At 40.2% G+C, this 119,492-nt stretch overlaps 1 protein-coding gene and 1 pseudogene across 2 annotated transcripts; both read right to left on the bottom strand.

Moving 5' to 3' along the window:
- Positions 1-10,068: 10,068 nt before the first annotated feature.
- RFXAP (regulatory factor X associated protein) lies at positions 10,069-68,363 on the bottom strand. The gene is made up of 4 exons (XM_053563338.1): positions 68,079-68,363; positions 20,042-21,070; positions 14,415-14,522; positions 10,069-11,509 (listed from the first exon to the last, which is right to left on the bottom strand). Exons 1-4 carry the CDS (start codon positions 68,361-68,363, stop codon positions 11,399-11,401), a joined length of 1,533 nt encoding a protein of 510 aa, XP_053419313.1. The 3' UTR covers positions 10,069-11,398.
- A 3,816-nt stretch (positions 68,364-72,179) lies between these two features.
- On the bottom strand, positions 72,180-73,453 carry LOC128566626 (60S ribosomal protein L3-like; annotated as a pseudogene). Its single transcript, XR_008374602.1, has one exon. The product of XR_008374602.1 is annotated as a 60S ribosomal protein L3-like (transcript).
- Positions 73,454-119,492: the final 46,039 nt, after the last annotated feature.

Here is a 119,492-nt window from a genome sequence, read left to right as displayed (position 1 = left end):
GTACATGTATGCCATGGAATACTATTTAGTCTTTAAAAAGATGGAGACTTTACATCTTTTGTGTTAACTTGGATGGAGTTGAAACACATTCTTCTTAGTAAAGTATCACAGGAATGGAAAAGCAAGAATCCAACATACTCAATACTAATATGAAGCCAGTAGATGATCTAACACATGCCCACACAAGAGAAAAACTCAATTTAATTTGAGTTGGAGGGAGGAGGGAAAGAAGAGGGGACACGGGAGGGGGTTTGGGGTGCTCCCATCTAACGGGCATAATGCAAAAGTATACGGCAGGCCTCCCGGGTCGGGGGCACAACTACAATGGGGACCTTAACCTAACTAATGCACACATTGTTACCTAGAGGTTTATATCCTCATAGTAATTTGAAATTAAATAATGGTAAATTTCCTTCTTGTCTTAAAATGGAGAAGGGAAAATCTGTAAAAGCTTTTAGAAAACTTGATCAAGATCTAAAAAAAATTGTTAAAGCAATGGAGCCCTTTATTCAAAAGAAATACTTTACAGACCTCTATAATATAAACAACTGAAAGATGAGCTATTCTGGTCCAGATGCGTGCGGATGGGGATCATGAAACCTCCATTAAACTGCACGGTTTTGGAGAGCAGGGATCTTGCTGTCTTCATACCTCCCCTGGCTCCTGAGCCTGTTCTTGCATCTGCTGTTTGGTATTTTACCAGGTCATCGTATAGACATAAAATATTGTCTTTAACATTAGCACATTTTAGAGAAGATCTGTTTTCATCATCCTAGAACGCTCGTCCTTTTATATTGTCCTCAGAACATACTCGCTGTATCAGATGGTTTTTATGCGTCAGCAGGCACTGCAGACACAGTGACAAATAACAAAGTTGCTGCCTTAAGGAGCTGACTGGTTTTTGAAGGAAGATGAACAAGTAAACCAAAAATAAGTGTACTACCAGCTATGACAAGCTGCCGGGAAACAGGGACATTCGCATCAGGCCCTAGGTGGGTACCAGGAAGGCTTCTGGGCTGATCCAATTTGCCTTCCTTCTTGGGGGTTCCCTCAGCAAGTCATCCCAGACATTCCTAAGTCAGGTAAGTGCCTGCTCTCCGTACTCCTGGAACCATCATGACCAGCAATGAATGGTCCCATCAGTTACCAATTCCTGCAACATATTGTTTACAGCTGGAAGGTCTTTAAGGGAGGGATTGTATCTGTTTATTTTCAGCATTTCTCAGCTACCGTTTGTTTAGAAAGGCATTTGGAGTTCACATTGTAAAGGCAGAAATAGTATGTTTCCAGTTCTCTTTTTTTATTATTATTTATTTATTTATTTATTTATTTATTTATTTATTTATTTATAGAGAGAGTCTCACTTTATGGCCATCGGTAGAGTGCCGTGGCATCACACAGCTCACAGCAACCTCCAACTCCTGGGCTTAAGCAATTCTCTTGCCTCAGCCTCCCGAAAAGTCAGTATATCTTCCTCTTCAAAATAATTAAAAAAAAAAAAAGTAATTGCAAACCTCCATTTACAGTTGTTGAAGATCTAAAAAGCACACTTAATGAGTCAGCTTGGAAATTGTTATTCAGCTGCATAGCAGTAGCAAGGGGAGGTAGTTTTGACAGTCAGACAATTAAAATTGGGTTTTTTTTGCAGTTTTTGGCCAGGGCTGGGTTTGAACACACCACCTCCAGCATATGGGGCAGGCGCCCTACTCCTTTGAGCCACAGGCGCCACCCCAGTTAAAATTGTTTTTATTCTGAACTATTGTCAAAATGTGACTTAAGAAAAGAAGCATAAAGAATTTTGACGTTTTATTCCCCAAATTCACAAAAAGTTACTAATTCTGGAAGTTTATCTTCGCGTGACCACAGATGTTTCCATTATATGCACGCATCTGATAAAAATGGTTAGGTTAGGAATAGCTTCAGAATGACTTTAGTAATCTACTGAATACTGATATTGAATTGAGTATATGCAATGGAAATTATATTCAGTTTGGCTTTTAAGCCAAAAACTATTTATATCTGCAATATATTATTTGGAGATAATGGCTACAAGTAGCAAGCTAACTTTTTTCTAATATCATCATTTAGAAAGGAAAAAATCCTAAACATTATCAAAATAATCTATTGATGTTCAAGCACCATTTCAAGGATCATGGTGTAAAGGATTTGTCTCTTTTGAGTTGATGGAAGTTTAATCTTATTATCTTACATGTTCAGTCAAACTAAACATAATAAAAGTTTACAACTCATTTGCTAACAAATTTAGTTTTCACTTTAGAACAATATATAAGCCAGGTATGCTGGTGAGTGCCTCTAGTCCAGCTACTCCAGAAGCTCAAGTATGAGGATCAATGGAACTAAAGAATTCAAGACCAGCCCAGGCAACTCCTACCTCTCTTAAAAAAAAAAAAAAAAAAAAAATTACTAAGTGAATGTGGAAAGTGAAATTTGTCCTAATATAAATATTTGTAATAATACAATGTATAGAACATTGATGTATAATAAAATTTTTTTTTTTTTTTTTTGGTTTTTGGCCAGGGCTAGGTTTGAACCCGCCACCTCTGGCATATGGGACCGGCACCCTACTCCTTGAGCCACAGGCGCCGCCCTATAATAAAATATTTTTAACTTAAAATCATTTATTCTTGAGGACATACCATAAAAAAAATAGATTATATGTGTATTTTTTTCTAAGGAAGTATGTGAAACTATAGATTACTACGAAAGAGGTTTGCAAACAAAATTGCCAAAGCTGCTCTTTGTTTCTCCTGGTCTGACGTTGGAAAGGGAATAAAGAGGTTAGGCAGGGGTCCTCAAACTTTTTAAACAGGGGGCCAGTTCACTGTCCCTCAGACCGTTGGAGGGCCGGACTATAGTTTAAAAAAAAAACTATGAACAAATTCCTATGCACACTGCACATATCTTATTTTGAAGTAAAAAAACAAAACCGGAACAAATACAATCACACCACCTCATGTGGCCCCCGTGGTCCGCAGTTTGATGACCCCTGGTGCTTTAGGCCTGGAAAAGAACTAAAAGAAGTGGAAAAAACTTTGGTGAAACAGAGTGATCCATTAGTATTATATAAAATAGTCCATGATAGGCTTGAAGTAAAGGAAAGTAGTGAGGTAGAAATAGGTCCAAGCTTGGAAGTAAAAGGTTTTGCAAGCTAAACTAAGACATTTGGACAACAGGTTCTTAAATCTACGAGGACAAAGCATTGCCACTAGTTAGTAGTTAAAAAGCCATTATGTTAACCAACCATGATGGCCCTTGAGGCCTCTGGAGTCATTCCTAGTCCTAGCTCCAGGCATGTTACAGATTGCTTTGGAAAATCTTCTTGGAAAACATCTTTCTGAATTTGGGAGTTTAAGGCTCCCAATTATCCCATTGCTTATGAGATTTACAGCTAAGAGTTTAGTCGGGGTTTAGAAAGCTTTGGGTAAGGAGCAGAGTGCACTCCGTGTACAATTAATATTACCTTTCCTAACTTGGGGGAAACGACTTTTTGGTTCACAGAGTATGCAATCCTTTCTGTTACATTTAATTACAGTTAATACAGCATACAATGTAGTTGACCACTATTGTTCATACTACCTAAAATTCTCTTTTAAATAAGCAAAGTGAAATAGCAGTGCCTGCTTAGAAACCTGAGGAGATCCAGCCCACCTGTTTCCTCTTACAGCTGTAAGGAAGAGCCACAAACTTAGTAGCTTAAGTTTTTCTTCACAATTCTGGATGTCAAAAGTCAACTCTGTCTCACTGGGCTGATGTGAAGGTGTTGGCAAGGCTGGTCCTTCTGAAAACTCTAAGCAAGGATTTGTTTTCTAGCCTTTTCTAGCTTCTGGAGGCTGCCTGCGTTCTGTTGGCTGGTTCCCCTTCTCGCTTCCTCACCTCCTCCCTGCCTCCTTCTGTGGGCAAGTCTTCCTCTGCCTCCCTGGGAAGTGGGCCTACGGTTACATTCACAGCCCAGCCCATCTCGAGTTCCTCAACTAAATTACATCTGCAAAGTCCCTTTTGCATAGAAGACAACGTCCACAACTTCCTGGAATTAGTACATTTTGGGGGTCATTTTTCATTGTACTATTAGTTCATCTTGCTCCCTGATAAAAACCATTATCTGTTGAAATGAATGGCTAAAAAACCATATTTATTATTATAAAATGTTTTTAGATTATATCCATTCCTCTTAACAAGAGGTCCTTGTTACAGATGTCAGCTGTCCAATAAATGGAGAATTTTGATATATTTGCTGAGTAACCATGGTGGATTTTACTTTAGTTACCACGTTATTGCAGGGGATATGTGTGTGTGCCACACACATCCCCGTATTCACGGCGTCCCAGGTGACTCTGGGTTAGCTACATGACTTAACTTGAGGGATGGCACATCAGGAGACATTATGCAAGCAGAGGTTTGGTAAGTGTGTGCACAGTGGGGCATGTCTTCCTGGACTGTCTTGGGAGCAAGCCGCTGTGAGCAAAACTGGCTACACGTGGAGAGATGTCTGTGGATGGAGGCTCTGGAGCGGGGGCCAGCAGACACCAGAAAGAGTCAGATAGTAAATATTTTCGTCTTCGTGGGTTGCATGTGATTGTCTGTGGGTCCCTCTGTGATTGAACCACTCAGCTCTGCCACAGTAGTGCAAAAGCATTCATAAATAATTCATAGATGAATGGGTGTGGTTGTGTTTCAATACAGCTTTTTGGCTGCTGAAATTTGAATTTTATATAATTTTCACATATCACAACATATTTTTCTTTTAAATTCTTTTCAACTATATAAAAATGTGAAAACTAAAAAGCAAACAATAACTGCTAAAAGTAGTACAAAAACTGTGGGCTAGGCTTGCCCAGGAACCTTTGGTTTGACACATCTTGCTCTGGAGGACAGAAGACCTTCTTGGCTGTTCTAGTCCCAGCCCCAGTCCCATCTGAGTGCAGCTCCATATGTATGTAATTATATGAACTTAGATAAAATAGAGACTACACATTGTGTTGCTGACAAGGTTTACCTTGAAGTTGGGCAATGCATCAAAGACATTTATGAAACCAAGAAAAGGAACAAAAGGGGAGAAAATGTAAATGAACCTCTCCAGTGTAGACAATAAACAATCATACAAATGTGTTTATATAAAATTGTGTGCATACATTTTTGGTTTAAAATATTTAATTGGTTAGCATTTATTGTAACCCCTACTGTTAGAAATGAGGCTCTTGTGTTAGTTCATCCTTCAGCAACAACGTATGACTTTGGTTATAGAGCATCCTTTCTGCAGACAGAAATCTTGGCTCTGCTGCTAACACTAAGACCCCTTTTATCAGTCACTTTAACGTCTGAGTTATTTTCCTCATCCCCAAAGAGGGACAAATACAACAGCCTTGTTGTGTTTTGAGATTCAAATAAATTAGCACATATGAAAATACTTCCTAAAGCAATGTAATTAAGGTTCATTAAAATAAAATTTATCTTTTTTTATTTTAAAAAAATTTTTGAGGCACTTTCTTGCCCCTGGTAGAGTGCTGTGGCGTCATAGCTCACAGCAGCGTCAAACTTGGGCTCAAGAGATCCTCTTGCTTCAGCCTCCTGAATAGCTGGGACTACAGGTGCCAGCCACACGCCCGGCTATTTTTTTAGAGATGGGGTCTTGCTCTTGCGCAGGCTGCCTCAGCCTCCCAGAGTGCTGGGATTACAGGTGTGAGCCCCTGCCCTTGGCTAAAATTTATCTTTCAACACTTTCTGAAAATCAAGGCTTAATTTCCTCAGACGCTTTATTCTTACGGCCCAATGATAGTGTATCCATTACTGTGTGTTCAGGTTGCACTGGCCTCCCTGTGACAGATTCTTACACGATGCGCAGTAACCTGGAATCAGAGGGCCTGGATTCAGTTGCAGTGGCTGTGCAATCTGCAAGTGATTTAACCTTTGCAAACCTTCTTGTGTATTTATGCAGTAAGAATTGTTGTGCATACATTCTGAGATGATTGTGCAGAGCAAGCGGGCAGAATTGTTTTAAAAATAATGAAGTGCTAGGGACTTGATAGGACTTTGTTATATTGTCTTTAGATTGTACTCTCTTCACACACCTCCAGGAGGGAAGGACACATTTTGGACCTCGGAATGGATTGTAAGAAAGTGGGGGAAATCTCGCCACAAATAAGGATCACATATATATAAAGATGTACTACTAGAAATTGTTTTCTTTTCCTATAAACCAAAATAGAAAACAAAGTAGTAATTGTAAGCATGAATTGTCTACTCTTCTCAATTTAGGACAAGACTTTTCTTTTTTTAGTTCGCAGTAAGGAAAGCATTGTTGAAAAGTTCATGCATGCATGGTAAAAATTCAAGCAGTATAAAAGATTTTGTCAATAAAAGATCGTTTCCTGAACCTCCCCGACCCCACCCCATGCCACCAATGCTCCAGTTTTCCTTTATGGGGGAAACTTCCAATTTTCTACCCAGACATGTATCTATATACAATTAAATCTTTATATATAATTTTCAGTAACATTAGTTATGACCCTTTGCATTTGGCCTATTTATAGGAGTGTTTTATTACAACCTACTAATTTTGGGCAAAGCCTGCCTTTTGCGAGACCTTTCTCTTGAGGGCCATCTGGTTTGTTGTCTCCTTTCTCTCCGTGGTAGTTTAGATTAACCAACCCTAAAGCAACACATCTATTCTTCCGTCCCTATTTTCTTACCATTTCAAAATCAAGTTTTCGCAGTATTCCAGAGCTGCTGCTTGATGAGCCGAAGCAAACTGCTTTGAGCTTCTCCCTGAAATGAGCCCCTCCTTGAGTGTATTAAATTCCTTATTAAAGGCTTGTTTATTCAATTGCTGTACATCAAACTCTTCAAGCTGAAGCCTGGGAACGCTCCTGTTGCCAAATTTACTGCTATACATTTTGTTATAGAATATAATAAAAATTGGGGCAGTCACTAATTCATTGCAGCAGGCACTGCTTCCCTGCTGAGCCCACGGTCTCCCAGCTAGACTAACTGGTGCTCACTCTTCTAACGCTCTGCAGCAGAAACCTCTCATCCCTATGTGCATTTCTTCTCTGCTCGCCTGAACTCCATCTTCGATTCCTGAAAGTACTCTCCAAAACAGCCTAACCTCTGCGTCTCCTACTTCCACCTAATGAACCCTCTATTGCACCTAGAATCTGCTTTTCCTACTACTACGGCTGGGTGTGCCCTATGAAATAGTGTCACATAATTGCAGGTTGCCAAATTCTTCATTTCCAGGAGGCCAGTCTGTTACGCCACTTGTCAGTCCTTTTACCTATAGTATCGTTTAGGATATAGATGTGACTGGTCGTGATGATAACCATGGTCAGTGCTATTGCCACAACTGTGTTTAATAACCATCATTATAATCATCCTAGCAATGTAGTCGGTTTCACTTTCATTCGTCAGTCCATGGACAGACCATTCCATGCTCGTGTGGTGGCTCTTCTCCAGGAGGCCGTCCAGGGACACTGGCTCCTTCCATTTCGTTCTACCTTTCCCCGGTGAATGACCCCGATCTGGCCCGTGGATGATCCACTGCTTTGTCCACATTCCACAGGAGGATGAGGAAGAGGGGAAGTTGGCTGCTTGCTCCCTTTTTAGGGGTGTCATCTGGAAGTTCCCCCAGTCATTGCCAGAATTTACTCTCTCAGCCATCTGCTTTTAAAGTACAATCTTTAAAAACAAAACTATTTAAAAAATCAAAGTATAAAATATATACTTGAGAAGTCCAAAAACATAAATGCAAAGCCTGTTGAACTTTAGTAGAACATGCATGCATAACCAGCATCTGGAAAAGAGAGCGTCGCTGGAGATGCAAAAACCTCCTGCCTCTCTCTAGGTTGGACTCTGCTTCCAAGAGCGACCGCTGTTGTGTTCTAAGAGCATAGGTGATTTTCAACCATGTTTCAAAACATTATCCAGCAGGTTAGGCTGTGCTGTGAAAATTTTTAAAGATCATTAAATTCTTTTCAAAAGAAGTTTAAAGCACAGTTAAGTATATTTTTTGATCAACATAATTCAAGTGGGCTGCAGAAGTTTAACATGTTCAAGTGTGCTGTGACATAAAAAAGGATGGGAAGGCTTGGCTTCTGTAGCTCAGTGGCCAGGGCGCCAGGCACATACATGGGAACTGGCAGGTTCAAATCCAGCCCGGGCCTGCCAAACAATGACAACTACAACCAAAAAATAGCCGGGCGTAGTGGCGGGTGCCTATAGTCCCAGCTACTTGGAAGGCTGAGGCAAGAGAATTGCTTAAGTCCAAGAGTTTGAGGTTGCTGTGAGCTGTGATGTCCAGGCATTCTACCCAGGGCAATGGCTTAAGACTCTGTCTCAAAAAAAAAAAAAAAGAAAGAAAGAAAAAAAAGAAAAACACTGGCATAGATTGACCTGTTTTTCTACTCTACAAAACAGAATCATACGTAATTTGTGTCTCATTTATTTGGCATGGTATGTGAAAATCAGCTACGTTGTGTGGCTAAGTTCCCAACCCAAAACTGTACTACTGTGACTAAAGAATGCTATCAAGGACTATTAGCAGGCTGCTAGCCTCTAAGCTGTCTCTCTCACTGCCTTGAATGTATCTTCCTGATTTTTCCTTTTCTAAAATCCCTACTACCTTCTACACCCTGTATTAACAAGATATCTTTTTCAACTTTGCTGGAAAATGGATGCTGCAAATTCTTTTGTTTCTGTTACTACAAATATACCACACCTACACTGTCTCTTTTCCTCTAGCCTCAAGTGAACTGGCACAGCATCGCTTATGCAGTATTTATTAAGACAAGTGTAAGACCTGCCCAGATTCAAAGAGATGGGAAAATAAAAATCTAGATCTTACTGGGCCACGTTGTGTAAGAGCATGTGGGGAGACCCTGCTTCGACATCTCTGAAAAGCCTGGACTACTTCACCTACCTTGAAAGCATTTGGACAGCTAATATTTAAAATCAGAGTAATTATATACAGATCTGTAAGAAATAAAATTTCAATTGTTTTAAGCCACCAAATTTTCAGGTGATGTTTATACAGCAATAAATAACCGTACCAGCTAGGTGTATTAGTTATTTACAAGAAAACTGCGTAACAAAGCACCCCCCAAAGTCTGCAGTTTACTATCATAAAACATTTACTCTTGCCCACAAGTGTACAGGACAATTGGGTGGTTTTCCAAGTCTGGGCCAGCTTGGCTGATCTTGGCTGGTTTGATCTTGGCTGATCAAATGTATCTGCAGTTAGTTTGCAGGCTGGCTGTGGGGTCTGCTTGTCTAGATAGCCCCACTCATATGTTTTGCTAGCTGGTACAACAGAGGTGACTAGGCCATGTGTCTCTCATTATCCAGGAGGTTAGGCTGGGCTTGTCACCAGGTTAGCTAGGCAGGATTCTAAAAAAAATAGTGGCAATGTTCAAAACCTTCATAATTCTACCAAGGCTGGCATCTTGTTATTTTCTCTGCATTCTAAAGGAAAGGTAAATATGCTCAGAAGATAAGAGGAGCTGCAAAATCACATGGCAATGTTCTAAGTACGTGGAGAGGTGAAAAAGTGGGGACACACTGCAAGAAATCTACCCGAAATATACCTTATTGTTTTATTGATACTTTTATAAAGTAAAAAAGAATTTCATTGTGGCAGATAATAAATTGTGTTGATTCTTATCCTATTTCTATCCACATTCTTGAATGGGAAGCTACCTTATTTTAAATAATATCCTGGGTAAAAAGATTCTGAATCTTAATTATCTGCTCTAGGGTTTGACAATTACTGATCATATAAAACTCTCATAAAATATATAAATTCAATCTCTTTTTTTTTCATTCAGCTCTCACTGGCCTATTTCTTACTTTTACTATTTCTCTTACTCCATCTGAAACAGCATAAGCTGATTTCTTTTTTTTTTTGCCATGAAAGTTAACTTAAGCAGTAGGGATTCAGTGAAGCTCTTACCACCAGAAATATGAGAATAAACTAACAGTGACAAACAGTAGATATATTCCTCTGCATTCAGTGGGAAGAAACTGAAGACAGAATAAGGAAATCAGACAACACAAAGGTCAACAACTGGACTTTAATAAATAATTATGGTAAAAACATTTTTGAACAGATATTTGGATGTAAAACATATAAAAAATGAATGAAAACACTTTTTCCATAAGTACTTTACAGAACAACCAAGACTAAGTTCAATTTGATGTATATCTCAGAGCTTAAAAACCAAGTAACACATTTTTGCAGTTAAACTTGAGACATGTACATTTATTATCCTAAAATTGGATAGATTCTCTTGACATCTGGTTTATTATTAATAGGTTTGCCTTTTTAAAGTTTTTCCAGGAGAAAACACAAGAAAAAGTATCCAGGTTACCTACTGTATTTTAATATTACTTACAAATAACAGTCTTAAAATAGCTCAATTTTAAAAACAATGACAAAATGCTAAATGTTATACTTATTTTTAGGATTTTCTTTTTGAAAAGAATCTATTTTTCATATCTTTGATGAAAAATGAGTATAATAAAAGCAATTTTGTCAGGTAGGTTGATATCTATACTATATTTCATAAATTCAACACACACGTGTCTGCTTTAAAAGAGAGCAATACTATTGGGTACCATGCAACAGAGAAGCCAATTGTAAGAGACTCAGTCATTCTAGTGCACGGAGTTAACTCCTCTTATGTTTTACAGCACATCTCTGAAAAGAGACCCATGTCCCAATTCCACAGGTATTAAACAATGATCTATAAGGAAAGTGATCTTTCCTTACAGATATAAATAAGATGTGCTTACCTCTTTGATAAAGTTTATTATGAGAACCCAATTCTAAGTGCCGTGACTACATGTTACCACCACAAACTGCCACAGGTATTTATTAAGAGGGATGTTATTGGCATTGTGCGTGAGATAATTTGTAGTGTGTGGAACTACTCTGGACACTGCAGAACATTTAGCATTTCTGGCTTACTCACTAAAAACCAGGAGTTTTCAAAGTCACTATGACAAATAAAAAACACACTTCCAACTGCCCTTTGATAAGAACCACTGAGCTAGCTGATTCAAGATTAATATTTACTAACTTCATGACTTCCATAGAAAGTAACTGCTTCATTATCTTCAGTAATGATGACTGAAGAGGAACATATTTTAAACAACATTGTAATTAAATGTTATTTTGGGAAGATAAGCTGATTTCTTCAAACTCATGGTGATCTAAAAGGATCAGATGCACAAAGCGCAATACTTATTTATCCCCAAATGCACACACACATTTACAGGAAAACGTTTACACTCTATTAACATATATTACCCCATTTATCTTAAGTATAAAAATACGTTCATCTGTTACAATAACATAAGAAAGATAAAGATGTTCTTGATACTTTTCTCACACTGATGCTCCTGGAAACTGCTGTTGTCTTTGCTCCAAAACTTGCTGATTTAATAGTTGTTGTTGCTTCTGTAAAAACTGCACCACTTCTGGACTTCTCAGTAATGACTAAAAAGAAAAAAAAAATCAATAGCATTATTCTGATTAAATTATATTCATGCTGGAATTATTTGGAGGTGTTCCTAAAGAAGATACAACATGCTTACAAAACAAAGCATGCCTGAAGTAAATTCACTTTTGCATCTGATGCACTACAATTAAGATGCAAACTAATAATAAAGTCTGATGTCATATGTCAAAATACTAAAATCTAAAAATAATGGGTGAAGCAGAACGTTCTTGGTGACTGTGCATGTGAGAAATACTTTCCATGATATGCCAGCAAATATATTCTCTTGAAACGTATAAAAGCAAAAAGCTAAGAGCACTGATCTAGTATTACAGCAAGAAGGAAATGGAAACGAAAGGTGTCTACACGTGAGAACGGCAGTTAATGCCAGTTGGTATTAATTCAAACACACAATCTAGTACTGGAACTCAAGTTTCTCCAACTAGCTAAATCTTCATGAAGAAATTAAAAATTACATGTCCGTGTACAGGTTTGCATGTGTATGTATGTGTATATATGTGCGCACACACAAATATTAGCACACTACCAAAATTTCAGAAAATACAACTGTTTTGAAACAATCCTTTTTATACACTATTTTAAAATACAACATAAGAAATATTATACACTATGGTTAATGTTTCATTATAATAAAATATAAATTGATAAAAAAGCCTTTCCTCTCAGTAAGTTGAAAAAAGATAAACTGAATACACTAGATATGCTATCATCAAATACTGACTTTACGATTCTACCTATCATACCACAGTGTATTTTCTCCTTATTAAACAGTTTGGGTTAAAAATCACTTGTAAAGATTGCCCAACATTCTACTAAGTAGATGTACAATAATCTACTTAGCTGAGACTGCTGAACATTTAGGTTGTTTTACTGTTTATGATAAATACATTTTACTGTTTTACTGTTTATGATAAATACATTTCTGATAATATCCCTATGCTTAACTCTATTCATATTTAGGACTTACTTTCTGTGAAGGTCTTCATGGTAAATATGATGTCTGAGTCAAAAGGGATGACCATTTTAAAGATTCCTGATACATACTGCCCAGCTGCTTTGTAAAAAGGCTATACTAATACTTAATACCATCAAGGCAATCATGGGCTGCACACGGTGGCTCATGCCTGTAATACTAGCACTCTGGGAGGCTGAGACAGGTGGACTGCTTGAGGTCAGAAGTTTGAGACCAGCCTGAGCAAGAGCAAGACCCCATCTTTAAAAACTAGCTGGGTGTTGTGGCAGGCGCCTATAGCCCTAGCTACTCAGGAGGCTATGACAAGAGGATCATTTAAGCCCAGGAGTTTGAGGTTGCTATGAGTTATGACACCACGGCCTTCTAAATAGGGGGACAGACTCTGTTTCAAAAAAAAAAGAGAGAGAGAGAATGAGTGTACCTCTTTCATGGAACCCTCAACATTATGGTACATAATCATTTAAATAATTTTCATTTACTGTTATTAATGATTGTGTCATTTTTACTACAAAATACCTTTCCATATCATTTCACAGTAGTATTTCTGATTTTTCTGTTTGTATCTTTTGCACTATATTGAGATCAAAGTTTTCTCCTCATTGAATTATAGGAATGTTTGCTATAAAAAAAAATCAACCATATTAATTAACCAGTCTTTCGTATGTTACAAATATTTTTCTTATTGCTTTCTGCATATTGCCTTTGCCACCATTTCTGACTACAGCATTCATTTTAAAACATTAGAAATTTTTATTTTTTAGATTTATTTTTAACAGAGATAGTGTCTTGCTTTGTTGCTCAGGCTGACCTTGAACTCCTGGGCTCAAGTGATCCCTCTGGCCTCAGCCCCCCCAAGTAGCTGGAGCTAAGAAGTATATCACACTGTACCTGGCTAGCATTTGTTGCTTTGTAGTCAAATTTATAATCTTTTCTTTGTGATTTTTTTCTATTTAAGTTAAAAATAAATCTCATAGATTTTAAAAATAAAGTTCCAGTTTAAAAAAAGTTGAACAAACTCTCCTAATTGAGTTCTGATGCCTTCTATCAAATTTGCGACAGAGATTCTTTTTTTTTTTTTGAGACAGAAAAAAAAAATTTTTAATTTCTTCATGAAGATTTAGCTAGTTGGAGAAACTTGAGTTCCAGTACTAGATTGTGTGTTGAATTAATACCAACTGGCATTAACTGCCGTCCATTAACAGCTGTCGCTGTGGGTAGAGTGCTATGGTATCATAGCTCACAGCAACCTCCCACTCCTGGGCTCGAGCAATTCTGCTGCCTCCGCCTCCAAATTAGCTGGGACTACAGGCGCCTGCCACAACGGCCGGCTTTTTTTGGTTGCAGCCAACATTGTTGTTTGGCTGGCCTGGACTGAATTCGAACCCGCCAGTGTGCGGCGCTCTCCGACTCCCCTCCTTCTCTCTGTCTCTAGACTCCTCCTCTCAGTCTCGGGACTAACTGATGCACGCTTGCATCACTTGTTACGATTAGCAGTGACAAATATGGAACCAGACACTGACCATCTCATTAGCCAAAAGCAGGCCCATAGTTCCCATTGAAATACTGGTAACTTTGTTGATTTAACTTTAGTTGTTCTTCATTTTAAATATTGTATTTGTTCCCGTTTTTTTTTTTTTTAATTCAAAATAAGATATGTGCAATGTGCATAGGAATTTGTTCACAGTTTTTTTTTTTTTTTTTTTTTAACTAGTCTGGCCCTCCAATGGTCTAAGGGAAAGTGAACTGGCCCCCTGTTTAAAAAGTTTGAGGACCCCTGCTCTAGGGAGAGCACTTATGAGATTCCAGTGTTTATTGGCAAAAAGGTACAACTGTTATGATAACCAGTTTAACAAGTTTTAAAATCTCAAGAATCTAATAGTTCCATTTATAACAAACAAAAAGATATTTACCAGTCTTTTTTGATTTAACACTTGTTCTAAAAGAGTAGGTCTTGCAGGACGATCCCCCAAAGATCCTGTTTTTTGTTTAACAATAGAGAGTATGTTATCTGCACTTTCCTGGGATAAATGATAAAAACAAAAATAGGATTAACAGTTAATATAATAGTCCATAATTACAGGAATTTCAGTGATATAATAAACAGATGAAACTCATCCCTGTGAAACTCTGGGAAAGCTCCTTGTTTTCACAGGGAAGATATCCACAGTTAATATTATGTAACACTCCTCTCTCCCTCTAGAATTTCCAACCTAGGTTCTTCACCCTCTCCATGGGTCTCAAAATTAACAGTGGGGGAGATATGGGAGGAGGGAGACAAAGAGATATTTGTGAGTTATTTTCAGTATTACAACAAATGCCAAGTAGAATTGAACACTCTCTTTATATAAAGCTATTCAGGCCAAAACAGAGTCTGCCTGCCTTTGGATGGAATATATAAACTCAAAGGCAATTTACATATTACTTAATGAGACATTCTAATTGATAGCTTTCTGCCCAACAACCAAAACAAATGGAGAGGAGGCAGTAAAGCACTGCTTAAATAAGTAATTGATAACCAAAGTTTTCAAAATTTTTAAGTCACTAGGAGAAAAATGATAAACTGGCTTGAAAGAGCTAGAAAGCAGTGAGATAGTCTCTAGCTACTAATATAGACAAGACATGTTAAATCCTGAAATGATGCCATTACCCTGAGACATCGCTGCTCAAACAAAATCAGCAACACTTACCACCAAATATGCACCATCCATTAACTGAGAGAATCCTAAACACTTACTATTTTCCTGGCATTGTAAAATATTGTTTAGTTAAATGAAATATTCTGACTCTTTATAAAGTCACAATACTAAGCACATCCAAAATTTCTTACTAACCAAATATAAAACGGTATTTTATTTTATTTGTTTATTTATTTTAAGACAGAGTCTCACTCTGTCGCCCTGGGTAGAGTACCAAGGCATCATATGTCTCAGCAACCTCAAACTCTTGGGCTTAAGCCATTCTCTTGCCTCGGGCTCCCAAGTATCTGGGACTAACAGGCACCCACCACAATGCCTGGCTATTTTTTCAGTAAAGATGGTGGCTCATTTTTGCTCAGGCTAGTCTCGAACTCCTGAGCTCAAGCGATCCACTCACCTAGGCCTCCCAGAAGGCTAGGATTACAAGTGTGAGCCACTGAGTCCAACCAACAATATAAAACTATAAATGTTTAGCCTTAAGCCACACCTTATATGAATTTAATCTCTTTGCTCTTTATTTATAATATCATTTAAGCTGCTTTTTCTCTTAGCCTTCTATTAGCCTTAACTATCTATAAGAATATCCCCCTTACTGCTCACATCATAAGAAGTTTACAAACCTGATGTTACAAATTTTAGGCCTCAAAATGTAAAAGCTATAAAAGGAGGATTCTAATACCCAGAAGAAACAAAAATAATTTCTTCCCCTTCCCTCCCCGAAGAGTTAACTTTATTTATGGGACTCTCATTTTTATGTGCACAATAGTGAAATTCTGAAATTGACTTGAAGGCCAGTATCCTTTAAAACCTCAGACAAATCATGTGCCCCATGATTGCACCAATGTACACATCTATGATAAAAAAAAAAAAAAAAAAGCCTGTGAGTGGTACATAATAAAAGATAGTTTCTATCAAAAAAAAAAAAAAAAAGAAATAAAACCTCAAAGAACTATATAGATTTAGACAGTTAAAATCACAAAATCAAAGTTAGTATCATAAAATAATAGCCATTTGTAGTAGAAATAACCTTGAGTTATCTGGTCCAAAGTTTTACAGATGTTGGAATTCTCTTTTAAAAATTTCTCAAAGCTGGGTGGCATCTGTGGCTCAAAGAAGTAAGGCACGGGCCCCTTATACAGGAGGTGGTGGGTTCAAACCCAGCCCTGGCCAAAAATTGCAGAAAAAAAATTCTCAAAGCTTTTTATCCTAAGGGGTTTATTTAAAAACTTTTGAGGTACTTCATTTGGTTTTGAATAGCTCTAACATTTAGGTAGCTTTTATTTAAGTTGACCTGAAATATATATACCTTGTGATTTTGACTAAAAGTCCTAGCTACTTCAGCATTATGCAATATAAATTCACTGCTTCTTCCAAATGGATAGCCTTTTACATATTCAATAATAATAAACTCGATCTGCACATGCCAATTCTTTTATCCCTAGTCCCTTTATCATATAACACAGTTCTTAGACACATGGACTAGATATTATACACATCTGTCCCTTATTTAACCTTGATTTATATAAGAAATGCTGATTTTAAATACCTTAGTTTCTCATCTTGCTGTTCACATCGTGGCAGAAGACACCCATTATCACCTATCAGCACTACTATACTAATCTAGGGTCTCAAAATCTATATGCCAGGGTTTTTCAACCTTTTTTTTTTATCTCACGGCACACTTGAACCTATAGTTAAACTTCCATGGCACACTTAAATTATGTTGATGAATAAAAAAAATATACTTACTGTGCTTTGAACGTCTTTTGGAAATAATTTAATTAATGATCTTTAAAATTTTTCACAGCACACCTTAAATCCTCTCACGGTACACTGGCTAAAAATCACCACCATAGGCCCTCAATTTTAATCTATCATGTTAGAATAGGATCCTGATATTCTCTAATTAGAAAATTAGAGAAAATTCCATTTAAAGACTCCAAACTCAAAACCTATAACCTGGAATTCAATACTATACAAAATCTGGCTTCACTCTATCTTTCCAAATTTCTCATAAATTTTCGACACAACTATTTCATCTTAGCTAGAATGGTCCACTTGCTATTGTCACAAAAGTTTCCTGTATTTCTTTTTTTTTGCAAAAATGTGCTTTTCTTTTACCTCCCAGAATTCTAGGGAGGCATTGTAGTCTGGGGGTAAAAGTGAAGGCTCTAGAACCAGATTGCTTGCGTCTCAGTACAGTACTTGCTGGCTGTATAAGCTAGGCCAAGTTACTCCATCTCTTTGTGCCTCAGTTTCCACATATATAAAACACAGTCCCTACCCCACTGCTGAAGGGTTGTGAGACTCCACAACCACTGAGCTTGGCACAGTGTCTGGCACATGAGAAATTTACCTAATTAAGCATCAAAACTACTGGCCGGTTTTTTTGACTTATACTGACTCACATTTCCTCTTCAAAACCTTTCCAGAGTATTTCGGCCTACAATGATGTTGATGTTATTCCCCCTCTGAACTAAAATAAGACTATACTGTTAGCCCTTATTACATCCCATTGTTGGCTATTTTTTTATACTCAGTTCAACAAAGATAAAGATTTACAGTTTTCATAACCTCCTCAGAACTGGTAAAAGCTCCCATATAGCAATTAATTCTCTTCCCTAAAAAGTCATGTGAATTATTTCAAAATCGTAAAGCTGGGCATGGTAGTGAGCATCTGCAGTCCTAGATACTCGGGAGGCTGAGGTGGGAGGACTGCTTGAGTCTTCTAACTTGGACAATACAGTCAGACCCCATCTCTAAAAGAATAAAACAGTACAATTATTAAGGTTCTTTTTATGGGAGGTACCAAGGGAGCCTCTAATTCATTATCTATTTGCCTTTTATACATTTTCCTCAAACTGTAGATGTAAATGCTGAGTTAAAAAGGAGTGTAAAGAAAGTAGCCATACTGGCTCAGTGCCCGAAGCTCAGTGAGGAGTAAGCGGGCCACATACACCAAAGCTGGCAGGTTCGAACCTGGCCCAGGCCTGCTAAACAATGACAACTGCAACCAAAAATAAAGCTGGGCGCTGTGGTGGGGTAGCTCCAGTCCCAGCTACTTGGGAGGCTGAGGCAAGAGAATCACTTAAGCCTAAGAGTTTGAGGTTGTTGTGAGCTGTGATGCCACAGCACGCTACCTAGTGCGACATAGCCAGACTCTGTCTCTAAAAAGAAAAAAGAAAGTAGCCAAAGGAAGTACTTCCTCCTTGAAAATAAGTATTATCTTCTCAACTCTGAAGTGAATGGGCACCTCTGGAACAAAGTGAGGAACACATTCAATCACCTTTGTTAACTTCTAGTCTACATTAAGTGAGATTCTTATTTCCATAAATCCCTATCATCTGAGATTTGGTAAAATATATTTTTTTTATTAACTTTGTAAATAATTACAAAGTTTAAAATTTTAGCAATGGGGCAGTTCAAGTTTAGCCTGGAACTAAAGATTTAGAATACATTCTAAATGTATACATTCTAGTACATTTAAAGACTTAGAATACATTCTTGGACAGCTATCATTTTTTTTTTTTTTTTTGGACAGCTATCATTTAAAAAATTATCTATATCTGTTTCAACAAAATTCAATTTTTGTCTGTACTGAGAGATTATATATAGCTCACACAAGAAAAAACATCTGCTTATCTGTAACAACCCCAAAGTATACTGCTAACTAACAATAACAATCATAAAGGCTAAAGTTTGTCAACTTTTACACCTGCTGGACACTGCATGCGCACTCAGTCTGAAACAGCTTACATATTCACAGCATCACTATGAACAGGATACTATTTAATCACCATTAAACAGATGAAGAAACCAAAGCTTAGAGAGTTCAATAACCTACCTATTCAAGGCCACAAAGCCAGCAAACAACAATGTATGGATTTTCAGCCAGAAATCCAACTCCAGAGCACTGGCTTTAACTGTCAATGCAGTTCAAATCAAACAACCAAAAAGTTTTGGGGGGAGACTTTACACTGCATTATTCATTTTTTCCCCTTGAGAGTACTAAGAAAAGGTGTAGTGAAAAAGCCCAGACTTCAGCACTATGCAGTATATACATATCATGGAATTCAACTCATAACCCCTAAATCTATTGAAATTTAAAAAAATGGATATTAAAAAAAGTTATTTAGTTAAATAAAAAATCACAGAACTATATTGCCTATGATAGTGTAACTCAGAATTACCTTCCAACAAATGAATTGATAGGCTCTTTGTGTATACCAGAAATAAAGTTGACTTTTAATGAAGAAAAAAACGAGGTACAGGGTATACTGAAATAAAAGGCATACTGAAAACATGGTATTAAGCGTGGGAGTATTAAGAATGGGGACTATGCATGGGGGTACTGGGAACAGGATACTAAGTACAGGGGTACTGCAAGCAGGCTACTGAGAATAGGAGTACTAAGCACAGAGTACTAAGAATAGCGTCAGCGGAGAACAGGACACTAAAAACAGTATTAAGCACAGGGATATTTTTCTAGAGATTTTGAGAACTGGATACTGAAAACAGTAAGAGATTACCTTGTCCAAAGTACCAATTTTATCTAGGTTCCTAATTCTCCACCTGCTCCTTTAGCAATGAATCAGACTTAACTATTTACACAATATGTCCTTCCAGCCCATGTTCAAGATCTCTCAAATGATAATCACATCCTTTTTATTGCAATGCATCCACCTATCACATGGGTGCAACAGAATTGTTAACATGTTCGCATCAACTGTTAGGGCCAGCCCTCATTAACTCTCAGCAGCACAGCCGCCGCAAACCAAACCATCTGGGAACGGGTCTTCCACCTTTTTCCACCCCCCACGGTCCCAGCTCAGGTCGGATACCTCCAGTTTGACGTTGCCCGCGCTGCCAGCGGAGGAAGTCCCGCCACAGCTCAGGGCCTGGTCGCTCTTCTTCTTTTTGTACTTGTCCTTGTACATCTTGTTGCGGTGTTTCTTGCACATCCAGGGCTTGCGCTGCTTGGCCACCTGGCTCGTGGTCTCGCTGCAGCCCTCGTAGGTACAGGTCTTGCTCATGCTGTTCCCGCTGCTGCCCCGCCTCCGGGCTCCCCCGCTGCTGCCCTCGCCCCCCGAGTGGGCCTCCTCGTCCTCCAGATCCTCCAAACTAGCCGTGCTCTCGCCTCCCCCTGGGGGGTCCGACGTGTCCAGCAGATCGGCTTCGTCCTCCCCTGCCTCCTCCTCGCCATCTCCGGGCACTTCACACAGATACCGGACCGGCTGGCACGCCCCGACGCTGCTCCCGGGGCCCGGGGCCTGCCTCAGGACGCCCTCGGCCGCGGCCTCGTCCTGCCCCCCACAGGGGTGCATCACCAGCAGGGTGAACTGCGAGGCCGGCGCCGCCGCGACAGGGGCAGGGGTCAGGGCCGAGGCCGTGGCAGGAGCGAGGGCCCCGGGGCGGGGCACGCCGCCGACGACGTCCGGCCCCGCACTTTCGGCGACACCCTGCACCTCCGTGCTGCCGAGGCTTGGCCGGGGTCCAAGACCCCAGACTTTCGGCACCTGCCTGGCCCAACGGCTCTTCGCAAAACAAGCACTCGGGACACTAGAGAGAGAAAAAGGCGCCGGATCCACAGACGCACGCCTACCGCGTCTGCGCAGCCGCAGTCCGCGCGTCCGCGTCCGTACGCCCGCTGGCCCGCTGGCCCGCAAGCGCTCAGGGAAGCGGAGGTCTTCGAGGGGCGGGGCTGAGCGCCGACGGGCGGGACGGACTGCGCATGTGCGGCCCTCCCAGCGCTCTACCGTAGCAGCCCCGGAGCTGCGGATAGTCCTTGCAGCGCTTGGCAAGGTCCGCCTGTTGTTTTTTTTTTCCCCCTTCTCGAACCTGCTGTATCGAAAACTTTTCAAAGCACTTTTCTGCTGGAATTTCACTGTGTAAATTAAGATTGTTCCTGAGCAGTCTTATGAATTGTGGCGTCAGGACGCTAATTTCGATGATTTCTCTCCCCAGCCTGCCTGAAAGGGGAGATTTGAAGATGACATGTAAAAGTGTCACCATCTGAGCCACTAGTTCGCATCCTACGAGGGCAGAGGAAAACAGCGGAGTGGAGAAAGACTGAGCCACAACTTTGGTCAAGTTGTTTATGTTGAAGGATGAATGATTTACTTTTTATAAATTTGTAATTCTCTTTTGGAGACTCAATTGAGTTTTAATTTTGGCCTCTAAGTCTTAAGATTGACATTAAACACAGTGAAAGTGTGTGAAAAGGAACATTGAATGACTAGCGTTTAAAAAAAAAAAAAAAGAACCATCTATCATTTCTACTACTTGCCAGACAACTGCCAGTTGTTAAATTTTGACCAAAGCCCCATAGGGAACAGATCCTGCTATATCCTGTTAAGTAGACTACTTTCATTTATTCCTTTTTTTCTCCTAGTCATGTTTAGCATTCCGCCTGTAGGAAAGCAGTGACTATTCATCAAATGATAAATCTAGTCACACTAAGATGTTTGCGTGTTGAAGTCTGAGTAAATCAGTTATATTTCAAATAGAGGCACAGGGGAAGGGAGAAGGTTTGGAATTAGATCTGGGGGTACTGTTTTGTGTGCCCAGAGCAAGTTAGTGACAGCTCCTCTGAGCCTCAATTTCCTCATTGATGAAAGCCAGCCGTCAGTGGTATGCTAGAGTCAACTGATGAGACCCGGTTGCTGAAATTTAAGGAATTTAAAGAGGTGAATAATTAAGCACTGCTATTCCTGAAAATCATACTACATAAACTTATAAGTAAATTATATTAAATACAAAGTTTAGAAAATTCAAAACTAATCACTTTCTATCATTTTGTGACATTGTACCATTTTCTGTGCTCTTAAGGCTATGACCACCTTATCCATGTATGGAAATACTATTTAGCGGTGTGATACTACATATTTTTGCCCATATCTGTTTTCAGTGTGTCATGCTAATTGCTTGAAATCAGCCCTGATTGGACTATTTACACCATGGAAATTGTCCAGTGTTCCAAATTAGGATTTGACTTACCATTGATCGTCGCTAGACTTAAGAAAGTGATAGTGAAAATGTTAAAGATCAAACTTCAAATATGTTATATCTGTAATTGTCACATGTGAATAGCTCCCCACCCACCAAATCGAGGAATTATTCTTTCATTGTTTGAAAACTAGTGTGCAATTTGGCAAAATTAGCTGCTTACGTCACTGAAGAGCAAGTGAAATTCTGACATACCTCTTCATTGCTTCCCTTTTGTCTTACTCTTAAGTTCAACAAAATTATCAACCAACATTTACGTCAAAAGTACACTTTCTGTCAATGATGCAAGGAACTACTTTGATTTTTGACGCTATTGTTAGTGAAATAACTATAAAAACTGATAGAGGTTTTTTCAAGAAACCTCAAGTCACATTGAAGTATTAGTGTATGGAATTTGTTGCAGTTTTTTTTTCCCCCCCTTTGGCTGGGGCAGGTTTCAACCTGCCACCTCCAGTATATGGGGCTGGCACCCTACTCCTTGAGCCACAGGTGGCACCCGTAGTGTATGGAATTTGCAATGCAGAGTACTGTATATTTTATCATTGTTTGTGATTTTTTTGTGTGCTAAGCATCCTTTATATCATGTGGAGACACATTCAGACCCCCAGAGTTGGCATAAAGAGCATTTTAAGCTGAAGACATTTGAAATTCAATAAATGCAGAAAGAAGTATAAAGGAAAATAAAATCTCATGACCGCCTCCCCCCCCAAATCCCTTATACAAAAGGGAAGGTCAAGTTTGGAGGCTGAGTGATGAAACACCCCTTACTAACACCACGCATTAGCCAGATGCCCACAGAAGGGGAGAAGGCCTCAGGCATACACAAGGCAGATCATTTACAAGTAAATTCTTTCCTGGCCTTCCGTAAACAATGACATGCCATTTATAGCTTTAGGTCTGCAGTCTAAGTCTAGGCTCCTAAAATGAGAGTCTGTTTGATTCTACATTGATAATGTTGATTCCAAGGTTATCATCCCAGGTGCAGATCTTCCTGCCACCTGCCCAGAGATGTCTGCATAGTTGATTCTTCCTTTACTCCCTCATGCTCTTTACACATTCGCCTTATCTTAGGTAAAATGTCAATTCCTGGCCACTAACTAAAGTCTCGTGAGAATGTAACCTTTTGTCTTACCGCCTACTTGCCCCTTTTCCTACAAGCCCTTTCCTCTGCTTTAAGGAAATACATAAATACTAAACCTCCTGAAGACCTCTGCAACTTCTACACCCAGGAGAGAGACCAACAGTAAGCCCACCACAAATCCCCCTTTCAGCTGAGTTTCACGACCATGATTTCAGCAATCACAAAGGCTTCTCGCTGGCACCTACAGAAATGCCCATCACCACAAACTTCCTTATCTCCCATTTGTTACCCTAAAAACCCATTCGTCTTTTCCAAAGAAAGCTACTTGTTCATCCTATAGGAAGCTTTTCTCCCACTTCCATTTCCCTACGAATTTAGGTATATAAACCTCAAATTTTAGGACTTTTTCGATGCATCTTCTGTGCAGTAGCTCTCTGTGCACCCCTCTGTGCAGGTAGCTCTCATAAATAAACCGTCTTTCTGATCTTTTGTAAGTTTACTTTGCAGTCCCCCAGGCAATAAACATAGGAGGGTAGACGAAAATAATTTTTCTTTCCCAATCATCGGTTAACGAGTTGTTAAAAAATTGACCAGGTATATTACTGAGGACAGTATCATTTAAGAACACTTCTGTAAAGTGTTCATAAATGACAGTGGGTTATTAAAAAAAAGACACACTGCTTTTTTGAGGATTAATTTTGCTATGGTTTGAATGTGTCCTCCCAAAGTTTGCGTGTTACAAACCTACTTTTCCTTCTAACAGTACTAAGAGGTGGAGCCTTGAAGAGGAGATTAGCTTTGCATTTATGCATTAATTAATGCACTTATTGAGGAAGTGAGTTACCATAGGAGTGGGCATGTGATAAAAATCCCATTACTCTTTTTGTGTTTGCTTCTTCCTTCTGCCCTTCCATCCTGGGATGACCATTGCCAGGTGCTGGCACTGGGCTCTTGGACTTTTCAGCCTCCAGAGCTGTGAACCAAATAAACTCTTGTTCTTTATGAGAATCTGTGATATTTTGTTACAGCAGCAGAAAATGGACTAAGGTAAATTTATACAGCATAAAGTCTACCTATTATAAGTATACGATTGAAAGATTTTCAGCAAAGCCAACTATTATTGCAAAAAAGCTTTAGAATCTTTCCAACACTCCACCAAAGAACCTTTTATATCCACACTCAGTCAATCCCTGCTTCTACTCCTGGGTCAGAAAACTACTCATCTACTTTTCTCTTTTTTTTTTTGCCTGGGGCTGGGTTTGAACCTGCCACCTCCAGCATATGGGGATGGGTCCCTATGCCTCTGAGCCACAGGTGCCACCCCTACTTTTCTCTTTGTAGATTTGCTTTTTGTATCCTATTGATACATTTCGTATCAATATAATCATATACTATATGGTCTTTTGCACCTAGCTTCTTTCGCTTAGTATAATGTTTTTGAGATTCATTTATTTTGTTGCTCATAACAGCAGTTTGTTACTTTTGTTGCTGAATATTACCCATTATATTGTTTACACATCCACTGGACAAAGTACATTTGGATTATTTCATGATTTTGGCTATTATAAATAATGGCGATAGAATTTATTATCAAGTGTGCTTAGCATATAATAGGCCCTCAAAAATATTTCCTGAATGAATCTATTAACAAATGAATGAGTTGGGTTAAGGGAAGGAGGCTGAGTAAATGCAGGGCTTTGGGGTTCTAAGCCTGGCTCTGTTGCTAAGTGTTAGTGCAAATGACCAGGTGGAGAGGAGGATTTTGTGTCTTGACTATAGAATTATGTAGAGGAGAGAAGACTTTCCCTCTGCCCTCTGAGGGTTTGATAACTAGTCTATGAAGTACTCTGACAATATGTAAATGAATGGGAGAAATGCTCTGCATATGTGTTATGTGCACAGGGGCATCACAGAAAAGTGAATACCCCCAAACCCAGTGAGATCTAAATTGCTTATGTGCCCTTTTCATAGGGTTGAGAGAAGGGGGCATAGAGGCAATTTAGGAGAAAGTACATGATTTGGGGGAAAGATGAATGGGCCTTCAGAAGAATAAATGATAGTTTGAGACAAATTTTGTCTGGATGTGGTACTAATTCTAATCTTTCTCTCCTATGCTGACCGTTAATCTTCCCTGGTTGATGAAACCCCTGGGTGTGGAAGTGGTGACAATTGAATCCTTTTGGAGGATCTGACTTTGGGCAGATAAGGAGAGCTCAGTGGAGGACTCTGCCTCTCTCCAAGTTTCCTCAAGTCCTTAGTTCAAAGTCATCAGCCTACCAAAGGAGCGGTGTTTCCTGAACCTCTTCAATCGAAGTTGATCTAAATGATCTGTAAGCCCTTTCTAAGTTTAGAAAGTAATTTATTATAATGATCTTTTACTATATAGGCTTAGCCCTGTCACTTGGGATTTTGATTTAATCAGTCTGGCATGGAGCCAGGAGTACATATTTTTAAAAAGCTCTCCAGGTAATTCTAATATGAAATCAGGGTTGAGAATCATTGAATTGTCTGCAGTGCACTAAGATGTAATCTGGTAGACTTATATATACAAATGGACGTGTAAATCAGAGCTTCATAACCATGGTGTATTTGTTACCAACTGGTATGATTTTGCATATATGGTATTTTTTAAGTGGTAGAAACTCAGATTATAGTCAAAGCAAATTTTTAGCGTTATTAATATGGCCATTATTTCATTTAGATTCCATCCGTTTAAATACTTTTTGAAGATTTACTACTAAAGACAGGCATTGTGCAAATTCTGGGTGGGTTCTTCGTCGCCTTTATTTATATCCTCACTGGCGCCCCTCTTTTCCTATAACTGCACGTTACTTCTTTTGTATTTTTGAAAATGATGCAGATTCATTACCAAAGGAGTTTCTTTAAGTGGGAAACATGGAGATGAAAAAGTGCTTATTTTCTTTTGATGGTCTTTGGCCTATTTGTTTTATTTTTTCATTGCAGAGAAGCAAGGCCTATTAAAGGGGCCTCAAGCTCTGGAGGGTGGGCTGGGAAATCGCAGGGGGTGGACAGAACTGGAGTCGCAAAGGCCTCAGAATCAGGGCAGGGCTGGGGAAGGGCTCTTCTCCTCGCCTTTTCTTTCTCTCCTCTCTGGACAATTTTTCTCTTTCTTCTGTCTTTCCTCAGATCCTTCGTAACTTTGGGGTGTATGTGGCTTTCTGGCTGCTCTTTGTCTGACCCCCCAGATGTTCTTACCCTCTTTCCTCTGCTGTTTTCTGTGCTGTGGGGGCTGAGTCATATCAGAACTCCCATGGTCTGGCTCAGCGCCCATAGCTCAGTGGTTAGGGCTCTGGCCACATACGCTGAGGCTGGAGGGTTCGATCCCAGCCCAGGCCAGCTAAACAACAATGACAACTGCAACAAAAAATAGCTGGGCGTTGTGGCGAGCACCTGTAGTCCCAGCTACTTGGGAGACTGAGGCAAGAGAATCACTTAAGCCCAAGAGTTTGAGGTTGCTGTGAGCTGTGACAGTACAGCACTCTAGGGCGACATAGTGAGACTCTGTCTCAAAAAAAAAAGAACCCCCATGGTCACTAGCTTCCATTGGGTTTGACTAATAAATGGACCATCAGAGGGTAAGAAGAAAGTGAGAGGTTAGGTATTTCTTCCCCTCACCTTGCCTGCTCACTTGGCCTGCTGGCAGTATTTCTGTCCTCCCTAGACTACAGCTACCGCCCTCTTTCATATCTCACTGAGCTCCGGCAGCATTATTTCTGCCTCCTGTCTCTTCACACCCAGGGTGCTACTGGCTTCCTGCTGGGTGCCTTTATCATCTTGGGTTACTTCTTCCTGGGTACCTTTATCATCCTTTGTTCTCTTAACCCTCCCTACACATCTGCAAATTGTCCTTGGTTACAGTAAGTCTCTGCCTTTGAACAATTTGTATCTTCTGTTTGCTGCTGAGACTTTGAAGACCGTAGTAGCCGTCACTGGGATTCCTGTCTGCAGTTCTGCAGGACCCTTTGATCTCAGTTACCAGGCAGCAGAAATGGCACTGCTCACCGGTGCCATTTTTCTAGGGTTTCCATTTCCTATTCCAGGTATTGAGACTTTGTTTCATCTGGTTTGTTATTCTTATTGCTGGGCTGGTTGCTGCTCCCTGTTTGAAAGCCAAGGGCCATGTACAATGGGGTAGGGTGCCCTTTAGATACAGAACATGGTTGCTATGGGGGCTGTGGCCAGTGCATTTTCCTTTGAAGGGGCACGTAGACTGGGGGGGACCAATCAACTCCTGTAGTACAGCTTTAATTCTGCTTTTTCAACATTAATATAATTCGACTTAGACTTCTGCCTTTGCTGAAGAAAATGATGTACGGTTAATTTTTATGTAACTTTAATAAAATTTAAAAATTGTTTCCCAGAACCAGAGGTCCACACACCTTTTTCCTTCTCTTTCAACTTGATAGCCCATTTCTCTTTCTCTATCTTCTTTTTTTCTTCTCTTACCTTGAGAAAACAGTTAATGCTTCCCTAGGAAGGTACAGAGGGTACCAAAAAATGTATACACATTTTAAGAAAGGAAAAAAAACTGTATTAAATTTGTAATACTCAAGTTACATTTGACTTCTGCAATTGCAGGAGATGCTCAGTGTGACTGGTATTCATCTTTTGCTATTGGTATCTATTGAGTATTACAATTTTAATGCAGTTTTTTCTTTCTTAAAATGTGTATACACTTTCTGGTACCCTCTGTTTGCTATGAGTAGGGGCTAAGGAAGGGAACATTCCAATTTCCTTTTTTCAGTCACCCACTTTCAGACCTTTTACAATCACCCATGAAACTTGGTTCTCACCCAGACAGACTTTTATTGTGATTACAGCACAGTAGTCACACAAAAAGAGTTCTGATGTGAGAAATTTATGACAATCTATGTTATATATTATATCTCATGTTAATATTTCATTTCATCTAAAACCTTTTTAAAGATAATTCATCTTTTGCTTCCTGAAAAGTGAAAGGCATACCAGGAAAACAAAAGTGAACATAGAATTCATTTTTGATCCTCTATTTATATTTCTTGCATTCATCTGTCCACAGATAATGCATGACCTTAGCAAAGAACAGTGCTAAGATGCTGTTTTTTGTTTAGAACAGCCGGGAGGTGACCTTTTTGAAAGAGGATTCCAAAGAATTGTTGGATACATAATATTCTTATATTGATGTCAGCAGTGTGAGAGTAAGGACTTGTAGGAGCTGAAATATTCCTAGATATTCATGTCTCATGTTTGACTTTGCCTATGTTTTTGATCTTTCTTTTTTCTTTCTTTCTTTCTTTCTTTTTTTTGTAGAGACAGAGTCTCACTTTACTGCCCTCAGTAGAGTGCCATGGCATCACAGGACTCACAGCAACCTCCAGCTCTTGGGCTTCCGTGATTCTCTTGCCTCAGCCTCCCGAGCAGCTGGGACTACAGGCGCCCGCCACAACGCCTGGCTATTTTTTGGTTGCAGTTTGGCCGGGGCTGGGTTTGAACCCTCTACCCTCAGTATATGGGGCCGGCGCCCTACTCACTGAGCCACAGGTGCCACCCTTGAATCTTCCCTAACACACTGTCACAAAATGTGTTACCCAGGAATAGTGCACAGAATAGCAGAGAAACGACAGGAGAGTGACTTCTTTGGGTTCTTTTATGAAAGCCAAGTTCTTCTAGCAACACTTGTGTTAGTTCGTTCAGGAACAGAATACCCAAGGCTAGGTAATTTATAAAGATAACGAGGTCTAGTTAGCGCACAGCTCTGCAGGCTGAGGGGTAGGAGAAGCACTGCACAGGCTTCTGCTTGGCTTCTGGTGAGGGCCACGTTCTAGGTCTAAACACGGTAGAGCAGGTCAAAAAGGAAGCAGAAGAGTGAAGAGAGAACAAAACAGAAGAAGGAAACTTGCATTATAACAACCCACCCTCATGAGAACGAATCCAGTCTCACCGGAGCAAGAACTCACTCAGGACCTTGAGAATGGCACCATGATGTTGTGAACACATGTTTGGTCTTCTGCCCGATCTCTTTTCCTGGCATACCACTCCTACAATGCTGAGAAACTCCAGTGATGTTAATGAGTTGCCTGGTGCTGGCAGTCCCTGGGTAGCTTTGGAATGGGGCTGGTCAGTGGAAAGACCCAGGCAGAATTAGAGGGTTGGAATTTCTCTCCAAGAGGGGAGAGAGACTGATTGTTAAGTTGTTAAGGAATCAGGAGAATCCCAACTTGAAACCAGTTGCTCGGAAGTTCCAGAGGCCTGGAGTTGCAACTGGTGTCTGAAGGAGGGGCCAGTCCTGGGGATCCAGTGGTCAAGCTGTGGGATCTTAGGCTACCTGCAGGTAGATAGTGGCAGAGTTGAGTTAGAGGACACCAGCTGGTGTTCACTGCAGAATTGATTGCTTGCTTACTGGGGAGGAAAACCTCCCACACATTTGGTCACAGAAATCTTTCGTGTTGATTGTTGTGGGGTGAGAAAACAGGACAAAGCACGTTTTGACGTTGTCTTTCCACACATTTTCTCATCTATCCAGACTGGGGAGGAGGGAGAGTGACATAAAAAAACTCTTTTAACTTTTTTTACTGTTTAACCAAATTGTTTGTTATTAGGATTTTCTTGTTTTGGTTAACTATAATGAGGCATTAAACCCCATCAGTGTATAGCAACATTATTTTTTTTTCAAAGATGGGAGATCTGCAGAGGTGTGAGTAGGTTACTTTAGCAAAGGTCTACTCTGGTTAGGCAAAAAATAAAAGTGTCTAATCAGAGTCAAGAAAATAACTCTGGTACAGCCATATATGGAGTAATATTTGTTCTGGGCCACATCCATCCAGGCAATGGATATATACACTACATTTTGGAAATATACACTATATTTTGGGCCAGTCTTGGCCTAAAAGCTTCATCAAGGGAATCCGGGAATATTTCAAAGGGCAAATGATATAGAACAGAGAACCAGGAAAAGATGTAGGGTCATATCATATATAAAACATGCAACTGGCTGGACGTGGTGCTTCACACCTATAATCCTAACATTCTGGGAGGCTAAGGCCAGTGGATTGCTTGAGCTTAGGAGTTCAAGACCAGCTTGAGCAAGAGCAAGACACTGTCCTACTAAAAATAAAAAAACTGAGGCAAGATGATTGCTTGAGCACAAGTGCTTGAGGTTGCTGTGAGTTATGACACCATAGTGCTCTACTTAGGGTGCTGGAGTGAGACTTGGTCTCAAAAACAAACAAACAAACAAAACGAAACATGCAACTCACCCACAGAAGTACTTAATATTTGTAGCACTGCTAGATTTCTGTTTAAAAGCACATTTTGGTAAAGTCTATTTTTCATGATTTGCATTAAGAAAGGAAAGACATACACGTACATTTATATATTTTTATTTTACATGCCATATTACTAACAGGTGAGCACTCGTTTTTGACTAGGCATTGATGAGAACCCAATCTTACACTTAATACATTCAGTGATTAGAATAATTTTCCATAGGTTGGTTTCTGGCTGCACACACTTCACACTCCTCGCCTCCTTGATCTCTTGCTGAGAGCCTCAGGTCACATTTATATTGTGATTCCACCTCTGACCCTACGCCTTCTTGTGCCCCACAAGGCAGCATAGTAGGTAAGCAAGAATGTTCTGGAAATACATTGGGAGGGCCATTGAGCAATCTCTGAACCATAAACAGAAGAGTCTGTGAACCACATACATTTATCCCGTTAAGCCCAAACTAACTGTGTGACACCACCACTCCCCAGCCAGATCCCAGAAGCTCAGGGCCTTTTCAGTACCACCCAATACAAGAAGGAATGCGATGGAAGGAGATAAGTGAGTGGGCTCAACTGATTAAGGTTAATTACTTTCTATTACAAATTTTACAAAACATAACCATACGAACACATTATGGCCCCTCTCAGCCTTGGACAAGGCTGTGAAAGGTTAAGTGTCATCTTTACATAAGTCCACCTCTGGTCATCATCAGAACCTTCTCCAGAAAAGGAGTGAACTGAAGGTTTGTGCTTCACTGCCTCTCAGACAGGAAATATTTCATTTGAATTTAAAGGTCCATTTAGGGGGATTCTGGTTTGGAATTGTTTTAGGTGAAGGATTATCCTTTTTCTTAGTGTTTGATAAGAGTTGTATAGAGCCCTGATCTTTGGAACTCAACTTTACCATTTCCTTTTCTTGATTAAATCCTTTCAAAATTTCTTCTTAATAAGCTTCAAAGGAATCATATTCTAAATTAGCAGGATACTGTGAGAACTGGCCCACCATGTAGATTTGCTGTTAGTTTTGATGGGGTCCAAGATAAGCTACCTCAAAATAGGGAACCTGGCCAGTCACTCTGTGGCCTTCTTCCACCTTTCTGTGTGAGAACTGGTTGTAAACAATTTCTTTGACTGAAAGCAGGTCAGAAGACCCTTATGTGACAGGTGTCCTGCCCTAACCCAGAGGAAAGGCATGAAAACACAGAAAGCCCAAAAGGAATCTGCGCAAACAGCCTTGCTAAGTTCCCCCGGTTTATTACCATTACGTATTGCCCAGTCACACTTCCACGTGACTGTCTCTTCCTCATCACACATAAGCCTAAAAATAAACATCTTTCCCGTTTCTTCAGGTCTTTACTTCTGGACTCCTGTGTCAAGTAAAACTTTGGTTATACTTTTCTCTTGTCAATCTGCCTTTTGTTGTAGAGCAGTGGTTCTCAACCTTCCTAATGCTGTGACCCTTTAATACAGTTCATAGCAACGACAATAATTTTATGGTTGGGGGTCAGAACAACGTGAGGAAGTGTATTAAAGGGTCGCGGCATTAGGAAGGTTGAGAACCACTGTTGTAGAGGAACAGCCAGGAATCTTGGGATGAGTGAGAAAAAGATGTTACTTCCTCCCTTACGGTGTGAAATGAGATAGCATGCCAGACTTCTACCAAGGGCTCAGTTAAGGGTAATGGCAAGGTAAGCAGTTTACTGAAGGAGCTGGATTGTAAAATAAATTCTCTCTTGCAACTTTCTTCAAACTGATGTATTTACCTTCTTCCCTCTCAAGTCTGAACAATATTTTGAAAATATTCCACAGATTTTCTATACCTTTTCAAGGATCAAGAAGCAGTCTCGGTTTCAGACTTAAAGAGCTGAGGGAAATATATAATATCAAAATGTCATACTTTTTTCATATACTCTGGAGCTTCTCTGCTTTGTAAGGCAAGTCTGACTTGAATGGGGGCCGCATGGCTGGGGCATGTGCAGGGCCTTCATTCTGCCCTCCACTCTCCAGCCTACTTACTGTTGCTATTTCTGGCTGCTCCAATTTTGGCACAGCGATGAGGGGAGCTGAGAAGGAAGAGCAATTCTTACGTGACAGGTGCTACTGTCGTCTGTACTCAGGGCCGTTTGTGTGACAGATGTCCTGGTGATGGCTTCCTTTCTGTGTGCGTTTGTGAGTTCTGTTCCCCTGATTTAGGTGACACCCTTTCCTTAGCATCTCTCTGCTGGCAGGTCACCATATCTCAGTGCACGGACAATGGACTTTCAGGATAACTCAAGCCCAGCTCCCTTTTACCACCATAGATGGAAGAGTAGCTGGTTTCTGTCACCCCTATTGTTCCCTTTTCTTCTTTTTATCAAGACAGCTTTAGCCAGTCCCTAGCTTTTAGACTTTTTAAAAGAATGATTTGGTTAATAGGGTGTATGTCTGCAATTTCTCTGAAAGATGTAAGGATGGCGTTAAATAAAATATAGGGGAGGCCATTAATTTGGACTGAGCTTCTTCTGTGCTAGGTGCCAAAAAGACCAAAACCAGAATGCTGTCAACCAAGCTAAAGTTCCACATCACCAAACGAAAAATAAGTGGTTTCATCTAACCTTCTGAGAAATCACGAAGGAGATGATAGCCAGATTCCCCATCAGGCCAATTTTAACCGGCATGATGAGGAAGTCCTCTCTGCTCTGACCCTTACAAGGAAAGTATCCTGGTGTTAACCAATTCTTTTTGTATTGTGCTATTCCCTTGTTTCTGCTCAAGTTACCTTATAAAAACTGACTGTTCTTCCATGCCCAACAGAACACCTCCAAAGCTTCAGATGGAATGCTGCCTGATTCAACAATTGCTAATAAAAGCCAATTATATTTTAAACTAAATTTGTTTACATTTTATTTTTTTACAAGGGAAACACACAGTTCACCTACCTACTACTCCCTTAGAAGAAATCTTTCTCCATTTTATTTGTTTATTTTTTTTCTCTCTCAACTTCTCTTTTATGAAGATGTGGGCTGAAGAGTAGGGAATGGGTTTCAGGTTACAGAACAAGTTGGAGACCACACTGAAGTCTGGTGCCTGGCACCTCAGGGGGGGCACCTAACACCGCTTGGGGGCCCACTTGGAACTGTGAGACAACAAAATGAAAAGTGCTTATTGTTATAATTTGGGTAGTCACAGTTTGTGCCACTTAGATTGTCAATATTATTTTTTGTAATCCATTACCATTCTCATACATCCGTACCATTTTTCATGCAGGAGAGCTCTAATGCTAAGGTACCTGAGTGCTAAGCCACCCCGACATCGATCTAGTTTGTGTACCATTTGTCACAACCACATTCCCAACCTCTTCAGTTTATGTTACTGTCACTGTCGTCATTGGATCTGAGCAGTCAATCTCTCATAATATGCACTAAAATAGGGAGGTGACAGTTTGGGATAATACTGAATTTGGATGTAAAATAGTGTACTGAAAATATTTTAGGCTCCTCATTGCCACCAATGAGGGTCTTCACCTGTTAGGCCTCGACATCACCCCACAAGGAGATTAATTTCCTCACTAGTTTACATATTGAAGGGCTTCAAGAAGAGAAAGAATCTTGGAAGAAGAAAAGACCCTAGCTTTCAGAGAGATCTGCTATAACAAATAAGCAGAGGACAATTGAATATTAGGATTTCAAGAGAAAAGAAGACAGTTTATGAAGCTGGATTGGACACCCAGAACAAAATAACCTGGGAACAGAGACCTCCTGGGAACAGAGATCTCCTGACTAAACACAATGGGCTCTACATTGAGGTAGACACAACCAAGAAAACTTTTAGAATGCACCTTAAAGGCTCCCAGGAAATCTGAGCCTCAGAGAAGGATCTTGCATAGGCTAAGGTGATATCAGTAAGAGATCAATTACAGAAATACTTGTATTTCAGGGATCTGGAAACAAACAAAGGATACTTTGGGAAGAGAATAAACACCATAATCATTATTTTGGAAGACAGAGAAGTGCTGAATCAAAACATTGAAAGAAATGCTTCCTGGAGAGTGAACTTTTAAGAGAAGAGGTCTTCTGGAATCTGTCCAGCAATGGAAAGGAATTGGTCCTGCAATCTCCAAGCCAAGAGGATGGACACTGACTCCATGCTATCCATGGACCCAGTCTCAGTCCAGATACAACTTGTATGGGAAACCCTTTCATCATGTAGACCAAAAAGTCTGCCTTCAAAGTTAATGAGGTTTGCCTTGAAAAGTAGGATACTGGAAACGAAACTGGCATCCTTTTGAAAATTTGTATATGGTAATCTCCCAGGCTGAGAAATTGTTGCAGATTCCTGGAGGGAGACCAAGGACAGAGATGGCAGAGATAAAGAGTAAGCAGCACGAATGTATTTTTGGATGATGAAAGGCTGGTAATGCCTAATACTTGGGAAACTACATTTAAATATCTGTTCATCATTGTTGTGGTCGTCTGACCGGACAGTCAAGATGCTGTTTGGTTTACACCATTACCTTTTTCCTATTTTTACACTCACTTTTGAATGACTTTGAGCAAAATAACAATAAGAAGTCACCTTCACTAATTAGGTGGCCTTTCCACATGGCCTTTGATGTTCCTATTCGGGAAGAGTATTCAGTACCCCGAACCTCTTGCTATTGTGTGTACAACAAGACAACAAGATGCCTATTTGTTGGCATGGGGAGGGCTCTAAGGCAGTGTTTTTCAACTTTTTTTATCTCACGGCACACTTAAACCTATAGTTAAACTCCTGCAGCACATAAATTATGTTGATCAAAAAAAGAGTAAAAAAAAAGTATACTTACTGTTCTTTGAACTTCTTTGGAAAATCATTTAATTAATGGTCATTATAAATTTTCTCAGCACACCTAAGATCCTCTCTCATCACACCAATGTGCGGCATATCGGTTGAAATCACTGCTCTGCTCATGAGTTTGAGACCAGCCTGAGCAACAGCGAGACTCTGTCTCTAAAAATTAGCTGAGTATAGTGGTGGGCGCCTGTAGTCCCAGCTACTCAGGAGGCTGAGGCAGGAGAATCGTTTGAGCTCAGGAGTTTGAGGTTGTGGCACTCTACCCAGGACAACAGAGTGAGACTCTGTCTCAAAAAAAAAAAAAAAGAAAGAAAAAAGAAAATCACTGCTCTAAGGTTTGGATGTGATCAATCAAGGCTCTTAGATGTTCAGTGATTTCTTAAATGTGTGTCAGCCCATCCTACTGGCTTACTTTGTACTTTAAAGTGTTCACGGGGTGGCACCTGTGGCCCAAAGGAGTAGGGTGCTGGCCCCATATGCTGGAGGTGGCAGGTTCAAACCCAGCCCCAGCCAAAAACTGCAAAAAAAAAAAAAAAAAAAAAAGTGTTCAGAATAGGCTGGGCCTGATGGCTCATACCTATAATCCCAGCACTCTGGTAAGCTGAGGTGGGTGGATCGCCTGAGCTCAGGAGTTCAAGATCAGCCGGAGCAAGAGTGAGATCCTGTTTCTACCAAAAATAGAAAATCACCTAAGGGGCATGATGTGAGGGTATATAGAACACTCCCTGGGTGAAGGGCTCAACTACAACTTGAACTTTACCTAACAAATGCAAATAATGTAACTTAATCATTTGTATCCTCATATTAACAGGAAAAAAGAAAAGAAAAAGAGAAGTAATACTATGGGGAAAGGAAAAAAGAAAAATTAGCTGGTGCTATGGCAGGTGCCTTTCTCCCAGCTACTAGGGAGACTGAGGCAGAAGAATTGCTTGAACCTGGGAGTTTGAGGTTGCTGTGAGCTAAAAAAAGTACTCAGAATTGCAACGAATGGATGAGAGTAGGCCATTTCTTCTAGGAAACGAAAAAACCTCCAGAACTTTATGTACACCTTACATATCAGTATGCTTACTTCATTTTTAGGACTATAATTACAACTTCTGAATTTTATATATATATATATATTTTTTTTTATATATATATATATCATTGAATAGTACCTCTATGCCTAGCCAGAAAGGTTTCTACTCACTTCAGCATGAAACTATTTTAGATTTGCTGGCCTGGTTGACTTTTATGGACAGTTTCCTTTTGACTAAAGTTAGTAAAAATCTACTTATTCTATGGGATGATTTGACTTTGTTGATGTGAGGTTAATTTCTATCTCATGAGAACTATCTAGACAAATTGTAATGCAGCCCCAACAAGATTTAACTTTCTTAAAACTATGTTGAATCAATCAAGGATTCATGCAAATAAAGGTAAAAAATAAAGAGGTTTATTGTTGGAAATGATTTTTTTAACAAGGTAAAGAGCATATGTTTTCACATCCTCTGTTTCATGTATCATATCATTGCTTTATATGAACTACAATTCACCCTTGAACAACACAAATTGGAACAGCATGCTCCAGTTACACGTAAATTTTCTCCCAACTCTGTCACTCCTGAAATACCAAGACCAACCCCTCCTTCTCCTCCCCATCAGCCTACTGTATGTGAAGATGACGAAGATGAAGACCTTTGTGATGACCCTCTTCCACTTAATAAAAATAGAAAATATCCCTGTAGTCCCAGCTGCTCGGGAGGCTGAGGCAAGAGAATCACGTAAGCCCAAGAGTTAGAGGTTGCTGTGAGCCGAGTGACGCCACGGCACTCTACCCGAGGGCGGTACAGTGAGACTCTGTCTCTACAAAAAAAAAAAAAAAAAAATAGAAAATATATTTTTCTTCATTATGATTTATTTAACAATACTTTGTTTTCTCCAGCTTACTTTATTGTAAGACTATAGTACATAATAGACACAGCATACAAAATATTTGTTAAGTGATTATACTCTAGGCAGGGCTTCCAGTCAACAGCAGGCATGTGGATATAGAGAGAAATTTGGGGGAAGTCAGAAGTTACATGAGGACTTTCAACTGGGCATGGGTTGAACCCCTATGTTGTTAAAGATCGATTGCATTGTCTCATGTCAGACAAGAGTAAAAGAGAATATTCTAAGTTCAGGGCTTACATTCTCTGGAAAAACAACAAAAATGCTTTTTGAATTGAGAATATAACTTCAGGGCCAGGTGCGGTGGTTCACTCCCGTAATCCTAGCTCTCTGGGATGTGGAGGTGGGAGGATTGCTTGAGATCAAGACTTAGATCCCAGCATGAGCAAGAGCGAGACCCTGTCTCTACTAAAAAATAGAAAAAATTAGCCGGTGTCATGGCAGGTGTCTCTAGTCCCAGCTACTCAGGAGGCTGAGGCAAGAGAATAGCTTGAGCCCAAGAGTTTGAGTTGCCATGAGCTAGGATGACACCATGGCACTCTAGCCGGGGTGACAGAGTGACACTCTGTCTCAAAAAGTAAAAATAGAAGAGAATATAACTTCCCATGTTACTGAAATTTAGCAGAAGAATTTAGCCAAAGTGCCAGGTTTATCAACCAAGTATCAACAACAGAATTACTGGATTTTTCTCAAAGGAAAATAAAGAAAATTAATTGTCAAGTAGGTGGACTATAATGCCCTGGTGGTGTTTAATACTGTCTATGGGAGAGGGAACTAATAAGCATCAGTCCCTTCCGGGCGTAGTTAGGATCAAAGCCCCAGAGGTTGACTGGCCCAACAGAACCTTGACTCCAGCCCCTTGTGCCAGTTCAACACCCCCTGGGGGAATGGCCTGGCCCTCCCCAGGTAAGATCGAGAGTCCAGTCCACCTGACTGGGTTTATTCTGCATGCAGTTGGCTGTAACAGATTTCCACCGAGCTCTGCTCACAGGAATCACCTGGATGTGTCATCCCTTACTTCTATTTTTTTTTGCAGTTTTTGGCCAGGGCTGGGTTTGAACACGGCTTCTCTGGCATATGGGACCGGCGCTCTACTCCTTTGAGCCACAGGCCCTGCCTTACTTGTTAAGTGTCATTTGCTTGTTTAACCAAGTTTAATGTAAACTTACATTAAATGTGAGTATTAGAAAGGTCTCCTGTGTCAGGAGACATTTTTTTCTTTCTCTAGAGTTTATGCTGCTGAGTTGGTGTATTGAATAATGTTTGTTCTTAACAATTTAATAAAATAAAATTATAATTTTTATTTTACTTTGGATATAAAATATATTCAGATATCTGATAGTCCGAGGATACCTAGCAATTTCAAATAAAAATATGAAATCATAATTGGCTGCATTTTAGATGAAGTCCTGGATGACTAGTCAAAGATGGAGATGCAGGTTTTCAGGATTTATTCAATCAATTATTTTTAAAAATTGTATTGACATATAATCTACCTACTATAAAGTTTGCCCCTTTTAAGCATGCAATTCAATTTTATTTTTTTGAGACCGAGTCTCACTATGTTGCCCTCAGTAGAGTGCTATAGCGTCACAGCTCACAGCAACCTCAAACTCTTGGGCTTAAGTAATTCTCTTGCCTCAGCCTCCCAAGTAGCTGGGACTACAGGCACCCGCCATAACGCCTGGCTACTTTTTTGTTGTAGTTGGCGTTGTTGTTTTAGCTGACCCAGGCCGGGTTCAAACCAGCCAGCCTCAGTGTATGTGGCTGGCGTCGTAACCACTGTGCTACGGGCACCAAGCCCAATTTAATTTTTGTGTGTGTATGTTTTAGAACTTTCTCATCCACTGAGAAAGCAACCCTGTACCTATCAGTAGTCACTCCCCATTTTTCCTCTCCCTGCTTTGTTCCCCCAGCCCCTGGTAAACACTCATCTACTTTCTGTCCTCTTGAGTTGCCTATTCTAGACATTTCATTAACTGACACCATACAACATGTGATCTTTTGTGAATGGTTTCTTTTCTCTAGCATATCACTCATTCTCTCAAAAAATATTTATTGAAATCCTGTTATTTACATAGATATTTCTGGAAATACCAAGAAAGATATGACACTCTTCCCTCAAGGAGTATTACCCTGTTTCCCCGAAAATAAGACAGTGTCTTATTTTAAGGTGTGCTCCCAAAGATGCGCTAGGTCTTATTTTCAGGGGACATCTTATCTTTCCTGTAAGTAGGTCTTATTTTTGGAGGATGTCTTATTTTCGGGGAAACAGGGTAGTAGTGGTTCTTGGCACAATTAGACCTGAAGTGTCCTTCTTTTTTTTTTTTTCCTTCCCCGACAGAGTCTCACTCTGTCACAGGGGCTAGAGTGCAATGGCATCATCATAACTCATGGCAGCCTCCAACTTCTGAGCTCAAGCGATCCTCCTGCCTCAGCCACCCGAGTAGCTGGAACCATAGGCATCCACCACCGTGCCCAGCTAATTTTTTCTATTTGGAGTAGAGATATGGTGTTGCTCTTGCTTAGGCTGGTCTCTAATTCCTGCCCTCAAGTGACTGTCCTATCTTGGCCTCCCAGAGTGCTGATATGACAGGCATGAGCCACCACCCCCGGCCCTTCTTTTTTCTTTCTTTCTTTTTAACAAATATTTTGTAAAATTCCTTTCACAATTCCAAAATGAAATTCATGTTTGGTGTACTTACACACATAATGTAAAAATCAGTGCTGTCCTCAGGGGCCTTGGGGCAAAGGGAATATGGAGACCTATTTCATAAATATAGAGTTTCAGTTTAATGAGATGAAAAGTTCTGGTGGCACAACAATGTGAATATTCTTAACACTACTGAACTGCATATTTAAAAATGGTTAAGATGGCACATTTTGTGATGTTGATTTTACCATGTTAAAAAAACCAACATGGTCCTCAATTCAATATGAAAGACACATAAAGAAGAAAGTAGCTTATAATCAAATAATGTGTTTATTCAACATGTTAATTTCAAGCACAATTAGTCTGGAAATAAAAAGATATATCCAGATGCCTACATCTGCCAAAATGGATAAGATTCAAAGTCTTTCTTTACAAGAGGTACAGGACCAGGACAGAGCAGAGGTGAGCAACAGGGTAGAAATAGTTTCGGATACGCTAAAGCAAACTAGACTAATTTGTATAAGATAAGAGAATGGGGAAGAGATCTTTAATTGAAGTAGGGAAAACACATCAAGGCAAATAATGAGCTGTCAAAAGAAGAAAACAAAAACCAATGTGTTAGGCATTATTTAAAAATGAATGATAATAATTCTATTAAGACACAAGGTACTGATAAAAGTATCTCACATAACATTTGCTCTATCTTAAAATCCTGAAATTTATTGAGTTATACAACCAGCCTCTAGAAATGAAACACACATGGAAGACCAGTCTCTGATAAGAGATGGCAAAAAAAGATTGGGCAAATAAACAGTCAGACAAGAGGTTATCTCCGTAATCTGGGGATTCTGAGTAGCAGAGCTAAGCAGAAAAAAGTGAGGTCAAAATATAAATTCACAGTTTAAAAACATAATTTTCATAACATATGTATCTTACCATAGTACTTTAAATTTAATCAGATATATGCTAATAATATGAACTCTTTGAAAAAAATTGCTTTCATTGAAATACAGTGAAATTCTGTTTCCCGTGTCTATGGCTTTAATATTTTACAAGAAGTTTATTAGTTTAAAATCTCCTGTCGTATGTTTGCAATCGGTTTTCATGACTTTTAGAGTAAGTAGCACTCTGACATAAACCTCAACTAGGGAAATACTGCCATAATTTAGCTTCTTTTCAAGCAAGTGGATGAGAAAGTCTCAGCTGGAGTCCAAATAATTTTCATTAAGTTAATTATAAAAATAAAAAATTAAGCTGATTAATTCATGTTTTGTCCTTAAAGTCCAATTTCCTTCCTTCCTTCTTTCTTTCTTCTTCTTCTTTTTTTTTTTTTTTTAAATGGGAGACACCACACAAATCACTTAACTTTTTTTTGAAAATGCCTGCCAACATATTTGACTTCTGTTAAAAATCACTCAATCTGGTAATGTAAAATGTTAGCAGATCTTTAAATCTAATCATCATGGCATCAAAATGAGAGCTATACATTTCTGAGTCAGTATCTTTTAATCTACCCTTATGTAAAATAGATTTATGCTGCAAAGCTAAAAACTATAAAAATCATCATTGAGCAAGTGCAATGGATTCAATGTTTGTGTGTCTCCCAAATTTGTATGTTTAAACCCTAACACTCCTGGGTAGTGAAATTAAGAGATGGGTCCTTTAGGAGTTGATTAGGTCATAAAAGAAGAGTCCTCATGAATGTGATTAGTGCCCTTATAAAAGGGACTCCAGAGATAGTCTTTAACTCCTTTGCCACAGGAAGACACAGAGAAAAGGCAACTGTCTCTGAATCAGGAACTGGGGCTTCACCAGACATAAAATCTACTGACACCTTGATCTTGGACTTCCCAGCCTCTAGAACTGTGAGAAATAAATATTCATTGTTCATAAGCCATCCAGTCTATGATACTCTGTTATAGTAGCTCTAAGAGACTAATATGGCAGGTTATTTTTAAAATATTATGTTTGTTGATAAAGCTGTGAGAAGTCTTTTTACTATAATGAGATTGATTCCCTTTCCATTAGTGTAAGAAGGACCACTGCCTTTATAGTAGAGAGATAGTTGGCTCCCCCTCTGCCACTGGGGCAGGATAAGGCAATTAGCTCTCCAGCGCTAACTGGAAAAGTTGGCTTCTGATTAACCTCAGTTCTGGGAATGCTTCTAAGATTTCTACTTTTATGTACCCACCATAAATCCTACCTTATGCAAATTCTTGTCTTTTGTAATAACCTACCCAGCAAAAAGACCCCTAAAGGCCTCTAACTGTCTCAGCCTGAGTCCCCGCACCTCTCAAACCCCCCCACCCTGCCAAAATTCAGCAACAGGTTTCAGAATAGAATAAGGAAGTTCCCTGAGTTCTCAAAAACTCCTAGCCATGGGTAAAATAATAGTGAAAACTTACTCAAGCAGAGTTTCCCAAGCTATTGAGTCTCCCAAGTTTATCCCCATGCCAGCTGCCATGATGTAACCCCCTGCGCCAACCAGCCAACACTGTGACCCTGCCCTGAGCTAACCACCACGTTCTACTTCTGTACTTGCTTGCTTTTGCCTTGCAGCAAAAAAAGAATATAAAAGACGGTCTGCTCCTCATTTTGAGGCCGCCTGCCCTTTAGGCAGTGGCCCCTTGTACAGGTGTAATAAATCACCATCTGATTTATACCTGAAGTGGGGTCTGAGTTTTTCTTACAGTTTCCATAAGTACAACATTTCTGGAACCCCCAGTGTGATTGCCACCCCTGGACCCCCACCTAGGCCCGTCACCACCTGAGGGCTCCAGGGTAATGCCTCAGAGAGACGTTCCTCTGCCCCTCAGATGTGTGGAGTCAGGGCATAGGTTCCCAAAACTTCTGAATTGGTGATTAATCAGTAAAACCTGGGTGAGTTTTATAAGTTTGTTTAGATCTCTAGAGAATTTGAGGGGAAATCAGACAAGTTGGACACAACTATACAGTCTATTTCCAGGTGTGTGGGGGGAGACATCTCTCCCTGTCCTTGGTCTCATGTTAGGCTCACTGGGGTGAGTCTTTGGGTCTTGTGTTAGGCTCACAGGGGTGAGTCTTTGGGTCTTGTGTTAGGCTCACAGGGGTGAGTCTTTGGGTCTTGTGTTAGGCTCACAGGGGTGAGTCTTTTGGTCTCGTGTTAGGCTCACAGGGGTGAGTCTTTGGGTCTCATGTTAGACTCACAGGAGTGAGTCCTTACTGTGTCTTTGTTTTTGTCTTTCTGTCTCTTAGTAGCTCTCTCTCACAGGGGTGAGTTTGGTCTGTCTTTCATTTATCTGGGTTTTGGACTCACAGGGGTGAGTCTAGTCTGTTTCAGGTTTTTCCTTTTAAGACTCACAGAAGGTGAGTCTTCGTTTTGTCTGGTCTCTCTTCTCTAGACTCACAGAGTGTAGGTCTGTTGGTTTCTCTTCTGTAGACTCACAAAGTTAGTGATTAGTGGTTCTGTTAGTCTCTTCTTTTCTTAGGACTCACAGTCTTCGGTTTGTTTGGCTGGTGTGTGTGAATTGTTTGTCAAATTTATGTTTACTGTTTCCAATGGTTTGTCAGAATTCCTTTCAAAGATTGGTCAATTCCAAGTTTGAGTATCAACATCTCTGTTTTCTTATTGTCTGCCAACATGTCAATGTATAATTTATTTTATCCTCTATGTCTCCCACTGCCCTATAACCCACTTGTGGTTGAAATCCTCTCTTTCTGGCAATTAAAGAGTTACTACAAAGTTAGTTAAAACTATTCCTCTTTTTGGCTGCCAAAAAACTGTGGTTGCTATGTTACAAAGAGTCTTGAAATAAAGTGCTGGCATTCGGCAAAAGACCCAAGGTCAATTACCCATTTGAAACTTAAAAAAAGGTGGGGGGGGGAGATTCCTCTTAATTTTTTTAAAAAACAGCAGCCACTTGGCATTAGTCTAGTTGGCACACATTCAGTTGATCCTCAGGTGGCCTTCAGGAAGGGGACAGTCTGTGCTCCCTCTGAAGGGAGGTGCCCCCCAGGAAAACATCCCCGGGTCTCCAGAGAACCTAGAACCCTCAGGAGACTGGCTAATGATCACTCCTAAATTCCCCTGTAAGTCCACCTCCATAGATAAGCCACTTTAACACCTAATTTTGACTAGTGTCTGCAGACATTAATATAATCATTCATGATATTTTTGTTATGCTTAATTGTTGTGAATTGTTAGAAAAAAAATGTAAGTGTTTGTTAAATTCAATTGTTGTAATTTGTGTAAAGCCTCTGAGGGAAGGCCAAAGAGACAGAGACCTCAGGTTGCCGGGCTATTATCCTGTCAGAAACTTTTGGAAACGTGGGAAACTGGCCAGTTGTGGGCTCCCAGAAATGTGTGTTCACACCTGTCACCAAAAACATCATTAAAATAAAAGCGGGCATCCAATCAACCCCCGGGGTGTTAAATCACCCACAGGCCTATTAAAAATTATATGAGAAGGTGTTCTGGTTCTGGTTTTGAGAATATGAGAGTCTGAGAGTAAATGTGAACTTTTAGACATTGTTTATGTCAGGCCCATGTCTGCCGTGTCATTTTATGTCATTTGTTCAGTGTTTATTAAAGAATTGGTCTCAGCCTGAAACAATCTTGTATTGAATTGAAAAGAAAAAGAAAACAAGGTTAAAAGAGTTTAAAAAGGTTTCCCTAGAACTCAGCATTTTATGACCTGAGACACCTAAGTTCTAGTTCTTGTCAGCAATTGGAGATTTCTTCCTCTATATTGTTAGTATCAATGTCTGTTTTAATTCACTGTTTTCCTGCAACATTCTGGTTCCCCGATGAAAGTGCTCCCCAGCACCCTGACTGATGCCATTCCCTAAAAGCCCTCCCATACTAATTACACGAAGAGGAGGGCCCCAGCAGGGTGGCAGGAAGGTCCCACAGTGGTCCTCTGTGACAGCAGCCCACCAATAGAGGAATGAACATGCAGGGGAAGAGCAAGCTATGACAATGAACCTACTTTTGTTAACTCCATCTCTGAAGTGAAAGGTAAAATACAGCCCTCTGTGTATTCCACAACTTCCTCGCCTCTGAAAAATAAAGTTTAATTACCCTCCCCCACTGTTCATATAGAAGGTTTAGTTAAACATCTGGCTCCTTTAACATTACAAACTCTTAAAGAAACTTTACTAAAACTTTATATAAACAAAATAGTTGTATAGAAAAGTGAAAGGGAAGACAAAGGTTAAAAACGGTCTAAAATATTTGTAAAATGTCTGTGCAAGTTAAATAAAACTTATGAAGAAGTTTACATGTAATCCAGTTATTTCTTTCAGCTTTCACTGGAAAAGGTAACATGTCTATGAGTATTGCTAACCTAACTCCAAACAGAACAGAAATCAGTTACGTAGAGAAATCAGTTTCTCTAAAATTTAAAAGCCATTTGTAAGTATTCTTAATTCCTGACAATACAGTTATTTGCATGAATTCAATAAGAATCTGTTTTGTTCTATAGAATAATAAAGACACTGGTTAATGTACCAAGGCTTTGTCTGGAATAGCATTTCCAGAAGTGTCCAGACTGCACTAAGGAATTAAAGTTGACTTTATAAAGCCAAAAAAAAAAAAAAACCCTTTGAAAAAAAAGGAACTGGCCAGATACCTGTCAGTAACATTTCCTGATCTGTGGTAAGTAACAAAGGTCACTTGCTGATAGGCCCAGGAATCAAAATATGCTTGGGGACCCCAAGAGAAGAGGGATTTACCCAATGCATACAGGTATCTAATGGCACAGATGAAACCTGGGCTCATGAAAGGCTTTCAAGAAAGTCCAGCCTGAGATTCCTTATAAAAAGTTCCAGCAAAGTCAATTTTAAAAGGAAAAAAGTGCCTAGATGGCCAATAATTATTCTTACTGCGCTTTATGCAAATAATAAGACCCAGTGTACTGAAAATACAGTTTATTTTAACAACTAAGTTAGTTTTACTATATTTTGTTTTTAGTAAAGAGAAAAATTAGAGAGAGAAAAATGGTTCAAAGAGAAAAAAGACTGTGACCCACCTGTAAATCCCAGCTTTGTCTGTAATATCAACTCATAAAATGAGACATAACTGTTTTACCAAATGAATCTGTTCAATAGAGCTAAAAGACTGGTCAAAAAGTATAGAATTACATACAGCAGTTATATTTAACTGTAACGTTGCATCCTACTGTGCCTAATCTGTATACTCTGCTGAGTCTGATGCTGATAGAAACCAAGTAGCTCACTTGCCAAGACTTAAAAGATGACATCTAAAGGCAGTCAACATGCCCTGCTCCAGCCACATAGCTGGCTGGTCAACTCACGGCTGAAGCCTGAGAAAACTCCTCAAGAGACTTGTCTTAATTGGACTTTTGGACTTTGAGAAAAAGGGGGAAATGTCACAGGGAAAAGTAAAAACTTATATGTATATAATCAACTCCTTAGACATTAGATTGCTGACAAGTCTGTTAAAAAGTGTATAAAAGTGTGTAAGTGTGATGTGACTGACAAAAATCTGAAGGTGGAGTTAGACCTCCCTTCACAGGATCTAGAAAAGTGTTGGTTTGCCTCCTATAGCTAAGTAACAGCTCAAGTGAGAAATCGAAGCTGCCCTAGTTAAAAAAAATGAGTTAAAATTGTATACATGTGAGTGCTTAAAGAATGACTGAGTCAGAGAACAATAGATAGGGCTTTGCTCCCCCACCTATTCATGGAATAAAATGAATGTGTGAGTGCCCTTCTCCTCTACTCCAACTTTGTCCCTTGGCTATTCTAAATGTTTAAAACTCAGAGGGTTTGTGCCTGAAGGTAGGAATCTAATGTCTAAGCTCACCTGAGACTAAAAAATGAGGGTGCCCTGTCCAGCCCTGAATAAAAAGATTAATGGTATTACATACCCATTATCATCCCCTTCCCAGCGACACAGATGAATCAAGGATTTGATTCCTAAAAAGACCAGTGGGGAATGTAATAACTGACCCAGCAAAAAGACCCCTAAAGGCACCTAACTGTCTCAGCCTGAGGCCCTGCACATCTCAAACCCCTCCCCCCCAGCAAAATTTGGGAAGGTTTCAGAATAGAATAAGGAAGTTCCCTGAATTCTCAAAAACTCTTAACCACAGGTAAAACAATAATGAAAACTTACTCAAGCAGATTTTCCCAAGCTACTTAGTCTCCCAAGTTTGTCCCCATGCCAGCTGCCATGATGTAACCCCCTGAGCCAACCAGCCAACACTGTGACCCTGCCCTGAGCTAACCACCACGTTCTACTTCTGTACTTGCTTGCTTTTGCCATGCAGAAAATAAAAAAAAAAAAAAGAATATAAAAGACAGTTGCTCCTCATTTTGGGGCCACCTGCCCTTTGGGCAGCGTCCTCCTGTGCAGGTATAATAAATCACCATCTGATTTATACCTGAAGTGGGATCTGAGTTTCTCCTACAGTATAACATTTCCTCCAAGGGGTTAACTTCAGTTGTCCTCCACATTCCTCTCCTATGTTATGTAAGCCCTGGTTCTGGGGGTAACAGTGGGAGGATCCCTCATCTCATCTGGCATGTGGCTTCTGTTCTTAAATCCCTATTAAATGTTTTTTTTCCTGAGAAACTGGGCTTGTCAGCCGCTTTCTTTGGGCTCTCAGCTTCCTTGGCCTTTGATATTAGGTTTGTGCAGGTCTGCCTACCTTAGAGCACCACAGTAACAGCATTAGCAATAGGAGGGGACCTGATGTCTCCAGTCTCCAGCTATGAAGTGATGTGAAGCAAGAGCATCACACACAACACACTCTTGCCAGAATATTATAATGTGAATCTAAGTCTGTAGAACTCATGTCTTGCTTATAGGGAAGAGAAAAACGAGTAGGTTAAACAGCACTATGAAGAATGAATCAGAAAAATACAGAATGTGGAACTTCTAAAAAATAACTGGCCCTGTAGATGGTAGAAAAAATCAATGTGATAAAAAAGAAAAAATAAAAATGTAGGGTTAAGGGTCAAGACATTTTTTAGATTAAAAGAGACAGAAGTGCATGGTACTGGCACAACAACAGAGAGGTAGATGTATGGAGCAGAATTGAGAACCAAGTGATGAATCCAGACACTTATTGTCATTTGATATTTGATAAGCCTATGAAAAATTAAATTGGGGGAAAGACTCCCTATTTAACAAATGGTGCTGGGTGAATTGCCTGGAGCCTTGCAGAAGACTGAAACTGGACCCACACCTTTCTCCTCTAACAAAAATTGACTGTCACTGGATAACACATTTTAACCTAAGACATGAAACCATAAAGATTATTGCAAAGAGTGCAGGGGAAACACTTGAAGTAATTGGCCTGGGAGAAAACTTTATGAGGAGGACCCCCAGGGCAATTGAAGCAATACCAAAAGTACATTACTGGGATCTGATCAAACTAAAAATTTTCTGCACTGCCAAGAACACAGTAAGTAAAACAAGTAGACTGTCTTCAGAATGGGAGAGGATATTTGCAGTTTACATTTCCAACAAAGGTCTGATAACCAGAATCCACAGAGAACTCAAACTTATTAATAAGAAAAGAACAAGTGATCCCAATTCACTATAAGCAAGAGACCTGAACAGAAGCTTCTCTGAATAAGACAGGCATATAGTCTACGGACCCGTAAAAAAATGCTCATCATCTTTAATCATCAGAGAAATGCAAATCAAAACCACTTTCAGATACCACCTAACTCCAGTAAGAGTAGCCCACATGACAAAATCCCAAAACTACACATGTTGGCGTAGATGTGGAGAAAAGGGAACACTTCTCCACTGCTGGTGGGAATGCAAACTAATACATTCCTTTTGGAAAGAAGTTTGGAGAACACTCAGGGATCTAAAAATTGACCTGCCATTGGATCCTGCAATTCTGCTACTAGGAGTATATCCAAAAGATCAAAAATCACTTTGCAGAAAAGATATTTACACCAGATTATTTATTGTAGCTCAATTCGTAATAGCCAAGTCATGGAAGAAACCCAAGTGCCCATTGACCCATGAATGGATTAATAAATTGTGGTATATGTACACCATGGAATACGATGCAGTCTTAAAAAAGATGGAGATTTTACTTCTTTTATGTTTACATGGAGGGACCTAGAACATATTCTCCTGAGTAAAGTATCTCAAGAATGGAGGAAAAAGTATCCAATGTAGTCAGTACTTCTATGAAACCTACTTATATTTACTCACACTTTCTTATGAAAGATAGAACACAGCTATAGCCCAGGATGAAGGAGAGAAAAGGAGTGGGAACCAGGGGGTGGGGGAGAGTTTTGATAGAGGGAGGGTAAACGGTGGGACCACACCTATGGAGCATATTGCAAGGGTACAAGTCAAATCTGTCAAGTGTAGAACATAAATGTCTTAACATAATCAAGTAAATGAGGCAAAAATTATGTTGATTGGTGTAGGATAATATTTAGAAATAAACTTATCCTACATCAAGCACACAAAGTAAATTCAGTGTGAGTTTAAAATGACATGCTTTTCTTCCAGAGGCTTAAGAGACTTGGACCCCCCTGGGTTACTCACAGGGTTAGGCTTTTTTTTGAATTGTAAAATTCCTTAGGCCTTTTCTCTGAAGCTGTACACCCCGTGAAGCCTGAGATCCAAGGGCATGCTGCCCTTCCTCAGAGATATGGGCCAGAGGGTTGACATATGTTAACAACATATTGTCAGAGGTCTATAGGTGCTCTGCCCTGAAGGAAGGTCACAGTCATTACTTCATACTGAGTAAACTGAGTGAATGCTTGACGATATTCTTCTTTAACTCTGTTCCCCTATAGCTGTTTTCGTCTTTGTGCCCTGCTCGGAAAACTAGTCACTGTTTAGAGGAAGGGATTTACGACACAAGTGGTTACATTGATATGATAAATATTCCCTTTCAAGTTAAAATTCAGCTAATAGATAATGGATTAGGTGTGTATGTGACTGGAAGAGTATAAAACTTAAACTTGGAATAAAGAACTTTGCTATATACCATTCCATGGTGTATAGTCTGTTTCTTGACTTAATAATTACAGGAGCAAGTTTACACCTACAGCAAAGCTGCTGCTCGTTCGCGTCTTGGGTCATGCAACAATTGGTTTGATGTAAGCAAGTCAGATTGTATAAAAAAATCAACACATTGTACCCCACATATGCATAAATGTATTCATGATCTATGTGTATATGACTTAATAAAAAAAAGAGACAGAAGTCTCATAACACACATACACATGAACTTGATTATATCCTAGTTAAAAACAATATGAAAACGCACAATTATAAAAGGTATATTTTGGGGACAGAGACACTTGAAGATGAATAGAGTAACAGATGGCATTAGATAATGATTCTGAATTTTTAAGTACAATAATGACACTGTGGTTATGTAAGAAAATGCCCTTATATTTAGGAGACTCATGATTAACAACTTAGGGGTGAAGTAGCATGATAGCTACATTTTACTTTGAAATGTTTTAACCATGATATATATATATATGTATAGGAAGCAGTTATGGCAAAATAGTTACAATAGCTGAACCTAGGTCTTTCAACTTTTCTGTGTATTTGAAAATAAACTTATGAATATGTAAAATTTAAATAATTATAACTTGAGGGTGTGGTGGCTTTCATACCTGTAATCCTGGAAGACCAAGGTAGGTTAATCACTTGAGGCCAGGAGTTTAAGACCAGCTTGGGCAACATGAGACCCTATCTGTGCAAAAAAATAAGAGATATAGCTGGGCATGAGGGCATGTTTCTGTGGTCTTAGCTATTTGGAAGAGGGATGCAGGAGGATCATTTGAGTCTAGAAATTTGAGGTTGTAGTAAGCTATAATTATGCTACTGCACCCTTGCCACACCCTCGGCACCATGCCGCAGCGAGGTGGCGCTGTCCGCGTTGTAAAACGACGGAAAGGAGGTCTGTGCTCCCCGGAGCGAAGCCCCCAGCACCCCCAGTGTGCACAGCAACAGAAATGTTGCCTAGCATGCTGTTTTTGTCGCAAAAACTCAAAGGGTATGGCTTCTTGTGAAAGAATACTTACTTGTTATGCTGAATGTCTGTTTGTCCTGATAAGTAAGCAATAAGTCTTGTCAGAATGAACACAATAATAGCTGATTCAGAAACAGCACAAGAAGTATGACTGTGCCAGACTCAGTGGCTCCAAGTAAGCCTGCACAACAGCACGTTCCCACCATGAATGTCAGTGGACTAAGACAATGCAGGCACAGCAAACAAAATGTTTAAACAAGATGTTCCAACACGACATGCACTATCACCACCTGCAGTAAAACTTTACTTAGAAAAACATCTTGCTTCACTAATTTTCATATGTAATACAAATCAATAGAGTAATTTAATGTTTAACAAACAATCAATTATGAATCAAAGTATAGTTACTAATAAGAGTAAAAATATATAGAAAATATATATAGAAGTAGTCAAGCATTATACATAAAAGAATATGTCCAACTGTTTTAAAAAAGATTATAAGAAACTAAGAAGAGTTACAGGACTGAGAGGAGTTGCAAGCCTTGACATTCCTAAGATAAGAGGGAGTAACCAAGTGTTACTGATAAACCACCCTCCGGAGAGCGAAAACCTTGAAAACATGTAATGCATGATAAACCGCATATACAGACACAAAGATAATTTGCAAACATAAACAAAGTAAAGATTGCATTGTTTGAACCTTGGAAACAAAATGTATAAATACCAACCTCTAAACTCAGTAAAGTACAGCTGCATACTTCACCAAGTGCTGTGTGTCAGACTGTCATTCCTGCGTCGACCTTTCAACCAACCTGACTCCGTTTCCCTGCTTTCCCTCGGACTGAAGCCCACCGACAGGGTGGTCCGCGGCACACCCTGGCCGGGGCAACAGAATGTGTTTCTGATGAATAATAAAATGACTTGTTCAAACACCCGGTGCCTCTTTTTCAAGTGACTTTAAATTTACTGATGTTAGAAAACATATTTTTTTCTCTTTAATTAATTTTTACTTTTTCAAATATTGCCAATTCTTTTGCATTAATTGCCAGTAATTTTGAAAATAATGTTTTCTTCCCAAATTTTTATTTTTGCAAGCATTAAGCTTTATGATTATGCAATACACTTTCATCCACTTGTAATAATGATTATTTGTGTTATGTAATTGATTTCAATTTTTTATCTTCTTCTTATAGCAATATTGCAGTGGAATAGAGGAAATTATTTATTTTGGATTTCTTTTTATCATCTTTATAGTCATTTCTTATATAACGGATAAAACTGATTTTTTGAATATTGTACGGTTTGCCATATTGCACAATCATTTATGCTGTTCTGTAAGAACCAGTGATCTAGTTCCTTCTGCAGGGACATTGTTGACTGTTCCCATGATAAGATTATAGTTTTTAGTTTTCCTTAAATATTAGAAATATATGTGTGTACATATATCTTTGCCAATTTGATCAACGTGATCCTTTGTAAAACGTTCACTTAATCTTGATGGGTTTGTTGGCTTAATTAGAAAAACTGCATTGGCAGAGTAGATGCATTGGTGACTTGATTTGTGCAAAAAAGCTGTAAAACCCAATTAAAAATATTTAACTGAATATTTGCCCATATTTAAAATTCATATTTAACATTTTGAAGTAAGAGCTAAATGAGGAAATTCGTACATTTACTTAGAATCACCATGAATACTTCAGTGACAAATGCAGACTCATACAGGTGTGTTGTGCTGGTGACTCAAATGCCACATACAATGCTGCCCTGGGTGATGTAATTTCTGAAATGGTAATAACTCTTGATAAAGTTCTGAACAAAATCCAAGTACATTTTTCCTCCTCAATTTGTATGGCAGTTGTATTCCTGTGAAATTCAATACATATTAACACCATGCAAAATATACTTTTGTTTTTATACAAAATGGAGTTGGTATCTTAACTCTAGTAATTACAAACAAGTTTTTCACCTATAGGGAGTCCACTAGAACATTACAAAGTTGGACATGGTGCACACTGTTCTTTTTAACAGCACTGTCTGCATATTGCAAGGTCCAGTATCCCTGGCCTCATCCACTGCGCTATCCTAAGCCCCAATCTTGTGGCAATTAAAAGTGCCCTTTGCATTTCCAAAATGACTCCAGGGAGATATATCACCCTTTTTGAGAGCCATTGGCTTAGAGTTTAATAAGAGTTAACAAATATTTAAGAAAAATAAAACATTCCAGGTGCTATGAATGCACCCGTAATTCTACCTGGACGACTTCAGAAAGGCGTAATAGAAGAGGTAATATGTAAGATGAGCCTTAATTAATACAACCATGTAGACTAGGGTAAAAGGGCATGCTAGGCAGAACGAGCAGTAAGAATTTTTTTTTTTTTTTTTAGTTTTTGGCCAGGGCTGGATTTGAACCCACCACCTCCGGCATATGAGGCCGGCGCCTTACTCCGTTGAGCCACAGGCACCGCCCAACAAGCAGTAAGAATGTTTATAATACTTGAGACCTGCAAATTGTTAGGGACAACCATAAACTAGGGTGCAGAAGTGGAATTTACCATGAATCAATTCATGGATAGTCAATGAATTCAGGTCATGGAAAGAGTTGGGCTTCTTTTGTGTTTGTGTTTTCAGTACGGACCCGACATGATCAGATTTGCTTCTTAGAAATAAATGGATTAGAGGGATGCAGGATGGGAAGCAAGAAAATCACTTGCTCTTACTATGAATTCTCTAATAGCAATGATAAGAATTTAACAGTTTCTTGCATCTTACCCGTCTCTAGAGTTTTATTTTATTTTATTTATTATTTTTCTGAGACAGAGTTTTCACTATGTCACCCTTGGTAGCGTGCCATGGCATCATCACAGCTCACAGCAACCTCAAACTCTTGGGCTTAAGTGATTCTTTTGCCTCAGCCTCCCAAGTAGCTGGGACTACAGGTGCCCAGCTATTTTGTTGTTGTTATTGTTGTTGTCATTGTTTAGCTGGCCCGGGCTGGGTCCAAACCTGCCAGCCTCTGTGCATGTGGTCGGCACCATAACCACTGTACTACAGGCATGAGCCCAGAGTATCATTTTAGTGTACACTCTTTTTCTTTCATTTTTTGGGAATAATTTTGAATTTTTTTAATCACTAATTTTGATCTAATGACCAAACATCCCGTCTATATTTAGCACTCTCCCCAATGCCAGTTAGACTTTCTTCAGTTTTCCTTCCCCCTTTATGTTTGTATGACTGTGAGATTTCATTTTAGTTTAATTTCTCTGTTATATGTTCTCTAAGATTTCAACCTTACTCCTATGGAAACTTCCTCTAGCTTAATCTGTCCCTTTATTTTCACTTTTCCTCTGTTTATATTCTGATATTAAGACTGACATGATTTTCAAACCACTTTAGTTTTTTTGTGATATTTTAAGCAATCATGTTCCTTAGAGGCAGTATTTTTAAATTATCAGGCTTTTTATTTGCCTGTGGAACAGCAATATTTTTTTCAGTTACTTCTCTAGTATTACTTAAGAAGATAGCTTACTTTTGATAAGGATATCTATTTTTTTTTACTAAGTCATATACACATAGATCATGAATACATTTATGCATATGTGGGGTACAATGTGTTGATTTTTTTATACAATCTGACTTGCTTTCATCAAACCAATCAACATAGCTTTTGCCTCATTTACTTGATTATTGTGTTAAGATCTCTTTGTTCTACACTTGACAGATTTGACTTGTACCCTTGCCATATGCTCCGTAGGTGTGGTCCCACCACATTTACCCTCCCTCTATCAAACGTCCTCCCTCCCCTCCTTCCCACTTCATTTCTCTCCTTCATCCTGGGCTATAGTTGTGTTCTATCTTTTATAAGAAAGTGTGAGTAAATATAAGTTGGTTTCATAGAAGTACTGAGTACATTGGATACTTTTTCCTCCATTCTTGGGATGCTTTACTCAGGAGAATATGTTCCAGGTCCCTCCATGTAAACATAAAAGAGGTAAAGTCTTCATCTTCTTATTGTTTTATTAATAAAGTCTACTACCCTCTTGTGCTTGAGTGCAGTGTGAAATCTAAAGTATGGGTTTGGGTTCATGCCGCACCCCCGGCATCAAGCCGTGGCGGGATGGCTCTGTCCGCGTTGTAAAAACTGTGGTAAGGCGGTGAGTGCTCCCCGGAGCGTTGCCCCCGGTCCCCCTGGCCTGCAACAGCAGCGCATAAGTTGCCTAGCATGCCTTTTAGTGAACGTAAGAATTCATGAGGTGCGGCATAAAGGCCTGAATAACCTTTACCCTGAAACCTGTTTGAAACTTGTTTGTTGAGTTGAATGGTTAATTGTTGCTTGAATGTCCTCAGAAACTAAGAATAAACATAATGACTTACTAATCCATGACTTCATCTATACAATGGAGACTAAATGTCTCCAAGGGAACACGTTCCCACCATAAAGGTCAGTTAATTGAAACAATGTATCAAGAGAATGCAGGGATGATAAGTTAAGATGTTCCTACCAGATACCCGCTCCCTCTGGTCTCTTATCTCTACCTTATGTCCCTTTGAAACTGTTTCTTTGAAATAAGTTTTCTATGAAATTGCTTTCTCTATAATTTTGTCACTATACACTTAAAACATATACATAATTCACTATCAATTCACTAACAACATAAAAATCATAATCAAATATAAAAATATAAAAATACAAAATGTGAACAAAGCAGTTTTACAAAGAAAGAAGGTTTAAACATAGATAAAGAGAAGTAAAAGAGTAACTGCTGATAAGCAGCAGTCCTTTGTTCCCCCTTACGGGCAGAAACATTGTCTAAGAAAAGACAGTTGACTACTCCCATCTACAAAACTCGATAAGAACTTTGTAAGCATCAGCAAGTCATAAAAATATCTTTTGTAGTTTGTAAGACATTGTCAAAAATGTATAAATACCATGCCTAAAAATCAGTAAAGTACAGCTGCTTTCATCATCACTTGTGGTGTCTAGTAGTCTGTCAATTCACCCTGCGTCGACCTTCCAATCAACCTGAGCCGTTTCGCCCTGAAAGCCCTCGGACTGAGACTCATTCGACTGGCGGTCCGCGGCAGCTGGCGCCTCGAACAGGGACCTGAAGGACAGGTGATCTTTCTTTTTCTTTCTTTCCTCTCTTTTTCAGATTGAAGGCGACTCTCACCAGGGAGCTGCAGTCCCGCCGGTAAAGGCTGACCGGTTAAGTGTGAGTAATCCGCAGGACAACATGGGGCATACATTGGGTAAGGAAGAACACATGCTCAGTGTCATGATACAGCGTTTGTTAGAAAAAAATGGTTTTCATGTGTCTCTCAAACGGTTGGAGGAGCTTATGCATTTCATAAAGTTGGTTAGTCCTTGGTTTCTGGAGGAAGGCTCTCTCTCTCTCTCCGACTGGAAGAGAGTGGGACGCGAAATGCGGAAATACATGCAAGAACATGGAGAGAAGGTCTTGCCCCCTCAGGCTTTTCCTTTATGGTTACAAGTTAGAGAACTTTTAGCTGACAATACCTTTTTAGAAGCATTTATAAGAGAAACTGATTCGGAGGTTGGTGATCCTGAATCTAAAGGGGCACCGATTCCTGATGAGGTTCCCCCCGAGGTTCTTAAAGATCCTGAACCGGTACCAAACACTGAGAGCGTTGTCCCTTCGGCTCCAACGCTCAAAGACATTCTACCACCACTCCCACCGGTCGATAATTCCTCAGACAGTGACGAGTGGGATGTGGTCGATGAATTTACTAAACCAGATGAGAGGGACAGAATGAATGATTTTATTCACCCCCGCCGAGCTTACCCGGCTGTTCGTGTCCCAAAAGTCACATCTAAGACAACCTCACAAGCTCCGCTTCCCCGCGTACCTCCTTGTCTCCCTCCGCCGCCCGCGGGCTTTCAAGCGGCGGTGCGAGAAGCCCGTCAGCAGGGAGATTTTACATTTGCTTTCCCGGTACGCTTTCCCACTGAGGATAGGGCACCACCCACCTGGGAACCTCTGTCGTTAAAGACGCTTAAAGAACTGCAACAGGCTGTCCGTACATCGGGAGCTTCTGCCCCTTATACCTTACAAATTGTGGAATCAATTAGCAGTCAATGGCTTACCCCGTATGATTGGCAGCAAACGGCCAAAGCCACGCTTTCCCCAGGTGATTATATTTTATGGAGAACAGAGTATGAAGATAGATGTAGAGAAAGTATTAATCAACATGTAGGAAGAAAAGCACAGCCCACGCTGTCCATGCTTCTAGGGACAGATGAATTTGCTTCTTTTGAAAATCAAATTAAACTACCCCGACAATTTTTAGAGATAGTCAGCCATAATGCAGTCTCCGCTTGGCGAAAAATACCTCCTCCGGGAACCAAGGGCACAACTTTAGCAGGCATAAAACAGGGTATGGAAGAGTCCTATCCTGACTTTATTTCTCGCCTGGAAGAAGCTATTAATAGAATGCTTCCACCATCAGAAGGCACAGAATTATTACTCAAGCAATTAGCTTGGGAAAATGCAAATACGCTGTGTCAGGACTTAATACGTCCACTCAGGAAAACAGGTACCTTACAAGATTATATTAAAGCATGCATGGATGCCTCACCAGCAATTGTCCAGGGAATGGCGTTTGCTGCAGCTATGCGGGGTCAAAAATTTAGTTCATATGTTAAAGGTGCTTTTGATAGAGACCCCAGTAATACATGTTTTGGGTGTAATCCCCCACATGACTTGCCCACTTGTTATAACTGTGGGAAGCCAGGTCATATACAGAAGGATTGTAAGAAATCCACCGGTGCTAATAATAATAATAATAAGTCCCGTGGATTACCCCCGGGACCATGCCCTCGTTGTAAGAAGGGCAGGCACTGGAAAAATGAATGTAAATCTAAATTTCATAAAGATGGAACCCCCTTGTCAGACAAGGGTGCTAACTTTATTGATACCAACCAGACAAAAAACTAGATAAGGGGCGTTCTCCTAGCCCCGACTCCAAGGGAGAGTCTCCTGCTCCTACCGCAGTACGACCTAAGTTAGAGCCCACATCTACTATTAATTGTATACCACCTGAATGGACAATTCATGATCTCCCACGTGGGACTCCTGGCAGTGCAGGTTTAGACCTTGCCAGTTCTAAAGATATAATCATATCCAAACATGATGGTGTTGTGTTAGTTCCCACAGGAATAAAAGGAAAGTTATTACCAGGTACTGTTGGTGTTATATTGGGACGAAGTTCCAATTACACCAAACATTTTGAAGTTGTTCCAGGAGTAATTGATTCTGACACTGAAAATACAATTAAAGTCATGGTAAAGTCTCTAGTAGAAACTACACAAATTCATAAGGGACAAAGAATTGCTCAGTTACTATTGTTGCCATATATACCACTCCCCACTTATCACTTACATGATGCCAGGGGAGAGGGACAGTTTGGATTTACTGATAAAGATTGTGTGGCTCTTATACATGATTTATATGATAGACCGATGTTAAAAATGAAAATAGAAGGCAGGCCCATTAAGGGCCTGATGGACACAGGCGCTGATGTAACCTGCATTGCTGCCTCCGACTGGCCGAGATCCTGGCCGGTTCATCGAACTGGGTCTTCTTTAGTTGGTCTCGGTTCTGTTTCTGGTGTCATGCGTAGTACATCTCATTTGTTATGTGAATATAAGGACAAGAAAATTTACTTTCAACCTTATGTGTTACCCTCTCTACCCTATACTTTATGGGGACGAGATCTTTTACATGTCCTAGACATGAAACTAGTCACAGGGGATCAACTGAACGATCAGTGTTTTTCATAGGGGCCACTGCAGAAAACTATGCCTGTAAGATAAAATGGTTAACAGATGTTCCTGTGTGGGTTAGTCAGTGGCCCCTAACAACAGAAAAGTTACAGGCATTACAAATTTTAGTACAAGAACAATTAGATAAAGGTCATTTAGAGGAATCCACTAGTCCATGGAACACTCCTGTGTTTGTCATTAAGAAAAAATCTGGCAAATGGAGACTTTTACAAGATTTAAGAGCAGTAAATGCCATTATGGAAGACATGGGCTCCCTTCAACCTGGGCTCCCATCTCCTGTAGCAGTACCTGAACAATGGCCACTTATAATTATTGATTTACAAGACTGCTTTTTTACTATTAATTTACATCCTGATGACTGTCCTCGTTTTGCTTTCAGTGTTCCTTCTCTAAACTTACAGGAACCATTTAAAAGATATCAATGGAAAACTTTACCACAGGGCATGAAAAACAGCCCTACCTTATGCCAAAAATTTGTGGCGGCTGCATTAGCAGCACTGAGAAAACAATTTCCTAGTGCTTACATAATTCATTATATGGATGATATCTTGCTAGCTCATCCTGAGCTGCCAAAAGTACAGCTAATGCTAGAAAAGGCTATAGAACAATTAACTAAATTTGGCTTAGTCATTGCCCCAGAGAAAATTCAGAGAGATAAACCATTAAGTTATCTGGGACAATGGATTCACTCTGACTATATTGCACCTCAAAAGGTGCAAATAAGGAGAGATAAATTACAAACTCTTAATGATTATCAAAAATTACTGGGAGAAATAAATTGGATTCGACCTTTTCTGAAGATTACTACGGGAACCCTTAGTCCTTTGTTTACTATCTTACAGGGAGACTCTAATCCCCGTTCCCCTAGACATTTAACTCCAGAAGCCTTGCAGGCTTTACAAGTTGTTGAACAGGCTTTAACTCAAGCTAGGGTTAAACAAATTAATTATCAAAACCCATGGTCTTTACTCATTTTTTCTACTGAGTATACTCCTACAGCTTGCCTATGGCAGGAAGGTATTTTAGAATGGATTCATTTACCACATGTTCAGACAAAGATTGTTGCTGATTATCCATACCTGGTGTCTTTATTAATTGATAAAGGAAGAAAAAGATCACGGGAATTATTTGGTAAAGATCCTCATGTAATTGTAACTGCTTATAATAAAACTCAAGTGGAACAACTATTTCAAAATAATGATGATTGGGTATTGGCCTTACAAGGCTATGCAGGTCAAATCTTATACCATTATCCTAAACATCCTTTAATTGAATTTACAAAAACAGTTTCACTTATATTTCCTCTTATGTGTTCCAAACAGCCTCTGTCTGACGCAATAACCTTGTTCACAGATGGCTCCTCTACAGGTCGAGCTGTAGTTTTTAGCCCAGGCCTGTCTCCTCTTATTAAAGAGGTCACACAAGCCTCTGCCCAACAAACAGAATTATGGGCTCTAATCTCGGCCTTTAATAATTTCAAACAAAGGTTTAACTTGTACACAGATTCAAAATATATTGCTTCTCTTTTTCCAGCTCTTGAAACTGCTCTTTTAACAGGAACCTCAACTATTCTACCTTTATTAAAGAAACTACAAACTTTAATTCAGCAAAGGAATAATCAATTTTATATTGGTCACATAAGAGGACATACTAATTTACCTGGCCCTTTGGCCCAAGGAAATGCCACTGCAGATTTGTTAACACGTACTATGGTGGCATCAGTGGCTGAAGCTGAAGAAAGCCACGCCTTACATCACCAAAATGCTAACGCATTAAGAAAAATGTTTCAAATTACTAGAGAACAGGCAAGACAAATAGTCTTAAAGTGTAAAGCCTGTCCTATTACTCATCATCCTTTAAAATTTGGTGTTAATCCTCGGGGTTTACGCCCCAATGTATTATGGCAAATGGATGTAACACATGTGTCTAGTTTTGGAAAATTACAATATGTACATGTTACTGTTGATACTTTTTCTCATTTTATCTGTGCCTCTGCAAGACCTGGCGAGGCCTACAAAGATGTTGTACAACACCTATTTTACTGCTTTCAGCAGCTAGGTGTTCCTCATCAATTAAAAACAGACAATGCTCCAGCTTATACCTCTCGAGCATTTGAACAATTTTGTATACAGTGGAAGATTTCTCATTCTACGGGGATCCCGTATAATCCTCAGGGTCAAGCAATTGTTGAAAGAACTAATCAAATATTAAAATTACAAATTGAACGCCTACAAAAAGCTCATAAATATTTCTCTCCTCATCATATTTTAACCCATGCTTTATTCGTCCTAAATCACCTTAATGTAAACTCCAACAATTTAACCCCTGCTCTCTCCCATTGGCAGCCACAATCGGCTGCCACCCTTCCTAAAGTTCTTTGGAAAGATTTATTATCGGGCCAATGGAAAGGCCCTGATGTATTGTTAACCTCCGGACGAGGCTATGCTTGCATATTTCCACAGGATGCCGACTCTCCCGTCTGGATTCCAGACCGGCTCATCAAACCGGCTCCTCCGGAGACCCCGGCGCAGAAGACAACGCCTGCGGCGGATGAAGATCCTATCTGCACAAATGAGGACGACTGTGGAAATTTCACCGAAACCCTCCAAGACCACGTGGACACAGATCCGTGCCCTGGTGAAACAAGCTAAACAACTTCTCATATCTCAAGGAAACCCTCTAACTCCTACAATGTACTTTCTTGCGTTTCTATCACTAATCTCTACTCCTAAGGTAGAAACTGCAGCTTATTGGTCTTATGTTCCTAATCCTCCACTGCTACACCCTGTGGGCTGGCTAGATCCAGACCCCATAAAAATTCTTTCTAATGATTCTATCCGCTTAGGAGGTTTAACTGACTCAGAATCCAGACATCATGCTGCGGCTTTAATTAATTTCACTGGCAAAGCCGACTCCTTGCCTATTTGCTTTACTTTAAGAGGCAACACACCTCCTTTTTGTTTACCTACTAGCTACAGGGTATTTTTAACTGATGCTCCAGATCCTCATGATGCAAATAGACGTTATGTTTGGGAATATGAGTTACAAACTATTGGAAGTCCTAATTATAATGAAACCTGTTTATCTGTTAACTCATTACCTCTCCCTAACTGTAAAGAAAAATATAGAAATAAAAATCAATTCTGGGAATCATCATTAACTAAAACACCTACTTGGCTTTCCTGTGGATTCCCAAATGCTGCCAACAAGCATTCTCCTATAAATTCAAACACAGTCATCTGGGATTATTCTCCTACTTCTTGTTTTGATCATAATAAATATTTCTCGAACCAATTAGATAAATTTCATCAGTATCAGTGGTCTGGTACTCCCCAACCAATACGACGATGGTTCACACCTGGTCTAGTTGAGCCCATATGGGTAGCTCAAGACAAAAATAAAACTCAAATACACTATGATTTATTTAGACTTGTTGCTGCATCCAACTTAATTTTAGAAAAGAAACCTAATATGCCAAAACCAAATGCAATGTCAGTAAGAACTTGTGTTGGATATCCATATGCTCTACTTTTAGCTCCAAATAAGTATTTAACTATTACACAATCTAAAAACTCTTATCATATTTCTTGTACCGCTTGTAAAGTTACAAATTGTCTTACTTCTACTGATTTATTCAATGAACGCTTGTTTAATTCTGTTTTAATTGTTAAAAGACCCTCTTATGTACTATTACCTGTTGATTTACAAGATGATCCTTGGTATGATAATTCTGCTTTACAAGTTTTACATACTGTTAATCAGTTAATTCGACCTAAGAGGTTTGTAGCTGCTTTAATTCTCGGTATTTTAGCTTTAATTTCTATAGTCACAACATTTGCGGTAGCCACTACTGCTTTGGTTCAAGAAGTTCACACAGCTCACTTTGTTAATTCTCTCAGCAGCAACATAACTCTAGCTTTAATGACTCAAGCCAGCATAGATAATAAACTTGAAGCAAAACTTAACATCCTAGAAGAAGTAGTTTTAGCCTTAGGACAAGATATAAAGTTTATACAACATAAACTTCAAACCAGATGTCATTCTGCCTTTCCTGCTATTTGTGTAACTCCTTTACCTTATAATATGTCCACTTCCTGGGACAAAACTAAAGCTCATCTACAGGGTGTCTGGAAGGACAATGATATTACACATGATTTACATACTCTTCAAAAAGATATCACTGCCATCAGTGAAGCTCATTTACCTAGCACTTCTCTTGATTCACTGGCTCAATCCCTCTCTGACAATCTTAAATCTTTAAATCCTGTGTCCTGGATTCAGTACATTGTGTTTATTGTCATTATTGGATGCTTGATATTCTGTGTTGTTTTACTGTTACCTTGTCTCCTTCGTTGTGTCTTTTCCTCCTTAAAGGCTGTTCGCCAAGACCTCTTTGAGCTACGTTTCATTAACAAAAAAGGGGGAAATGCCGCACCCCCGGCATCAAGCCGTGGCGGGATGGCTCTGTCCGCGTTGTAAAAACTGTGGTAAGGCGGTGAGTGCTCCCCGGAGCGTTGCCCCCGGTCCCCCTGGCCTGCAACAGCAGCGCATAAGTTGCCTAGCATGCCTTTTAGTGAACGTAAGAATTCATGAGGTGCGGCATAAAGGCCTGAATAACCTTTACCCTGAAACCTGTTTGAAACTTGTTTGTTGAGTTGAATGGTTAATTGTTGCTTGAATGTCCTCAGAAACTAAGAATAAACATAATGACTTACTAATCCATGACTTCATCTATACAATGGAGACTAAATGTCTCCAAGGGAACACGTTCCCACCATAAAGGTCAGTTAATTGAAACAATGTATCAAGAGAATGCAGGGATGATAAGTTAAGATGTTCCTACCAGATACCCGCTCCCTCCGGTCTCTTATCTCTACCTTATGTCCCTTTGAAACTGTTTCTTTGAAATAAGTTTTCTATGAAATTGCTTTCTCTATAATTTTGTCACTATACACTTAAAACATATACATAATTCACTATCAATTCACTAACAACATAAAAATCATAATCAAATATAAAAATATAAAAATACAAAATGTGAACAAAGCAGTTTTACAAAGAAAGAAGGTTTAAACATAGATAAAGAGAAGTAAAAGAGTAACTGCTGATAAGCAGCAGTCCTTTGTTCCCCCTTACGGGCAGAAACATTGTCTAAGAAAAGACAGTTGACTACTCCCATCTACAAAACTCGATAAGAACTTTGTAAGCATCAGCAAGTCATAAAAATATCTTTTGTAGTTTGTAAGACATTGTCAAAAATGTATAAATACCATGCCTAAAAATCAGTAAAGTACAGCTGCTTTCATCATCATCCTTGGTGTGTGGCAGTTTGTCATTTTCCTGCGTCGCCCTTTCAATCAACCTGAGCCGTTCTCGCCCTGAAAGCCCTCGGACTGAGACTCATTCGACTGGCGGTCCGCGGCAGGTTCATGGAATTAATGAATTCGGAACTAACTTGAGTTTGTGTGGTTGGGGCTTTTAACTCACTTGAACTTCCCTGGAGAGGACAGGTGAATGGCCAACAAACACACAAAAAAAATGCTCATCATCTTTAATCATCAGAGAAATGCAAATCAAACCCACTTTGAGATATCACCTAATTCCAGCAAGATTGGCCCATATCACAAAGTCCCAAAACTGCAGATACTGGTGTGGATGTGGAGAGAAGGGGACACTTCTACACTGCTGGTGGGATTGCAGACTGATACAACCTTTATGGAAAGAAGTATGGTGACTCCTCAAAGAACCCAAAGTTGACTTTCCATTTGATCTTGCAATCCCATTATTAGGTATCTACCTAGAAGGACAAAAGTCATTTTACCATAAAGACATTTGCACCAGAATGTTTTTTGAAGCTCAATTCTTAACTGCCAAGTTGTGGAAGCAGCCTAAATGCCCATCATCCCGTGAATGGATTAACAATTTGTGCTATATGTATACTATGGAATATTATTCAGCCATAAAAAGATGGAGACTTTACATCTTTAATGTTTATCTGGATGGAGCTAGAACACATTCTTCTTGGTAAAATATCTCAAGAATGGGGAAAAAGAGTATCTAATGTACTCAATACTAATATGAAACCAATATATGAATACTTTCACACTCATACTAATGATAAAACACAAATACAGTTTAGCAAGGGGGAGGGGTGAGGAGGGAGAGGAAGTGGAGTGAGAGTGATCGGTGGGAGGGGGGAGAACATCTGGTGAGATCTCACTTTATGTGCATAATATGAGGATATTTAGCACCCCCACCCCCACAGGGGTAAAGCTCTTCTACAATTTGAGCTTCACCTTGGAAGTGAGAAAAATGTAACCTAAAAATTTGTTTCCTCATATTAATTTGAAATTTAAAAAAAGACTGTTGACCAGCCATGTGAATTGGAGATTAATTCTCTAAAGTTTCCTCTTTGGCTCCTAATAAATTTGGGTCAGTGAAATCTGGTACAATGAGCCTCACACGCGCAATTTGAAGCTAGAATCTTACATGTTAAGGGTCTGTGATCCATGCAGAACTTTACTTCTTTGCAGACGTGGGAGAAAATTCTAGTAAAAGCCAAATGCCATGCTGAAACTTCACCTCATCCAAGGTAACACCAGTGAGACTAAGCTCTTCTAATGATTTATTCCCTCTACCATCCCTGCAATCATAGGCCTATCTATGCATTGTTCAGAGTCATCTATAGTTGCCCACAGAGTTAGTTATTATTATTATTTTTTAATTTGTATTTATTTATTTACTTTGAGTCAGAGTCTCACTCTTTCACCCTGTGTAGAGCACTGTGGCATCACAGCTCACAGCAACCTCAAACTCTTGGGCTTGAGCAATACTCTTATCTTAGCCTCCTGAGTAGCTGGGATTATAGGTGCACACCACTATGGCTGCTAGTTTTTCTACTTTAGTAGAGACGGGTCTTGCTCTTACTTAGGCTCTTCTCAAACTCCTAAGCTCAAGCAATCCACCCGCTTCTGCCTCCCAGAGTGCTAGGATTACAGGTGTGAGCCACTGAGCCCGGCCTATTATTTTCATTTTTATCTCAAATGTGCTTGCTAAAGCATGTGTGGCTTAAGTTTGGCTACAGCCGCTGAGATTACTTGAAGTGGTCAGTGTTTCAGATAAATGGCTTTGACCAGGCCACTAGATCAAAATCTTTAGGAAGCCTGAGACTTATACTCATTTATTCAGGCAGAAGCAGCTAAAGCCAACTTCATAAAAATCAAACATAAGGTACAATATTGACTGCAGAAAACTGTCAGGTTTAAAATCCCTTCATGGCCTGAGCATAGTATAGTCCCTCCAAAGCTAAATTATACCAAATTCTTTAGCCTCCAGAAACCTTATTCTTCAAATGTTTTAGTTTGGGTCTCCAAATTCACTCAGGTGTGTGGCAATAATGGAATTCCTACCACGGAATCTCATATCTAGGTGGGTTTGCTCATCCTGGAGAATCTCAGCATTTTCCCTGCCCCTTCCACTCCTAGGGACAGAGCTGCTGCACTAGGCTTATGCCAAGGCTGGAAAAGGCCAATAGTACCTGGTTTAAGCAGACAGGCAGACCCCCAGAAGGAAGAGGGCAGGATGACAATGAGCCACAGCTCCCAAATCTGCTGCTTGGATTATTCACTCTTCCTCCATGATGAGAGGTCAGGTGTTACAGTTTCAACGTGTCCCTCAAATTTCTTGTATTGGAAACTTCCAATGTAATGGTGTTGAGTGGGTGGGGCCTTTCAGAAGTGTTAGGTCTTGGGGGCTCCATGCTCATGAATGGATTAGCACCATTATTACAGGAGTGGATTTATCATAAACGGACGTGTGCTCTCTCGCCTTTGCTCCTATCCGCCATGCTATGATGCGGCAAGAAGGCCCCTTACCAGATGTGGTTCCTGGATCTTGGGCTTTTCAACCTCCAGAATCATGAATCAAATAAATTTCTATTGTTAATAAATTACCCAGTCTGTGGTATTCTGTTATGGCAGCAGGAAATGGACTAAGATACCAGGGATCTGGAAAAAAGTATGAAGCAAAAAAAGAAGTGGATTTGTCACTTAATTGAGGGGATCCTAAAAGTGTCCCTAGCTTTTCCATATTATAACATACTGAGAGGGAACCTTTGACGCCAGAACGAAGAGTGTGTACCTAATTTACCAGCACTGATGAGTCATCTGGATCTTAAAGCAGAAAAGTAAAATAGTCAGGCTGTAAGACAGGAGTGGTACACAGAGGTGAGGAGAGAGTGTTAGGAGGCTAATGCATGTTTATGTTTCAGCAAGAGAGAGAGTTAACTCAGAACAAGTGGGAGTGAAAAGCAGGGGCACTGATTCAAAACTTTCCTCAAACACAGAAGCTCTGCCTGTGTACAGCCACTGGTGGGCAGGGAGAGGCCCGACTGAGGATGAGGCTTTAAGGCTCAGATCCTGGGGAAGGGATGGAGCCCTCAGTAAGCTGGAAAGACAGGAAAATGTTTTTGACTGAGGATATGAGAAAAATGAGGTTTTGTTTGTTTATTTCGTAATGTTAAGGTACTAACAGTAACCATGCCAAAGAAAGATGGGTGCACACTGTTAACAAATGTAACACAGTGTAAAACACATGTAGATAGTGAAAGTCAGAATCATGGAAAGGAAGGTCACAAATAGGAGTCCACTTAGTTGATGTGAATGAGATTCAAATTTGGCTCTGAGCCAAGTGACCAGTTATGTAGTTCTCAGGAATGACTAGCTTAGACAATGTTAATTACTTGGAGGGGCGGGGGAATACAAATTTTACAGTACTAAATTTTTTATTTTTGGGGGGGACAGAGTCTTACTTTGTCACCCTGGGTAGAGTGCTATGGTGTCACAGCTCAGAGCAACCTCAAACTCTTGGGCTCAAGCGATCCTCTTGCCTCAGCCTCCCAAGTAGCTGGGACTATAGGAACTGACCACAATGCGCAGCTATTTTTTTAGAGACAAGGTCTTGCTCTTGTTTGGGCTGGTATTGAAACTATGAGCTCAAGAAATCCACCCACCTCGGCCTCCCAGAGTGCTAGGATTATAGGCAAAAGCCACCGCTTTCTTGCTCCATCCCCTCAAAGGCAGTTATCCAAATCTATTGGTTTCCATCCAAATCTATTGGTTTGCCCTTCAGAGACTTCACACATTTCTCTACAACCCATAGCTATTCGTTGAACTCACCACATTCTGAACCAGAGATCCAAGGATTTCTGCAGCAGTCTCTGGCTAATCCCGTCCATTTCCTCTCCACATTACAACTAGAGCCACCTTTCTAACGTGGAAATTGAATCTGTTACTCCCTTGCTCCAAATTTTTATTCCCAGTATTTTATCTGGAAAAACATCCAGACTTCTTGATACAACTTACAAGGCTCTTCATGAGAGGCTTCTGCTGCCCTCCCCAGACCCAGCTCCCCTGGAGTTGCCTGGCACCCACTGTCTCAATTTCCTGTACCTCCTCTGGGCTTTGAGTTGTCTCTATGAGGCCAACAAAGACAGTCTTGCTTTCCTTGGGCCGCAGCAGACCTGACTTGGATCTCTTCACAGACTTCAAATCTGGGGAGGAATGAGGCAGAGGCAGAGGCACGGTTGGGCTCTTTCTCTTGGTGGCGGTGCTCTGACGAGGTTGCAGGGCTGACCTTGGTGACGACATCTCTAGCGTTGCTGTGTCTGGCTCATCATGAACCTAACCCTGCAGTTCCCTAACTGCAGCTGTGAACTCCTCACATCCTTCCCATAAACTGATTTCTGTTGACCCCAACCAGTGTGAGCTTCTGTTGTTGCCACCAGAATTTCTACAATTCTCCTGGCCAACTCCTGCTGCTCTTTCAGGCCTTAGCTTAGGTGTCATCATTTTTACCTGGCCTTGTACAGGAGGCAGGATTTATCTGCCTTTTCGTATCTGCCTTTCTTCCCTGACTTCCAGGCTTCCTGTGATTAATCAGAGAAGCAGACTCAGGTTGCTTACATATGATTATTCCTTCTCTGTACCCTACATTCACTTATTTTCAATAATTTTGTTCTTATTTTTGTTTTTGTTACATTTTGTGATTATATTTGTATGTAAGTTTCTACACTTAACTGATTTTGGTTACCATCTTCTTTAGGTCTTGATTTTATTTGTTTGAGATAGTATCTCACACCATTCCTTGGGCTAGAGTGCAGTAGTAGCATCATCAAAGCTCACTACAACCTCAAACTCCTGGGCTCAAGTGATCTTCCTGCCTCAGCCTCCTGAGTATTTGGGACTACAGGTGTGCAGCACCACAATTGGCTAATTTTTAAATTTTTTTATAGAGATGGGATCTCGCTATGTTGCTCAGGCTGATCTTGAACTCCCGGCCTCAAGCAATCCTCCTGCCCTGGCCTCCCAAAGTGCTAGGATTATAGACTAGGTGAGCCACAGTGCCTGGCCTGGTTCTTAATTTTAAACCCACATAGTCAGCTAAGTATCCGTGAATACTTTCCTTTCTAAGTCTTTGTCTTCACATGAACACCACTTTGGGAGTAAAATTCTTGGTTATATTTCCCCTCTCAAAGTCTTTTTTTATTTGTTTGTTTGTTTTTTTGAGACAGAGTCTCACTATGTCACTCTGGGTAGAGTGCTGTGGTGTCACAGCTCACAGCAACCTCAAACTCTTGGGCTTAAGTGATTCTCTTGCCTCAGCCTCCCAAGTAGCTGGGACTACAGGCACCCACTACAATGCCTGGCTATTTTTGTTGTAGTTATCATTGTTGTTTGGCAGGCCCTGGCTGGATTTGAACCCACTAGGTCTGATGTATGTGGCTGCTGCTGAGCTACAGGCACCGAGCCCCCTCTCAAAGTCTTTACACATTTTCCATTGTCTTTGGGAGGTCAGTGTAGCAGAGAGGCCCAAGGAAGCAACTTAATTTTGGTTCCTTTAAAGGAAAGCTGGTTTTCCTTCTCCTTACTTGGATATTTGCAGAAATTTATAAATATTCTTGGAATTTAATATTTCGGGGACAGAGTATGTCTAGTGTGAATAGAATTAATTTAGAATTTTCATGGACTATAATGAAACATGTTATGAAGACTTTTTCAAATTGACTGCCTTTGTTTATTTACATATTAAAGTTTATATTAGTATATCTTCTGTACCAGTCAGGGTATGATCAGAGACGCAAAACCGGAAGTGGCTATGGAAGCCAGCCTTCAAGACAGCCCATGACCCCTACATTTATTTAGGGATCATTATTTCAGTGGCAGTGCTCTGACCAGGTGGGTAGATCCCTCCCACAATGCATTAGTGATTTGGGGGGCTAGGTCATAAAGGATATTAATACTTCTGTTCCCTTGGGTTGCTGACTCTGGAGGGAGTCAGCTTTCATGTTATGGAGACACTGAGGCAGGAGAGGTAAGGAACCGCAGTGTCCTGCCAATTGCCACTACTAAACTTTAGAAACAGGTACTTAACCCACAGATAAACTTTTAGATCAGGGCTCAGCTATGACCCTCCTGGCCAGCCAGTCTGCTGTCTGTTTTTGTAAAGAAGCTTACTGGAACACAGCCAAGGACATTTCTTTAGGGATTGTATGTGGCGGAGTCAAGTAATTTCCGCAGAGACTAAATGGCCCACAAAGGCTGAAATATTTGCTATCTGGCTTTTATAGAAAAAATTTGCAGACCCCTGGTAGCATCTTGATTCATGAAAGGCCTTAAGTCAGAACCATCTAGCTAAGCCACTGCCAAATGGCTGACCCACAGACATCGTGAAATGATAAATGTTTATGTTGTTTTGAAGTAATCTGTTGTCCAGCAGTAGATAACAAACGCATTGACTTTCTATGATTGTGGGAGCTGCTTAGACAGTCCGTGAGAGTCAATGCTGCTTCTGCACCTGCAGATGGAGACCGAAATTCACAGGAGGTAGTCCGGAGGAAGATGCGTGTGAATTGGAACCTGTGTAGCTGAAGGCCCTGAGGAAAGGCTGGAACATGCCTTGGTTTCTCACCTCGTCTATCCTTAGTGTGAGGGTGTCCCATGGGAGGTATCAGTGCCCTTTGACAGGAGGTTAGACATGCATCTGGCTTAGAAGTCGGAGAAGCTGAAGAAGGATCCAATAGGATCTTCTGTCGCTACCAACCAGGTGAGACAATGTGTGTGAGCGGCCACACCCCCGTGTGCACTGCCCAAACATTTTTAGCACAAAAGATGACCACTAATTCACTTCTGCCTTACAAGTCTCTCACAGAATGTCTCCTATTACCCATGCTAACATTTAATTAGGCAGGGAAAGGAATCTAGAAAATACAGTTCCAGCTTAGCTACCCACCACACTTTATTACCCTTGAAGAACCAAGCATCATTTTATTTAATGAGCATCATTATTAAGGTGATGTATCTATTTTTCTACCATCCCCACCAACAATTATAAATTACTGCTAATAGGGCTGACCCCGTCTGAAGTTCTTTGGAGGCTTCAGAAAGCTTAACACGCAGTCCATCCCCTCAGCGGTTCTGACACAAGCATGAGAAGGTCTCAATGGTAGGAGACTGAAATATTTTCACTATTGCTAGGTTCCCTCCACACTTACAGAATGGAGGAGAAAAACAATAGATGCAGCTGTCTACCAAGATGTTTTGTCCAAATCCTACAGAAGCCCAGGTATCCGAGAAAAGAGCATAAGATCTGAATTGCACACGGTGGGGGATGTTAATGACAGTGACTTTTAAATTTTGCACGCCTTCCTTTATCCATGCCCTATGTAGCCTCCTCCTATGTGTACTCTTGACCTTGGATATGCAACTTTTCTATATCCAATGGGACAATAGAAAATTTGACACAATCATAGACTTGAAAGTGCTTGTGAATTAGATTTTTATATTGCTATGAAAATATTGCCAGGTGGTCAGGTGTGGTGGCTCATGCCTATAATCCTAGCACTCTGGTAGGCTGAGGCAAGTGGATTGATTGAGCTCAGGAGTTTGATACCAGCCTGAGCAAAGACAAGATTCCATCTCTACTAAAAACAGAAGAATTATCCTGGCATGGTGGTGGGTGCCTGTAGTCCCATCTACTTAGGAGGCTAAGGCAAGAGAATCTCTTGAATTTTGGTTGTTGTGAGCTATGATGCCGCGACAGTCTACCCAGGGCAACAGAGTGAGACTTTGTCTTAAAAAAAAAAAAAAAGAAAGAAAGAAAGACAGAAAATACTGCCAGGCTTTAATGTTAAGTAAACAACAGTAAATAAACAAAATGAAGATGAGTGTATAGCATGCTACCAACTGTGAAACAAGGATGGCTGATACTGTATTAATTCACATAAGCACAAATGTGTTGGAAAAGATGTATAAGGTTATTAAAAAACTCTAATATTTCTCAAACCATCCTTTCTTGCATCTCATATTCTCTCCTTTTTTAAAGCATAAATTTTAGAGTTTTAGTGAGAGTAAGCTAAAAACTTGCATGGTTGTTTGTCTGAAAATGTCTTTGTTTCATTCTCATTCTTTTTTTTTTTCATTAGAAAACAACTTTTATTGAGATCCCACCAGCTGTACAGTCTGTTCCTGACATTAAGCTCCTTCTTCTTTAGCAATTCAGTCTTTCTTAAGTGGTCCCATGAATGCTTTCTTCTCCTCCATAGTCTGGAAGGGGCCATGGCCAAACTTGGAGGTGGTGTCGATGAACTTAAGGTCAATCTTCTCCAGAGCCCGCTGTTTTGTCTGTACCAACAAGGACTTGCGGAGGGTGAGCACTCGCTTCTTGGTTCCCACCACACAGCCTTTCAGCATGACAAAATCATTGGTCACTTCACCATAGTGGACAAAACCACCCAGAGGATTAATGCTCTTGTCGGACAGGTCATAATCAGTAGAGGCATTGTTCTTGATCAGTTTACCATCCTTGATAAGGTAGCCTTGGCTGATCTTATAAATTTTTTTATTGATTTCCGTGCAGTGATGGTAGCCTTTCTGCCCAGCCCGTGCCACGGAGAAAGCCACATGGGCAGGATGCCATGCTCTGATACAGGCAACCTTACGCAGTCCTCGGTGGGTCTTGCGTGGCAGCTTCTTGGTATGCCAACAACTGGTCACCCCTTTGTACCCTTTGCCCTTCGTCACGCCGATGACGTTGATCATCTCATCCTGCCCAAACACTTGGTTCACAGGGACCTGCTGCTCCAGCCTCTCCCGGGCCCAGTCTAGCTTCTCAGCCACGGTGCCTCCATTCACCTGGATCTCCATCAGATGGGCTTTCTTTTGGCGTAGGGGAAGCAGGCGCATCTGGGTGTGGGCAATGATGCGGATGACTTGGCAGTACTTCATGCTGCTGAAATCCTTCTCCAGCTGTTTCTTGCCATCCTCATCCTGCCATTTCTTGCAGTATTTGGTGAAGGCCTTCTTCTTAGATTTATGCCAGTTCTTATAGAAGCGCCTTTTGCACTCATCGCTGATATGCTCAGCAAAGATGGTCTTGAAAGTCCGGAGGCCTCGAGGAGTTTCCATGTAGCCCACAATGCCTACAACCACCATGGGTGGTGTCTCCACAATGGTCACAGCCTCTACAACTTCCTTCTTGTTCACCTTAGATCCTGGCCTATCGACTTCCCGCACAATGTGGGTCATGCCAACCTTGTATCCCAGGAAGGCTGTGAGGTGGACAGGCTTAGATGGATCATCCTTGAGGAACTCTTGACCTTCCCCTGATGCCTGCTGCTGTGCTTTGGAGGCAAGAAGCCCAGAGATCCATGTCTGGGAGCTGAGAACTTCCTGTGAGACATTGCATCCTCAAATCCCGCCCGTAGAGCCATTCTCATTCTTAAAAGATAATTTAGCTGGTTATGTTTTTAAATTAGTATTATTTTCTCTCAGAATTTTAAGGTTCCTATTCCACTATTTTCTGAATACTATTATTGTTATTGAGAAGTCAGTTGTCAAATGAAGACCGAAACGAAAGTCCTAAGCCCCTCTGACAGACTAACAGATACTCCTTTGTCTAAAAGATGCCCCAATTTTAAGTTCCCTGCCAGGGTGAGATGGGAGTCTGACCAAGTCTCTTTGCTCCCATCCCTCTTCCCCTTACTAATCATTACTAGATTTTTTTCAAAAGCCAGCTTGGGTGGACAAAAGGCTGGAAGACTTCTTCACTTACTTAACCTGATTACCCAGTGATCTCCTATTTTTACTGTTTTGACATGAGAGTTATTCTGGATCCACAGAGAATTTCTTCTTGATAAATGACTGCTGGCTACAGACAGGTTTGGACCACTCTCCTGAAGATGCAAAGAAAGTGGATTTATGCCCTACATTCCACCTTTTTACATATTATAATTATAATGCATTTAAATGTCAAATCTCCACCCCAAAGTTTCAGTAAGACATAGTTCACATACATGTAAATCTAATATGCATGCACATGGGTCTCCTTCGTGAACAGTCATAGCTCCTCCTCCTATAACCTGTTGAATATATGTTCTTGCCCAACCTGCTTAGCATGAATTTCTGTCTTGTCCCTTCCTCCCTCTAAGTGCCTCTCTTTTGCCTTCTGCTGAAGCTATGCTCCCAGCCTGTCAAGATGACTGGTCTGCAGTTTATAACCTTTTATAAGTAAGAAAGTCTCCTTTCCAAATTTACAGACATTGTGACTTTTTCAGTTAATACAACCTACCTGTTGTTTCTTTGTAAGTTATTTGTCTTTTCTCTCTGAATGCTTTTAACGCTCTCTCTTTGACTTTTATGTTCTGCAGTTTTCCTATTAAATGTTTCAGCTTGTCTTGTCTGAGAATCATGTGCTTCATGAATTAAGAATTTCTTTGTTCCACTTTGAAAAAGTCTCAGTCATTATCTCTTCAAATACATACTTAACTTGTATGAAGTCTGTTCGTTAATAACTTTTTGCTTTTATAGCTCTTAAAAAGTTATACATAATACCTCTCTTCAATTACTTTCTTTTTTTCCCAAGCATAATGTCTCTTTTAACAAATAACACATTAAATAAATACATTATAAGAAGTTATACTTTAAATTTTTGTTTTAGGCAAAAACACACTCATTAATCGACTCAATACAACAATGTCTAGTCAGACAATATCATAAGAACAAGTTTGAATCTCACATTTCAGATAAATCCAGACCAGCTCTCTCTCAGTTTAAGAGAACTGAAGTGGTGGATCTTTCTAGGAATCTTCAGTTTACAATATTTACACAATTTGATGTAAATATTTACAAAATTTATGATGTTTATCCTTCATCTTGTCCTAATGGTGTTTTTCTGTGCTATTTTGAGTACAACATAATCATGAACGCTCTCAAAAATAAAGTAATGCAGAATAATGCACCATTCAAAGTATAACTTTCTTGCATCTCTCTACCCCTCAAAAGTGTTCTCTCATTAGCAAATACAATAAACTTTTCTTACAGTAAATTTTATGAACAAATAGTTTTTATGTACTGTAAAATTATGGTTTATTACTTAATAAACCTTTCAATCAATTCTTTATTGATTGAAAATTGCTTTGGATATCTTGGATTGGGGTGGAATGCTACATAATTTTCCCTGTTAACATTAAAAAATAGTTTTCATTTAATAACTTTGCATTTAACATCAGCATTTTCTGCTTCATTTTTGGGATTTTAGAGGCATACTCTTACTTTCTTGAAAGGTCAGTTGTACATTTAAAATAAGTAGTTATTAGTCTTTTATCTATCATTTCTTAGTGTCTTGTATTGAAAAAATTTTTAAAGGAAATCGAGTTCACCACCCTACTGAAGACAGGCATCTCTGGTGTACCTTTATATATTATTGTCTCTGTTTGATCATTTTTGACTTCACTGACTGTACCTACCAGTCATGAGTACATTGCTACTCTCTTGCTTTGCATATATCTAGAATCTTCTCTTTATCTTTTCCTTTCCCTCCATATTCTGAGAGACCTTCTTGAGTTTGTTTCTATATGACTTATTTAATTTTCTGCACTGTAAATGCTAAACTATTATCTCAAAGTAGATCTAATTTTTTCCTGCCTTTTTTCCCTTCCTCCCTCCCTCCCTTCCTTCCTTCCTTCCTTCTTCCCCCTCCCCACTTTCTTTTTTTTGAGACAGAGTCTCAAGCTGTCACCCTCAGTAGACTGCCTTGGCGTCACAGCTCACAGCAACCTCAAACTCTTGGGCTTAAGCGATTTCTCTTGCCTCAGCCTCCCAAGTAGCTGAGACTACAGGTGCCCACCACAGCACCCGGCTATTTTACTGTTGCAGTTGTCATTGTTGCTTTTAGCTGTCCTGGACCAGATTAGAATCCAGAAGCCTCGGCGTACGTGGCTGGCACCCTATCCACTGAGCTACGGGTGCTGCCTATTCTTGTTTTTCTTTTATTTTTCTCTTATTTTAGCCATTTCATGTCTATTAACACTTTGCTACAGCCTTTTGATCTTTCCCAGGGCTTCCTGCTCCATTTTCAGAGAGAGTGTGCTCTCTATGCATTAAGAACACCACACATTTTTTGAACTAAATTTGTATCTTCTCCAATAGAGAATCATTTCTGGAGGTGTGCAATCTTTGGAATAGTAGTCCCCTTCCCTTCAGTCCTAGAATATTTTCACAGGCCTATTTGTTTGTGCTTTTATTTATTTCAGCTAAATCTAAATCTTCCTAAATAATTATGTAACCAGGATAGTGTTTGTCAATAAATGTAGAGTGTTTCCATTTCTTTTCTCATGCACTTAGGTATTGACAGATTTCTTCTCTCAAATATATACCTGATGTTCAGGATAACAAGTACAGCTCCTGGGGCTTGGCAGGCATTTATCTATGTTGATACAAGGAACTGAAATGGGTTCTTTTCCTGAGCTACTTGCTGTATACCAGAACCATGCTAGAACATCAAATGGAGGATCTTGCTAGAGTTTTTATTTGATAAACCTTTGCCTACAGTAGTAGTTCCAGAAGTAGGTCCTTTGGGACTAGTAGCGGCTGCATCACCTATGAATGTGTTAGAATTGTAATTTTCTGGAGCATTAGTCAATCAGCTCTGGGGGGTGGGGGTGGGTGAGATCCAGCAATCTGTGTTTTAATAAACTCTCAAGGGAATGGTTACGCATACAAGTTTGAGAACCACTGGCCTACATCACTTTTCCTGAAGCAACTAAACCCAGGATGGAACCTTGAGGCAATCTGTCATTAATTGGATCAGTCCCTTTACCCCCTGGCTGGGCCAAAAGCATATGGAAAGAGAGTCAATTAGGGGGCTGGAGATTGTGCAGAGGGCTGACTTAGATGCTCAGTAGAGATTATGACATACTTTCTGGTCAATGAAATCCTTTCATTCCAAGATTAAGGACAGATGATGAAAACATACGAAGCCTTCTCTTGCTATTCCTGTGTCTGTCTTTGATGTTCCATTGCAGCATACTGGGTGCATTGAGGAATTCATTCATTAATTCATCTATTAACAAGTATTTATTTAGCATCTACTGTATGCCAAACATGGTGATAGGCATTAAGAGTACAACCACAAACAACAAATACGTCATTACAGAATTTGAATTTTATCAAGGGAGAGGCAAATATCTGACAAAGAACTTGGGTGAAGAATATGTAAAGAACTCTCCCAACTGAATAATAAGAACAACAATCCAATTGAAATTGGCAAAATATTTGAACAGACACTTCATAAAAGAATATACATGAGTCACTGCTATGTACATTCAATGATACTCAGTGTTACCAGTCATTCAGGTGAATGCAAATTAATAGCACACCCACGAGTTTGGCTAAAGTTTAAAAGACAGACAATAACAAGTATTGGCAAGGGTGTGAAGTAACTTGAGGGTCCACTCATTGATGGTAGGAATGCAAAATGGTGCAGGAACTTTGCAAAACAATTTGTAATTTTTTATAAAAGCTGAATTAGGGTTAAATAGAAAATATTTAAAGTTTGGTGTTCTAATTTCTTCTAGTAAATTTCCATTAAAATTATTCAGAAATTCTAAATATATTCTAAATGTAAAGTCTAACATTCTCACTTGTAAATCATAGAAGATTATCAGTCTAGGATTTTAAAGAGATTTTCCAATGTTTTTACAGGTATTTTTATAGCCTTATGGAATAATAATAAAAATGAAAGTTTTTAATGAAAAAATAATGAAATAAACACTGTATAGGCATGGTTAAGTTCACAGGACTCTCAGTTCTTTACAGATGGACCACATGGCTGGTATTATTACTTACAAAAGTGTCTTGAACTTGATGGAGCTTGTGTAGAGAGGCAAAATATTATTTTTTATTTTCATCTTTTTGTTCCATTTTTTCCATCAACTTTTTGAAGTCCCCTAGTATAGAGGTAACAGCAGTGGCCTTTTGGGAGAAAACAAGTCCAGAAATACTCTGTCTTGATCCACTATCCTTAGGCTGAGATAGGTCTCATATCAGATCCCCAAATGGGACAGAGTTAAGCACTGACATTTGATACAAGTCCTTTGATTGTATCAAAAGGGAGATATTAAAATGTCATGTGTATGTTTGATTTGATGATTTTTTTTGTTAAATGGGAATCATCCAATAATTCCTTGTTGAGTAGTGTCTATTTTGTTATGTAGAGGATAAAAGTAAAATTAATACTGTTCTGATTTTGGTAATTCTGAAAAATAAGGCTCCAGAATAATAATTTAAAATTACCCCCCAAAAGCCAGCAAGTCTTGTCCCAAGGCACCCAAATATTAAGGACAGGCTTGCAAAAAGCCAAGCTGGTGTCTACCTCCATTCACCTGGAGAGGATGTTATTTCATGGACCCAGGCAGACCAGCAGCAGCGAAGGCTCCTTGGTGTGTGTGTTACCAGATCAGAGGGAAAGGTTTTGCGCTGAGGCTGGTCAGCCTCTCCTATCCTCCACAGCAGAAAAGAACGTGGTTTGTAAAGTGCTGTCATGTTTACTTATTTTTCTTCTGCACAGCAACCTAACATCATGTGCAGACTGGGTGGCTCTTATGTATCTTTCACACAGGCTTACCTCAGCTTCTGATGAAGTGGCTGCAAAATGTTACACGGCAGTAAGTGATAGGAGAAGGACTTGTAGCCTGATTGTCTGACTCCCAAATTAGGGAGTCACAGGCAATTGCTGTCCAGCTACTCCTCTCAAACAACACAATCGTGTGCTTGAAGTAAAAGAAAGAAATGACTGTGTCCCTTCAGGGGACGGCTCTGAGATGTTCGAGGAGAAGCAGGGGTTTTCAGGAGAAGCGGTCAGTGGACACAGAGGAATTTATCACAGTGGGCAATTAGTTACTGATGGTGGCTGGCTTGGTTTTGACAAGGGTGGATTGGAATGGTATTGACAGAGTTCTGAAACCAGTACTCCACATTCTTCTTTTGTGGTTTTGATAGCAACTTCGATCCAATCAGAGGTAAAGCACTCCTTTGGGGAAAAGGAGTTCAGCCTAGATATCAGCGTATTCAAAAGAAGTGACAAGAAACCAAAGGCTTGGAACTGAGCAAATAAACCATATGAGCATTTGTATGAAGATTAAAGCAATAGAAATGTCCTCCTCCTCGGACTGCTTCATTTCAGAGTATAAGAGGCTTGTCAATGTTTCTAAGCTTTGTGGTGGGAGGTGTAAAATCAATGTACAGACAGCTAGAAATTCTGAATAGGACAGAATAAAAGAACACATCATTATGAACATGCTGACGGGAAGATGTATCAGACAATATAGTACATCTTTTTTGTGTGCTTATTTTTTCTGTTCCTTTAGCTCAAAGAGTTGGCAGAATCTATTTGTCTTAAAATACATAACATGCAATCACATCTTTCTACTTAGTGTGCCAAATATCCCGGGTGACTGACTCACAATCTATTCAAATTAATACCAAATTTGTCCACTGAGTAAAACCCCTAAGTTTGTGGATCGTTCTCTTCTCACATTTCTCATACGAAGAGGTCACTTCTGACAGGTGGTCAAAGGTCTTAACATTTTCAGGTTAAGTTTGACCCGGAGGAATTAAGATTCATAATATTAGAAATTACTCACATTTTCCCCCTTGAAACATAAATTCAAATGTTTCCCTCAATAGCTGACCTTGACTCAGGAAGGAACACTCCAGGGTGACTTTTTACTAGGAATTATTTGTTTTTCAAGACTATAATGTACTTCAGGCTATTCCCACCTTTTTCTGGATCTTTATATTTCATACTGTGACCAGCCCTGTGCCTGAACACAGTAGATAAAAAAAGTAAGTGTCGGACATGACCTTCATCATCATTTCATCCAACTCCTTCATTTTGGAGGAATAAGTGCCCCCAGTGGAGCCTTCATTAAGAAGAGCTCATTTGATGAAGACCTAAATCTAAACTCCAGGTTTCCTGTCTCAGAAGCTCCTGTCCAATGCTCCTTTTGCCAGGATGATAAATACCTGTTATCTGAACAAAGCACTAAAACTGCCTTTGCAAAGATCACAAGTGACCTTCAAATTGCCAAATCCAGTGGCCTCGTTTCTGGGAAACAAATAAAAAAGATATCCCTGACTAAGCCATGTCAACTTCCTGATTTGTGATCAGTAAAACCACCTATCACATCCTTGGCTGCTTTCTCTTTGACCAGTGGACATCTGTCTCCAAGGCCAATGCTTTTACCTGGGTACAACCCCCCTTCCAGCTTATTTAAAAATCTTTTTAAGGGTGGTGCCTGTGGAGAAGGGCGCCGGCCCCATATGCTGGAGGTGGTGGGTTCAAACCCAGCCGTGGCCAGAAACTGCAAACAAACAAAAACAAACAAAAAACCCCCAACTTTTTAAAGTGCACACTCTCATCTGCTGCTCCCAATATCTGTATCTTTAAACGCTCATTCTGGGCTGGCTATTTACCTGTAAGGTAGAAACATGCTCAAGTCTGACACCTTCCCCAAGGCCCCCTTCCACCTTCCATTATTTCCCCTCACAGTTGTCAACAACAACCTTCTTTTTTTTTTTAATATTTTTATTTTTTATTGGTACATTATACTTACACATATTTATGGAGTGTATGTGATACACAATACTCAGAATGTGTAATGATCAAGTCAAGGTATTTAGAATATACATCACCTTGAACTTTTTTTTTGTATTGTTGGGGATTCATTGAGGGTACAATAAGCCAGTTACACTGATTGCAATTGTTAGGTAAAGTCCCTCTTGCAATCATGTCTTGCCCCCATAAAGTGTGACACACACCAAGGCCCCACCCCCCTCCCTCCATCCCTCTTTCTGCTCCCCCCCCATAACCTTAATTGTCATTAATTGTCCTCATATCAAGATTGAGTACATAGGATTCATGCTTCTCCATTCTTGTGATGCTTTACTAAGAATAATGTCTTCCACTTCCATCCAGGTTAATACGAAGGATGTAAAGTCTCCATTTTTTTTAATGGCTGAATAGTATTCCATGGTATACATATACCACAGCTTGTGAATCCATTCCTGGGTTGGTGGGCATTTAGGCTGTTTCCACATTTTGGCGATTGTAAATTGAGCTGCAATAAACAGTCTAGTACAAGTGTCCTTATGATAAAAGGATTTTTTTCCTTCTGGGTAAATGCCCAGTAATGGGATTGCAGGATCAAATGGGAGGTCTAGGTTGAGTGCTTTGAGGTTTCTCCATACTTCCTTCCAGAAAGGTAGTACTAGTTTGCAATCCCACCAGCAGTGTAAAAGTGTTCCCTTCTCTCCACATCCACGCCAGCATCTGCAGTTTTGAGATTTTGTGATGTGGGCCATTCTCACTGGGGTTAGATGATATCTCAGGGATGTTTTGATTTGCATTTCTCTAATATATAGAGATGATGAACATTTTTTCATGTGTTTGTTAGCCATTTGTCTGTCGTCTTTAGAGAAAGTTCTATTCATGTCTCTTGCCCATTGGTATAAGGGATTGTTGGCTTTTTTCATGTGGATTAATTTGAGTTCTCTATAGATCCTAGTTATCAAGCTTTTGTCTGATTGAAAATATGCAAATATCCTTTCCCATTGTGTAGGTTGTCTCTTTGTTTTGGTTATTGTGTCCTTAGCTGTACAGAAGCTTTTCAGTTTAATGAAGTCCCATTTGTTTATTTTTGTTGTTGTTGCAATTGCCATGGCAGTCTTCTTCATGAAGTCTTTCCCCAGGCAAATATCTTCCAGTGTTTTTCCTATGCTTTCTTGGAGGATTTTTATTGTTTCATGCCTTAAATTTAAGTCCTTTATCCATCTTGAATCAATTTTTGTGAGTGGGGAAAGGTGTGGGTCCAGTTTCAGTCTTTCACATGTAGACATCCAGTTCTCCCAACACCATTTATTGAATAAGGAGTCTTTCCCCCAAGGTAAGTTCTTGTTTGGTTTATTGAAGATTAGGTGGTTGTAAGATGTTAGTTTCATTTCTTGGTTTTCAATTCGATTCCAAGTGTCTATGTCTCTGTTTTTGTGCCAGTACCATGCTGTCTTGACCACTATGGCTTTGTAGTACAGACTAACATCTGGTATGCTGATGCCCCCAGCTTTATTTTTATTACTAAGAACTGCCTTAGCTATACGGGGTTTTTTCCGGTTCCATACAAAACGCAGAATCATTTTTTCCAAATCTTGAAAGTATGATATTGGTATTTTGATAGGAATGGCATTGAATAGGTAGATTGCTTTGGGAAGTATAGACATTTTAACAATGTTGATTCTTCCCATCCATGAGCATGGTATGTTCTTCCATTTGTTAATATCCTCTGCTATTTCCTTTCTGAGGATTTCATAGTTTTCTTTATAGAGGTCCTTCACCTCCTTTGTTAGGTATATTCCTAGGTATTTCATTTTCTTTGAGACTATGGTGAAGGGAGTTGTGTCCTTAATTAGCTTCTTATCTTGACTGTTATTGGTGTATGCAAAGGCTACTGACTTGTGGACATTGATTTTATATCCTGAAACATTACTGTATTTTTTGATGACTTCTAGGAGTCTTGTGGTTGAGTCTTTGGGGTTCTCTAAGTATAAGATCATGTCATCAGCAAAGAGGGAGAGTTTGACCTCCTCTGCTCCCATTTGGATTCTCTTTATTTCCTTGTCTTGCCTAATTGTATTGGCTAGAACTTCCAGCACTACATTGAATAGTAAAGGTGACAGAGGACAACCTTGTCTGGTTCCAGTTCTAAGAGGAAAAGCTTTCAGTTTTACTCCATTCAGTAAAATATTGGCTGTGGGTTTGTCATAGATAGCTTCAATCAGTTTTAGAAATGTGCCACCTATGCCTATACTCTTCAGTGTTCTAATTAGAAAAGAATGCTGGATTTTATCAAATGCTTTTTCTGCATCTATTGAGAGGATCATGTGATCTTTATTTTTGCCTCTGTTAATATGGTGGATAACGTTTATGGACTTGCGTATGTTAAACCAGCCTTGCATCCCTGGGATGAAGCCTACTTGATCATGATGAATGACTTTTTTGATGATAAGCTGTAATCTATTGGCTAGGATTTTGTTGAGAATTTTTGCATCTATATTCATGAGTGAGATTGGTCTGAAATTCTCCTTTTTGTTTGGGTCTTTTCCTGGTTTTGGTATCAGGGTGATGTTTGCTTCATAGAACGTGTTGGAGAAGATTCCTTCTTCCTCAGTTTTTTGGAATAATTTCTGCAGTACAGGAATAAGCTCTTCCTTGAAGGTTTGATAGAATTCTGGAGTGAAGCCATCTGGACCAGGGCATTTTTTAGTTGGAAGCTTTTTTATTGTTTCTTTGATCTCAGTGCTTGAAATTGGTCTGTTCAGGAGGTCTATTTCTTCCTGGCTAAGTCTAGGGAGAGGGTGTGATTCCAAATATTGATCCATTTCCTTCACATTGTCAAATTTCTGGGCATAGAGTTTCTGGTAGTATTCAGAGATGATCTCTTGTATCTCTGTGGGATCAGTTGTTATTTCCCCTTTATCGTTTCTGATTGAGGTTACTAGAGATTTTACTTTTCTATTTCTAGTTAGTCTGGCCAATGGTTTATCTATTTTATTTATTTTTTCAAAAAACCAACTCCTTGTTTCATTAATTTTCTGAATGATTCTTTTGCTTTCAATTTCATTGATCTCTGATTTGATTTTGGAGATTTCTTTTCTTCTACTGAGTTTAGGCTTAGATTGTTCTTCTTTTTCCAATTCCATAAGATCTCTTGTGAGATTGTTGATGTGCTCTCTTTCTGTTTTTCGAATGTAGGCATCTAAAGTGATGAATTTTCCTCTCAGAACTGCTTTTGCAGTATCCCACAGGTTTTGGTAGCTTGTGTCTTCATTGTTGTTATGCTCAAGGAAGTTAATGATTTCCTGTTTTATTTCTTCCTGCACCCATCTGTTATTCAACAGAAGATTGTTTAATTTCCATGCCTTTGGGTGGGGTCGAGCATTTTTGTTAGAGTTGAGTTCCACCTTTAGTGCCTTATGGTCTGAGAAGATACAAGGTAAAATTTCAATTCTTTTGATTCTGTTGGTATTTGTTTTGTGTCCCAGGATATGATCAATTTTGGAGAATGTTCCATGGGGTGATGAGAAGAATGTATATTCTTTATCTTTGGGATGGAGTGTTCTATATGCGTCTATCAAGCACAGTTGTTCTAGGGACTCATTTAAATCTCTTATATCCTTGTTTAATTTCTGTTTAGAGGATCTGTCCAGCTCTGTAAGAGGAGTGTTAAGGTCCCCTGTTATTATGGTATTATCAGTTATCTTATTGCTCAGACTGAGTAAGGCCTGTTTCAAGAATCTGGGAGCATTTAAATTGGGTGCATAAATATTTAGAATTGAAATGTCTTCTTGTTGTATTTTTCCCTTGACCAATATAAAGTGACCATCTTTGTCTTTTTTGACTTTAGTTGCTTTAAATCCACATGTATCTGAAAATAAGATTGCAACTCCTCTTTTCTTCTGAATTCCATTTGCCTGAAAAATTGTCTTCCAACCCTTGACTCGGAGCTTTAATTTGTCTTTTGAAGCCAGGTGTGTTTCTTGCAGACAGCAAATGGATGGCTTGTGTTTTTTAATCCGGTCAACCAATCTATGTCTCTTCAGTGGGGAATTCAAGCCATTAACATTTATTGAGATAATTGATAAGTGTGGTAGTATTCTATTCGTCTTATTTTGTGAGAGTCCATTGCTTAGTTTTATCTTTTGCATCAGTGTGGAGGTTAGGTTCTGTCCTTTAATTTCTGAGTTCTTACTTTGCTGCTGATCCATTGTGGTGGTCAGTGTGCAGAACTGGTTGAAGTATTTCCTGTAGAGCTGGTCTTGTTGTGGCGAATTTCCTCAATGTTTGTATATCCATAAATGATTTGATTTCTCTGTCAATTTTTAAGCTTAGCTTAGCGGGGTACAGAATTCTGGGCTGAAAATTGTTCTGTTTAAGTAGATTAAAGGTAGATGACCATTGTCTTCTTGCTTGGAAAGTTTCATTAGACAAGTCTGCGGTCACTCTGATGGATTTGCCCCTGTAGGTCAACTGGCGCTTACTCCTGGCCGCTTGCAGAATCTTTTCTTTTGTCTTGACTTTGGACAGGTTCATCACAATGTGTCTTGGAGAAGCTCGGTTAGAGCTGAGGTGACCCGGAGTCCGATATCCCTCTGAAGGCAGTGTGTCAGAATCTTTGGTGATATTTGGGAAATTTTCTTTTATAATATTCTGTAGTATGGCTTCCATTCCTCTGGGGCATTCTTCTTCCCCTTCTGGAATTCCTATAACTCGTATGTTGGAACGCTTCATAAAGTCCCATAATTCTGACAGTGAACGTTCTGCTTTCTCTCTCTTCTTTTCTGCCTCTTTTACTGTCTGAGTTATCTCAAGAACTTTGTCTTCTACCTCTGAAATTCTTTCTTCTGCATGGTCTAACCTGTTGCTGATACTTTCCATTGCATCTTTAAGTTCCCTAATTGACTGTTTCAGTTCCTTCAGGTCTGCTATATCCTTTTTATAGTCTTCATATAGTTCATCTCTTATTTGATTCTGTTTTTGGATTTCCTTTTGGTTATTTTCCACTTTATTAGCAATTTCCTTCATGGTTTCCATCATTTCTTTCATTGTTTTCAACATGTGTATTCTAAATTCCCTTTCTGTCATTCCAACATTTCTTTACAGATGGCATCATCTGCAGTAGCTACCTCATGGTCCCTTGGTGGGGTTGTTCTGGACTGGTTCTTCATGTTGCCTGGAGTTTTCTGCTGATTCTTCCTCATGAGTGATTTCTTTTATCTGTTTCCTTGCCCTAATTTTCCTTTCACTTCCTCTTGCTCTTTAAGTTCTTGTGCCTGTGGAAGTTGTGGGCGGGTTTAGACGGATTGAACACATGCGACCACTTGCCGGTTTTCCACTGTTTTAGTCCTCCTTTTGGGGTCCAGAAGTCTCTCGCTGACTCCCTGTATCCTCATAGGAGTGATGATAGGCAGATCCCACCAGCCAGAGATGCCTGGAGTCCTATCTCCCCAGACTCGCGGTGCCCAGATGCAAGGAAGCTGTTATTCGGCCGCCATCTTGCTCCACCTCTCTTCAACAACAACCTTCTTAAAGAGCAGTTGTTCTTTCTGCGTACCCCTCCTGTCCTTCCGGTCACATCCACCTCCCTGCTCTGTGGCCTTACCTTGTCACTCCCCTTGTCCTTATCTTGCTGGCTTTTCTGGTGTTTTCTAATTACCAAATCCAGAAGATATTTTTCAGACTTTACTCCATTCGTTCAGAGGCAATTTGACATTACTGACCCGTTGTCGACAATTATCGTCTGTTCGGAGCCCAACACCAGGGTCTACTTCTTTCAGGGATGTGCTCACATTATGAGGAGAGGTCTGTGTCCCAAGTGCCAAATACCTCCTCTTTCTGCGGCTCTATTTTTTTTTTTTTTTTTGTAGAGACAGAGTGTCACTTTATGGCCCTTGGTAGAGTGCCATGGCATCACACAGCTCACAGCAACCTCCAACTCCTGGGCTTAAGCGATTCTATTGCCTCAGCCTCCCAAGTAGCTGGGACTACAGGCGCCCGCCACAACGCCCAGCTATTTTATGGCTGCAGTTTGGCCAGGGCCGGGTTTCAACCCGCCACCCTTGGTATATGGGGCCAGCGCCTTACCGACTGAGCCATAGGCGCCTCTGTGGCTCTACTTTGCTGCCTCCTCTCCTGCACTGTAGCTAATTCCACAAAGATCTGTTTCTAGCCCACTTGTCTCTCTATCTCAGTCTTTTTTTATGGCATATACAGAAAACATGAATGAGGTATAATCTTTGCTGTTTAATACATTTATTAAACTCTAAAAAATTCTCTCTTTTTGTCTGGCCAATCCTGAAACAAACCAAAATATTCCTCATTGAAAAAATTACTTGTGGTGCTTGAGGAAAGGGTGAAAAATGGCCTCCAAAAGATATCCATGTTTTAATCCCCAGAACCGATAAATGTTAATTTATTTGGAAAAAGGGTTTTTGCAGACATTATTAAGTAAGGGTCTTGGGATGAGGAGGTAATCCTGGATTATCCAAGTGGGCCCTAAATGCAATCATTGTATGTGTGTCATTAGGAAAGTTGTGAGATACACAAAAATCACGAAACATAAAATCTGCACAGATGAAAACAAATGAGGCCCTCCTAGCAGCACAGATGGCCCAAGCAAGTTGAAACTTACACAGGTGAATCAGGAGGATGCTGTAGACTGTGATTCTTGGAAGTGAAATAATGTACCATAACATAGGGTGTCTTAAAACTTTCATAGAGACTCACATATCTTTATATACATAAAAGATAAGGCAGAGGGCAATTACATACAGGCAAAGGCAGGACAAGTGACATAAAAATGGAAGCAGAGATTGGGTGATGCAGCCCTGAGCCAAGGAATGCTGGCTGCCATGACAGGCTGCAAGAGGCAAGGGAGGATTCTTCCCTGGAGACTCCAGAAGGACCAAGGCTCTACTGATATTTTGATTTCAGAGTTTTGGCCTCTAAAACTGTGAGAAAATAAATTTCTGTTGTTTTAAGCCACCAGCTTTATGGTAATTTGTTATAGCAGCCACAGGAAATGAATATAGATGCTCTTAGACTTACTTATTTATTTTTTTTAGTATTGGTTGGTTATAACTTCATTAAGTCAAGACAGTTTCAAGGCTAAGTTTTGCAGCTGTTTTATTCAAACTGATTCCATGACTAACCAAAACTATGAGGTAGATGGTACAGTCCTGAAGGGCACAGTCTCCTTTCTACAAAACACTATGACTCTGTAGGTACCTAGTGCCCTCATGCTTGGGTGACTATGTGTATATATAGAGGAGCAGTATCAAATGCAATTTTTATATAATATAAAGCATTGTATTGCATAAAGCCAAACCCAACAGAATTCTCCAAGAAAAGTCTTGTCTTAGACTCTAGCTCTCAAATTTCTGGACTAGAGAAGATGGTATTCTTTTTGAGAAGCATGTAGGTGATCACATCAAATAGATGGTTACTTTCTCCACACCTAAGTCCTGCCCTGATTCTGGGGACCACAATCCATAGGAATAGTAAGTTAGGGTGTGTCTTAAATTCAACTTTGGGATGATATTACATTGAAGAGGCACACAAAAGCAACTGCAGGAACAAGTGAAAAGTATACCTCTCTTTTGTGATTTCAGAAATTATTGCTGTTCTTTTTTCTTGCCTTTTACTAATTTGAAGTTTCAGCACACAGTGTTTCAGTTGCACTTGAACAGAGGAGCAGGGAAAATCATTTGTGGTTTGTATTGGTTTTGGGTCACAGCGCAGGCCTTTCCTGTTGGCCTGTGTGCTGGGTGGAGTGACATAATGGAGCCTGGGGGACTGGGAGGCTTCTTGTAGGACTGGTGGCAATATCAGTTCATTTGCATAAATCAATTTCTGGGGTCCTAAATCCTGAACCCTGAATGCTCATGCAAACTCGTATGTCCTGCTCTATAGTCATACATCTACCATAATACCGAAAAAAAAATCAGCTTCTCACTAATGATAGTGCTCTTGTGTCAAGAAAGGGAATCTGGTAGTAATAGAAAAGTGGATTCATAGAAAAATGAGTTACTAGTGGGAAGAAGAGTGTATATGCATAGGTTTTAAGCTCTGGGATATTTATGTGTCTAATACAGTTAAAAAAAAAAGTGACATTTTCTCTTTACGATAGATGGGTAGGGATTTGGGCTGTTCCTTGGTGACTTAATCAAGCTGCATAATATGTCACGTGAAAAGCCAAGAGTTGGGTAGGGGGCTGTTTGTTCTTTAACATTCCGTTGACATTAAACCCCTCCCCTTCCCTTCCTCACCCCATCCTTCTGTTAGGAGAAAGACTTTATCCATCCGTCCATTCCTTCCACAAACATTTCTGTAGTGCCTGCTGTGCAGAGGGCCTGTGAGGGACAGAAGTGAATGGTGAGAACTGTTCCGTGGTCCAAGCACAGGTGGCAAAGGTAGAAGCCAGGCTGGGTCCAGGTGGGGCAGCAGCCAGGCCAGGTGGAGTTGTGGGGCCCTTCAAAGCAGCTGAGAGAGCCCTAAGTTCTGTAGTTTTAAAGGGAGGAACTAAAGGGCAGCCCGCATATTCAAGTAGGAACCAGATATAAACCAAAATCAGCATTTTGTGTTATAACTTTGAAATACCCTGAAGTATTTTCAACTGCTGACAGATTTTAATTAGAGAAGTTATATGAGAATTGATTTCCTTTTAAGTTAGAGCTGTCCTAAAAAGGGCTTAGGTTGCTCTTTTTCTGACACAGATGAAGAGGGAAACACATTCTTTCCCTAACGTGCTTTGAGAAAAAATGGGTCTGAAAAAGTTTAGAGAACACTAAACAAGACCCTCTTCTTGGAGAGGTTCGACACACACTGGCTTATTAAGGGAACCCAGGAAGTGGGCAGCAAACAAGTCAACTTAATTTTCTTTAAGCTTTTCTGTAAGTCTTTCAAATGTTTTAATGTCAGATTTTGTTTTTCTAGTACATGCGTATCTATTCACATCCTTTGTAATTCTAGAGATAAAATATGGAAACTATTGGCCAACATAACAGTCTTAACTATAGAAAGAGAATGAAAACTATGTACACCAGGGAGAGAAAGCATAGTCAAACCTTGTAGGGATCTTGGGAGAAGGGCACTGCCTTTGATACTGAATGGCTACAAGACTTTTCCCTGGAAGTCGCTCTCATTTTCACTTACAGTCCTTCCTCCTCACCCAGTAAAGATTGCTATGAAGACTAAATAGCTGCAACACAGGAGGGATATGCCGTTGTGTTCTTTCCTGCTGCCTGAGCCCTATGCTTATTTTCATGAGTGAACTGGAAAACCCTATTGCTTGGGTAATCTGATGACAAGTCCCACCGCTAGCCCTGCTCAAATTGACGAGGATGTTGCTTTTCTACCCTATACACTAGGGCTTTCTAATTAGGTCATCACTTCTTATGATTTATTTAAAAACAAACAAAATGTTTCTAATTTCTTTAGGATCTACATGTGTGTATCATCTGTGTTTTATGACTGGTTTTCCTTCCCTTCTTGCACACTTCTTTTTTTTTTTAAGACTAATGTGAGGGTACAGTGAGGTTATGTTTGCATTTGTTAGACAGAGTTCCTGTTGTAATTGCGTCCCGCACCCGCGAGATGTGCCATATACTCGCACGTTGTGCCCATTAAGTGAGAGCATATTAATCCCCCTCCTTTCTTACCCCTTCCCCTTCCTTCTTCTCCCTCCCCCCAACTTGAATTGAATCGAGTTTTTCTCTCATGTAGGTGTGTGTTAGATCGTCTACTGGCTTCCTATCAGTATTGAGTACATTGGATATTTGCTTTTCCATTCTTGTGAGACTTTACAAGAATGTGTTTCAACTCCATCCAGGTTAATACAAAAGATGTGAGGGCTCCATCTTTTTTGTGGCAGAATAGTATTCCACAGTGTACATATACCACAGCTTGTTAATCCATTCCTGAGTTCATGGACATTTAGGTTGTTTCCGCATTGTGGCAATTGTAAATTGAGCTATGATAAACAATCTAGTGCAAATGTCTTTATGATAAAAGGATTTCTTTTCTTCTGGGTAGATCCCTAGTAATGGGATTGCAGGGTCAAATGGGAGGTCTAATTTGAGTCCTCTGGGGATTCTCCATAGTTCTTTTCAAAGAGGCTATGTTAGTTTGCAGTCTCACCAGCAGTGTAAAAGTGTTCCCCTCTCTCCACATCTGCATCAGAATCTGCATCTTTGTGACTTTGTGGTGTGGGCTAATCTCACTGGGGTTAGGTGATATCTCAGGGTGCTTTTGATTTTCATTTCTCTGATGATCAGGGATGATGAGCATTTTCCCATACATTTGTTAAGCCATTCATCTGTCTTCTTCACAGTAAGTTCTGTTCACGTCTCTTGCCCAGTGATAAATGGGATTGTTTGCTCTTTTTTTGATTAATTTAAGTTCTCTGCAGATTCTAGTTACTAACACTTTGTCCTTCTTACACACTCCTGAATAGAAATGAAAACTTCCATTTCATTTTTTCTAGTAAAAATTGTTCAGTCTTTTTAGTAAGCCTTGCAATGTAACTGCATCTGTTACCTGAGAAGTATGTAATGGGGAAAAAGATTCCTAATTATATGGCATATTATTTTCAGTTTGGTATTTGGCAGCACATCTCCTTTAAAATCAATAATATGATATGTGTTTGGTGTAGAAAAAAGATTGGGCTTTTGTTGACTTTTAGGATTTTATTCAGAGCTTTGGTACTGAAAGTTGGTACTGAAAGAGGTCCAGAGAACCTTAACTCAAAAGAAATGAAGCTTGTGAAACTTGGTAGGTGCCAGCTCATATAAGGATGGTTTTTCCTGGATCTCTCTCATCCCCCTTCCCCCAGATTAAAATCTGCTCCCACTTTTAATTACTCTTTGTTCTCTTCCTTTTTTCCCCAGTGGCTGAAGAAAGCCTGGGCATTCATCCTTCCCTTTCCCGTTTCTTCTCTCAGATGCTGGGAAGTAGCATAACAATGTAATGGACATTCTGTTCTTAAGACCTACAGTAATTTTAGTACAAATTTAAAGAGACAGAAATGAAGAGATTAGTGTAGGTTTAAACTCTGCTATAACCAGCCAGGTGCTGAGCATGCCATTCCAGTGAGATGGAGTTTGAGTTCTGTCCCTGAACGATTATGTGGCCTATGGTTGGTAATTTCTCTCTGAAATAAATTTAATGGCTGTCCTACTATGTTCTTCTGCTTATTTGTTTAACAAATACTTGTGAAATGTTTAGAGGATGTCCCAAAAGTTGCCCCTAAAGTCGCTATACATGGGGAAAATGGGAAATTGTAGTTAAATGTGCTTTTATTCATTATGAAATTTTACAAAGAGATGACCAACACATCGAGAATATTTTGTAAAACTTTGTAATGAATATTTTGTAAATAAAGGTATATTTAGCTACAACTTCCCATTTTCCCTATGTATGAAGACCTTAGGGGGGGACTTTTGGAACACCTCATAGCTAATTAGTCTCGCCGAAGACCTTAGCGGGGACTTTGGGGACACCTCAGGCATTGTTGAAAAATCAGGGGATATAAAAATGAGCAAAAACAATATAGCACCTGCCCTCATGATGTATGTTACTTTCTAAACAGGAAACTTTAAAATATTGGCAAAACAAATGTTTTCCCCCATGTTCCTGTTCCTCCTTATGGTTTTAAATTTTGTATCCTAGCAAGCAAATCTGCCTTGACATCAATTTCTTTTAAAAGAAAATGACTTGTCATTGATAATACAATTTACTGTTAGAATAAGAATTCTTATTACTTTTAAATCCAGTAATTAATAATCTTGCCTTAAATATGAAGTGGCATTTCATTGTGATTAAACTCTGGGATATTACAGAAATGTTACCGGATGAAGAGGGTCCAGTCACCTGTCATTGTCCAGCCAGATGCAGAGACAGGGATTAGATCCAACTAGCTTTATTGTGAGAAGGCCAGTGCTGTTGGAGAACAGTGAGAGTAGCCTCTCAATTCCATTCTGCCTCAGTTACAATTCTAATAATTTTTATAATGGGAATACAAGGAAACGGACCTAGAAAATTTTAACTTTACCTGATGGGAAGTAATATCAATATAGTCTTCATTCTGACAATGAATATTGAAACAACAGAAAGGTAATTTTCACTTTAACAAAATATCTAAGAGAATCATTAAAGAAAACTTCATGTTATCAAAGTAACTTTTACTCTACTGATATCACCTGTGGTCAGTGTGTGACTGCTTCCTCAGAGTCTCCTGAAGTAAATATCGCAACCATGGTGAAACTGTACTAGATAATCACAGGTGTGTGGGGAAGGCTGAGCAGAATGGGTCAGCTGTGCTGCTTCAACTGAGCTTCTCAGCTCCATCCTGCAGGCCATGTTTGTAGCTTCAGATACCCGTGTGTATAAAGCCTGGAATGTCACAGATTCTAACAGTAGCCTTTGGGAGTTTCTTTTTTGTGTGTATTTTCCATCACACTTATTAAATATTATCTATCTTCTAAGTGATGTTTAATAAAATGAGACTGTTCTTTGGTGTTTAGCCTAGGCATAGAATATTTTAAGCTGAGAGCATGGCAAGGTTTTATATTTCATTATCTTTTAGAAGAATTATCCCATATTGTATGTATCACCGTTCATAACATTTAATTCCAAAGATTTCAATTAGAATAAGGTCCCAAACATAGAAGCTTGGGGAAGAAAAAGGAGCAGGTAAAAAATAAAAAAGGTTTGCTTAACGTAATTCATCACAATGAGCCTTGGATTGTGGCTCAGCAAATTCAAAGACACTTACTTCCTTGGGATTGACTGAACAGTGTTACACATGTGAGCGGACCGTCCTTCTCTTCCACCCACAAATATCCAGAGAGACTTTGATGAAGGGCTTCTTTTGCTATTCAGGGAAAGGGGAGTAGATCTTCTTACTGCCTTCTCTGAAGTGCACTTATCAGTTACCAGGAGTCTGGCTTTGCAGAGTTTGCAAGTCCCGCACCTGCTGTGGAGTTGAGAGCACTGTGGGCCACACCGCTGTTGAGTGACAGAACTCAAATCCCATCTGACTAGAATGACTTTATTGGCACATGGCTAATTAGTAGCAGAGTTTAAACTTAATCTCTTTATTTCTGTCCTCTAGAATTTGTACTAAAATTACTTAAGCTTACTAGAGCAGAGTGGAGACTGCCCCTCAAATTGCTATTCCAAGCTCTTCTCTATAGAGGCGACAGAATTAGGACAGAATTAAGAAAGCTAAAGAAGGGCAGGAGAGATGATGAGAAAAATCTCCATGTTCTAGGAGAGTATCTGGCTTGGCCCTCTGAAGGTTCACTGAAAAATTACTGGCATGAGGCAGGTTGATTAATAGGAGAAAAGGCATACAAATTTATTTAACATGTATACATGGGAATTTTCAGAATGAAGACCCAAAGATACAGAGGAAATTGGTCATTTTTTTTTTTTTTATGTTTTTACTTCCATTGTCTTTAATTCTCTAGAACACTGTTTTCAATCTTTTTTTTTTTTTTTTATTGTTGGGGATTCATTGAGGGTACAATAAGCCAGGTTACACTGATTGCAATTGTTAGGTAAAGTCCCTCTTGCAATCATGTCTTGCCCCCATAAAGTGTGACACACACCAAGGCCCCACCCACCTCCCTCCTTTCCTCTTTCTGTCCCCCCCACATAACCATAATTGTCATTAATTGTCCTCATATCAAAATTGAGTACATAGGATTCATGCTTCTCCATTCTTGTGATGCTTTACTAAGAATAATGTCTTCCACGTCCATCCAGGTTAATACGAAGGATGTAAAGTCTCCATTTTTTTTAATGGCTGAATAGTATTCCATGGTATACATATACCACAGCTTGTTAATCCATTCCTGGGTTGGTGGGCATTTAGGCTGTTTCCACATTTTGGCGATTGTAAATTGAGCTGCAATAAACAGTCTAGTACAAGTGTTGAAATTGGTCATTTTTATGCTTAGATTCAACCAAGTAAGGACAGCCATGTAGAAATATGATTGGGCAAAAAGGGCATAATCTACTTCTCCGAGGCTGAGTGGGACACCCAGCAAGCCCTGCCTGTCTAGATCCTCCTGGGCCTCTCTGAGCAACATCCTCTCCCCTGGGTGTAGGGCAGGGCCCTCACTGGCATGGGGGTCTTATGACCCATAGTCAAATAAGGTAGGTCAGATGGCTTCTTTATGGGCAGTTTTTACATAGAATAATTGTAGGTCTTATGGCTGGTTTTCAGGAAAAGGGGTTCTGGCTTTTACAACCCACTTTGGGGAAAAGGGATTCTAGTTCCTATGGCTAGCCTAGGGGTAGAATGGGCTCAGAAACAGAGCAGGACTTCTGCTGCTGAGGCCTTCCTTTGGGGGTACTGTGTTATGATCCCCGTCACTTCATCTTCCCTGATACCAACCAGTTGTCTTTACAAGGTCATCAAAAGGTCCTACATTTTATATATTTTTACAAATGGGTCCCAAACTCACTGAATTTCCACAGGAAGATTTTTGAAAAGGTTTGGAAATGTTTATTTCCAACTTTTAAGCAGTGGGCCCATAGCAGAGTTGTTACAGGTGGCACACATTATTTTCAGTTGTATGACATGTAGTGATGGAAATAATTCCATGCATCCGTTTTTTTAAATATTCTCCACATAGCTTGTTTCTTTCTTTCATGTAGTTGTTATTTTCTCACTTATTATTAAAATGATGGCTTTACCCCAAAGGAAGTATGTTAATATCTTCAAAAATATCTTCTGCGTTCTCCTGACAGCCACTTGTCATTATAGACAAACACAGCAAATTTGAAGTATGGTGTTTTGTATAATAAAGATGTATTATACCTTTAGATTCAACAAGTGTTCTATGCATTTGGCTACAAATAGCCCCAAACACCTCTGTGTTATTCAAAATATTACTATGACTATTCTCCATGCCATTACTAAGTGCTGTAAACGAGTCTACTTATTATATTTCAGAGCTTTGGGGGCGTGGGGAAGCTCCGTAGGTGCTCTGTGCAGGAGCAGAAAAATTTCTCCAGGCAAAGATTAGGAGAGAAAAAATAAGTTTAATTACTTTTCCAGATGGAAAAGGGCCAACACAAAAGTGGAAAAGAAAGGGTGTGTTGGCCTAGAGGGCCAGTTATTTAGACATTTTATTTGGAGAATGAAAAAAAAAAGAGATGAAAGATGGCTCCAGGCTGTAGTCAGATTAACAGGGCACTTCCTGTCTGCTCCTTCTCTTTTTCCTGGCAGGAGGCAGATAATAGAGTCACCTGTGTGAAACTGTTGTTATCTGTTAGGTGCCCAAACCTTTCCCTCTTCTCCTCTCCTAGAACAAAGGCCTAGCTGATCTTGTCCCAAGAGTTCCTCCACAAAGACCTCAGGCCACCAAAGCCTCCCTTCCAGAAACCTATGGAATCGCCCTCCTCTTACAGCAAGTATAAAAACAAGCCCCAACCACTCTCCATGCAGCTGCCATCTTTGCCCAGGCAGATCTCAGACCCTTTTCATTAAATTTCGCCTGAACCTCTCCTGGTTGTGTCTCTGGGTACACCACTGAGCCCCTTTCAGCATTCATTCATTTCTCTAGCAGAGATGGCTTTTAGAGACCTTGTCAGCAATCCTGTCCTAAAGATATGATGTTTTTGCAGGTTTGGGGCCTGGAGTTTGTTCACCGTGTTGTCTGTCTGGGAGCTTTTGTGGCTGTAGGAACACATTCTAAAAGGCAGATTTAGTCAACAGATCTAGAGATGTAAAGAAAAGCTACATTTCCCTTGGTGTGCTGGGCTTCTCAGTGGCTTGTGAAAACAGAAATCCATAGGGTGCCTGCTGGCAAGATAATTTATAGGATTGATCTTGATCTGTTACTAGCAAATTATAGAATTAAGTATTTTCCTGTTGTTTTTGTAATTTTTACAAGGTCTTTCAAAAGGTCTTGGCTCGGAGCCCGTCACTCAGTAGTTAGGGCGCCAGCCACATACACCAGGACTGGCGGGTTCAAACCAGCCTGGGCCTGGTGAACAACAATGACAAGTACAACAAAAAATAGCCAGGCACTGTGGCAGGCTCCAGTAGTCCCAGCTACCTGGGAGGCTGAGGCAAGAGAATTGCTTAAGCCCAAGAGTTTGAGGTTGCTGTGAGCTGTGACACCACCACACTCTACAGAGGGCGACATAGTCAGACTCTGTGTCAAATCAAACAAACAAAAAAAGTCTTGTATTCACAGACCGTAACTTCATCTTTGATGTTTCTGGCACTTGGCACCCTCTGGGTTCAACTCCCATGCTGTAACATCTGGACTCTGAATGAGGCTGTGCAGAGTTGCATGTATGGGGCAATCTCTGTGACTTTCTCCCACAATATTTATTTATTTATTTTTTGCGTCTCTGGGTAGGCATGAACCACCAGCCCCACAATATTTATTATTCCATTTGATGTAGTCATTCTACTAAGTAGAATTTTTCATAAATAATTGTGTTTATTAAAGAAGTTACTGTTCAGAATATAACTTATCTGGTACCTGTTTCCTTTTAGCTACAGAAAAATAAGTTCTTTTTGTATTTAATTTTAAACCAGACTAGTTATACCATAAGGCTTGGTAGCAATACCTTTACTCTCAGAAATTCTATCTATGCAGAAAACCTCCCGTGCTATATAATTTCTTTTAGTATTTACTTCTTTACATCATCAGCAATGTTTGGTGAGAATCCTTCAGTTGGATTTGCTGATAAATAAATGCATTTCAGTTCATTTCTACATTACTTTTCTTGCATTTCAAGTATTTTTCCCATAACAGGAAGAGTAAGTGCTTACCCACACATGTGTGACTTTTTGTCTTCTAATTTTTCAGCATTAGGTGAGAAAACTCAGAAGAGGCTTTGAAACATTTTCCTTAAAGTACTGAGTTGACTGTCAGATAGCTTCACTTATAGTGTGGTTGGGAGTTGACCAAAGGGTATGGGTAGAAGAGGACTGTCCCAGCAGAGGAAAGAGCACATGCAGACATATGATGCTGTAAAAAAAAAAAAAAAAAAAATGACTAACTCTGAAAACTGTATGATTCTGGTTGACCATAAGATGAGTGCAGGGGACCATCAAGTGGTGAGACTGGAAACGCAGGCAGGAGCCATGTTGAAGGTTTCCTTTAGTTACAGTGAGCTGTGAAATGAGTCTTAGCGTTGAGTCTCCACCACACAGAACCCCCTGCAAGGATTAAATGCTGGGTGGCACCTGTGGCTCAAAGGAGTAGGGTGCTGGCCCCATATATTGGAGGTGGCGGGTTCAAACCCAGCCCTGGCCAAAAGCTACAAAAAAAAAAGATTAAATGCTTATGTTTTCCTGGGAAGTGTGATCTCAGGGTAGTGAGAGAGAGGAACGCAAAATGAGTCAGGGAAGGATGGGAGATGACACGATGTCTTACCTTACGGAGCTTGCCATTGCTTCATGAAGAAGTGTAGCCAGCTTTTCAGCCACCTGAAACATCCCCACATAGGCTGCACAGAAAAACTGTGCCTCGAAGCTGTTCATCAGAGGGTATGTGGGGAAGGGATTCCTCTGCTAACACCCTCCCTTCTCTTGTCTTCCATTGAACTAAGTGTGCTCATGGGGTGTTACCTCCTCCGTACTTCCAGATGGCCTCATCTGGTACCTTCTGGAAAGCCAGATTTCATGCCCTGTAGGGTGGAGGTTCATCTGAGTCTGGGAGGGGGACAAGCTGAAGACACAAGTGCCTTCCTCAAGCAGCAGATCTGCGCGGCCCACATGGGCTCTGCCAGTGTGGCAGTGGCTAAGGCAGAACCAATGACCAAGGGCCGGTTGATGGAGGAGGCTGAGCCAGTCGAAGGCAGTAAATAAGATGTGCTCACCCAGACATTGTCTTTAGCTGCACACATCTGCTGTGACCTTCCCTTATATCTGGCTCCTGTACTACAATACAGGGCTGCCAGGGTCGTTAGAACAAGCTGCCCTCATGGCTTCTCAAGAGGGTACAAACAAGTCAGGCAGTCACAGAGCCCCTCAAGATGGTGACTACTTATGATTTCCTAAAATACCTAAGTTTAGTTAGTAAAATACATTAGTTAAGTTACAGTTGCTGTCCTGGGGCTGTCCTGAGACTCTCGTTGACATTTATCATCTCTCTTTTCTATTACCCATTCTATATTTCCTCATCATATAAAATTCCACAGTTGAAGGGAATATCACATGGGGCAGGTGTTAAAGGACTTAACACCTTAGAGCAGTGGTTCTCAACCTGTGGGTTGAGACCTCATTGGGAGTCGAACGACCCTTTCACAGAGGTTGCCCAAGACCATCCTGCATATCAGATATTTACATTATGATTCATAACAGTAGCAAAATTACAGATATGAAGTAGCAACAAAAATAATTTTATGGTTGGGGGTCACCACAACATGAGGAACTGTATTAAAGGGTCACGGCGTTAGGAATGTTGAGAACCACTGCCTTAGAGCGTCCTATAAGTGCTTTAAGAGTGATGCTGACAGAGCACTGCAGGTAGGAAAGGCGACCCATCACTGGAGGATGGATGAACGGTCACTGTCTGCTCAGTGTGTGAAAGGTCTGATCCGTGCACATAATAGACTTGCCACTAGGTAGGTGATTGGTTGATACCTCAGAGAAAGGTGCCATGTTGAGGGCACGGCTTTAGTCACTGCTGCTAGCAGTTGGCCACTGAGCAGTGGCTGCCGCTAGATTGCTCGTGATGACAAGAAGCTCTTGTTACTAGGTGCAGGGTCTTCATTCCCTGCATTTACATCATCAGCAATGTTTAATGAGAATCTTTCAATTGGATTTGCTGATAAATAAATGTATTTCAATTTGCATAGCCTCTCTGTTCATGGGCCTATTATATAAACACCAGGCTGACTGAGGAGGTAATTCAGGGTCATGCCCTCAGACCATCTGTCAGGGACTCTAACACAGCCTCTGCCCCTTTCCAGCACAACAACATGCTTTCTGTAGTAGTGTGCCACGCTTGTCTTTTCTTTCTCTGTGGGTTGATCAACAGAAACTAATGGGCTGAAGAAGAGACACTGATGTCATAGAAGTAGTTGGCATCGCAGTCTGGGCCAGCAGTTAACAGCAATTTACTCATAATTTTGGACTCAGCGCCCCCCCCCCCAAAAAAAATGTGTCAGTTCTGTCATACAGTGGATTGCCACCACATCTATCCAACAGTCTGGCTTGGTGATTGGAAAACATGCTGTCCTGTATTGAGCCCACACTTTTTCTGTTTGCTTCAAGTGATGGAACAGAGCAGAGATACTAAGGCAGTTCTGTTGTGTGAAGTTCCTTATGCGTGATGGGTGACGCAGAGTATAGACCTGCAATTGAAATAGTATAGAACAAAGAGTGGCTACAAGCTCTATGATGGTGAGTAGCAAACGTCTTTATTTCTTCCCAGCTTATATAGCCGGTACTGCACGTGCACACTGTTAATCTAACTGATAAACATTCTTCTAAATTTTCTATTATACCTAAAATAGTAATCATGGAAAAACATGCTGTCAGCCATTTACCCACATTCTGATAAGGTCACAAACTGCTGTGGGGGACAGGGTTGATTGTTCACCCTCCCTGTTAGACCCCAAGCCATCTGGAGGCAGTAACTTAATCTTAAAAGACCACCACCAGGAGATTCCTAAGACTGTTGACATGTTTGCATGCCCCTGGTACCCTGGGCCAGCTTCTGATCATGGGATTTTTACCTCCAACGTGTCCAGGCCAAAGGCTATAATGGAGTTCTGTCCCAGGTTTCTCTTAGACTGTGCCAAATAAGACTTATTACTAGCTCACTCTCAGAATGGTAGGGACAAAGACACACAGGCTTTTTGCCTATACAGTTCTGTTTTTATAAGAGACAGGGGATTCCTCTAACAGGAGAGGCAGCTGGAGGACCCCACAGTGGCCCTGCCAAACTTCCCTTAGCAACGCACAGCAGTCTAAGTTGCTCCCTCCCTCCCACTCCCCTCCCTTCTTCCCTTCCTTTCTCCTTCCTTCCTCCTTTCCTCCCTCTCTCCATCCCTCTCTTCCATCTTTCCTTCATTCTCTCCTTCAGTCAGGATCAGACTTGCATTATGGTCTCATGTCAAATCTTGGTGCTTGCTTCTTGGCATGTCTGAATAAAGATGTGATGTTTACTTGAGCTTGGAAGTGGAGGACCAGAGCTGGAAGCTCCAGGCTTTGTCTTTAGGCGGGTCCCTATAGGTGTGCATCAAAATGTTTGAAGGACATAGTTAAGGCAGGGAAGTGGCAAAGGCCTGGGAGACAGAGGCTGAAAGAATCTGAGCATGTGCCTAAGACATGGCCAACAGAGAGGGGTTTCAACAGCAGGTTGACACAACTTTGGGCAGATCCCTCTGGCAGAAGTAGAATGAATGAAAGGGAAGGGAGGAAATACAGTGATAGAATGATGAGGAGGTTTAAGACAAAAGACACAAACATAGGAACTACATTAGTGACCCCGAGAATGGAGAGAAAAGTACAGTTACGCCAGGGGAAACCCACAGCACTGAGTGATAGTGTGGCTCAGCACTGGGGAGAGGGAGCAGAAGAATCTGATTCTTTTTTTTTGAGACAATCTTATTTTGTTGCCCTCAGTAGGGTGCTGTGGCATCATAGCTCACAGCAACCTCAAACTCTTGGGGTCTAGAGATCCCCTTGCCTCAGCTCCTCCCGCCCCCAGTAGCTGACACTACAGGCACCCACCACAATGCCCAGCTATTTTTAGAGACAGAGTCTCACTCTTGCTCAGGCTGGTCTTGAACTCCTGAGCTCAGGCAATCCACTTGCTCCGGCTTTCCAGAATGCTGGGATTACTGGTGTGAGTCACTGTACCTGGCTGATTCAGAGATTATTGTTTGGAAAAATTGAGAGGACATAAAGTACAGAAGGAAAAACTTCTGTTTTTAAAATAAAACCTTCCTACTCACATTGAGCTTGAGGTGTCATTGGAACATCCCTGGGAGCTGGGGGCAGAGAGAGTTTCTCAGCCATAGAGGAGGCTGTGAGCAAGGATGAAATTGCCCAAAGAGCATGAAGAGCAGCTGCCTCCCCACGGGAGTCTCGGGCTCAGTGATGCTTAAGGGCCAACAGACCACGAGGAAGAGAGTGGAGTTGAGGTGCAGCAGGAAAACTGGGGCCCTCGAGGCCGAGGGAGCAAAGAACTTGGAGAAGGGACGACTCACCCATGGTGGCATGTGCAATGAAGAGGCCAAACCAGGTCAGGGTTGAAACAGAGCCGCTGTGCTGCTGGTGGTGATCTGAGCAAGAGGAATGTCATAGCCAGATCAGGGCAGAAGCCACATCAACACGGGCTGGTGAGCGACGGTGAAGCAGAGAATGATGACAGACCTGGGCAGGCCCTGCTCCTCCAGTGAGGTGAGTGGGAGGGAGAGAGCGAGAAACTGAGAAACTTGTTGCCAGATGGATTGGTAGACTCCAAAGGGAACTTTCTCTGTATTCTGTTAGTAACTTTCTTAGCACAGCAGAGACGGGCTAGTGGGAAAGGTTGATGTTCCAAGAGAGAGAAGGGAGTGAAGCAGAGGTAAGGCTCAGACCACCACACTTCTGTTTTATGAGTTTCTAAATGAAAAGAGAGGAAAAGAAAAAAGAATTTCTTCAGGATTGCCTTCTAGACATAAATAAACCAACGCATTGAGGCCAGGCCCTGGTCTTCAGCTCACAGACCATCCTGTACTTCTCCACAAACCAGAGCAGAGGCTGACTCGGCTGGGCTTCCATCGCCTGTGCTGAGAGTGAAGGAACTTACTGCGTTGACTCTACATTAATCCTCTTTAAAACATTTCTGCAACAATATGATCTCATTTCTGTCCAAGTCTCGGTGCAAGTGTCTCAAACAACTGCACATTTTATTAATCAGAGACAAAGTTTATCCACAAACTCAAGGTAAGAAAAGCTTTCATTTAATCTCCCCCGTGTCACGTTTCGTTATGACAGAAGTGTCTCCTTTTAGGTTCTTATTTACATAGCACACAGACGTATTGTCATTACAGATAATTAGTCTTAAAAGCATTCACTTTTATAATTCAAGTTTTAAATTTCCCATTCATCCATCAGCATGTTAAAAAACGTACCCCCTTACCCCATTTGGTTCTGGGTCTGATTTTATTTCTGCTTGAGCCTTTTGTCCTCACGTTTTTTCCAGGGAAGGAGGCACTGAGGGACCCGGAGGAAGCTATTGTTTAAATATCCTAATGTCTAATACTCCTGACATTCTTTTCCATGGAGATAATTGACTTGCCAGATTTGTAGAAGGCTCCCTGAAATATCAGGAAACAGATTTTCTAGGTGGTCTATGGAGACAAGTATTCAGAAAAATGAATTCTAAAGTTAAGGGGAAATTTTCTGGATTTTTTTTTTTTTCCCCAGCATGACTGTTTCTTCACTGACAAGCATTTAAAAAATTATTGCACATCAGCAGACAGCATGATACGTGTGGGATGCCATGCTGTTCTCTCTCTCCTTTTCTCTTCCCCAGCTTCCCCCTCTCACTCCCTGCTCTCTTCTCTCTCTCTCTTTCTCATCCCCCCTCACTATTTTCCCTCTCTCTAATATAAAATAAATTTATTAAAAAAAGATACATGGGGATCTTTCGCTGAAAGAACACATTACAATATGAAAATGTAGATATAGGTAATACGAACTGGTCTTGAACATTGTCTAAGAGATTTTATTGAACAAATACGCTGGAAGGGTCTTAGTTATTCTATTTTATAGATAAAATTATTCAACTTTGGGATGCATTCTTTCCATTACATTACACAAAAATTATTTGGAAAAGATACCCATCACTGGGCACATGACTCAAGCTATCTGAAAAAACAGAAAAGGAAGTTACTGTAAGTACAGTAGTTTATATAGTGTGTCCAAGGTCAGCAGCAGGTGACATACGTCCAAAGACATCTAGCAAAATGACATTTGGAGCCTCCCTAGAGCCACAACAACAAAACCCCTGTTACTCTCCCACCCACAAACTATACTAGTAGGCGTTCTTGATTTTCTGAACTTTTTCTAAGGCTTGAAGCCTCACCTATGAACATCATTGTCTCTGATATTTTAGTTTCCTCATTAAACAGAGTTTCGGAAGCAGAGGTTACATTAAAAATGAAGCTCCTTCAACTGATAACAGGCAATTAGTGGCTTTAGTTTTTGTTTACTTGATTTTGTTGAGCTATTCTCCAATCACCTCGAGGAGAACTAAAAATTTTATGAAGCTGACAAGTGAGATAGTTAATCACGTTGGTTTGGCGTAAATGCTGTAAATTGTAATTAGAAACGTAACTATGATTAGTCTCGGGAAGAGAAGTGAAGTTTATTTTCTTTTTGTGGGTCTCTCCTGTAAGTTTCTATGAGATTTTGTTGGAGAGGATGGTGCGGGTGTTGTGGGGTTTTCTCCCAGACCTATGCATTTCTCCTGTTGCTGAGACTGAGGTAAAAGGCCACGATGTTGAATGTATTTGACTGCCACGGCCTGCAAGTGGATAAAGGGCATCTTTGTTTAAGGTTAGTTGTCTCTGAGGCTCTCGAGTAGAAAAGACCACCCCAGAGAGTTGCAGCAGCCCCTTTGTGACAGCAGTTCCTTGTTGGCTCTGAGGGATGATGGGACAGATGGCCTCTGAAGGCACAGCCACCATAAACCCGTGTTGTGGAGTGACTTGGGTTTAGGGACACTGGCAGGGACTCTCTCAGGAAGAGGGCACAGCCAGTTGCCTCCGATCTACACATCCTTGTTCTTCCCCCACTCTTTTCCCCCTGCTGTGACGTGAACTTTTGAATTGCTTCTCTTTCCTATTTATCTTACGGAACCCAAATCACAAAGCTTACATTTCCTTCACTCAAAATCTATCACTATTTGGAAAGAAAACAAATAGCCAGACTAGCCTCCTGGGTAATTTGAATAAAACTTAGTGCCTGAAAGGTTCTTTTAAATGGAAATGAAAAATTATTATTCACTTCTGACCAGTTCCCATTATCATTTTTTTCGTTAATTACTGAGCTTCCTTTCTGTGAAATCAAGTCCCTCAACCAGACCTTAATTACTCATTTTAACTGAGGAAAATTTATTATTCAAAGAGCAGCCAGTAATCCAGAATGGATGTTGTTTTTTTCATATTTTAAAGGATTAGTCAGAAATATGTCTCCCAATGGGAATATTTTGTATAAAAATTCTCTAGACCACAAGGTAAAAAGCTGAAAAAATAAAGAACTAAAGTAAATCTATAACAGAGGGAGTTCAAATCTTTTGAAATCTTTAGTAGCATGATCCCCATAGAGTAAATGAATTAAATTAGCAGAAGCTTTGCACGCACACAGCATCCATTTTTCCAAGGTCTGTTTTTGCCTTGTATGTTAAATAGAATCCTCTATGGTAAGTACTCTTAGGCCTATCTTGTCTTTTAAGAATCTATCTAACACTCTTTATGTGCTTCCCTAGAAATGTTCTCTTTGTAAAATGAGCCTTTTTTGATCTATAGTCTTAAATTAGAGAACTATGTTGACCATAAGGTTGAAAAAATATCATTTTTCCTTTTAGTTCTCTGCAGCATGGTTTATAAAGTTTATTTGCCAAAAGGCCTTAGGAAAGTCTCATTTCTGAACGCATTTAAAGTAGGAGAGATCTTTATCTTTTATTCATGATTTTAAGGTCTTTCTGCTTGAAGGGAAAAGCAAGCAATAGACACGAAGGTGTTTTTGGAAAAGAGGTGATGCAAACTAGTTGTAGATATGTTGTCCTAAGGGTTGGTACACCTGTAGGGGGAGGCACAGGCAGACAGAAATCATAACTAGAGTTGGCAGAGAGGCAAAGACTTACAGGGGACTCATTCAACAGGGAGGGTGGATAATGTTGTGAAAGAGAGATAGATGTTCAATAAAAGGGGAGAGGACCAAAGGGGTACCTAGGGCCAGGGAGGAGAAGAGTCCATGTGGGAGTCTGGAAGGGTGTGCATGAATTAGTAGGAGGAAAACCAAAGGAATCGTGACATCCCGGGAGAGATCATTTCAAAAGCTCTGATAGCTCAGCTATGCTGGACCGAAACTACAAATAAGGCCATTGCATTAGGTATCCCAGTTATAATAATGATTATTATTTACAGTTGGCTAACCTTGAAAGAGCCGGGGTGACAGAATAGTGGAGAAGGCAGCCAAAAGTTGCTGTGAAGGGATGTCTGAGTAACAACACGGAGCCAGGATGAGTACATGTTCCCCAGAATGGCAGGGTGGGAAAGGGTAGAAATAGGTTCTGAAGGCCATGTGATTTAGGATGGGGGCATCTGTGCAAATCTGTAGGTAGACTGGAAGACCCCTGTGGAAAGAGGGTGAATGTAATGTTATAATAAGCACCCTGGAAATGAAGCCCCAGAAGAGGCTGGAAGGAATGAGGTCAAGGTGTACCTGGTCAAGGTGCCTCAGAAGTGACAGTGTGAGTCCAGGTGTCCACCCTTCCTCCCTGGGAGGTCCTCCCCCAAGCCACTCTGCACCCTGGGCTCCTAACTGTTACTCAGGCTTCTTTTGAGTCTGTGTGTCCATTGTCCCCACCTCTCGGCTGGGCTGAGGAGGTGGACACTGTCCACAGTCTACACAGGACAGGAGAAGGAAGAGAAACTGTAACAAGGGAAAACTACAAGGACAATGAATGAAAGCCTGGGGACCCAGGGAAGATGGGGAATGAAAAGCAGCCACAGGATGAGGGAAAGCTGGAAGTAGCTGGGAAGACAAGGAAAAGTTAGAAAACAAAGGAAAGACAGAAGATGAGGAAAACGCTAAAAGATAAGGAAAAGCCAGAGAGTGAAGCCAGGGCTGCAGGAGAGTGCCCAGTGGAGGGGGGTGTGCTGGGGAGAGCCAACAGGAAAACTGGTAAGGGCTGGTTCAGTGCCCGGAGGAATGTGAGGAAGTCATGCGCTATGTGCAGCTGAGCAATGAAAACATTTAAAGAGATCAGTAGGGTGAAGGATGAGACTAAAAACAAACAAACAGAAATTGGGGAGCTTATGTGGATACAAGAAAGTGCACAGAACCCCTTTCTACCTGAGGGACCCAAGAGAACTGCAGGATCCCCCTCAAGGGGCCCTGAAGACATTCCTCACGTGTAGTGTCCCGCAGGCTTCTGGTGGGTCTTGAAGTTACCGCAGGCTCACTTTTTCCTTAGGTGCCTCTCCTGTTTCCAGCAGCCTTTGGACCCAACTACAATGCTCTATGTTTCAGTGTTGGATTTTTACCCATTGCTTGGAAAAAGTATTTATGGTGCATTGTACAGTTTAAAAACACAATTTGCCAAATAGTAAAAAAAGAAATGAGAATGAAAAATGAAGAAAGTTGTAAATGACACCCTTGGTTTTCTCATTAAAGTAGAGGAAGAAAAACTTAATCCTGACAAGGAGATATTTTATTGGGAGGTTGGGCATAGAATCAGGGAAAGTAGTGACATTTGGGTCACACCTCTTAGGTGGGATATCTCACCACCAACAATCATCAGAGATTTACTTATCAGTGGGTAATTACGCACTGCTAACTTTTCATTACCAGCTTCTTCTGACTTCTTTTTTTGGCACTCCATTACAGCAATTACCTCAAGGTTATCTATTATTTATCAGGTAAACAACTATCAGAGAAAGAATGTTCAATCAAGGGAAATAGTATCCACTAGAGTTAACAAAATGCAGCAAACAGGCTAGCATGGCTTAAGCACAGAGTGTTGGGTTGGGTGAACAGTAAGAGGTGAGCACAGAGAAGTAATCTGGGATTTCCCATCTGGGTCCCATATTGGTGGTGCTGATGGTACATGACAAGGAAGGTTTTCAGGGTCTGGGAATGGAAACCAAGTTGGGGATGGGGGTTTCTCAATGTCCTGGGGGGTGAGGGGAAGGCAAGGACTCCCCAGCCATTGAGAGTATCTCTCTGACTGAAGGCTACTGGGCTTGTTTTCTGGGGGACTTTTACTCCTTGGAGGACCTGGTCAAATTCATACCAACAGTAAACTTAACAAAGTGGTCATTGAGGGCTAAATTAAGCCTTGCATTAAAGATGGTGACACTATCAAAGTCATGTGAGACAATTTAGTCTTAAATGTTGCTTAGGATGTTCTTTGGGGGGCCTTCCAATGCCTGCACCCCATTCTTGTCATCGTGTGTAGCAGCATCTGTAGGTGGCACGTCAGATCCATGACAGACTCTTGGAAGTGACAATAATTGCAAAGATGATGGTCTGGGTGGCATCATGTTTGCCTATTTGCCAGAAAGGCTGGCCACAGTCTCTAAGTGGCGCTGATGGCATGGTTTATAGTCATGGATCTCTCCATGATGAGAAGTTCATGGACGTTCTTGGGAGAAGAGGGCCACACAACTGGGGGTTCAGAGGGTATTACTGACAATCTTGAGAGAATTCTCATGTTTCTCATAGTTTACTCCCGTTGCACACACAGGAAAATCATCAGAGAAAGCAGCAATGAGGATTTTTGTGGCTTTACCTTCCAGTGAACCCCTGTCTTCTCAAAGACAGTGAAATCACCGAGGACCCCACACCAACACCACCCCGTTTGATGTCTGTGTGATCTTTCTCCTGGAAGATAAAAACAGCCTTCCTACTGGAATGGGCTTTGCATTCCCAGTTTTTTTTTTTTATTGTTGGGGATTCATTGAGGGTACAATAAGCCAGGTTACACTGATTGCAATTGTTAGGTAAAGTCCCTCTTGCAATCATGTCTTGCCCCCATTAAGTGTGACACACACCAAGGCCCCACCCACCTCCCTCCTTCCCTCTTTCTGTTTCCCCCCCATAACCATAATTGTCATTAATTGTCCTCATATCAAAATTGAGTACATAGGATTCATGCTTCTCCATTCTTGTGATACTTTACTAAGAATAATGTCTTCCACGTCCATCCAGGTTAATACAAAGGATGTAAAGTCTCCATTTTTTTTAATGGCTGAATAGTATTCCATGGTATACATATACCACAGCTTGTTAATCCATTCCTGGGTTGGTGGGCATTTAGGCTGTTTCCACATTTTGGCGATTGTAAATTGAGCTGCAATAAACAGTCTAGTACAAGTGTCCTTATGATAAAAGGATTTCTTTCCTTCTGGGTAGATGCCCAGTAATGGGATTGCAGGATCAAATGGGAGGTCTAGCTTGAGTGCTTTGAGGTTTCTCCATACTTCCTTCCAGAAAGGTTGTACTAGTTTGCAGTCCCACCAGCAGTGTAAAAGTGTTCCCTTCTCTCCACATCCACGCCAGCATCTGCAGTTTTGAGATTTTGTGATGTGGGCCATTCTCATTGGGGTTAGATGATATCTCAGGGTTGTTTTGATTTGCATTTCTCTAATATATAGAGATGATAAACATTTTTTCATGTGTTTGTTAGCCATTCGTCTGTCATCTTTAGAGAAAGTTCTATTCATGTCTCTTGCCCATTGATATATGGGATTGTTGGCTTTTTTCATGTGGATTAATTTGAGTTCTCTATAGATCCTAGTTATGTCTGATTGAAAATGTGCAAATATCCTTTCCCATTGTGTAGGTTGTCTCTTTGCTTTGGTTATTGTCTCCTTAGCTGTACAGAAGCTTTTCAGTTTAATGAAGTACCATTTCTTTATTTTTGTTGTTGTTGCAATTGCCATGGCAGTCTTCTTCATGAAGTCTTTCCCCAGACCAATATCTTCCAGTGTTTTTCCTATGCTTTCTTGGAGGCTTTTTATTGTTTCATGCCTTAAGTTTAAGTTCTTTATCCATCTTGAATCAATTTTTGTGAGTGGGGAAAGGTGTGGGTCCAGTTTCAGTCTTTTACATGTAGACATCCAGTTCTCCCAACACCATTTATTGAATAGGGAGTCTTTCCCCCAAGGTATGTTCTTGTTTGGTTTATCAAAGATTAGGTGGTTGTAAAATGTTAGTTTCATTTCTTGGTTTTCAATTCGATTCCAAGTGTTTATGTCTCTGTTTTTGTGCCAGTACCATGCTGTCTTGAGCACTATGGCTTTGTAGTACAGACTAAAATCTGGTATGCTGATGCCCCCAGCTTTATTTTTGTTACAGAGAACTGCCTTAGCTATACGGGGTTTTTTCCGGTTCCATACAAAACGCAGAATCATTTTCTCCAAATCTTGAAAGTACGATGTTGGTATTTTGATAGGAATGGCATTCAATACGTAGATTGCTTTGGGAAATATAGACATTTTAACAATGTTGATTCTTCCCATCCATGAGCATGGTATGTTCTTCCATTTGTTAATATCCTCTGCTATTTCCTTTCTGAGGATTTCATAGTTTTCTTTATAGAGGTCCTTCACCTCCTTCGTTAGGTATATTCCTAGATATTTCATTTTCTTTGAGACTATGGTGAAGGGAGTTGTGTCCTTAATTAGCTTCTCATCTTGACTGTTATTGGTGTACACAAAGGCTACTGACTTGTGGACATTGATTTTATATCCTGAAACATTACTGTATTTTTTGATGACTTCTAGGAGTCTTGTGGTTGAGTCTTTGGGGTTCTCTAAGTATAAGATCATGTCGTCAGCAAAGAGGGAGAGTTTGACCTCCTCTGCTCCCATTTGGATTCCCTTTATTTCCTTGTCTTGCCTAATTGTATTGGCTAGAACTTCCAGCACTACGTTGAACACTAAAGGTGACAGAGGACAACCTTGTCTGGTTCCAGTTCTAAGAGGAAAAGCTTTCAGTTTTACTCCATTCAGTAAAATATTGGCTGTGGGTTTGTCATAGATAGCTTCAATCAGTTTTAGAAATGTGCCACCTATGCCTATACTCTTCAGTGTTCTAATTAGAAAAGGATGCTGGATTTTATCAAATGCTTTTTCTGCATCTATTGAGAGGATCATGTGATCTTTATTTTTGCCTCTGTTAATATGGTGGATAACGTTTATAGACTTGCGTATGTTAAACCAGCCTTGCATCCCTGGGATGAAGCCAACTTGATCATGATGAATGACTTTTTTGATGATAAGCTGTAATCTATTGGCTAGGATTTTGTTGAGAATTTTTGCGTCTATGTTCATGAGTGAGATTGGTCTGAAATTCTCCTTTTTGTTTGGGTCTTTTCCTGGTTTTGATATCAGGGTGATGTTTGCTTCATAGAATGTGTTGGGGAAGATTCCTTCTTCCTCAATTTTTTGGAATAATTTCTGCAGTACAGGAATAAGCTCTTCCTTGAAGGTTTGATAGAATTCTGGAGTGAAGCCATCTGGACCAGGGCATTTTTTGGTTGGAAGATTTTTTATTGTTTCTTTGATCTCAGTGCTTGAAATTGGCCTGTTCAGGAGCTCTATTTCTTCCTGGCTGAGTCTAGGGAGAGGGTGTGATTCCAAATATTGATCCATTTCTTTCACATTGTCAAATTTCTGGGCATAGAGTTTCTGGTAGTATTCAGAGATGATCTCTTGTATCTCTGTGGGATCAGTTGTTATTTCCCCTTTATCATTTCTGATTGAGGTTACTAGAGATTTTACTTTTCTATTTCTAGTTAGTCTGGCCAATGGTTTATCTATTTTATTTATTTTTTCAAAAAACCAACTCCTTGTTTCATTAATTTTCTGAATGATTCTTTTGTTTTCAATTTCATTGATCTCTGATTTGATTTTGGAGATTTCTTTTCTTCTACTGAGTTTAGGCTTAGATTGTTCTTCTTTTTCCAATTCCATAAGATCTCTTGTGAGATTGTTGATGTGCTCTCTTTCTGTTTTTCGAATGTAGGCATCTAAAGCGATGAATTTTCCTCTCAGAACTGCTTTTGCAGTATCCCACAGGTTTTGGTAGCTTGTGTCTTCATTGTTGTTATGCTCAAGGAAGTTAATGATTTCCTGTTTTATTTCTTCCTGCACCCATCTGTTATTCAACAGAAGATTGTTTAATTTCCATGCCTTTGGGTGGGGTCGAGCATTTTTGTTAGAGTTGAGTTCCACCTTTAGTGCCTTATGGTCTGAGAAGATACAAGGTATAATTTCAATTCTTTTGATTCTGTTGGTATTTGTTTTGTGTCCCAGGATATGATCAATTTTGGAGAATGTTCCATGGGGTGATGAGACGAATGTATATTCTTTATCTTTGGGATGGAGTGTTCTATATGTGTCTATCAAGCACAGTTGTTCTAGGGACTCATTTAAGTCTCTTATATCCTTGTTTAATTTCTGTTTAGAGGATCTGTCCAGCTCTGTAAGAGGAGTGTTAAGGTCCCCTGTTATTATGGTATTATCAGATATCATATTGCTCAGACTGAGTAAGGTCTGTTTCAAGAATCTGGGAGCATTTAAATTGGGTGCATAGATATTTAGAATTGAAATGTCTTCTTGTTGTATTTTTCCCTTGACCAATATAAAGTGACCATCTTTGTCTTTTTTGACTTTAGTTGCTTTAAATCCACATGTATCTGAAAATAAGATTGCAACTCCTCTTTTCTTCTGAATTCCATTTGCCTGAAAAATTGTCTTCCAACCCTTGACTCGGAGCTTTAATTTGTCTTTTGAAGCCAGGTGTGTTTCTTGCAGACAGCAAATGGATGGCTTGTGTTTTTTAATCCGGTCAACCAATCTATGTCTCTTCAGTGGAGAATTCAAGCCATTAACATTTATTGAGATAATTGATAAGTGCGGTAGTATTCTATTCGTCTTATTTGGTGAGAGTTCACTGCTTAGTTTTATCTTTTGCATCAGTGTGGATGTTTGGTTCTGTCCTTTAATTTCTGAGTTCTTACTTTGCTGCTGATCCATTGTGGTGGTCAGTGTGTAGAACAGGTTGAAGTATTTCCTGTAGAGCTGGTCTTGTTGTGGCAAATTTCCTCAATGTTTGTATATCCGTAAATGATTTGATTTCTCCATCAATTTTGAAGCTTAGCTTAGCAGGGTACAGAATTCCGGGCTGGAAATTGTTCTATTTAAGTAGATTAAAGGTAGATGACCATTGTCTTCTTTCTTGGAAAGTTTCATTAGAGAAGTCTGCGGTCACTCTGATGGATTTGCCCCTGTAGGTCAACTGGCGCTTACTCCTGGCAGCTTGCAGAATCTTTTCTTTTGTCTTGACTTTGGACAGGTTCATCACAATGTGTCTTGGAGAAGCTCGGTTAGAGTTGAGGCGACCTGGGGTCTGATAGCCCTCTGAAAGCAGTGTGTCAGAATCTTTGGTGATATTTGGGAAATTTTCTTTTATAATATTCTCTAGTATGGCTTCCATTCCTCTGGGGGCATTCTTCTTCCCCTTCTGGAATTCCTATAACTCGTATGTTGGAACGTTTCATAAAGCCCCATAATTCTGACAGTGAACGTTCTGCTTTCTCTCTCTTCTTTTCTGCCTCTTTTACTATGTGAGTTATCTCAAAAACTTTGTCTTCTACCTCTGAAATTCTTTCTTCCTCATGGTCTAACCTGTTGCTGATACTTTCCATTGCATCTTTAAGTTCCCTGATTGACTGTTTCATTTCCTTCAGGTCTGCTATATCCTTTTTATATTCTTCATATCGTTCATCTCTGATTTGATTCTGTTTTTGGATTTCCTTTTGGTTATTTTCCTCTTTATTAGCAGTTTTCTTCATTGTTTCCATCATTTGTTTCATTGTTTTCAACATGTGTATTCTAAATTCCCTTTCTGTCATTCCTAAGATTTCTTTATAGGTGGAATCCTCTGCAGTAGCTACCTCATGGTCCCTTGGTGGGGTTGTTCTGGACTGGTTCTTCATGTTGCCTGGAGTTTTCTGCTGATTCTTCTTCATGAGTGAGTTCTTTTATCTGTTTCCTTGCCCTCATTCTCCTTTCACTTCCTCTTGCTCTTTAAATTCTCATGCCTGTGGACTAAGGGTTACAGGACCAGAAGGGTGAGAAGGTTTAAGAGCAAAAAAGGGATGAAAGAAAGGAGGACCGAGTGGTAAGAAAAGAAAAAAAAAAAGAGAATAATAGAGAAAGGAGAGGGGATGGGTAAAAGGGATATTGACCAAAAGAAGAGAGGCACAGAAAGAGGGAGACAGAGCAATATAGGTGTACAGTAGGGTACTTTGATACAACCTTAAAAAAAAACCCACCTTCTGGGGGTGCCCAGTTGGGTGGTTCCCTTGAGGTCGGCAGCTCTTTACTAACCTGATCAGACACAATACCCCACCTCCACCAAGTAGAGAGGAAAGACAAAAATGCTATAAATCAAACCAAAACAAGCAACAGAAAGCTTTACAGGATAAAATTGGCTGGAAAAACCAAATAATAGCAGTAGAAACACTAACAAAAATGAAGTTCTAATTATTGAAATAGGCAGGAATGGGAAATTATAATTAAACTAGAAAAATTGAGAAAGAAAAAGGATCTGTATGGAAAAGGTTGAACTTAAAAAACAAAACAACAATCAACAACATCAAAATAAACAAAAAAACAACCAAACCAAAAAAAAAAAAAAAAAACACAATCAAAAACAAAGCAGTATGTATATGTTATTGAATATTGTCTGGGCAACACGTGGTCTTCTGGGGTATGAGATGTTAAGCACAGTTCTGATACGACTGGAGGCTGCTAGTTTCTCAAACCCCAGCAGGTAGACACCCTAAATCTCTCTTCAGCCCACTTAAAAGGCATTTTGAACTTGTTCACTTACTGAGCAGAAGCTTTCTCAGGGAAGTGCTTGTCGCTGGAATCACTGCTGAAGTGGCTATCCACTTACCCTGTGTGTCAAAACTGGTCTCCCTCTGCCCCCGAGGGTTAGGGCTGCAAGGCGGCTCAGACCCCGCCCTTAGGCTACTTGGTCGCTGGGTTACCAGCTCCCACCCAATTCCAGCTCTGCGACCCTGAGGGCGGAGCTTGCCGGGGCAGATCGCTCACAATGTCTGCCTGTGACCCAGAGCCAAACACTATTAGCTCCGTCTGGCTCAGCGGCTCAGACTGGGGTCCTAGACTAAGGCCAAAGTTCTCCGCACTCCCTCTCAGGCTCTCCCCAAGGCAGTTCAGCTGAGTGCCAAGTCCAAAGACACCAAAACAGTTCACAGGTAAGGCCTTTCTGGTTTGCAGTCTCGCTGCTACTGAGTTGCGGGCGGGTTTAGACGGATTGAACACACGCAATCACTTGCCGGTTTTCCACTGTTTTAGTCCTCCTCTTGGGGTCCAGAAGTCTCTCGCTGACTCCCTGTATCCTCTCAGGGGTGATGATAGGCAGAGCCCACCAGCCAGAGATGCCTGGAGTCCTATATCCCCAGACTCACGGTGCCCAGATGCAAGGAAGCTGTTACTCGGCTGCCATCTTGCTCCGCCTCTCGCATTCCCAATTTTAAAGATGCCATTGAACTTGCCACAGTGGAATCATCCTGAAACATGAGAAACATGTAGCTGAAAACAATGAGGAGGCCGATGATGGCTACAGTGTTCATTTTTCTGATGTTGAAAGTGGCCCTGGTGGCCAGAGCACTAAGACTGGCAAATGCGTTCACTTGAACCTTTCCCATGGTGTTCCACAAATGTGGCTGGCACTGCGCAAGAAGTTGCAAGTGTCTTTTGAGTGAGGAGGAACACAAAGTGCCGCGGGCAGTTATAGCTTCCAATTTTTGGAAAGGGGGTAAAGTTTAATACAGACTTTTAGTTTAGTATACAGAGTTTAGTATACATCCCATTAAGTGAAAGATAATGAATTTCATAAAGTTAGTCATGAGAGTGAGTCTTTGGCACATGCTGCATGAGAAGGAGACTTTGCCTAATGGGCATGTATGGGTTGTGCGTGTGGCTGGGGCAGGGTGGAGCAGGGTCATCACTTGGGAAGATTGGTCTGGCCAAGCTTCTTGTGTAGTTCAAGGGCCTAATAAGAAGCTCAAGTGCACCTTACAATAGATCTATAGAAACCATGAGAGCAACAACCAGAGTCAGATCACCGTCCGAGTCTACCCACAGGCAATTCTTCCTTTGGCCTGGTTCCATTGCTCCTCAAATCTGCCCATCCTCACCCCAAAGGCCCTGACTCAACATCAGAGGAATTCACTGCCTCCCTCTGGTGCTTTGTGCCCTTGTCATCATAGGTGTCTGTCTGGATCCTTCCTGGCCATTGCTTTTGGCTGAGAACGAACGTGTCTCAATAGCAACCTCATTGCTGTCTAGGTAAGTCAAGCAGTGTTCTTGGGAATTTAAAGGGATATAAATAATGGCGTTGACAGCCCCTCCATGAGCTGTCTAACAAAACACAGATAATGAGGTTCTCACTAATAAATTATAATTCCTCATATATTGCTAATGTTTAGCATTCAACATTATCACTTGGGATTCTATACTATGCTTTCACTTTAAGCTTAAAACACTTGGTATGACATTCTCTCAATTTTAAAATCAGACTCTAACTCTGAGGAGCTTTGTTATGTTGCAACAGGATTTGGATTTTACATCCTACGTTGGATGAGAAGTACATCCTATGTTGGATGAGAAGTGATGCAGAAAGAGAACATCCTCACATCTAGTCATTAAAAATATTAATCTCGGGCATAATCCTTGTCAACAGGCTTCCCTGCACAACACTTAAATGCTACCCGAAGCTTAGAGAAAACAAAATATGATTTCGATCAGGCATAACCAATTAGTAAAATGTCAGTCTGTGATATTTTCAAATGAGAGAGGAAATGGATGATGGCTGGCGAATTATCTCTCATTAAAAAAACGCAGAATAAAAACTCTAATTCCTTTCTAAGTATTTATTTCTAAATGTATATAGTTTTGATGTACTTATCAACCATGCTTATGCTTCCTGAGTCACTAAATGGAAAAGATACGACTCTTCATAGAAAGAAACAAACTATAAACCAATTAGACTTCACTAATAGGCAAAATTCCCTGCATTTTTCTGATATCTCTTTGAGTTTGAAGACTGTGCGGCTCTCCCACTCTCTATCCCATCAGCCTTCATTTGCTGAAGACTGCCACCTAACTCACAAGAGGCCCGATTTTTAAATCCCTGCCATAATAGACAGTATGAACATGCTGGGATACAGTCCATCTGAGCTTCCACTTGACCTCCTTACCTTCTAAAACTTTTAACTCTGTATTACATGAGCAATCCAGCCTCAATGTCATTCTCACCAAGAACAGCTTCAGTTCTGAAGTTGCAAATGTCAATATGAAAATAATCTGTAGCCAAGCTTCTTAGTCCTCTAGTCCGCACCCTCCCCTTTTCCTTCTCATTTCCCTTCCTTCTATTCTGATGCTGGCGCTCCAATGGCTCCCCTGTCTGGGCCTTAATTTTCTTCAGTGGCATCAGCCTGCCAAGCCTTGATCCCAAGGTCAAAGAAAATTGATCTTTTCTTCCCTTTTATGTAGCACTGAACGTTGATGGAGAAAACCACAGATTGTTGTCACTAAATACTTTTGATCCCTCATCTCAGGGAGACTCTCGCCGCCACCCGTTGGTGCTTCTCCAAGGGGCGGCCGCTCACTTTCTTCCCAGGGATTTTCCCTTTTCCTTAAATCCCAACCTCTCTGCTGCCATCTCCTTTCTCTCAGCAGATGACATTGCCTCATGTTTCACAATGAAAAGTGAAAGATTTCACACACAAGCGTCTCCACGCCTATTCCCCAGGGTTTATGCTCAGTGGTCACATGCACTAAGATCTCAACAAGACTTAAGGGGTGTATACGGGACCGAGACAATATTGGACTCAGGGTCATTATATCTGGATATTTGCAAACATCTTTTTGCAGTTACTTTTGTTTAGTTTTACAGCAACGAACTTTCTGTCACACAAAGAATGACAGTTAGGACTGGGTAAGACCCCTGGGCATTTATTGAGTCCCCATTGTGTGAAAGAGCCCCGAACCAGGCACCTTGGTCCCAATGATGTCTTTAACAGTCTCATTCACGGTTCATAGATGCTCACTAGATAAGTGAATTAGGCAAATGATGGAACAATCCCTGAAATGAATTAATAAATGAAAAAATAAATACAGGCTGAGTATCCCTTATTGAAAATGCCTGGGACTTCATTTCGGATTTCAGATTTTGCAATATTTGCATATACATTACGAGATATCTTGGGGATGGGACCCAAGTCAACACATGAAATTCATTTATGTTTCATGTACACCTTATACAGGTAGCCTACAGGTAATTTTATGCAATATTTTAATTGTTTTTGTGCTTGAAACAGAGTTTGTGCCCTATAGAATTTTCCACTTGTGATGCCATATTGGTTCCCAAAATGTTTTGGATTTTGAGGCATTTCAGATTTTGGATTTTCAGATTAGGGATTCTCAACGTGTGTGTAGTATAAGAAGTATAAGAAAAGAACATGTAATCTGATTTAGAATTACCTTAATATGACATTATACATGCATATTATAAAGCTTTGAGCCATGTGGAATAGAAAATTAGAGATAAGGTAATATATAAGGAGGTGCTAATTATATATAGTTCAGGTAGAGTAATTCAGGCAGAAAGGTTCTTTTCCTTTTTTGATATGAGAGAGATCACAGTCTCCAGCATCACACCTTCTCGGTTCATAATCTACTACATGTCTCAGGAAAGAGAAAGAATAAATACTTCACTTTGCTAGAAGTTTAAGAGTGTTGGACCATGAGATTTAAGGCAATATAGAAAGAAAAAAAGGAATTTTTATAGGCATAATGCCAAATGAAATTGGCCAAAGGAAATTGGGCCAAAGGAAAACTACAAATTAAGGCAATGTGAAAATTGCATCTGGGAAACCACAAGATCAGTGTCACTGAACTATTAGATGTGACAGGTAGCATGTGCGCATGTGTGGGTTACAGAAATCTCAACTAGGGACTAGTTTGTTAGAAATTGATTAATACCACTGGGAACACCTTAAAGCAAATTCTATTATGGTGCACTTGTATAGAAAGAAAACTACTTTTACTTCTAATCCTATGTACAAGCTCATAAGAATAAACCATTTGCTTTTGTCCAATTGTTAGTAAAGAGTTGGTGTTTCTAATAATTACTCAAGAAACTTGTTGAGTGTCTTTCGGATGTAAGCTAATGCCCTAGAAGCGCTGGGAAAAATAACGAAAATCTCATGGGAAGGCATTCATGAGCAGTTTGTAATCCATGAACAGCAGATTTATTATTTCATGTAATAACCACCAGGGGGCGAATTCCCTCGCACTTGCAAAACTAGTTGAAAACTAGTTGCCTGAGGGAAGTGAGCCAGAACCCGAGAGAAATTCCTAATCTACTTTCCTAAATCACACAAGGTAGTAAAGGTCTCCTACTTTTTTTTTTTTTTTTTTTTTGCCAGGAGTAAGTTTAAATGGGTTTCTAACATCAATCGCCTTTCCGCCATAAAAACAGTGCCATAAAATGGTTAGTTTTGCAGGATGATTCCAAAAGCAAAATATTAAAATGTATCTTAATGAATCTTTTATGTAATTTAAAAGGTCATATGTATGTATATATAATTATAATTTTATGGAAAAATTTATTTTCCCAAGTACAAGCTTTCAGAGTGCAACTCATTTATATTAGCGATTACCTTTTTCTTCAAGGTATTAAATAAATGCTAAATGAACAGAGGTGTGTAGTCACCTTTAAATGCTTTCCTATCTTTTGAAATTTAGAATAACTTATTAAAGAAACAATAAAAACATATCAAATACAGTTGAAGATAACCTATTTTCCCCTTTATAAAGAAATAAATGTTCTGCTTTATTTTTGCAGGTGGATAAAAAGAAAGCAGCTTCCCTCCTTCATCCTTATCCCTGAGCATTTAGCCTCTATTGTCTGGGAGTAAATTATAAAAGTTCCAGGTAAGGTTAAAAGTGAGCTGTGCCATGCTTATCAGACAGTTTCAGGCTCTGCAAATAATTTGTGTGCTACAAACACAAAGGATTGCTCTTTG

This window comes from Nycticebus coucang, chromosome 15, assembly GCF_027406575.1.
Source record: "Nycticebus coucang isolate mNycCou1 chromosome 15, mNycCou1.pri, whole genome shotgun sequence".
NCBI lineage: Eukaryota > Metazoa > Chordata > Mammalia > Primates > Lorisidae > Nycticebus > Nycticebus coucang.
The sequence above is the reverse complement of the archived record's forward strand: the minus strand, read 5'-3'. Positions and strand labels throughout refer to the sequence as shown.

Excerpts from the sequence above, each read along its gene's own strand:
- RFXAP (XM_053563338.1), bottom strand. The coding sequence starts at position 68,363 with ATGTCGTCACCAAGGTCAGCCCTGCAACCTCGTCAGAGCACCGCCACC. Across the intron at positions 14,523-20,041 it reads CGGGCAACGTCAAACTGGAG|GAAAGTGCAGATAACATACT; the intron begins GTATCCGACCTG and ends CATTTATCCCAG. Across the intron at positions 11,510-14,414 it reads TGTTAAATCAAAAAAGACTG|TCATTACTGAGAAGTCCAGA; the intron begins GTAAATATCTTT and ends TTTTCTTTTTAG.